Source organism: Calonectris borealis, chromosome 4 (genome assembly GCF_964195595.1).
Source record: "Calonectris borealis chromosome 4, bCalBor7.hap1.2, whole genome shotgun sequence".
In the NCBI taxonomy this organism is placed as follows: domain Eukaryota; kingdom Metazoa; phylum Chordata; class Aves; order Procellariiformes; family Procellariidae; genus Calonectris; species Calonectris borealis.
In genome coordinates, this window is record NC_134315.1 from 55,540,922 (window position 1) to 55,662,817 (window position 121,896).

At 38.8% G+C, this 121,896-nt stretch overlaps 1 protein-coding gene and 1 long non-coding RNA gene across 6 annotated transcripts; one reads left to right on the forward strand and one right to left on the reverse strand.

The window, feature by feature from the left end:
- Positions 1 to 18,665: 18,665 nt before the first annotated feature.
- On the forward strand, positions 18,666 to 121,607 carry RAP1GDS1 (Rap1 GTPase-GDP dissociation stimulator 1). 5 transcript variants are annotated; one of them, XM_075149590.1, is made up of 15 exons: positions 18,778 to 19,027; positions 57,539 to 57,646; positions 76,153 to 76,275; positions 80,932 to 81,057; positions 95,131 to 95,277; positions 103,472 to 103,600; positions 106,012 to 106,137; positions 108,816 to 108,959; positions 109,230 to 109,361; positions 109,768 to 109,902; positions 111,471 to 111,596; positions 112,570 to 112,709; positions 115,694 to 115,820; positions 117,150 to 117,278; positions 120,941 to 121,607. In XM_075149590.1, exons 1-15 carry the CDS (start codon positions 19,024 to 19,026, stop codon positions 121,066 to 121,068), a joined length of 1,824 nt encoding a protein of 607 aa, XP_075005691.1. In that variant the 5' UTR covers positions 18,778 to 19,023; the 3' UTR covers positions 121,069 to 121,607. The 5 variants fall into 5 exon arrangements, with proteins under 5 accessions (XP_075005692.1, XP_075005691.1, XP_075005696.1 ...); XM_075149591.1 differs by lacking the exon at positions 95,131 to 95,277 and having other exon boundaries at positions 18,666 to 19,027; XM_075149595.1 differs by lacking the exons at positions 95,131 to 95,277; positions 103,472 to 103,600 and having other exon boundaries at positions 18,791 to 19,027.
- On the reverse strand, positions 48,279 to 61,893 carry LOC142082049 (uncharacterized). Its single transcript, XR_012673564.1, has 3 exons — positions 61,821 to 61,893; positions 58,505 to 58,594; positions 48,279 to 48,330 (listed from the first exon to the last, which is right to left on the reverse strand). It is a non-coding gene; the product is annotated as an uncharacterized LOC142082049 (long non-coding RNA).
- Positions 121,608 to 121,896: the final 289 nt, after the last annotated feature.

A 121,896-nucleotide genomic window follows, 5' to 3' on the forward strand; every position in this document is an offset into this window, starting at 1 on the left:
CACTCTCCTTTAGTATTCTCACTAGCAGTTGTTTTGTCTTCTGCTGGGGCTTTTCATCTTTAGCCTTAAATTCCAAAGAACAACAAATTGGCACACTACCAATCTACTCTAGAATGCCTCAAGGGCTTTTGGCTATGTAAGGAACAAATACCATCTCATACTTTTAACAGTTTGGATGAAATTTCTTTTTTCTTCCCTTCTAGTGCTCAAGTGTTTCTTGGCCAACTGAGATGGATGGGTAGTTCTAAGGTGCATATTACAGATTCGTTTAAGCTGTGGATTATGAGATTTCCTTTCCTGCAGGTAAATTCTGCAGCACCCTCAGAGGTGAGTCACTTAAGCTGTGTACTGAAATCCCTCTTTTTGTCCATTACAGTCAAATAATCATCACAAGGAGTTTTCTCTTCAAAGATAACATCATTTAAACTGAGGCAATCCAATTTCTTGCCTCTGCCTTCTGTAGACTATGAATAGGGTGTAAAATGGGAGCAGGATGGAAAAATATCCTTTCTTACCCAAGTCCTTTGGATGTTCAAAATATCTTACCCAGAAAGCTAGTTCCTACTATGGCCTGAAATCTTTTTCTTTCTCTGTGAGCTAATTATTTAGTTCCTTCACTACTTACAGCATCTTATCTCAGCTTTTTCCAAGCTGTTCAGTAGTTTCCATGCCTCCTCTATTTCCTGGAAAACTTTCTGGGTCATGACAGTCAGGTCACTGAGCACCTCGTCAATCTGTCTTACTCTTACAGACTGAAAGCTCTGTGATTTGGCTTCTACATTCACTCAGACACTTTTAACTGCACGGTTAACAGTGTTTTTACCTCCTCTGACAAATCATCTCCCCGTTCCTTCTGGGAGACTTCCAATGCTATCTTAATTCATTTTGCAAAATCTCTAGTTCTCATGTCTCATTTCTTGGACTTCTTTTAACATCTTTTGGTCGCCTCTCACTGCACCCAGCTACCTTCTGTTTGGGCTTACTGGGAATATTACCTTACAAATCCCCTTCCTGAAAACTCTCTCACTTTGACACCAGCACGTCAAAATTTAGCCTACATCTAATGGAGAAAACTAAACAGTCTCTATGTAGGTTGAATGCCTTGGGTTGCACTTTTATTGTTTCACGTATCATAGCCCTTAAAGGTTAATAAAGAACATAGGTTAGCAAGGCCCACTATTGTCCGAGTGTTAAATGCCTGTTTTCTGTCTGTCATTAACATATCACCTGAGCAGCAGGCTAGCTGTGGAGGGCTTCAGCAGGCCAAGCTAATAGCCCAAAGTTACTGTGATACATCCATACCTTCTTTACCTGCCAATACCCTCTCTTCTGGTAGCTGAGGAGTATAGGAGTCATTACGTGAGCTATGCATCATGCCTGTGCTGTGATGCTACTGTTAAGGCAGCTGTAGGGCAGCTTCGTACCTCCTGTCTGGCACAAAGCAGCGGCCACTCATCTGCAGAGCAGAATTTTTGTTTGGTGTCAGACAAATTTTGAGAAAACAAACAAACAAACAACCCACAACACTGAACTGATAGCATGCCCAGATAGGAATGAAAATTGCACTAGTCCAAGGAATAGCTCTTGTCCAGATGAGTCTGGATCAGTGCCACAAAATATTATTAGATGTTGGAAGAGACTAATTGAATTCTAGTTGCTTGTTAGTCCTATAATACTACAAACTCCAAACCACTCAAAAACTGATGTTGATAAATAGTTGCTTCTAGAATTGGCATGGATTGAATGACCAGTTTCAAATTAACTGATGTGTTTGCTAATTGGCATCTATACCCAACAGTGCAGATAGAGACAATTTAGGTATTACCAAACTGGCAAATGAAGCTTTAAACTGGCTTAAAGGGACTGATTGAAAATGGGAGAAAGAATAAACTTCCACCTTTTGTAACACTGTTAGTCATGCTTACAAGCACATCCACCTCCATCTTAAAACCAATCAGGTACTTCATCTATTCAGAAGGCTGTTCCAGAATCTTAGTTTTCTTTTAATTAAATAGCTTCTTCTTCTTCTGTCCTGCCTAAATTAATTAATGAACAGGCTATGCTCCTATGTCCGTATGCCATCCCTGGTTTAATTCTATTTTTCTTCCTTTCTGATTTTTATCTCATCTCAATATACTCGGAGAACAAACGTGGTCTTTCAGCCTGCATTTTCAGGCTACATAGCAGGTCATACTCCACTTTTAAGATATGTACTCCACTTTCCTGTAAAGCAAATTTGAATTTGCCTTTCCTGAACATGGGTAATCATAATTATACAGAGATCCTAAATAAGATCTAACCAATAAAAGAAATCTTACAGCTTGAAATTTCATGTTGGAAACAGAACAGGAGACCTATGAGATGCTAAAGAGGAGGCATTATTAAGGATGTGTGTATTTGACCACCTAACAGATGAAGCCCTGGATTAATGCACATGTCCCTCTTACTTGAAGCCTCTTAAACCCCAAAAGAAAAAAAGCATATCCTTGATTACAGGCTAGATTAAAAGAAGTGCAAAACCCAGCCCATATTTATTCCCTTGTTTCACTATCAAGACTGAAAAGACTAATGTAGTTGTTCTTTGCCACTTTCTGCTCATTTAGCCCTTTGTTGTCAATAAATCAGGTTAATGCAAGTAGGCTCAGGAAGAATTTAATGCTGCATTTTGAAATCAAATTTTTTTTTTTGTGACGTTTATTTACACTTGTTTTTCATTTCTGGCTAGTCCACACAGATTTTGTGCCACTTTAACTAAGGACCAACTGCAGCAAAAGAGATAGAATCCTCCTGTGTATGTGTTTTTGTATTTATGCCAGGGCAACATTCAGTTCTAATGCCCTTAATCAAAATTAATATCGGCAGAAAACTTACATGGAAATACTAAACAATAAACTGTACTTAGTACTGATACAACTGAACTGTTACACTTGCAACCATTGTTCATACCAAGACAAATACTTGATTTCAGCAATTACCTTCCAAGTATTCTGAAAATTGTCTTCATTGTCATTAGTACCAGAGTGCTGGGTATCTTTTAGATTATTTTCCTTCTCAGTCCTAGCTGTAGTATTCAAAGCATTTCCTCGGTGCTGTCTGAGGGCTGCAATTACGCTGTGCCTAAAACCTCATGCCCAGTCCATTTAATTTCTCTGACAATCTCCCACGAGGCATAAGTCTATTTCCTTCACTGAGCTCATTAGTATCTATTCCTGCTCCAGCAGGTAGATCTCAGACTTCCCGCGTCTTTTACTTGAAAGACTATTTTATTGGCAACTGCATACAAAGAAAAGGATTATTATGAATAAAAGATTAAAGGAAATCAGTGGCTATCGACTATTAAATAAAAGTAACAACAGCATTGCCAGCAAAACTTGATAGTGCAGATCTGACCTAAATGACTACTGAACCAAATTTCAGGAAGAGAAGTGGGTTTACATACTAAGATGCAATTGATATAGTTAAACAATACCTATCTTACTGACACACTGATGCCTGCATAAAGGCAATTTCTACTGATAGCTATACATGTTTAAAGTACATCTTCCCCATAAAATTGCTTCCACACTAGGGATTTTATCAGTACGTCAGTTTTATATTTTTAAAAAAAAAATTACATCTTTTTTTACTAGACCAGAGTAACTACTCATAGCACCACACAATGTTAAGATAAGCTCTTTAAAGGTTTGGGTAAGATATAACTTAAATGAAGGACCTAGAAGGACCAGGACAAACCCCCTTTCCCTCAGCTACAGAACACTCTATATTTTCCAAGATTTAGTCATGCTTTGATAGATACTGTGTCTCTGCCCAGAAAAATAACAACATTTCTGCTGTGAGATACATTTGCATCTCAATATATGTTCTTGATAACACTTAAGCCTTTAGTGAGTTTTCCTAAATGAGATAAAATTCTATGTATGTCTCAAAAGCATGGCATACTCTTTCATTTAAGTGTTTGTTAGGTAGTATAATAGATACAGCTCTGTCTCTGAATTGTAAAGCATTACCAAAAAAATCTCACAGGGAAAGGGAAAAATTCAGATGCTGATTATGGGAACGGTACTAATTCATATAGGAAGAGGAATGACTCATCTTTTGTGAAAAATTATCTGAATGCACTTAGCCAATGCTGGCTTCCTATCTGTCAGGCTTAGAGTATTTCTGGGAATCTAAAGAGCCTGACATTCCTGTCAGCTCCAACAACATGTACCCTTAATTAAAGATATGCATACATCCATCGATGAAACGTCATTCCTGTCAACTGATCTGAGCGCTTGTCTGCAGAGGGAATCTATTCTAGAACATGCAAGGGTGTGAATGTAACCTGTCCACACTGGAAGCTTGCATTGAACTGGTATCCTGTGGTAGCTGTTTTATCATATTTCCCCTTTAGCCAAGGACAAATATGAAAACAATCAGTATTTTGCTGGGTTTTGTGAACTTGTAGTCATATTTCATGTCTTGTTTACCTCCAACTCTCAATTTCAAAAAGATACTTGATGTGGTACATCAGAAAAGAATGCAGCACTTACGTAAAAAGCAAAGACAAAATCATATGTTCTGATTAATTAAAAGACTCAATAGATTTAGAACACTAATAGAAGAAGTGAGAACACAAACAGATATGTTTAATTGCAAACTCATATTACCTGTGGTATTAACTTAAAAAGAAGCTTGCAGAAGTATAGAAATCAGTAAATCAGTTATTGAAATCAAAGATTGGGAAGCTTTGCTAGGGATTACATACAAAAAGTTTGCTGAATCTGTTGCTGGATACATAGGAGAACTCGCAAGCTGCGGGTATTTGAAAGGAGGTCATCCTTGAGACAATTTGCAGGCTAGCCTCCTATACATCTTCTGCAACCATTTATTTTAGATAGTTCCAAAAATACATCATTTACAGAAGAAAAATTCTTCTGTTTGTTTCCTGAAATATTTCTTATTTGTTAAACTCTGAGAAATGGAACATGAAAGATAATAATTTGATAACCTGAACCTATAGGTCTGGATTTTCCTCAGAAGAAGAAAATTAAATTGAAATAGGGTATTGTGTACATCCCTCCCAGTCTGGATACTTCTACCTATGGTACACATTCACTCTAAAATAGAAGCAGACAGCATAAAATGCCTGGAACGCAGTCTGTCTGTTCTTTTTTCTTTGTGATTATCTTCTTGCACTGTCTGTGATGTGATGCAAACAACAGTCTCAGTTTCAATCTGGAATTTCACTTTGGAAAGCCCAAGCATGACAAGTTAATTCTATTATACAGAACGTCTGCTGAACAGTTTGCAGAACTATGCTAACCACTCTAAAATAACATCTTTGATGTGTGCCTTTGCATGGCAACCAGGCAATAGCCCCCCTTGAAAGGGGATTACATTCAAGACCACCAAGAGCAATAGAAATGACCGAATACATACAACAGAAATTATTTTGATGAGTTATAGAAGGTAAAATTTAGAATGATGAACACTGGCCATCCCTGTCATCTTAATACTTTAACTCTTACACTATGTAGTGAAATAGCATAAGTTCTTTATAGATTTCAATAGTTAAGAATTTCTTTTCCTCAGACTTGTTCACCACTGTTTTGTTTACGACATTTTTTCCTATAGCTAATATGCCTTACAGAAATTTAAAACTACATGATGAAACATGGTCACATTTCTTACAAAACAGTTTTATACAGATAAAGGTACCATAATTCAACATCTGCACTGAAGAATAGGAAGTAAAATTAATTATGATTTTCAATAAAAAAAATACAAGTTCAAAGGCATGGTAATCACAAATAAGAAGACAGCAATTGTACCATAATGCATGTACCCACGTGCCTCAGAAGGGTCCTGTCACTTAGCAATTACAAGTTTCAATCTTCAGTAATGAGTTTAAAGCACTGCTATATGAGAACCAATAGCAAATCTTTGTGTCCACTCTTCCCTGAGCACATTGGTTAAACCACTTAGGATCATATAGACCAGCTGTACCACAAGATTTATTTCAAACAAACAAACAAACCACACACACCAAACTTATTTCTTTCACATTGTTTAAATTAGGAGCTGAGAAAGTGGGGGGGAGGGGGGGCGGGGCGGGGAGAAAAGCAGGCGCTGATGATTCTGAACAGCATGGAAGCTAAGTTAATTACTATCTTTTCCTCATAATCTCAAGAAAACACCCGCCACCTTCAAGATACAGACAAGTTCCTTTTAAATAGGACTAAAAGGAGATATGCAGCCCCTGGTTGTGGGGCTCAGCAACTGTGAGTAGAGTAAAATGTCACAGGGGAGGACTCTGCAGTGGGGCAGGACAGAAACAGATGGCTGGAAATGTAGGAGTGTTGATAAGGTTGATAGGAGAAACAGTTTATAATTTCAGTATAAAATGCCAAATTTAAATACATTAAACTATAATGTATACAATTTTAGTTTCCTCCTGTAACATTCTAAAAATCAACAAGCAATTGTAACATGTCATAAATGCTAATAAAAATATTTTAATAAAACATTATTTTTGAAGATCAGTGGTACAGCTTTTGTACACTTCAGGTTAGGTTCTTCCATCCAGGCTTTTTAAAGGATAAAAAAAAAAAATTTTTCTTCTTGTCCAAAAACACCCCGTAAAATATAGCCTCTGTGTAAATAAAAGGTAACCTCATGAGTTTACAATATAAACCAGCGTGAAAGCAAATGTAAAAAAAGATAGCTCAATTTTATTCTTAGGCACATCATATCTATTGGGATTATCGCCTTTGATTTAATTGGAATTGTATCATTTTTACTGAAATAAGAACACTGAAGAGCGTGGCTAATTATCTTTTTGATTTTCTATATTTTTATGGTGATGTCTTGTAAACCCAAAAATCAATGTCTGCAAACCTGGAAAAGATTAGAAGCATTCATTCTCCTTCCAGACAAGATAATCCTCAGTCAGTAGAAATGCATGGAAAGTTACAGTAGGTTGTAAGGACTCCATGAAGGGGTTACTTGAACTCATTTCCAATACAGAAAACGATCATTTTTCACATCACTGGCCAATTAAATGAGTTCAAACAAGCCTCTCATATCCTGGGGCAATGCAAATTCGCAAGGAAAAAAAAATAGCACTCAGTCTTAGAAAGCCAAAGTAGGAGATCAAAGGAAAGCACATAACAATACCACAATGCAAATGGGAAAGAAAAAGCTCTGCAAAAATGTCCACAACAGCAGAATTCCTAGAGCTCAGAGTTTTATAAAGCCAGTTAGCAGGGTTTGACTTGCCTTCTTTTTGATAACAGAAGCCTGACCCTTAGGAAGATATCTGTGCTGTTGGAGAGGCAGTCCCAGCTCCTCAAAGTTTGAAGCTTTGCAAATGTTTAATCTCTGCTAAATATTGTATCTGAAATTTGTTGTTCATTTTGAAGTGATTATATCCTACCTGCCCTGCACAACACAAACTTCCCATTAAAATAAGAAGCCTAAGGAACAGTAGAATTTTTCAGTCTGAGAATAAAGACCTGGGTCCAAAAGCCTACAAGGAACCATAGTGCAGTATTGCCTTATTTTAGGCCCTTTCTCTGGCAAGTAAATATCCATCTTAATAACACTTCTAATTTCGTAGAGTAAGATATTGGGGGAAAGTGGATCAAATATTGCAGTGAAACTCTGAGGCAGAAGTTACAGTTGTTGAAGACTCCAGTTATTTTTGTTTGTTCCCTCTTGTAAAGTCACCCATGGACTTCTTATTTTCAAGCCTTCCAATTTATCAGGGTAATATGCTATCAAGCACTGATCATTAACTTTTCCCTTCTGAATAGTCCATTCACTAGTCATTGTGTGCTCTCACTTCCAGATATTTTATGTAGATAAGCCATTTGTAATGCTGAATTTTGATAGCATCAGATCCCACAGGCATCTATGGATGAGCCCATATGGGATCTAGGAGGCTCAGCGTAGACTTTGGTGTGCATTGATGTTGTCAGAATGCAGAGCTGCTTAGATTAAGCCACGGTTCTCACTGTTAGCCAGGGGGAGAGGCAGAGGTCGCCTGGGGTTAGACAAGTGCAAAGAGAAAAGGGAAGAGGCTTCCCTACAAAATACATAGCCCTACAGGATCTCTCTGGAGAAGGAGAACTAGGAAAAATACAATAGGGGACAAAGGGGGGGAAGCTGAAGTTGTTTCTCTACATACTGATGTAGGCATAGCTCTCTAACTGAGCAATTTTAAGCAAGTGTTTTGCATTAGAGGAGTTGCCAGATTTTTCGGATCTGCACCTCTGTGTAATTTGCAGGTACGAAGCATACAGATTTGCACATGTACTTCACAGTACATGTGAATTACACTTCCAAGTCCACCATTTTCATAAAATTAGCATGAATACAGAGGTGTACCCATAGGCCCAGCTCCAGCTAATCCCTGAACTATTCTTGGCGCATCACCAAGCAGCAGCAACATGATGAATGGCAATAGCAAAGAAATGATAGCCTTATCTTTCTGGCAAGAGCTCTGAAAGCTCCATGAGAAACTCATCATCACTAACGCAAACCCAAGAAAGGAGGGAAATGTGCTTTCACTAAGCAGCATTCTCACTGCGACCTCCATTTAGGATAACATTCACAGGAGCTTAGAAAACTTCCTATAATAAAACAGTCTGTAAAGATTCATGCAGGACAAATGTGTCAAAGCAAACAGGGAAGCAAACAGCCATTTTAACCATACTGGTTCATGACTTTTTATTATTTTTTAATTTTCTCCTGCTAATTGTTTGTTCGTTAATTAGGTTTGTGAAGATAAAACAGTTTGGGGGACTGTTAGTTGAGAATACCAGAGATCTTTAACTGATTTAAAATGTTTTTAACTGTAAAACTTGGGCAGTTACCAGTTTCATACACAAAGAAAAAAGACCATATTGTGTCTAACCTCAAATGCAACATCAGAAATCAAAATTCAGCAATACAAAGCAGCAGTGAGATTACTTGAACCCTTGCCATCAGAAGCACAGCTGCGGTCAGCCCTGCAGCAAGAAGTTTAAGACTTCAAAGCTAATTTTTCAAAGGCCTCTCAGTTGGTTGCTGGCCCGCAAGAGACAACAGTGTTTTGGTTTCAATTCCAGAGGTCCTTACAACTAAAAATACTGAGATATGGGTACATACATGGGTGTCGCTGAATGCAGGCTAACATCAAGTGAGAGACATTTTTTTATATAGAAGCTATCAACAGGCAAACAGTATCATTTGGGGTGATGGGGAGGTCAGAGCCATAACATAGGGCTAGGAAAGGCATAGTAGGAAGTACTGGAAAACTGCCATTTGAATCAGAAATGTCTTTATAAGGCTAAAGAAAACATACCTCTTACAAAACTTTCATTTTAAGACCTCTTTCTTTATACGCTCTCCCTCCCATCACCTCTCCCCCAGCTTCAGTTTGTGCCCTGCGTGTTGTTGATGGGCTGTATTTCCTCTTAGAGATTGCAAGTCCTGTGCTGCTGCTGCAGCCCCCCTCACCATGTCAAAAGCTGTTCAGTGTGCACCCAGTCAGCACTGCAGGCTCCGGCTCCTACCTTCCCCAATCTCCCCCAAGGGAAATCACTCCTAAGAGCAACTCCATTGCCTGAAGATCAAGATACATGGTAATTACCTTTGTTGTGATTTCCACCCCCACTTGCGCTGCTATGCATAAAGTTTCCAGACACGACAAGTACCTGCAAGGTCTCACAGATTCTCACAATGCCTGACAGGCTAAATTAACAGCAGTGGTGGGAAAAATATGCTTACGTACATACGCAGCACTAAAATACGGCAATTTCAATCAGCTCTAAGCTTCAAAATTAGAAAGCCTGATGAGTAAAACCAGTGTATTAATACCCATTATTAGAAAAAGAAGGGATCTAGCAGTTTTTAGAGAGAGCGCTATGACTGTGAACACAAGCATGCGCGCTACTTGTACGATACATAGGCTGCATCTCTTCTAGCATGCTCTGGAATGGTCCCAATCATTGGGAGCACACCTGTACAGTTCCTGGAAAACGAGGACCGAGTTTCATCACATGGACTCAGAATGAGTCTGTCACAGACTCACGTCTGTCCCACAATATTCTTCACAGAGAGAAGGAAGAGAAGTGAAACTTTCCATTCTTGCACCTTGTTCTATTATGCCAATTTTGAGGCTTCCATACAATGAGGAATAAACTAGACCTCGGCCTAAAATGCTGATGGAAATAATCCTTAAGTGATTCAACAGTCTGGATTTGATTTCTTTTTAATTTACATTTTATTTTCTTTTTGGTTTTGGTAACTTGTTCAGTAGATAATGAAAACATGGAAATATTGAAGGATCTCTGCATTTCTAACTGCACTGGCATTAAATTCTGTCTATGATCTGATCCTCTCTTGCTGCTGCTATAGCCTGGATGTCTTCTGGCTTGGCAGCTTTCCCTACATGTCAGAACATTACTGCTGACCACAAATCTTTTCCATCACGCAATATAAACATCAGATTTTTTAATCTCTATATTGCCTTCTTTTCTTCTGATGCATCAGATACCAGCTTTCCCTCACTACTCGGAGTGTAATAGATAATAATCTTTTTTTTTATCTCAAGTGTAATTTCACAATACAAGTGTAAACTCTTCACAGTTCTAGTGTCTTTCTTACTCCTTAATCCCTTCCTGGTCCAACTGCTGCATCTGCTATCAAGCTGCTGTCGTATACCTAGAATCCTCATCCATCAAGTCCAACCACCCTCACAGCCCTTTCAAGTATCATCTTGAAGACCGTAGACTAAGCAACACCTTTTCTCTCTCACGTTCATCAGCAATCCTGTTGCCCTGTATTATTCATCTGCCTGTTGTATTGAAATCTCAATCTTTCTCAAGGAAGACAAATCTTATGTACAACCTGAGGAGCTTAGAGGCAACTGAACCTGTCCCCAAAGGCAAGATTTTTTTTTTTTTAAAAAACAAGACTATTTTTGTATTTCCAATCTCCCTGGGGAAAGTAAATAAATTTGTTTGGGCCTGGAATATCATTACGTTTCATTTTTTACATGGACCAAACCTTACAAAGGCAAATAATAAGAAGTGGGGAACCTGGCTCAGTGAAGTTGTTTTAGTAGTATTTTGTGGGAGACAGTTAAAATTAGCATATATCACAACTTTTGAGCTCTCCTGTATATAGATTAATGCCCTTTTTGGGGAAAAGGAAAGGACATTAAGGAAGGAGAAACTGACACAAACATTTTGAGATATCAAGCTTTCTCTGGATGCAAATCCCAAGAAATCTGAAGAATGAAACATCTAGATTTACCTTACCGAGTAGTTACAGACAGAGTGAAATGGTTTGACATCCTGAGAGTAGTTCTTGTGGGCATTTGAATGCCTCAGAATTACCTTTCTGAAATTCTCAGCCTCAGTGAACAGGCAAGCTTGCCAAGAGCTCGCTACAATATTCAGAGAAGATAACGGCCTCACTGCTGGTGCCTAGCTGCAGATTTTCCCTAATTCTAGTTTTGGAAGACACCGTCTTTCTCTAGAATTGCTACAATTTATTCTCGATGTTACAACGGATGTGGTTTTTTACTGGTAATATCATTGTTGGTACCTAGATTTCAACACAAAAAAGATAAAAAGAATGCAAAATTCACAACTAGCAAAACTGAAAGAGACACTTGCTGATCCCTTCATGAACACCAGCACCTTCATTGCCTGAAGCAGCACTTACAATTAATTGCTCCATCATGCACCTTTTACACACACACAGACAGACACACACCCTGCCTTTGCTGTTACACATTAATCACTTTCACAGTCTAAGTTGCTATTCCACCCCAACCTCCCGAGCTGCACGGTAGAAGGAAGTTTCTTCAAGGAAAAGAAGCTTGAGTGTGAGCAGATCAGACCAGAGCTCAACATTTATCTGAAAATTCAGTTTTCTTCTCAGATTTGCCCAACTGCACGCTTTCAGCTATAGAAATCACAAACATTATTACAGGCCAAGTTTCTTGCAGTATCTCAAATACAGTATGAGTTTTGAGAGCTTGCCTGGGAAAAATGACAACTCAGAAAATTACTTCAAATCACCAGGTTACACCTGGAGCTACCTGGTTGCAAAGTGGGCTCTACCTCCAAGACCCAGGACAACAGGGTGCAACTAAGTATTTATGGTGCGGAATGCAGTCAGAGAAATATAGGTTGCAGTAGCTCAAGGGGTAGAAAGAAAGAAAGGAAAAAAAAAAAAAGGGCATGCAGCTGCAGCAAAATGGCGCATTCAACACAAATGTGAAGACTGTAACATATTTGGGAAAAATGCCAGGTTTTATAATATTGAAAAAATAAAGCCTAAGGATTTTGTCTGATAACTGATATTCAGTTATTATTTCAGACTTCCACAAATGCAAAAAGACCTTTTTTTTTCAGTTCATACTCAATTTATATTTTTAATATATCCCAGAAATAGCTATGCATGTATACATATTTGTGTGCATATATAGACATATACATATTAAATATACGTGAAGATATAGATATTTAGTGAAAGTTCTGTTTCTGAAATTCAATGAAACCTATAGCCAGTTTTACAGTTAAGGAACCACAAAATATACAAGGTCCTGCATATATACACACTAAAGAATTTTTGCTACTTTAAGATATAGCCTGAATTCCTGTACTAAAGAACCAAAAATTAAATAAACCACAGGGTTCATATTTCATCTGCTTGAACTAAAGACAGGCTTTAAGAGGACACAGTCCAGGCAGCTGTATATTCCCTTCTCAGGATTAATGTAACACTAGCATGTTGTGGGCAATAATGCGGCAAGACACTGACTCAGAGTTGCAAATTCCTCTGAAGACAGTCATCTGGCTAACATATTATTCATTTGTTAACTTCAGTCAGAATTAGTTCAGTTGTCAAGTGTGGCAAAATTATTTCCTGACAGGGATGAAGCAAATGGAGTCAAAATAGAGAAAAAAATTAAAGAGTTCTGGGGAAGCTCACTGGATTGCAAGGTTGAAAAAGGACAGAAAGATTTAAAATAAGAAAGGTTGGCGTGCACATCTCTGTAATATTTTATTTAAATTCTGAGAGCTTACTGATGTTATTAAAGCACTGCAGTACTGAACATGGCACTGAGGGATATACTATGTACTAAAGCAAAGTGGGGTTTTTCCTGGACCTTTTTTTTTTTTTTTTTTTGCGCTATTTGATTCTGTCAGAATATATACAATGAACAATAGATCAATTCTTCTCCATCAGTTGCTGAAAGGCTGTCCTCATGGTCATACAATCACAGACCAAAGTAACTTGCCTATACTACCTAGGAAGTATAAAAGGTGGGATTTCAAACAGGTCTTTTTTGTAACTGTCCCCTAAAATGTCCTTTTCCTTGTATTGTAATCTTTTGGTTTATACATCACTAACAGCTGAGCACAGTGGCCTTACTTAGCTACAGCTTTGCTCTCGCAATTATTATTACTTAGGTAGAATTCAAGTTATCTCTATTAGTACTATAAGTCAGAAACTGCTTTTATAAATTAGAAGTTTCTTGTGGGGCTTAGTTTTATTTGCACCAAAGTAGAGAAACTGATGGAAGCAGAGAAATAAATAGGACATAATTGTCCCACTAGAAGAGTAACATTATTTTGTGGTAATAAATCATAACATTTAAATATAAAATGCTTCATAACACTTAAATAAAACACACTGTAGCAAATTCTGCCATGGATGCATGCACTGCACTGGGTTAAGTCCAAAAACATGTAATTTACACAAATGAAGGTATGTTAAAGGTATACAATTAAAAATAAAGAGCACTATATAATTGCTTTGTACATCTAACAGCTTGAAAATAAACCTTTACCCAAGAATATGAATGTATATTAGCACTTGCTCAGAAATAGTGGTGTGAATCTATAAAAAAGTTTTTTTCCAATTTATTTCACATTCCTCTAGCTCAAGCAGGAAAATGACTAAAATTAGGTGATGACAGCCAGTCAATATTGGGAAGAATATACTTACAGAACAGCTGGAGATGCCTGCAGACAAACCCCCTTCTTGATGAATATTTTAACCTCTCTCATTTTATGGTATTTAAATTGGCTGAGGAAGGTTGAATTCTCACTTGCCTTTAAGGGATATAAACCAGAAACCTAGTTCATCCTTTTCTACTTTTTTTCTCCCAGCCCTCTCAGCTGTCTTGACTCACTTCCTTAAACATAACGCCAGCAGGGGCCATTAGGTCACCTGTGTATCACAGGCCAATAAATCTAACCTAGATGTTCCATAGATTAGTCTGACTTTACTCACCTGAACCCTAATGGGATTTAGTCAAATTTGACTGTGTACCACCACTGAGGAACGGGAACCACCAAGTTCTCATACCCAAGACAGCTGCATGACTGGATGCTGGTTAGATGAGATTTACAGAGAGTGCAGCTGGCAAATCACTTCCCATAGTGAAGGGAAAGGCAAATATAGACAAGGGTCCTACCAATCTCACCTGGAAGCAAAGTCTTCCCCAAGGCCAGATCTTGTGACTAGGTCATCCAATAGATTTTATACACACAAAATAATCTTGGAGCAATTTTTCTCTCCAGTTGCTCTCCTATCTCTTCTTGAGAGCTGTAGGAAAGCCATAATAAATAAAAAAACTATCAAGCAAACAAAAAATAATACAAGTGCCCAGTTGCATTTGAGGGGAAGAAGGAAGAAATTCCTTCCTGATGATGCAGGAAACCTCCTTCAGCTCTAAAATGTAAGACTAGCCTATAGCTACTGTCTTCGTGTGTTATGAACGTACCAAGCATCATATATCATTTTTACTCTCCCCAATACCCAGGAAGAAAGCAAGAGATACTGGTCATTCAAAAAGTCCCAAATGTTCAGGCTAGAAAGGGTTACTGCAATCTTTTAGCATGACACACAATGCATACACGCTCACACATAGCACACACAGATTTTTCCTTCAGCCAGATTAAAGCTTTGTTCTTTGAAAGTTTGGGATTGAGAGATACAAAAAAACCCTAAGTTTCTCAGATTTCACTTTCCCAGGTCAGCCATTCTGGTATTTAAATTGCACTCACAGCTAGAAAGTTGTACCTTATGTCAAGGTTGGAGTTTTCAAATTTCAACTTCCAGCACTTACCAGAAAGACTTTATCATGAATACTTACACACTGGATATGGGAACATGAATGAGTTATCATAGAACAAGGTGAGGTGTTCACTTCTGTATTAATAACTGCTCTTACCCCATGGAAAATGTGAGGCAGCTTACTCTCAGGGAGAAGAACATCAAGCCATCCATGGCAACAGTCTCCCTGGGCACACTTTGTTGTCTTCCCAGTCACATATTGCAGGAAGATCTCAAGAAGTAGCTTGTCCTGTTTTCCATGTGCAAGTTCACAGATAGCCCTGCATTATTTCCACCTCTAGTTTTTCAAGAACTTAAATTTCTCAGGGTGGCAGGACTCGGAGGGTTGTCTGTGCCTCTAACAGAAAACAAGGGGTAAAGCGCTACCCACACTTCTGCTTTCTTTGCCCTTCCTTACTTATGGAACAAGTTGTGACAGCCTATTCCCATCAGATGATCCAAATTCCACTAAGTTACAGTACCATATCATATTACCCTATGTATTCGAGCATCCCAACATCCTCCCGTTGCTCATGTAGGTTTCTAACATCAGTACGGAAGCAATTAAAATTATATTCCTTACATGTGCCTTTGTGCCAAATTAAATGGTATAATGTATGCGAGAAGATTTTCGAGGAGTTGCTATGTCAGGGGTGAAAAGATGTGCTAAGAATTTGAAACTGATGCAAGATATGAAAAAGAAAATTCATGAAGTAGTAAGCACTGGAAGGTCACTTTGACCCAATTTTCCATTTTCTTGCAGGACATCAGACATAGTCAGTGTTTGGGAGTGCAGAGACGGCACTTGTTAATAACTTCATAATTTCTGCAGTCTACAACTCAATTTTCACAGCTGCATCACAAGCAGTGATCTCATAAACTGTTCTAAAGGATATTTTTATGAAAAAATCTTTCATTCTCTTCCCCGCTGCTGAAATTAACAGAATGTGCTTGTACAGATTTCTTCCCCATTTCTATTGCAAACCTCACTGGTAACTTAATACATTGCTTCTAGTTCCTGTCTTCCTCAAAAACTTGGTTTTTAATTAATTTTTTCCTTGATGAATATATCAAGAACATCATCATTTCATTGTTTTTAATGAGATATTCTCACAGGCATCACTGCACATTTCGCAGATGCTAATCACTTGAAAAAAATTCAGCGCACTGATTTTGCGTATTATCTTCTATAGATATGGCATCTAAAGCCTGATGGCCCAAAGCTCTTCTGTATAGTCTCTTGGAGATGGAAATTCCTCTCATGAAGACTCCTCTCCCTTTTGCACCATACCATGAGTAGCCATACATACAGGATCTTGCACTCAACTGCAAGAATGGCAGGGCTTTATCTGCCTTTTTTTTACAACAGCCCCTTTGTTCTGTTGTAAACTTGTACGTAATTGAGAGAGTGACAAAAATCAAGCCCCCAGCTCCTTTGGAGTTTTCCCTTTCTCTCCTAGAATTAATAAGTATTCAGTCAAAAGATCAAAAAGTCTCTCTAGTTTTGCACGGTTCTTTTGGATCCACTAAAAACAATTATAACCAAAGATGTTCTGTAGTGCCAGGTCTCTTTCTGGCATTTTTTTTGAAAGCAGAACTCTCTAGAAGTCACTGTCCTCAAAATCCTCTCTTGGAGCAGGTAACAGTCTTACCTTTCTGGATCTTGCAAAGATGTATGTGTGCATTTCAATTAGGACATGCAAGTAAACTTGTGAAACCCATGCATTTTACAGATTGCTCTGATTTATCCCAGGTATCCAAGTGGGAAATAATATGGAATAATATGTGGAGTATCTCCTCCATGATCCCTCAGAGACAGATCAGTAAGAACAGAGTTTCACTGGCTTTTTCCCCAGACAAGTAGAGGAAACAACTTATCACCACTTAGATTCATTTAAGAATCCCGGTATTTTATTAGGTACTGAATTTGACAAAGCCTGCAGTTAAAAAACCAACATGTTCTGGTTTGAATTTTCTGCAGTTGCAGTGTAATGAAAACAGTAACAAAAGTGTTTTAGTTGTCTAGCCATTGTAAAAACATACTAATTTTCAGTATCAGCTGATGATAAAATCACATATCTTCGGTGTCAAATTCTGCATACTGGGACAGTGGTTAACCGCGCTGAAGTCAACTGCAAAATTCTGCTGATGTCCTAAGGAAAGTCGGTGAATCGCAGGGTTAGACCAAAGTAAACGGACAAACCCCAACATGTTTAGTCTGTACTCCACAGAAGGACCGATGAACTATTCCTTGCTTGTCGTATCACACTGCCCTTTTACAGGCATGAAAGCTCCCGGGACCTCTTCCAGAGAGGAAACCCCTGGCAGCTGCTGACTGCTGGTGAAAGGGACTACGGGTGTCACTTGTCAAACCACTGTGGGGGCTGACTCATCCGCAACTTCTTTTTGCATCACTCATCTGTATTGTCCCTGACCTATCCATTTCTATAGAGCAACCAAGACCCTCTATCATATTCTTGGTCCTACTCTATTTAACCATGCTTTAGGATTTACTCAGGTAAACCTGTGAATACATAAGTATGGAAAGATTTGGAAAAAGCAAAAATGCTACAAAAGCTACTCAATTAATTTCAACCCCCCCAAAATGATTCACAGTGAAAGCACTATAATGAGAGGACTGTAACAGCAAACAGTTCCTCATTGTTCACTGCGTTATAGAGACTGGGTATCCCAGGGCAGAAAGGAAGGGGGAACACTGAATACAGAGATTAATTTTCTTGTTAAAAAATGCCTTCCACACATAACTACCTTGCACAGAAGCCTTTCAGTTTTGGGTGTAAAACTCGTAACATTGGTTCAGCAAAATGTACAGCAATTGGACTTCACCTGGCGGTTTCCTCCACTGATTCTTTTCCTCACACCTAAGCCCACCTAAAAACCGCTTTTCCATCCAGCTTAATCCCCCCCTCCTGCAAAATGCTGCTCCTTAAGATGAGTCCATATTCTTAAGTATTAATTTAAACGCCACGCTCCCCATGTTTAACCACCCCACTCCCCCGCTACATCCGGCTTGCGGCCCGACCCCCCGGCGGGGGGCTGCTGGGAGGGAGCCTCGGCGGGGCCCGGGCCCTCACAGGAACTTCGAAGAGGCGGCTTCTTGCCCGCCCAGCGACCGCGGACCCGGGCGTGGCCCTCTCGGCGCCCGTTGCCCCGCTGCCTAACCCGGTCTCCAGCCCCGCTCCTCTTCACCAGCCAACAGCCCCGACCGCAAGCCGCAGCCGAGGCACCCTGCCTTTCACAGAATGTTTCGGGATGGCCGGCACCGCAGAAAAATCCCTCCCGGGGCCCCGTAGGTAAAACCTCAGCCCCTTCTCCCCGGAGGACCCGGACAGGTGTGGGGCGGCGGGAAACAGAGGAACGGCCCCAGCCGCCCGCAGCGCGACGGGTGTGCGTGGGAGGGCGTTACCACGCCGCGCGCGCTCGCAGCCGTTACTAACAGTCAGCCCAGCGCCCCTCACTCCCTCACCGCCATGCCACCCCCCGGCCAGGCAGGCGGCCCCACCCCAGCCCCTCTAACAAAGGAGGCCCGGGGCCGCGGCGAGGGGCGGGTCCCCGCGGGGAGCGGTGGCTCCCGCCCCTCAGCTCCCTCCTTCCCGGCCGGGGGCGCTGCCGCCGGCCACGCACCGCCTCCTCCCTCCGTGGCTGCCCGCCCTTCCCCGGCGGCGGCAGCGGGCGGCGGCAGGGTGCCGCCGGGCGGGCGGGGTGTCTCCCAGGCGGCCTTGCCCGGATGTGCTACCCTGACTCATAGTCGCGCCGCACGCAGGCTCCGCGCCGCTGCCGCGCCCGCCCCGCTCCGCGCACACGCCTCCCGCGCCTCCCTCCGCGCCAGCGGAGTAGGCGGCGGCGGCAGCAGCAGGAGGGGAAGGAGGAGGAGGAAGAGGACGCCGCGGCGGCACCATGGGTAAGTCGCCCCAGCTCCGCGCTGTGTAGCCCCCTGCCGCCGCCTCTCTGCCCCCGGAGGCCGCCGCCCGCTCGTCTCCGGCGGAGAGGCGACTGGTGCAACTTCCTCATCGGCCGCCTTCCTCCCCTCCGCGCCTCAGCCCGGGAGGAGGGTGGGGGCGGCAGCGGTCCTCCGCCGAGCTCCCCCCGCGCTGCCGTGGCCACTGCCTGGCCCCTGCCCCTGCGGCGCAAAGTTTCCGCGGCTCCTGCGCTGCTGCCGGCCGGCCCCGCCTGCCGGCTCTGCCCCAGTCCGGCGCCTGGCGGGTGAGCTCCGTGGTGCTCCCCCCAGGGCACTCGCGGTCCTGTGTCTGAATTCGAGTGGGTTAGAGGAAAGATAAATTCCCCGAGTGCGAAGGGAGATTCAGAGCAAGGAGTTATGTAAGGCACCCCCAGGACGCTTTCCCAGTTACTGTTTGCATAATGGAGACAGTTGGGGTAATACGTTTAGGAGATTATTTTATAATCTCCGTTCATTGTTTGTGGAAGACACAAGGATCCTCGTATTTCTCCGGCTTTTAGAAAGAGCATTACTCATGCCTACAAATGCAGCCATATTATCTCTGCCTTTTTTATCTTAAAATTGTAAATTAAGTAGTTTCACACTGATCGCCACTTGCACGGAGCTTCCAACAAATGCCATGTGAATCTAGAAAGTATAGTACTTGATTTTTCTTTAGAAAGTGCTCAATGAATTTCTCTTCTCCACCCCTTCCTCTTGCACAAACTACAGCTCTCCTGGTATTATTAAACAGTCACCGTAAAACATTTCCCAGAAATCTGGCTGTAACGTAGATCTCAGAGATGGGTAAGGAGTGCCCCCCCCCCCCCCCCCCCCCCCTTGAGCTGCCAAAGACCCAGCCAGCCTGCCAAATGAGATGGTTGGATCTAGGTTGCAGATCCGGAGGGCAAGGAGCTGTGGTTCGCAACCAGGGTAAGGAGGTGGCAGTTCCTGAATTCGGCTCAGGGGTTTGACATCAGCACTTCCTGTGGCCTTAGGTAAATCAGTAGTTTTTTTGCAGATCACACACCTTTCACTTTTAACTAGAAGTTTCCATGGTAAGCAGCAGTTGCAGTGCCTCAGTTTTGCTGATTGTGAAATGAGGATAAATACTTATTTAACTCCTTTAAAGCAACAGAGAACCTTTGGAGAATGGTTCAAATTAGAAGCTGCCAGGGTCAGGCATAAGGAATAACTATCAAATTTTGTCAGAATTAGGTAAAACTATAACAATGTAGTGAAGGTCTCTCTTTTCATGTGGGTGGAAAAGACAAGACACCAGGATTTAGTTTGCATATGTTTCCTGTCTACATTCACAAAGTAGGACTATTAATCTCATCATTCTGGTCAAAGTCTAGTTGTAGCTAACTCTGTTTTGGCTTCCAAAAATAAAAACTTCAGGGCATCAGCTAAAAGCTGTTCAGAAAAGCTGGCGCAGAATGAGTGCAGCACTCCTTTTTAGATGAGACCGCTTCAGTTGCAGGCAAGTTTGTAAACAGTTTGAAAATCTGCTACAGCTTGCTGCATAAGTGAGAGTAGTTATAATTATTTTCAGGAAGACTGAAATAATTTTCCTGTAGAATCTATCAGCACCTGTCCATAATTGCCCAGAGAGATTGCATGTGAAAATAGAAAGGAATCTTTTTTTTCCCCTCACTTCTTCACATATCAGGGCCTGATTCCACTGTCTTTGAAATCAAGGCAAACTCTAAGTAGCCTCTGCAGCAGATCTTGTTGCTCCAAGGAGCGAGTGGCAAAGACTGAAATCAGTTTCACCTTGGCTAGCAACTAATAATGACTTTCCATGTTTAAGATCTATGTTTAAGCTCATACAATCAGTGCACTAGCTTCCCTCATTCAGCTTATAGTATTCTTTTTGGTAACGCATTGCATAAAAGCTCAAAATCCTTAGAATTAAATCAAGGATGAATTTGTTCTTCCTATAGCTTGTATATCGTCTATCATTCCATAAATCATGCTCCACAAACACGTGTTTGTGGCAGAGACTGCAGTAATGCCTTATGGTTAAACATATGGTCTATTCTGTATTTATGAATGTTGGTATGGTATTAGCTGGTTTGTATACTAATGATATAAAATGGAAGCCCAAGCAGGTATATTCTAACTCCAATCAAAAGATTTCTGTTGTTAAAAAGACTTGTTATGTATACATGGATCTGCATTATCTGTACTGTATAGAAATATCTCTGCTGCCACTCTGGTTCCAAGTGTGTATTCCTCTGAAGACATTCTCAGGGCAGTTGTTTCCTCCTAGAGGATAGTGATTTCCTCTCATTAATATCAGTTCTTTCCAAAATTATCATTTTTGTTGCTTGCATTTATAGTTTTTAAAGTTGTGTCTGAGTACAGTTTAAACAATAGTCAACTTTTGGCTTTGAGAGGCAAGTTGCCTTAAGTATCCTGGCAGTAGAACACTTTGAATATGTGAGATGACATGTGCACCACCAGTACTTTACTTCTGTTTTTATAAGAACAATTACAGGTTTTTACTTTTCAATTACTAATGTAATGCTTCAGTTTCACAATGAATGGCCCCTTTCCCCAGTCAATTCTTGGTTTTTAACCTCAAAAAAACGTAACCGGTATACTCGTGCAAGCACACTGTATCCAAGAAAATCTTTCTATTTTAGAGCAGTGGCCTGTGGAGGTTATTGTAAGCAGGCTGCAGTTATTCCACAGATCTAAATTAATAAAATAAAAATCAGGAACTTGGTTACATGTTGACCACTCAACGGTAATCCATTGGCCCCAAAAGATGGAGAACCACCACGTGTAGGAGTTTGTATGCAGAATACAAATACAGATCACAATTTTTTTTTTTATGGCATGTGTCAGTTTGTTTGAAGTGTTGATGTTATGGTGTAATAGTGAAAGCTGATAAAAATATTAGTCCATTTTGAGACTACTGGTTTTGTTAGCAGGAAATGGAAGGCAGCCTCTGCTCTGATGAAGCTTAATACATACTTAGGTGCTTAGTTGGGCAACAAACTGCGAAAGCAACCTGCTAGATTCTTTTTATAATACCTAGCAGTAATAGCACAATGACAAGATACATAAGGTACACAGGCTATAACCTAGATGGATTTATTTAAGTACTGTCCATTTAGCTACACTGTTGTCAGAACAAAGATTTATATTGCCCCTTTCCTCCCAATATCCTCAATTTTCTCTCCCAGTTTCCCTGAAGAATTACCATGTGCAACTATGTATCAAGTTTTGGGGTCAGCCTGATGGTTGTCAAACACCAAATCCAAACTGAACCACAGATCAGGGTGTAACAAGCTACGGCCTGTCTTCAGGACACTGGTTCACAAAATAAAGGAGGCAGGAGGGTGTGAAGCTTCAGGCATGGCTGTGTCCAATATTGCTTTTGGGAAGATAGGAATAAACCTGCCTGCTTTTTATTAAAAAATGTAGTCGGTAGCCTCAGACATGAAAAGAATGAAAGTTAATGAAAAAAAGTCTTCCATCTTGAGAGCTCTTTTGCTAGTTTTCTTGCAAGAGATGGAAGTCAACCTAATAAACTGCTTAGAAAAGAGATGTATCAATTGCACAAAAAGATTATTTTTAATTCTTTTAAAGTTTTTTTCTGAAACAATGAGACTTCTAACAACACCAGCATATTACTTCTAGCCAGCCAGAATACACCAATTTAAGCCAGTATGAAATGTTGTATTAGCATTTTCTAAAAACGAGACTGATTTTGGCAAAAGTCTTGTCTTTAAAACACAAACATGGAGGAAACTGCTTTTAGACTGCATCTCTTTTGCTTCAGTAATGTTCCTCGAAGTGTGCTTCTGAAGCAGCCAGAGAGGTTAGGTTAGTTCTGACTGACCTTCCTTAATGAATACTGTTCCTGTGTTCAGGCTAATATTTGTGATGTTTTGTTATTATGTGAGACTGAAACCAACCCATTTTGTCTTTAGCTTTAGGTTAAAGGCTTCGTTCACAAGTATGTTTCCTAAAACCAGAATATTCAAAGGTAGTTTCAGAAGTCTGTGAGGAACATCTGGCTTTCTGTAGCATCAAAATAAAAGTGGAAAGAGAAAGGGCAAAAGAACAGCTGAAACCTGAAGGAAACAAAGCAGTAATAATGGAAATGAGAAAGCTACCAAGACAAGAGATAAGAATAGAAGGGAATGAAAATCCCTTAAGGGAAATGCAGGGAGGGAGAGAAATACTAGAAGCAGAGGAAAGACAGGGATAATAGATGGATGAATGGAACAACAGAGAACAGAAATAGGAGAAAGAAATGAGGAGCTCTACTCTGTGCCTTCCCCCCGCCCTCCCCCCCCTCCCCCCCCCAAAAAAAAAGGTTAAGAAAATAGTTGGGATATAAATGTAAAAAAAGTCAGATAATTTTTACCCTCTTTTTTTGTAGTACTGTTTGGCTGCTGCTGACAGTCCTTGAGAAGACTCATTATAATTTTCCATCTTCCCCAAGTAAAGCTGATTTATTTCTGGAAGTTCTGAGAATTTAGTTATTTATAAATACGTAAAAAAAAAAAAAGAGATATTAACATAAACTAGCATTTGTTCAGTAAAGGGGAAAATAATGTCATCGCCGTTTGGCAGGAGAGAAAGCTACAGAGATTCATCTATGGCATCTGTCAAGGAGGTTGGTCGTTATCCCTTTTTAACTCTGTTGCAGGATGTAGTTCATGTTTTAGGATGACAAAGGGACATTAGACAGTGACCCAGTTACTTATGTAAGAGAAAACCCACTTTCCACTGTTGACTAGTCCACCTGGGTGTGTTCGCATGCTGTGCGTTCAAGAAAACGAGCAGCCCTGCTGTCTTGATGCTGTTGGAGGCATTACGTTTCAGATTCTAACTTGTTTCTAGATTAGAATAAATTAGGAACTACATCTAAACTTCTGGAAATTAGGAATCTTAAAATGTTGATGTGTGTTTTCCAGCTAATGGAGAAATTTTTTTAATGACAGTTTCAATTTTAATTAGACAAGGAGCTTTTCCTAGTGAGGGATTTTATAAGCAGCTTTCACTGCAAGGACACTCTCCCAGGGCCTCTTTTTATTAAATATGGTCTAGAAAATTGTTTCTATTTACAAATTTTAATATAATGGCAACCAAATGAAATTTGTTCTGGTAGAGTAAAATGGTAGTTAAAAGCCATGGGCTCCTGGATGTTGAAGTTCCTTTTAGTGTAAAAAATAGCTGATGTGTATTAGAATTTATGTGTGCTCCAGATATGCCTAATAGAATTTGTAAACTCTCTGAAACAGTGGCTGTGGTTCAAGGACCCTCAAAGCTGTGCACACAGCCTGGCGACGTTTGTTCAGCCTGAGAGTTGCGCGGTTCTACTTTGGGGAGCTTTGAAGTTGTGCAGAAACCCTGGTGATCTCATATTGTTCTGAAGCTGTAGTTCAGGTAGATTACAAAGTCGGCAGATATCCAGAAGAATTTGTCAAATACGTAAACTACATAACTGCTGTTCATTTAACTCCAGATAGAGGACAGAATTTAGTGCAGGATGCTTTGGGACCTGCAAATAAAGACAGCATACCTTAACTGTACAAGTATAACTGTGTGCTGGCAAGGCATGTGTCTTAGAAATATCCCTGACTTGAAGCACTTTCAGATACATCTTCTTCACAAATTCTGATAAGAAATCTCAAGGAATAAATGTGTGTGTGTCTGAAGTAGCTGGAATTCAAAATATGCATAAATTGAGACAATGTAGATGCCTGTACAAAGTTGTGTTAAAATTTGCAGTTTAAAATAAATGAAGTGCTTTCATTTCATGCTTTCCATTTCTAGGTTAGACACAAACCTCTTATAAAAATCACATTTACACATCTAAAAATCAGGGAAAATTAAAAAAAAAAATTACACTTTTGCAAAGGAAATATTCTAAGTGATCCACTTCAATATTAGGTCCCATTTTCCTCATATTTCACAGCTCTTACAAGCTTACTGCTTCCTAGTCATGTATTATAGGAACATCTGAGGCGTAAGTCAATTCTGAGCTTTTATTAAAACACTGAGCTATTCATTGTGTAGTGATAGCTCAGGGAGATTCATGAAAGTTAATCAGTGTTGTTTAAGTTCATTAGTTGCTTTCATCCACTGATACTTGCCAGCCTGAGGGACACGGTAATTTTGAAGAAATGTGCAAAATTTGTGTATAATTTTAATTTTTTGTTGACCCTTCCTATCAGTTGAGTCAGATTTGACAAGTCATTTAAATCCAGTTAAGCAGGTACTTAAATTCACATGGTGAATAGCAGCCTTTCTTTCAGGCTTACTGCCTGTGCTCTGCAAGTGGACTTGGGAGTAAGACTGGACAGAGAGATGGAAACTGAGTGAGAAGACTGAGATTCATGGAAGAGAGCAGCTAAGCAGTATAGGATGGATGACATGATGAGGATTGAACAAAACCTTGGAGAAATTTGTCAGGGCTGCCAATGAGCCTGTGGGGAACAGGCCTGTGTTTGGGAGGCCTGGGGAGGTGACAGCTCAGCTTCTCCTGGTAGTCTTGAGTTTGCATATCCACTGTCAGCGGCCTGTGCATTTTTATGGCCTTCCTGATATACTAATAGGGGAGCATCAGGGCACAAAACCTGCGGTTGCAAACCCCATCCTTACTGCATTCTTCACCTTTCAGTAATTGTCTTTACCTCTAGAATACACCACTCCAAAAAAAAAAACCCCAGATATAACAGAATACTCATCCTTCTCTTATCCTGTCTTCCAAACAGTAGAGGTCTACAGTGGGAAGAGAACTCTCTCATACCCAGCGCTTTACAAACTCTGTTCTACCCCTTTTGCTCTTAATTATACCCAGACTGGAAACTAAAATTGCATTGTACCATATGGATTAATTCTGTGACAATATTTTGTGGATGGAAGCTGAAAATTCTGCTAGCTTAGCTATTTAACATAAATATCAAAAACCATAAAATGTGACCACCTGCAAGCCTTTATGGTCCCTAGGATGAGTGGAGTGCTTGACTGGAGAGGTCTGCGTGTTGCTGAGGGTGGCCTGCTCTCTGGCAGCTAGGAACTCCGCTTGGTAGCGTATTTAGAAACACTTCCTGTCTTTGATGTTGGATGTGACTTAAATTAATGGGACTATTTTAACATTTCTAGCCTTAAATGCAACCTTACAAGTACATGTCACTATTTACAGGGCCAGTAGCACACCTGTTCCCTTCTCTAGCCTTGCTAAGTTCATTCCCGTATCCCTTCTCTATGGAGAAATCCCACCGTGCTCACAGTCGACAGCACCCAGTACCCTGCAGGCGTAACTTGAGTTCAGTACTGCCAAATAGCTACTTGTGCTACATGAAGGCTTTGGAACGATTTCCTTAAATCAAACTGCTGTTTTATCTTGACAGCAGGAACAAAGCATGGGAAGAGAAAAGGGTTTTAAAACCAAAGCAGGATTGTACACATCTTTCTTATCTAAATCTTCCCTATCCACGGAGTGTTTAACTTACCCCTCCTGGGCTTCTGGAGGAACTGACTGAAGTCAGTCTTCTGAGTCCAGTGTACTTGGTAATAGCATCTTCATATCTCTGACCACTTCCTTCCGCAATCTTCCGATGTGCGCACTGGAAGTCACTGGATTGCTGGTCTGTTAGGACCCTGTTGTACAAATACCTAAGACACCCCTTCTGAACTTCAGTGAGCAATTTAAGAGGAAATGCAGTGAGTGAACGTGACCATCGAGAGGAGCGGCAGTAGCAGTAAACAGTTATGAGATATTTCCACACTTACCTTTCTTTCTTTTCTTTGCTCTCCCCGAAGTAACTAGTAGCCATTATTTTTCCTCCTTCCTCTCCCATGTTTATGTGTTGAACCGATTTTAGGATCGGGATGTTGTTCTATGGGGGGGAAAAAAAGGCCAGCCACAACAGAATACTGATCTGTGAACGCATTCATTGTAAAAATGTCTGGTATGATTAAATAAATTTAGAAATCCATTAATATGCTTTATACAAATACATTTGCTCTCATCCTGCAAAACCTGTTGGGCAGTCCCCTTTCTTACCTAGTTCTCCACAAAGCTCAGGGAGAATATACAGACATGCTGGCTCCTGCCGTATGGAATTAGGGGAAAAGCAGGGAAATGTCAACGATTGAGGGAAAGAGATGGAACATGTACATAAAGGATTGCTGACAGGAACCAAGCAGATTCAGGTTTTTTTTGGTGTTTTTTTAAACCTTCACAATAAAAATTCCATCGCCCATTTATAGCAAGATAGTGCTTCAGTCCAATCAAAGATACTAATCGATTCATTTACGTGCAGCAGTGTCCAAAATACAGTGTGTACTTTCCAGGCAAAAAACATACTTTTTTATCTGATGTTGCAATGTACTTATTTTCTTCAAGTCTCTTCTATTTTACCTAAGAATCCTTTCTTACTTTTCACACTCTCTTCCAAGCCATCCTATTCCTTTAGGCTTCTTTATTTCATTGCCCAGTTTTCTATAATGTCTTCCTCCTCTCTACCTCCTCCAGTTATCTGTTCTTGTCCATCTTTCCTCTCATCTCCCACTCTCTCTCCTCCTCTGGTTCTGTCTTTATTAATTAAATATCTGACAGCTTCTTCCATCATCTACCCTTTCTACTATCTTTGTTAGGGAAAGAATTGAAAAACAGGTGCTCCACTTTCTATTTTAAAGAGCTGAAGTGACTTTTTTTCTTCAGTTAAAATACCAGTTATTTACAACCAGTTTAAAATCTGCCTAATGTACTTGTACAATAAGTGAGAATATATGAAAGAATGTGTATCATAGGAAAGAAGTTGTACACAATTGGACCCTATTCATGTAAATGCTATTTATACAGCATTCTTGTACCCACACAAAGCCCACACTAAGTACCACTCAAGTCATTGGGATACGGCTTTTCTGACTCAGCTGTAGTAGAGCTTAAACTGTTCTGTTTTGGTGAAACCATGCAAAATGGCATGCATCACCCCATCCTTTCAAAATGTAGTAATATTGGCTCTCCAGTTTATACAATTGGGGGAAAAATGGCAGACATTGGACCAATTTTGACCATCAGAAGCACTGTTAAAATGTCTTCTATTCATAGGTATGATGAATGCTACTAACATGTAGCATCTGAAGGAACTTGCCAAATGAAGAAAGAGCCATATCCTATGATAAAGACAATGATCTGGTGAACTTGATTTTTCTTAAAAATTGATGGAATGATATAGTTTATATAATTTGTTACATCAAAGAAGAAACCAATTTAACATGGAGATCATCATATTAGAACATCCTCCTGTAAAAGGAATAGTAAGCACGGTGTCATGAGCTATTAATATACATACAGTTTGTTCTATCTTGTAGCAGCATAGGGAAAAAGAAAAATTATGTTTTCAGAAATCCGTTTCAGAAACTCACTTTGTAGCTATTAGATGATGGTTTTCGATGCTTTCTGATATTCCCAGAAAATGTTAGGAATCCCTCTTTGCAAGACTGCTACACATTATGCCTCTAATGACACACACATTAGAGTGTGGACACTTAATGCTCTGAAGGCAAGAATGGTGGAGAGAAACAAAAAGCAATTCAGTACACTTCTTCAGAATTCATCCCAGAAATGATCTGAAGTGCTTGTTTATCTTTATAAAGGCCATAACTTCTCCCTTTACAAGGAGGGTGAAGGCATCACAGTTCTTTTTTTGGCTGTTGAGAACAAGGTAGAATTTAAGACTTCTTATACAGTCTCTGGAAGAGACTGGAAGAGTTCTCTTGTGAAATAAAATTTGAGTTCAGTGCATGTGTGTACAGCACTTCATGTTAGGAAGGGGTGGCCTGTTTTACTTTTCCTTTTTTTCTTTAAATTGATATTAAATAGGCTTTCTGATAAAAAAAGCAACAGCTGTGGACTACTGGATTGTTTTTAGCCTACTTAGCGCTTCCAATTCTGAACAGTTTTCTGTACTGCAGTGATCACAACAGCAAGGTGTCACTTGGAAGCCAGCATACTTAGCAACTATTTAAACTGCTTTCTTTTCTAAAATCAGACATGGTCATCAACAAAACAGCATTTTTGGCTGTACATAAAGAACTTGCTAGATTTTTTTGAAAGCTGGTTAATAGGCACATTTTACAAAATGACTTAATCTTTGGCAGGTTTTTTGAAACACAGGCTTTTCTGTCTTAAAAAATAAGTAGGTGAGCCTTTTTATGTCTTAAAAAATAGATGAGCCTATTAATTTTTTTTTCCCGTTACGAGAAATTTATTTCTTACAATCAGAAATATGCTGAGGAGCCTGCTTGCAGATTAAGATTAGACTCTGTTTGGGCAGACAGAGATGTAACTCTGAGATGAAGGATTAGATCAAACTTGAAAATTCAGGAATTCTTGCAAGCTCTAGATTCCATCCTCTATTGGATGCAGGGGGGTACGTTGCCACCAAGGACGAGGATAAGGCTGAGGTACTCAACGCCTTCTTTGCCTCAGTCTTTAGTAGTCAGAGTGGTTATCCTCAGGGTACTCAGCCCCCTGAGCTGGAAGACAGGGACGGCGAGCAGGATAAACCCCCCATAATTCATGAGGAAGAAGTTAATGACCTGCTATGCCACCTGGACGCTCACAAGTCTATGGGGCCGGATGGGATCTACCCGAGGGTACTGAGGGAGCTGGCGGAGGAGCTTGCCGAGCCGCTCTCCATCATTTACCAGCAGTCCTGGTTAACTGGGGAAGTCCCGGACGACTGGAGGCTCGCCAATGTGACGCCGATCTATACGAAGGGCCGGAAGGAGGATCCGGGGAACTACAGGCCGGTCAGCCTGACCTCGGTGCCGGGGAAGATCACGGAGCGGTTGGTTTTGAGGGTGCTCACGAGCCATGTCCGGGACAACCAGGGGATCAGGCCCAGCCAGCACGGGTTCTTGGAAGGCAGGTCCTGTTTGACCAACCTGATCTCCTTCTATGACCGGGTGACCTGCCTAGTGGATGAGGGAAAGGCAGTGGATGTGGTCTACCTGGACTTCAGTAAAGCCTTTGACACTGTCTCCCACAGCATTCTCCTAGAGAAGCTGGCGGCTCACAGCCTAGACAGGTACACTCTTCGCTGGGTAAAAAACTGGCTGGACGGCCGAGCCCAGAGAGTTGTGGTGAACGGAGTTAAATCCAGTTGGCGGCCGGTCACGAGCGGTGTTCCCCAGGGCTCAGTACTGGGGCCGGTCTTGTTCAATATCTTTATCAATGATCTGGACGAGGGGATCGAGTGCTCCCTCACTAAGTTTGCAGACGACACCAAGCTGGGCGGGAGTGTTGATCTGCTGGAGGGTAGGAAGGCTCTGCAGAGGGACCTGGACAGGCTGGATCGATGGGCCGAGGCCAACTGTATGAGGTTCAACAAGGCCAAGTGCCGGGTCCTGCACTTTGGCCACAACAACCCCAGGCAACGCTACAGGCTTGGGGAAGAGTGGCTGGAAAGCTGCCTGGTGGGAAAGGACCTGGGGGTGTGATTGACAGCCGGCTGAACATGAGCCGGCAGTGTGCCCAGGTGGCCAAGAAGGCCAACGGCATCCTGGCCTGTATTAGGAATAGTGTGGCCAGCAGGAGTAGGGAGGTGATCGTGCCCCTGTACTCGGCACTGGTGAGGCCGCACCTCGAATCCTGTGTTCAGTTTTGGGCCCCTCGCTACAAGAAGGACATGGAGGTGCTGGAGCATGTCCAGAGGAGGGCAACGAAGCTGGTGAAGGGCCTGGAGCACAAGTCTTATGAGGAGCGGCTGAGGGAACTGGGACTGTTTAGCCTGGAGAAGAGGAGGCTGAGGGGAGACCTCATCGCGCTCTACAACTACCTGAAAGGAGGTTGTAGTGAGGTGGGTGTTGGTCTCTTCTGCCAAGTAACTAGCAATAGGACAAGAGGAAATGGCCTCAAGTTGCGCCAAGGGAGGTTTAGACTGGACATTAGGAGAAATTTCTTTACTGAAAGAGTGGTCAGGCCTTGGACCAGGCTGCCCAGGGAAGTGGTGGAGTCACCATCCCTGGAAGTATTTAAAAGACGTGTAGATGAGGCGCTTAGGGACATGGTTTAGCGGCCATGGTGTGTTGGGTTGACGGTTGGACACGATGATCCTAGAGGTCTTTTCCAACCTGTATGATTCTATGATTCTATTATTTTTTCCTTCTTTCTTCTCCCCAGACTCATGTACTTCTTACAAAAGCAGCTGTTGTAACAAAACAGGCCTCTTCTGGTTTTGGTCATAAAATATTTTTGTTTTTACATTTAATAGTTGGCCTCTCAAAGAACAATCTGAATAGGTTTTTAATGGCCACTATGGTTGTTGTATTTACATAACAATAAAAGATTCTGTACTACTTAGGCTTTGATCATGTAGGATGTGTTGGACTTACGTGTTATTTTCTAACGCCTTCGGAGAGTCAGTGCAAGTTTAGAAGCCAAATTCTGCTATTTACATGAGCATAGTATTCTGCTCTGTATTTGTGGAACTAATTTGTCCCCAGAATTCAGCATATCATTTGAATCTTTTCATTCTCAAGGTTTCTGCAGCTTCATCTAATGCAATCTAAGGGTAACGTAAGACTATTGGACAAGAAAGTCTGGTTGCTTTGACATGAAAGATCTGCATGCTCAACACAGAGCTTATAACGAGGCATTAATTTAATAAAAGTAAAATTTTTTTATTCAGTGCTGAGACATGACTTCTTTAAGTTGAATACAGCAAACTATCGAATGAGAGGCTTAAATGTGTGTTGTAGTTTTAAATGACGCTGTATTGCAGTGCTTTAAGTGACCCGGTTGCAGAGCATTTAGAAAAGGTAATCTGTTGAAACCAGCTTTGCTGCTGAAGCCTCTTGTAGTCAGATTATGGCTTCAGTTCCCCATTGCCCTGTATTACGCATAAAGTGACTGCAAATTTGATTTAAGATAGTAATTGGGACAAAATTGTAGCTTTTATATTCTGCCTGGGCATAAATGACCATAGGATAATGGGTAATAAAGTGATGGGTAATAAAATGATGCCCATGGTGCCTTCATATTTGAGATGACTTGAAGAAGTCTCATTGTTAAATACTCATCATGGTTTAGTAGAGTTAATGGTTTTAAGATCTGCATACGGTTTTGAGGCTGCAGTGACTCACAGCTGTGGAAGCCAGAAAAAGCTGCAGGTGTTTGATGCACTGGAGAATTTGCAGCACACAGGAATTAGGAGTTGTGTTCTCAAAAGACTAGTCAGTTCAGTGTATCACGATGTCAGACACAGATGAAGAAATCAGACTTCTCATGCATTAGAGAGAAAAGGTAGATGTGCTGGCCATGGGTGACAAACAGTTACTGAAAAGATAAGAGCACTGAGCTCTATCATTTTTTTAAAAAATCCTCTTCAGAGGGATCTATACACATTAATTCACCTAAATAGCCTTGTAAGTGAGAGAGTGAAGACAATATTATGTTTAACTACATGAAAAGTGAAGCAGGGAAATAAAACCAAACTCAAATTTAGCCCTCCCCCACAATCTGTTTCTTTAAAAAAGTGAAAACAACAAGACCAAGACAGTAGATTATAAAAAGGTGTCTTCCTCTCTACTCCCATTCTCATGCAGGATTTAAAGTTAATGTATTGCAGAAGGCTGCTATTGACCCAGATAGGGAAACAGGAAATAAGTGAAAACTAGATTTTTACCTTGAACTCTGAAATGTGAAAGTAAACAAGTACCCTAACAAATGAAAGGCACGCTGTGCAAAAGAGATATTGGTTCGATATATGTGAAAACATTTGCATCTACAATGTGGTTTTCTAGTGTGGCACTGCATCATTAAAAGAGATATCAAGGTGCAAACGGTGTCATAATGACAGCTAGAATTAAAACCAGCATTTTCAAAGGCCTATGTTCAGACCACAACTCCTTATTCACCTCAAAATATAAAGTTTCTGGATATTTTGATAATTATTTCATTATATACATATCCTCTCCTAACAATTAATAGGCTGGGAAGTTCCTAACCGCTTGTTTTAATAGGAATGTGGAGAGTTAATATACTTTTGTCGTTCTGCTAGTAAACAGTTCACAAAATCGCCTCTGTGGTACTTATGTTCTGTTTGTGTCATGCACACTGTCATCTCACAAATTTTGAGGTTTTTTTTTTTAACCAGAATTCACATTTTTAATCTTTTTTTTTATTTTCAGAGATAGACATAATTAATAATCTTTCCTCAGTATTAAAATATTGCTACAGAAAGCAAGCCTCCTTCAAGCCCTTTTTGTCTGCCTTTACGACTGAAGACTACAGTGAAGGGGAGTCCACCTTCTCTGTTCTTCAAAGTTGTGCTCAGATCCTTCTGGAATAATATGAAGGACTTACCAATCAAGATAATTTTGCATCATACTCAACAAGTTGCTTTTTCCCAATAGTAAGACTTAGCCTCCATAATATTTTACAATCACAGTCTGTCTTCTTATATGTGGGAATTCAAGCAGTACCAAAAATATGCACTGTTGAGTAAATGCAAGACAAGAATCTCACAATAAAAAGTAACAGTATGTTAGCAAGAGAAAGGAAATAATTTTATATGTACAAAGGAGTCCTCTCTTACCTCTGTTTGAGGATTTTTCTTCTTGAGCCCCAAACTGCTACATGTTTTGTAGAACAAAAGAGTACTTACCTGTTTGGAAAGAAAAGATTTGTTATGTAAGACTTAGATAGCAGAAATAGTCAGATTAGGATTTTTCCAATCTGTGCTCTGCTAATTTTTAGTAAGACCAAGCAGTTACGTTTCTGTCACACAACAAGACTTAGACGTACTTGTAATAAGCATGTCCTACTTGGAGGCACTGTAATAAGCCATGTGGTAAAAACAGTGAAGGTGTTTTGACCTGAAATTTGAACAGATTCATGGGAATATAGAAGAAACACAGAATTGTCATTTGGAAGGATTTTGAAGCAGGACTGTTGCCAACACTAGAACCAGGTCAACTATGACTTTGTCTAGCTACTACTTGAAGCCTCCATAGTCTTTGTAACTAGGTAGCTGCAGGCCCCCCCTTAGCCTCCTCTTTGCCAGACTAAAGAAGCCCCCAGCCTCCCCTTACATGTTATGCTTTGTGGGGACATACCCATCTTGGTAGCCCTGTCCTAGACTCTCTCCAGTTTTTCAGTATCCTTCTTGATCTGGGACACCCAGAATCAGACAAAGAATTTTAGGACACACAGATCCTTGCCAGGCATCAAGCAGAGCCTTGATTTGCTGGCCACGCTCCTAATGTAACCAATACATAGTTTGCTTTATTTACCTTGAGAGCACGCTGCTGCCTCGTGTTTTACTTGGCATCCACTGTAACCCCTGGGTCTTTTCAACAGTTTGTTCCCAACCTGCATTGATGTTATTCTGCCTTAGCTGCCGAACTTGGTGCTTACCCTTGTTGAACTTCATGAGACTTCTGTTGATCTAGTCCCCAAGTTTCTGAAAGGTGCCTCTGGATTGCTATTTGGTATGCCAGCTGTTCCCCCAAATTTAGTGTTGTCTGCAAAAGGTTACAAATGCATATCTACCTTCAGGCTATACTGGTTTCAAACACAAACTGCATACTCAAAATCTGCAGTTTAACCAGTCCGTATAAGGCTGCGTAGACTCACTTTTGACTTCTTGATACTAAGTAAAGCAATGATAAACACTTCATATCTGTGACTCTAGGAAAACTAAAAAAGTCTGTGTACTTGAAAAAATGGCTAGGAGTGTTTATTAGACTAGCATTTGCAGTTGCAAGTGAACATGAGTTACTGGCAATCGTTTAATGCAAGTGCATAGGGGAACCTTAATTTGTACACACCCAACAGACTTCATTCTGCAGAATCACACTGATGATTAAATACTCAGGTGTAGCCTAAATGGGATTTCAGCTTTTTCTGTGCTACATTACTTAGCTGATGATAAATGCATTGAGATTGACTTGCAGGAGCAATTAATGGGAGACCATTGGGTCCAGATCTCCCAGTCATTCTCGCGAGAGCCCTGCTGAGCATGCCATAGCTCCCACCTTGTCTACATGTCCAATTTCCTTTCCAGCTAAGGAAGGGGCAGTGCATACTTTGAGCTTTCTCTGACATGGAATATGATGAGCCAGAACGTGTACTTAGAAGCTCTCCCGAGTCCCGCAGTTTAGTCATAGCCATAATCTGTCTGTCATGGCCCATATCTGACTTAACTAGAGAGGTAAAAGCCTCTACCTAAATTCAGTTAATTTATCCCAACACATTGTGCTTTCACTTGTGTATTATTAATTTTTAATATTTTTTTTTTCCCAGCTTTGGTAATAAATTTTTATCAACCTGGATCAAAAGGAAGCTTTTCCAAGATAGTTGAGTCTACACTAGCAGAGTTATTTGGTAACATCTGCCACTATTTTTATCCCTCTAGAGTACCTATGGTGTAGACCTGAAATAGGACAATCAAAACTTCTGCTCCACTGGATGAGAGAATAATTCCTTTGATAGAGGCATTTAATACTTCTCTAGTGGGACATAACTGCACTGTTTTTCAAGGGATTATCACAGTGGATCCTACTCACAGGGAAAACAAACTCCAGTATAAAAGGGTGGCAATGCACACACATGCATTTCCTGGGATATTTTAGATTTTTCAGTGCTAGTAGAGTTTGTTAGTTCTCTCCCTCTGGGCCTTCCTATAATCTTTTCCTTAGAGGAGTCCAGCTCTGATTACACATGGAAAGTGCTGACATAGAATAGGGGAGTGCTTAGTCTGAGAAGGCCCGATGCCTAGATGAGATATAGAAGGAGCTATGCATGTCCTGTCATCTGCTGGATTTATAGGGGATTTGAAATTACCAACAATTACCAAACTACTACTCATTGTGCCTAGCTGCCTATTTCAATGGGACACGAGGAAGGAGAAAGACTTCTTTTTGTCTTGTGCTTATAGCTGAAACATTAGCAATTTTCCTGATAAATATTGCTTTAAGGATCAATTGCTGACTGTGGTAATTAATATTACCTCAATAACATTCCATATGAGGCTTTTGTTTGTTAATAAAATGGAGAGGAAGAATATTAAAGCTGATAATGCTTTTTAAGATTTTTATTCTTATATGCAGCTTCTGGAAGTAAATGTAATATGCCAGCAACAAAGTTGCACTGATCTATGCCTGCTGATACAGAAGCATCCTGGTCTTTTCCTTATTTCATTAAAACCTCAGCATATCATAGTTAAAATTGACAGCAGCTTTTGGCTTGTGCATAATCCACACGTTTACTCCATGAAATGTGTCTCTAAGCTTTCCACCTGTAACGTGTGACAACTTCTGAACTATTCGTTTCTCCACTTTCCCTTCCTTCCACTTTCAAGGGACCAATATAATTGAGAAAATAAAGTTTCAGAAAAAACATAATCGGAAAACTTAACAGGCGAGATTCTTTCCTCAGCTGTGGTCCCTTTGTGGCTGGCATCTGTGGGAGTTATATATGCTGACCGAGAGGAATTTCTGTGGTGCAAACACTGTAAACATACCATAAAAAGAGTACTGTGCTGTTCCTTAAAGTTGGTGCAAGATGCCTAGTGGAGGATGGGCTAGGGCACATTGTTGGAGTTTTTCAGACTATTGACAGACTGTTGCAAAGATTCTTAGTGTCTCTTGACTGTCAAGCAGTCCATAAATAACTCCTCAGTGCCCTCAGTTATGCTAAAGGCTGAAGCATCCTCGTTATATGCAGGAGCTGGTCAGGAAATCACCTCTCAGAAAATCATGCTAGGTTTTGACTTCTGTTCTCTGTGTCTCTGCCTTCTAAAGTATCACTGCATCTTTCAGCCCTAATGGCAAAAGGACTGGCAGTTGATCAGTAGCTCAGTCCTTCTAAGAGTCTGTCTATGTTGGGTAGTTTACTGACATTATAGACCAGTGTAACAGCAAAACTGCAGTTAACAGTGATACAATTCTCTGAGACAATGATTGAAAGTGGCGTAAAATAAATAACATGAATATCCTGAAATACTTACTGACTTACAGCAGTGGAAGTTTCTCTGTAGACGCGTGGTTAGGAACAGACTGCATTACACGTATGCTCTGGATTTTAGGTGCTGGTTCCCAGTGTGGCGTTCAGAAAACTGAGCCAGGAGTTTTGGCTCTCTATTTAGAGTTCAGAGTAGGATCAACTACCGAACTCAGCAGGAAACCACCCATAATTAATATGCATACCATTTTCTGATCAGCACAATTTCTGCCTTAAGCCCAGGGCGTGGAATTATTTCTTAGAGGTGGATGCCTGTGCCTTTTCTATGAAAGTCTGAACCTTCATTCCTCCTTCTTTTCAAATGTGAATGGAGGAAGAGGTACCAACTGGGTTACGACCTTCACCTTCCTTGGGACAGGCACACGTTTATGCAGGAAAGAGAATAGTCCAGGCTTTTTCTCTGCCTGAAATTGAAGCTATGCCCTCAAACAGACCAGAAAACCAGGCCTGATAGTAGTATGTGTTCATTGCCTATTAGTCAAGGCATGTTTTTTAAAAGGTGGAGGTATTTAGTTCCAGCGCTTTTTCCTGTGACTACTCATTTGTTTTATGCAATGACTGCTTAATATAAAATATATCTCAACAGAAGAGGTGGAAGGTGTTTCAGTCCTCACATGAAAAATACAAAAATCTGATTTGAATATGTTTCTGGGAAATTGTGTTTAAATCCTTTCAGGTAGAGGATAGCATTTGGTTTATTTTCATGTTTAGGCTAATGTGCAAAAGGCACTTTCATGTTTTTGCTATCTGCTTTCTGTGTTGGACGCTAGTGCCTTTCTCCAAGAATTCCCATGTTGCCTGTGTGTACGGGGCACATTCGAAGAAGGGCCAAAAACAGTTGCTCCCTCAGAGATCCCGATAAGGCTAATAAAAGAATTTGGTTATTAAGCTGCCTAAGAGGACTAGGAGAGTTCTGGATTTGGGCTTAAGCTGAATGCATGTGGAACTTCAAAGGAAAAAAAGGTTAAATTTCTCCAGAATTGGGTGACAGGTGAGTGGGACCATGGGAGGAAGGTTTCCTAGAGTCACCTCTGTGTATAAACCTGATTTTTTTTCTCCCCTGTGATTTAAGGATGAGTCTGCTTGGTCATCAGAGGAATAAATGTCTTTGAGAGTACAATGGACATTCTTGATTTGGGGGCCATAACATTTGCAACTGTATCTAGTTGTCACAGAACCTTGCATCCCTTGTGAAAAACATCCCAAGGACTTGTCCTCTCCATCTGCTATTAGCTCTGCCCTTCATTCTTGAGACTTGCAGATTGTATGCAGAGCCTGACTCCTTCCAGTTTCTGTCAATATGACTCTCTACTTAGTCTGAGAGATGGTTATTAAGCAGTGAAAGCAAAGCACTCCTCCACTTTGCAACACACTCAGATCCTGCTTGTTGCGGGAAACAAATGACTTGCAATTTAATGTAACAAGTGGCATTTTGCAGAAATCTTTTGTCTTTTAAAAACATATTTCTTTTGGAAAAAAAAAAAATCTTAGTTGCCTTTTTTATTGAGCTTCCGACAAATACCATGTGTCTTGGGAGCATTTCACTTGTTTTCGGGATGTTGTCCAAACACAGCTGATTACAGAATGGGGGATTAATAGTTTAATTAAGAGTCATGAGATTTAAGACATATGAAGAAGCCTTTTCTTTTGGAGATTTTTTCCCCTGATTTGCACTGTCAGATTTTCTCTTTCCAAAAGCATATTTTCAGTGGATACATATTGCATCTTCACATTCATTCAAATGTTCATCGTAGATTTGAAGTAATACTTAAGGCCTATAACATTTGGATTATGATTTACCCAGCTGTGCATACATACTGTAATGCGCTGCCTCAGAACATCAGTACCATGTTTACTGCACTGTCACTGTTGTACAATTTTTACTAAATAAAGCTCTTAAATGCTGTGCAGAGGTTAATGATCACTTATAACTGCAGCAGTCTGCAGAATACTAGTGGGTTTTGTGGAAATCTTTCTTAAAATAGGTTTATATTAAGCATTTTGTGCACCATTTTAATTTTGCCATCCAATTATGCAGTTTTATGTCAGTCTTACATGAAAACTCAGTTGAATCCTTTTCCTCTAGAGAGCATCTGAGCCGATCCTATCACTGCAGTGTTTTTACTGATACCCTACATCCTATGCATTCTTAAGTGAGAACAAATAACTGCATTAATAGGTAAATATTTATCACTAGAGGGATTAACCACAGGTGTCTACTAATCTTAGTAAAACCAGATTTAAGGCAGTACATGATACCTTTAAAAACAAACTTCAGAGTACATTTTGGCCCTAAAAGCTTATAGACAAATGATACCGACAATCCAGGCTTCAATTTACAATATGTGGGCACCACAGTCTGCCTACAAAGTGTGTGTTGTTGATTTGGTGCCATCTTAGTGATTTGTGCTAAACTGCTAAATTGAAGGACTAGTGGCATCAGACATTCTCACCAGCCAAGAAGCAGTGCTTTCCAGGATTGACTTAATTTCCTTTGTATCCTTCATTGACATTAGAGAATATTAAAAGCCTTTTTCTCCAAGGCATGAGACTGTCACGCTTCTATCAGGCCTTCTGTGGTTAAAGGAAATTTTTGAATTACAGGTTTTAACAATTGTGTTTTCAGGAGGAAAGGCACATTCTTATGTGATAGTCTTTTCCTCCCTTCCTTTCTTGGGACAAAAATATTTTGCCAAGAGTAACTTTAGTAGGAGAATACAGGCAAACAAGTACCACCATATGAATTTTTAATTTTAAGATGTTTGTAAATAAAGGGGTTTAGAGTCATGTATTAGATTTGCAACCGGTCTCTTTCTAACAAACTTTCACTGAAAACCAAACAATAGCACAAATGGCAGGTCACTTCCTTTATGAATTTGTTTGCACACACTCATCAAATTCAAACAGTATATTTTCAGAGCTTTCATGCATAGTCTGTAATTATCATGTAGCTTGTAATTAAAAGTAGTGATTTTTTTGTAATTTTGGGGAAAATTAGATAAAAACAAATTAAAAGCAAATTTTAAAAGTTCTCTGGAGAACAGCATAAACCACCATTAAGACTTCAAATCTAAGGAATGTGTGCTCTTTGGGACATCATTGTGAAGTCCCCCAGTCTGACAAGATGCAGAGACTGCAACTCTCAACCTTCTGCTGGGATAGAAAACTGGGGGAAAACTGCATGCTTCCATAAAAAGATAACTGCGGGAACAAGTGCAGTAAATCAGCTGGTTTAGGATATGTATCTTGTTGTCAAGAAGGAAAATGGAACTTGCATGAGTGTTGTTGCATAACAGAATGTCTTATGTCTTTTTAATTACGAGCAGCTAAGCTAATTTCACTTACAACTTTTTTTTTCATTTGTTTTTAAGCTTTATTTTACCAGTGATAGATGTATTATTTTATATTTATATCTCTATATAAAACGTAAAAGAGTAGAATACAAAATGACCTTTATAATTATATCAGGGTAAATATTTACTCTCCTTGCTGAGGTTTCATTGAAGTGCGTTGTGCGAGCCCTCAGTCTTTCAATGTCTAGTGTTACATGCTGTGTTGGGCATCACAGTTTTCTCACGGAGCTGACATGCTAAGGGAACTATATCAGCACAGGTCACCATGGTGGCAACTGCCACGGAGAAACTCAAGTCAATAGCTGGACCAAGAGAAAATGGGTTGCTAAGAATGGTCTGATCACCCTTGAATTTAAAACTAGCTGCTTGAAGATCCAGCAAACAAAACAATTTCTTAGCTTGGAAAAGGACTGGGAAATTCAAGTCTCCATATTTTAAGAGTTTTTAAAGGGCTTACTGTTCAGAAAGATGCTCAAGGTCCAGACTTCCCTCTAGAATGGTATGCATTTGCAGGCAGGTACAACAATTTGTATCCCATAATCACATACAAAAAGACAGTAGCAAAACAAAGAAAAGTTATTAACTGATAAAAATTTAAGATTTCAGACCAGTAGTACAAAAGCAGATTACATAAATTGTTAATTTTCAGTGACAACTTCATTTAATCTGCCAAGATGCCTTTAAAAATGTAGCACTAAGTGAGTAATTATAGAACATGTGGAAACATAGTCATGTTCTGTTATTAGGTCTTTCATAGCCTTTCCTTAAAGCTTCACAGCTTTTCCTAGATTAGTCGCTATTTTTCCACTGTTCAGGCCTATTTTATTTTCTGTAGTAGATTGCTCTTTCAGTCCTAATCATATACATTATGGCTTTGAAGATTGGAGTAGCTAGTTTTAATTAAGTCCACAGCCAAGAGTTGAAAGAGAATGTCAAAGCAAAGATCCTTCTATTCAAATCCTTTCCAAAACTCCATTTTGTTGAATTGCCCACAAATTAATTAAAACAACAATAAAAATAGTTACGTTTTTACAGTTTTATTCCCTTTAGTATCTCGTTACATGTTAGGACCTCCAAGTGTTTATTCACATGTGGAAGACTACTTACAAAAATACTCCAGTAAGAATGAAAAAGTTACTCACAGATAAGTAATGACAGAATCAGGCCCTTATCTGTCTTCTGAGTGCTTATCCTACAGAGATTTAAGATATAAACTAATCCTATTAATTTACAGATTTTATTCATTTACCGTTAAAAGGTGTTGAGGGATAGCAATGAGGAGGGAGTCTTATTAAACCACTTCTTACAACTGAAATAGCATTTTTGTCTCCCTGTGTATTTCTCGCATCCCAGACAATTGGTCCTCTAGCTGAGAGTCTGGTGGAGCATTCAGTATTGTTTTACCTGTCTCTTTGGACTCAATATAGTGCAGAAGTGGATCACTTAAATTACCTCTGCCAGTCTTGCAATGTTGTGAATCCTCCCTGATCATTTGGCTATTACTATGATTATTTTATTATCTGTTTTGTGTTGAAGGCTATAGACCAGTCCAAGCAATTCAGTGCTATCTGTTTATGACGTATGCAACCTTATCAGATAGACTCCTAGCATCACACAAAAAATTAAGTCATTAGAGACATCAGAGGTCACCTAATACAGCCTCCTGTGCCAAGCTGGGCTAACTTTGAAGCTAGATCAGGTCGCTCAGAATGTTTTTTTTAATTGGGGGTGGGGTTTTTATTTTGGCAAACCAATTTTGGTTTTCCAAGGCAAATTTGAATATAAATTACTGTGTGGAATTTATTTTTCTCTACTAAATACGTATATTTTAGCACAGTAACTAGAGAATAAATCTATAACTGATTTTGGCACTGAAAGATATATACTTAATATATACTGAGCGTAGTACCCATCTGTTGCTGAAATCTCTCTCATTGCTCAGAGTGGTTCTTGAGATCTGTTTCCCCTGTGAAGATTTTTGTCACTGAACATTTCTTTAACTTGCTGTCTACTGTGACTTTAACTCCCTGTACCTACTCCCATTGCGTTGGCCCTGAGCAGGCTGAGCAGATTCTTACTACGTTTGCAGTTTTACAACAACTATGCACCAGGTTTTCACTTTCACTTTGTATTTGCCGAATTGGGGAACTTGGAGCAGCAGTAGATTGAGCAATCCTAAATGTTAGAAAAAATATATAAACCCAAGCAACAACCCAAAGCAAAACCTCAGCAGTTTACTTTCAAGGTTGGTTTACATGCAAGTAAACTTGTTAGAACCTAGCCATCTGTACACTATTAGGTGCATATTTGACAAAAAAAAAAAAAAGGTAAATAAAAAAGCTGTCAAATGACTCTTGAACATTCAAATGGCTCAAAGGCTCTTTGTGTGGTAATGTTGGCACAGCTCCTAAGTGACCAGATGGAATTTTATTAACACTCAACAGGACAGGAGCTGAGATTTTGTTTCTTAACTACTATATTTGAAACGCTTGTAGAGAATGTGTCAGAAAGCTTGATATTTTTTCGTACTATGCAAAATTACACATATACCTTCCCTTAATGCAAAAATGTTGACTGCTTCAGAGGTTGTCACTTCTGTAAGGTGGGTAAGGAAGGAGATATGAGATGTATGGTAATTTAAATATCACAACTTTTTAGTGAATTTTAAAAAGGTGTTTTTATATACACAATTAGTGGTCATATTAAAAGCAAAATTTGGAAACAGGCTTTTTAATAAACAGACTTAAAGAATGTATTTTTATAAGAGAACAAAAAATATCTAAGTATTAAAATAACCTTGATTTCTGACATCAATAACCACTGATAGTAGTGATGTCAGATTTCCATTTAACAACTCTGGTAAACATACGAACCCAAGTGAATTTATGTGAATCCTCCTTTTCTGGCATCATCATGGGTTTATTGTCAGAAAGAAATATCTGAAAACCTCCATTGTCTCTGGTAAATGGCAGGATGACCTTCAAACCAGACAGCTTAAGAAGCGAAGAAACAAAATCTGTAACATGCTGTGGACTCATAGTTTGCCCTGTGCCTTTTAAGGGTTTCCTTTCCATATTCAAGGTTTTCAGGGAACTTACGATAGCTAGAAACGTGCTTTGTTACAGATTAGTATTTCATAACATCTGACTTACCTGAGGCTTCATGAAGAACACTGATGTGACATACAATTAGAGTTAGCAGCGCTAATTTTGAGCCTCAGTATCTTATTCAGGCAAAATTCTCACGGTTGCTGGTGAAAGATGAGCCTGAGGGCTTTGTACAGAATCAGATCCTATATTTGTTCAATAACTCAAACTAAGTGTAGTTATGACAGATATTGTACTGTGCATTTATTTTGTATAATTTATATGTTCTTACTTGCATAGTGTAGGCCAAAGACCAGATCCAGAGCTTGTTGAAGTCAATGAGAGTTTTTCTCAGCTGCTTCTTCAGTACTGTTGCTAGTCCTGTAACTTTATATCCTCAGCCTTGTATTGCCTGATTTTCATTTATTTATGTATTTATTTTATTTTTATTAAAGCCCCAGTTTATACCTTTCATGTAGGAGAAGATGATAGGCTCAGTATCATTACAAGAGGAAAAAGTAATTTTAACTTCCTTATTGAAAAAGCTAACAATAGATTAACCTTACTATATAGATTAGGAATGTATACTTCAAATCTAAATCATTGTCTTGCGTTATAGCATCCTGCAAATCTCCATTCAGACTAACTTCTGGCATTACGTATGTGTTATTTTGTTGCTTAACAAGCCATATTTTGTACATAGCTTGGAAAAAGTATAGAGAATTGGGAGCCCCATTAAATTATGCAAGGAAAAAAATCAGTGCTTGTTCTAATATTATAATATATATATTAAATCAATGTTTGTTCTGATATAGTAAGGGAAATAATTTAAAGGAAAATTTAAAAACATTTTAGGAAAGTGTTTTCCTCTTACTTGTTTCTGTAATGTCTAGATTAGCATTTGCCATCTGTAGTGAGTTAACTTGAATCACATTACGATCAAGACTTTTAGAGTAGGTACGGTCAGAAAAGGTTATACGCAGTAGCATAGGTGAAGATCATCCCAAAGAAAAGATTAAGCTGAGAGCACTAACATTTTTAAATGTGCTGTTTCTAGACTGTACTAGTTCTGTAGATTAATTTTCTTCTGTTTGTTTTCTATCACCTGTTCTCTGTTCTTGCTATCTTGACTTGACAAAGTGTGTCTTGCTTGCTAGATTAAAAATGCTTCAGGCAGAAAGCATCTGGAGGGGCAGAGAGGAAGGGAAAAGAAAGAGGACAAAAGAACATAATTAAACAGGAAACATGAATGAAAAAAACAGCCGGTAAAGAGATGCAAGCCCTGCTAGTTGCATGTGTGTGTGCATGCACACATAAGCTTTTCTTTTCTGTACTCCTGCTCTGTATGGTTGTCTATTTATATGTGATATATCATTGTAGGGAATGATAGCATTGTTTGTTATTAAGGTTACCCCTTTATTTACAAGATCCTGTTTCAGTCATTTACTGACTCTTCAGGAAGAGCTATATTCTATGCCAAGTGTCTGCTTCAGGCTGTCCATTTTCATTTGCTTAGTGGGTTTTTGTTTTAGCATTAGTAAGAAACAGGTTTGGACTATTGTCTGAAGTATCAGTAGTCATTTAAGAGACTATTTTGGTTCTGTTGTTTTTCCCCACAGATTTTTTTTCATTCTGTGCATAGGGTGGGCAGTAATCCAGGACAATCTGGTGACGGAGACCTTCTGTTGCCTCAAGGATCCTGCCTTATGTTGCAGTACTTAGAAGCCATGTCATAAATTAAGGAGGGGTGGGCATGTATAGAGGAGAATTGGTCTGACAGTTAATGAATGTTCCCGCAAAGAACCGGATCCTCCTGTCCCTCATGACACACAGTTCCTGTAGGAAAATATGGTAGGCAATTTTTTAAACCAAATATATCCCTGGTAATCTCTTATCATATCTCATGCTTTCTTGATACCTACCCATGATGTGTTGCAGTCTGCTTTACAGAAGTGCTGAGGATAATTCATACTGCATCTGAAGACTCCAAAGGAATCCAGAATGTGCAGTAACTCTGGAACCTGAAAATCAGGAGCTATGTCATGTTGGAAACCCCAAATTACCACACAAATACCTTAAATTTGACCTTAAATTTTCCGTGTTTCAGTTCTCCCATTCACTCACATAGTATATTGATTCCATCTTACCTTATAAATCCCGTGAAAACAAGCACATGAATATTTTTGAAACACTATCACATAATGTAATGATACTAACTTTATAGTTGCCAATGAGAAAGAAAGTAATCCTTCAGAAGAGGATTTTTTTAATAGTATCTGGTAAGTAAGACTAGAACCACATGCCAGGAAGGGGGATAAGAGAAGACATTAAGTAGCTGTTCTTTGACAGAACATTTGTCCTGAAAGAGATAGAGGTTCCTTGGAAAAAAGAGTATTCATCATGTGTACATCTTGGCATGCACTGTATTGTATGGCAGATATTTTACAGGGTCAAATATATGTGGGTTGATTGAATTCTGGAACTTTCTGTGTTTTTAATACTTGACTATGCAACATAATATCACTTTAGCAATTTTTTGTTTGCAGTAGTGTATGTATATACTATATGTGTTTGTGTGTGTATACACACCTACCTCTAAGATAAAGGAATTATGGAAATCTTATAACACGGAATACATGCAACTTTTGCACAGATATATATTTTACTTATTTGGGGGATTACATTATTAATAGTATTTGTTTAAATCTAACCAACTTAAGGAAACGGTGACAAGTATGTGTATAACTATGGAAAAAAAAACAATGAAACTTGAGAATGCCAAATGATGAGTAGAACATAAAAAAATCATTGAGATTGGCTTAAAAAGTCATCATTTTGTAAAGGATAAGCCTTTGGGTTGTTTCTGTTTACTCTTGTAATATCTAGTTTATATTTTCAAGCTCTTTTTCTTCCAAACGTGAAGAACGCTAAAAAATGTATATTGAGAAATGAAACCTGATATTCTCAGGTATTTGCGACTCACTGAGAGTAATGCCTTTGGAGAAGTACCAGCTAACGCATGATAATATTGTGACAATTGACGACCTGGGTATTGCATAATTTTAATTGTTCTTGGGAGCTGGTGTGGGAGGCCACCAAACCGAACAATTCATTTCCATAGTTTGGGCTAAAAAATCAGAATCTGGTTGACAACAGAAAGAGGGTGTTGTCTTTTGTGAACCAAGTGCTGTGGCAACATACAGTGGCCAGCTGGTTGGCTCTTTGATAAAGACAGTTCATTGCAGCCTGTAGTGGCTTAAATCCTGGAAGAAACCTACTTACTTTTTGGTGGCCACTCTCTTTTCCTTCAGCAGGGATTGATAGGGAGACCAGCAGTGCTGAAAAAAAGGATACCTGCAGCCTGAGCTTCAGCTCCCAAGCATTCTTCACATGAGCTGTCACATACTATATTGCCACAGATCAGACCTATGGGAGGCAGGAGGAAGAAGGAGCTAACACCCATCACACCCAGCAAGCAGAGGGTGCACTATGGTGCACTTACAGAATGTGCTTTCAAATCCTTAATTGTGTGTTCCCTTCTTTCTTCTAAACAACTTGTTGAGTGCATTTGTCTAGAGACAGCAGTGCCCCTGACCTTAGTGCTTCTACACAGCATGGCCAGTAGCATAGGTTTTGACCCAATCTGTCAATGTGAGAACATTTTAGATATTAAATAACATTGCGTTTTTGTTAGCCGGTTACACAGAGTCGGAAAAATCCATATACACCATGATACACAGATATTTGTCTCTTGCATTAGCTATATTCTCAGGATATAAAAAAATTGAGCCTTAACAGGACTCAGTATTTGAAGGCTTAGGTTGTGATATACATTTATAATTTTCTTTTGTTTTTGACATACATCTATGCCTGAGCTGTTACTGCTATTGATGGTGTGATCTCTTCACCAGGGAGATGAGTTGGTACTTTTTTCATGTAAATAAGCAGAAAGGTTATGAAGATTGCTACTTCTGCACTACATTACCTGTACAGATTTCCTTGGAAGAGGTTTAGAGACTCCACGTAACCTAAGTGGGCAGATAAGAACTACACAAACTCCCAAGATGCTCAAGTTAGGCGTTTGACTATCTTGCAGCTTTTCTTTCTGTGTTATTGCTGGCAGTAGCTGAAGCGTCAAAGAACATTTCTATTTTGTTAAGGACACAGGGTAGGTGCCCTGCCCTGCCTTAGCCTTTTTCCCCATATGGGAAAATTGCTGCAATGAAGTTTGATTTTTCTCTATGTTCAAAATTCTGATGCTGCTTTCCAGAAATGCAAGTACCCTGAATAGTAATCTGGAGAGAGAAATCACGTGAAGATTGTCTTTAAAAAACTTTCTAAAAAGTAAGGGAAAAGGGTAAGATCTATTCAGTAGGGTGACTCTGAAGAAATTGTGATGTGCATGAATTTATGAAATTAATATGTTTATAAAAAGAGTCATATGAACATGTGAGAATTAAACCAGAGGACACAGAGGGAAATTATGTATTACTTCGAGTAGAGACAATAAGACATTTTTCTTCCATTCAGCACCCAAACTATTTTTCTCTGAAATTTGACTAATCTTCATATAACACATCACTTAGGATGAATCAGGCATCTTACCTTCTTTATTATCAGTTTTATAATGGAGCGTTAAATAAAGCCACTGAAGCGGATTCAGTTTTGATAGCAGACGATATTGTGTGTTTCTTGCTTACTAAGGACGTAGTGAGAATTTAAAAGGCTTTTGTCTATCAGAAGTCCCAATTAGTATTTTCTGTTATGCTCTGTGTGTCTCCTGGGTTTTCGTAATGTGGCTCAGTGACGATCAGGCACCTGGAGAAAATAAACTATATGAAAATAAAATGTGCAGTTATCTGTCAATTAAATGTAATTCTTTACAAATTGATAGCCATCTTGTATATGATTTTGCCTACTACTCCTAGTAATAGAGTACCAGAAAAGATCTTTCCATAAACTGAGAACCATATGTCTTCTTTAGTTGAAATAATTATTTTTCTATCATTAGCTGATTTTTAAATGAAATTAATCCAGTACAGATTCTCTTTATCAAACAATATATTTCTTTCTTATTTATGAAAAAATCTATTTCATCCTTCTTTTAGGACCTGTTTTAAGCAAGACCTTTTAGGGCTTTTTGTAAATCAGTAGAAGTTGGTATATTGATTTCACGGAATTTTGATCAGTTTCTTTGGACCTTAAGATAATTCCAGTTCTTCAGTGTTTAATTATGAAATATAAAGATACCTAAATCTGTACCACATTTTCCTAGGAAAGGGACAAAAATCTTCCAAGATTCTGCAAAATCTTCTGAAATGTCATTCTTATAGTTGCCTTTGCAACTCAGGGTTTAATAGGGAAAGGATCATTAGCATGCAGAAACCAATTATAGCAGCCTTGCAATAGGGTAAATATGTTTGTATTAATATCTATTGTTTATATGTGACTACAGTAATGCAATATTATTTTCAAAGATCTCCAATTTCCCCCAAGGCAAAAAAAACAAAACAGAAAACAAGAAAAAAGTCATTTTAGCTGATCTCTGTTTCTGGTTATCTTCAGGGTTGATCCTTTTAGTTCTACTTACAGACATGTTATTGAGGGAGTTCAGAAGTAGTAAAAAAAAAAAAAAAACAAAACAAAACACCACACCACTATTTTTCCTTAAAATGAACTAGAATTCTACAGCAAAATGAAAATTTTGCATTGGCAAGAGAGTCCCAAGTGAACTGAATGCTGGCTGATGCTGCTTTGTTTAGGTTTCTATCCTGATTTTAAATACAAACTGACTAAGTAGTTGTTAGCATGTATAGACTGACCTGATAATTACCAAAAATAATTAGGTAGCTTACTGCTCAGGTGGCAATGAGTCATAGTGTGTTAGTTTTTTCAGGTAATAATTATGAAGCTCCATGAGAGATCGAGGTGTCAGAAGAACAGATGCTGAAGCAAATGGATAAATGAAAGAGTAACAAGTCTCTAAGACCAGATGGTATATATCTAAGATTCAGAAAGTGTTTAAGAATGAAGCAGCTGAACCATTGACAAAAATAGGCACTCTCATTAAAATTAGTTACTATGCTAGAAAAGTAGAGCAAATGTACCTAAGTTAAAAACAGGTTGCAGCAGGAGCCCTGCAGATAATGATCTATCAGTACTTCCCCAGAACTAGTAAAATCAGCTGAAAAAAAAGTTAACCCACCTCAATGAACATGGTAGGACAGAAACAAACAAGCAGGATTTCTGTTTTTAAAAAAAAAGTTCCTCCCTGATTAAGAGGTCTGGATTCATGGATATAAATGTTAATCTGGTTTAGGGCCAGGATCAGCCTCAGGACCTGTTCAGCACCAAAGATGCAGCTGATAACACAGGAATTACCTTACTGGCTATGGAGAAACCACAGAACCCGGAATCTTTTCCAGCTTGCTGGATCCAAACAGATGGCCCAGTAAAGATCAAACACATCTGGGGAGATTTGTTTGGCCAGCTTCTTTTCTTGGTGAACCAGAGCACTGAGGCACAGTGTGACGATGCAAATGCCATATGGCCACCTGTAGCTGCAAGTTAGTGCACCTAATTGTCCTATTTCTGACAGTGAATGACCAGTAGCTGATGTCTGAGAAAACACCAGGCAAGGCAGGGACAGGAGGTGGGCAAGTACAGGATGGTATTCTCCCAACTTCCAGTAATCTGACATTTAGGAACTTCCTAATCCAGAAGTTTTATGCATATCGTAGTAGTAATAGCCATGCATGGGCTTTAGTTTCCTCGTGATTTTTTTCTAATTGACTAAATTAAATGAATCTGTTTATAGTTCCAGCCTCTTAACAGTTCCACAGTTTAATTACGTGTGGTGTGAAAATATGCTTTCTCCTAAGTTTGTTGCTTGATAGTTTAATTTTGGTATTCTAGTTATTATGTTAGGAGAAACAGTAAATAGTAGCTTTCTTTTCCTTACCTTAGTCCTATTCATGATTCCGTACATCTAGATCATTTTTTACCCTCAGTCATCTTTTTTTCAAAATTAAGAGTCCTTGCCTATTTAACTTCTTGAAGAGTAGTTATTCCTTACCTTTGCTCAGCCATATCTGTGCCTTTTCTAGTTCTGCAGCACGTCATTTACAGCATGAGGTGCCTAGAGTTGTATGCAGTATTAAAAATGTGGGTGCACAGTAATTATTTTACAGTGGCAAAATAGTTTTCTGTTTCCTGTTCATTTCCCAACAAAGCTGTTGACCTTTGAATTGTCCTAGACCATTTGGTCTGGTCTGGTCTGCCCTTACCAGGTCTGCTGCCAGCACACATCTTGCAGGGCAGCAGAGCAGAACCAGCACCCTGCAGCTCATGCTACACCCATGCACCCTGGAGAGATGCTGTGTCTCTCCAGAGACTCAGGGGAACAGGGGGGCTTTCAAACTGCCCATTCCACTGGTGGCATAACTCACAGAAGGAACATCTTTAAGAACCAAAGAGGAATCCTATGCTAGGTTGTCGCTTAGAAAGCTTATGTACAAGAGCACCAGTGCAGCCAAGAGCATCTTGCTCAAGCGATGCTAAGAGAAAAGAGCCACCTGCAGATATAACCAGCATGGCTACAGCAGCCATGCTTGTTTGTCAGCTTTCTGAGACGTGTTTCTCTGTGCCTGGAGATCCTTCTCTGACATTGCTGACTGAACAACGCCTGCAGAACAGAGGCTGTAATTCTCAGGCTGTAATTTCCACAGCAACCAGGCACAAGAGGGCCTGGTAAGGAAAAAGGGCAATTGGGTACTTTGATGGTCAGCACCTCCATCTCCAGCTCTGGCCTGCAATGCCATTGTGTAGCAGAGAAGCAAGATGGAGCACAGGTTCACATAGCACATGCAGATCCATCTCTTGTCTGTGCCAGGCAATTGCTAATCCAGTCTGTGAGTATGTCAGATGTGGTTCACATCAGGGTTGTCCCAGCTGTGTCTTGGCCGCATGTAAAACACCACATTCGCAAGGACCTGCTCTCAGCCAAGCCCATCTGTTTGTCATTCCTGAGAAGAATAAAATGCTATGACAGTCCGTGGGGTCACACTAGACTTTCTCTGCTATTAGAGGAGCACTGTTACTTGTATTATTTTTAAGAGACAATAGCCAGCTAAGTTTATCCTGGCATTACCTATCAAAAATTAATTCTTTACCACTGGCCTCTGACAGCATATATCTACCTCCTGATCAGATGCCAAGTTTCAAAATTTCCTGGCTGGGTTAAGAACAGAGAGTCATTTCTAATGACAGATTTGGGTGGTTTGACAGAAAACACTGTACACTTGGGAGCCCCTGAGGGCAGCTGCTGCAAAGAAAGGAGGGGAGAGAGTTTGGCAATGGCCTAAACATGAGGACAAAGTTCTTTTGTCCTCAATAAGCTGTGTATATTTTGGGTATTTTGCATGTTTAGGTAGATAAACTATTGTATGCGACTAGGTATTTTCTGACAAGGTATCCAAGGGGAAACATCTTAGCTTTTCCTTACGTAGATTCAAGAAGGACCCATTCTGTGCATTCCTGGCAGCTTATTCAATGTCCTGGGAACTAATGGGCTCTGATAATTTTGGGCCAGTGTTCTGTGCTTTCTTTGGGGAAGGGGCATCTGGGGTCATTAAAGACCAAAGACGTGCTACAGATCTCACCAGTTGCTGGGCTTCCTGCTGCAAAAAGTAATTCAGGCCAAATATGCCTACTCTTTAGGCAGCCAGCTTCAGGATCAACAAACTACCTCCCCTCCCCACCCACCATGGGAGGTTATCAAGGTTGGGGCAATGACTTGTGAGGTAGATGTTACATACCACAGGGCTCCTCAGGCACCACTGAATATGGAGTGCTCTGCTAGTGGCATGGGGTCTGCGTTAGAGTAGAAACACAGATGGTATCGGAAGGGAAACGAAGAGCGTGGAGTAAGGATGGCTTGGGAGCTGGATGCTGGCCTAAATGGATTATGTGTCTGATCTTTGTGTCAGTTCCTAGGTTCTCAAATAATATAACCTCAGAATACACTTTTAGTCAAAAACAACTGTGGTGAGTCAGTGGGGGATTTTCCATATAGGTTAGTTTGTACTGAAATTCTAGGAAGTTAAAGTCCTTACAAGAAAATGAAGTAATTTCTGAAGTCTAGTCCATGTAGATGTACACACTTAAATTTTTAAGACATTTATGCCATTATAACATGAGACCCATAAAATGGCATTATTCCTTCTGCTGAGTTTGATGTCTTATTGTTTCCTGAGAAGCAGTGAAACAGACTCAGAAGACTCTGAGGCTAATACAGCCACCATCTCTGTAATAGCAGAACTGCTTGAACTTCTTTTCTTATCTGATCAGCCTGTTTCAGTACGTCCCATTTCAGTATCTATTAATTTTGAATTCCTTATCTGTTAAGTTGCATGTATAATGTAATAGTCCCTGTGATAACAACAGTATACTAGGTGTCAATCAAAAGATACAGGAAATGTGAATATGTTCAAAGTCTCATTTTTTAAGAAAATACCTATAGTGAAAAAAGATCAGAAAATATATAAAAATAAACTCTCCAGACAAAAGCTATCCATCTAAATACTCAGCTAAGACATTCTAAATATTTTTTTTTAACATCAGTCTTAAAAGATGGCCTTTTTGTGTTCCTTGACTTTTTCTGTGGTTTGGATGAAGATGCTGTGAACTCAAGGCAAAATTAGCAAGTTGGTTCTTGTCCACAGAAGCTGCATCCGTAGATACACTATTGGGTACCTTGTAAAACTATTTGCAGTCTAGCCAGCATTCCTGTGGCCCTGATGCTAGACAAGGTTGATCAACTACCAAATTTATACAAGATGAAAGAACAGTTATTCTGTATAAAACAAATTAGTGATTGAAAATAGGAGTGAGTCACGGAAAAGCTCTCAGAAAAAAGGGTACAGTGAAATTAAATGGAATATTAAAGCATTCACTTACGTTAGTTTCTGACTATTTTTCTGTGTAAAAACGCCTGCACAAGAGATAGCAAAAATTTGCAAGAGAGAGTAGTAATGCTATGCCATGAAAAGCAACACGGGCTACTGTAGTATTTAAACCACCTCATTTTTATGAGTGTATGTGCAGGAGTAGTTATCAGGGGAAAACAAAATGCAACAGTAGGTGGAATGGGCCAGGCAGGCCTGACAGCTCTTGCCAGACTCCACTTCCTGACTTACCAGTTTGTATCATTAGGATATACGGGATTAAGGTCTGTGGGATTCAGGGCTTCCTGTCCAGATAAGAGAACTAATTCTTCTGAAAGCAATCTGGTAAGCCAGGTGTAAGTATGAGCGACTCCCTGTGCTTGGGGTCATCAGCAAAATAGTTGATACTTCCGTTAAACTTCTGACTTGATGCCTCACAAACTCATGACCTGATACCGGATTGCTGAATGACTGTCCATAGGGAACATTACTAGCCTTATTTTTACCTTTACCATCCTGATCTTGCCCCCTTAGAGCTTCCCAACTAATGTGAGCTTTCACATGACCTTGCATGTTGACAAAATCTACTTACTCACATTTCCCTGACACTCAGCCAAAAAGATTCCTTATGTTGTTTTTATCCCATGGGTTTTTATCTGTGAGAATCTGACCAGCCTATGCAGTAACAGGGCTACTGGAAACAGCTTCTATAGAAAGAGAGGGAGAAACAGAAAGGTAAGCAGGAGATGATCACAAGAAAACAACGGGGGTTTTGGACATGGAAGACAAGCATCTGCAGCTTCTTCACTAAACGACAGGTTCAGGGCAACTGTGCAACTGCGCAACTGCAGAAGTCAGGAAGCCTTGTGTGATTGTATAGCGAGAGCACGCTGGAACACTACAGCCCTTCCTCTCTGAATATCCCTGTCAGTGTCATCTCAAACTGTAAGGTTTTATTCTTTTTGGAACAGCAAAGGAAAAAAAAAACAAAGATACATCTGTTTAAGATGTATTTGCATAGATCCGAGATTCTCAGGTTTCAGAAGTAAATGTGTCTTTCAAGGTATTGACCCTGTTTAGAAAGGAGACTGGCTTTGACAGAAAGAATCAAAGTGGGCACATAAAGTCTTTCCTAAAGGGTGTTTTTTTTTCCTCGGTGCCTGTGGCCTTCTGACATTGTGCCAAGAGGTCTATCTACAGTACTCCTAGTTACGTTTTCTTCTTTTACACAGAAGGAGTAAGTCTCAAGCTGCAATACCTTTAGAGTTGTAGGCTTGTTAAAAAATCAAGGATTATTGTAATTTATTTTAGAAACACACTTTATGCATGTGGTTTCTAATTTAATTTGTATTACTATTTTAAAAGTACTTATAGTATCCAGTCATATCTAGGGAATGGCAATTTGGCACATATTGCAACATAGTTTCGTAACACATTTTAAAAGTAACGCAGCATACCATTGCCACATGTTTCTTGACGTACGTGTCTAAAGTTGAAGTTAAATGTCCGTGTATGTCAGTGGAATGTGTACATGCTCAATGCCATGAAAAATTGAGTTGTTTGTCCTAGGGAATTAAATATTTGTATAGTCACATTTGAAATTTTTGCCCCAAATGCATCATTCTGCATATCATGTGTAACTGTATAGTATTAAAATAGTGGGCTTTCCCCAGAAAAACTTAACGTGGCACTGAGCAGAAAGGGGAGGTAGGAAAAAAGACTGGGGAGACCTTCCTAACTCTATCGCAGATTCTGATGTGACATGGAGTGGAAGAAATTACAAGTGTTTGAGATAAAGCACTCATGTCTTTGCACAATAAAATAAAATAGTAAGTGGGAACTTATGATGTACTGGGCACATGCAAGGTAGAAGAGGCTATTATAGAGAAATAAAGTCTGGGTGTGCTCTCTGATAACAATAGCCTCTCTCCATAGTCTGCAAAATCTGGTGTGAAGGTAAATTTCTTACCTATGCATTTTCTTGTTCCCCAGATTGTGGGAACCCCTATTTTTTATATATATAGTAGATTTAGTCCTCTTATTATAAATGGTTGCTACAATTTCAAAGCTAAGTGTGTGAGTATACAGGCAGATGAGATGCCTGTAGGATGGGAGAGAATTAGTGTTATATTAGCGGAAAACTGAAGAGAGTAATATGAGAGGGAGGTGAGTGAGGAAAGTATAAGAGAAGGTAGAGCGCACAATGTTAAATTGTAGTACTGGGACTGGTCATTGGGTACCCTGCACCTGTGTCTTTTGATGAATTCCAGTGATATTTCCTGAATAATTTATTTGAGCAATGAGACTTTGCAGTGCATGTTCAGCTCTACTGTTGGTTAAGTGACATTAAATACATGTGCTGCAGTAAGTCTGCTAGACAGTAACATAAGTCAGTACAAGGGAAAATGATAAATCTTTTTTTTTTTTCTTGGTAGCTTGTTCTAGGAGGTGTCAGTTCAGCATAGTGAGGAGAGGTGGTAGGAAGGCAGGTTTGAGATCTCAAGGAGCGCAACCAAGTGCAGCTGCCCCAAAGGCTTTTACAGAGTTGCCTCCACGCTGCTGGCTCTCTGCATTTAGGAGTAATGGGATTCCTGGCAATAGCGTAGCTAAGAACATGTTCATTACTGAATAGACAAACTAACTGCCTGATAAACAATTTCATGACGAATTTTGTACCTAAATACTGAGCACTTCAAAAATGAAGCATCTTACCTTTATCTTTATGGGATATTGGGCTACGAAAGCATATGCTAATAAAAAATGGAGGTGGGACAAAAGCCACAGCTTTGGCTGAGAAGCAGAGCAGCTCCAGGAGGAGTGAGATTCCACCCTCTTTGTGGGATGCCCGCTGTGTCTCCACCGGGCGGCCAGTGCCTCAAAGACAAATAAAGGGAAGTTCTTGCCATGCCTCCTTTCCTTTGCATCATCCCATATGTGGGCAAGTGAAGAAGGGCAGCACAGCAGCTGCCAACTCGCCTATGAAGACGGCTTCCTACATTGGTGTGAAGCTCTAAGGCAGCACTGGCTGCCTTTCAGGCTCAGAAGATACCAGTGATGCATTGCAAAGAAACTGTACCTACGGTTCTGTAGGGGCTCGGGTCAAGGCTTTTTGATTAGTCACTGGGGAACAAGAGACAGCTAGACACTATTTAACATTATTTGGTTTGAGTAACACTTTCTGCTTACTGACAGAGTTGGCATGGAAACTGAATCAGCACTCATTTTTTAAAAGGATAGTCCATTCAGAGTGAGGTTAGTCATCAGCAGGCGAACCAAAAAGACTCGGGATGCAGCTGCTAACACTTATACCTCGCTCGTCAATAGACAGAATACTCAAAACGGTAGCAGTCACATTACCCCAACTTTTATGGGAATAAATGTGCATCTATTGAGAATTATATTATGTGGTTTGAGTGGGTTTTTTTTTTTAAAGAGGGAAGAGTTATTTAATTATCTGAAATCCACAACAAAACTTTCTTATTTCTAGATGATGCCTTATGTTTTTATGGATCAGTTGAATTTAAAGAGTTAACACAGTTCATATAAACAATGGTGCTTTTAACATTGGGGTGAAAAATGGCATATTACTTAAAAGGCTATAAGCTTAGCACTAGGGATCTGTGAATGTATAGCCAAGATGGAAGCCTACACAGCATGCAGAAAATGGCATTTTCAATTACTTTCCCTTTATTGATGAAGAAATTCAAGATGTGCTTATTTCCATCATATTTTTTCTCACACGCAAGGATAGAAGAAAAGAAACGGCTGCTGGTTTTCTGTACCAACTAGGCTGAGAAAATATTGATGGCTAAATTGCTGTTCAGTGGCATTTCATAAAGTGCCTGCTGGCATCCTGTCTCAGATGCAGAATGATAAATGTATATTTAAAATTGAAAAGTTTAATTTCATCTATAACCTTTGACTGCTGGCTTTTTGTATCCTCTGAATACAGACCATACATGCCTTCTTCATTGATAGAGGATCTTGTTTACTTTACAGTAACTATTTACATTCAAGGCTATAATGCTGTTACCAAATTGATAAGGACACTGATTTCTCTTTTTTTTGTGTTTACCAAGCAGACAATCTAAGTGACGCCCTGAAAAAGCTGAAGATAACAACCACTGACAGCACAGCAGATAGCTTGGAGGGATGCTTGGACTGTCTCCTTCAAGCTCTGGCACAAAACAGTGAGTTGTATAGACCTTTCACATTTTAAATCATATAATGAGATCAGTGAACTAAAATGGAGGTAGTAAAATGTGGCAGAAAGACTAACTCAAGCAGTAGGCTGCTGGATTGGCTGTTTTGGGTTTTGTTTTTTTTTAACCCCTATATCTGTAACATTCAGGTAACATCAAAGACAGTGACAGTGAATACCTGGATATTTGGAACAGCTATAGTCCAGACCTTTTTCCAATATGATGAAGTAGCACAATTACTTTTCCAATTGATCACTCAAGAAACAAAGAACAGAGATGGACAAATAAGCCTGATAGGATGGGGAGAGGGATGGGAGCAGCTTGCCAATTCTGGTTAAAAGAGCAGAGTTTCCTATTTGTAATGTACTTTTCCTCATACTTATGATCATATATTTCTTATTTCCAGTAGTTTCAATTAGCAGAAATAGGCTGGATGTCCAAAGATGTTCCAAATTTGACATGTGGTGTGATAACAAAAATAACTTAAGAATGGAACAAGATGTCTTTTTCACCAAACGCTGTAGAATATGTGTCCCTACTTGCAGTAGGCAGAAAGGTATGGCAAATGAAGATGACTGCTTATAAGACTTTTCCGAGTTTAACTTTCTTAGCGCTTCAGGTATTGGCAGAGAAAAATCCGTATACAATTTCAGGTCAAAAAACTTGTCAGGATAGATACAAGCCATGATTAGAAATTCTTTATTTAAAAAAAAAGTGTTAGTCCTTTGTAAATATCAATACACTCGAAAGTACATAATATTAATAAGTTGTCTTTCTTTCCCATGATGGTATTCTATAAAGTTTGGCAGATGCAAAATAATTTTGACTAATGTACAGCAAACTTACTGATGCTTCCTTGCAACCAGATTACTCTCTTCCATCTCAGTCTAGGGCTTTGCTCTTCCTTCCAAAATCTTTTCTCTTCTAGTCTTGTAGCTGCCAGATCAGATAAGCAGATTATTAGGATTTTGACCTCTCTCTTTTGGGTAGGTTTAAAAAATTTAGCTATAATCCCTCCACCATTTACCATGTTCTTTGCGTGTAAATCAGTAACATGAATATAATACTGCTGAGCTGCCATATGATATACATCTCCACATATTTTCAGTTGCCCAAGATTGAGGGCAACTAAAACAACTTACTGAAAATTAGGTGGGTTAGATGGGACAGTTTTTTCAACAGCTGGTTATTTAGGAGCCTGTATATCAATTCCCTTTCAAGTGAATTAGACACTTCTGATACCTAAGTTTTGCTGAGTCTCTTTTGCTGGACAACAGGCTTTAGTTCTCAAGATAGTCTGATGATTTGGAAAAAAAAAATCCTCATAGAAGACAGATTTCTGCTTTGGAATAAATTTGTGAGAACAGCAGTACATTCAAAAGACTTCAGAGATTATGAGGTAAATTGCATATAATAGATTGATTCAACATATAGATCTAGAATCAGCTTTCTAAATGCAGCAGTCTCTGAGTTATTATTGAGCTACGAGTATATTATGACTGTCCTTCCTTTGACCAAACAACCAATGAATAGCCTTTCGTATAGTTCTCATCCATCCAGTTGACATCTTAATATGGATTTGATTGATTGATTTTTAGTTAGTGTGTATTATCATATATATGATATATACATGATATCATATAGATATGGAATACACACTGCACCTCTATGTATAAATTATTATAGAATAAAAATTAGAAATCAGATTGTTTATATAAAACTACATGTTAATTGTAACACAGAAATAATTTAAATGAGATTTCTGAAATAATTATTCTGTTCTCCTTTAGTATATTCCCATGTGTATGATTATATTAATGAAGTATACATTCTGATTATAGTTCAGTAAATCATCATATTAGAGTAACACTAGAAAAATAAGCAACGCAAGGAATAGAGTTTATTTTAAGATAATTTTGTAGGACACTGATTTCATTGGGAGTTCATGGTGGTATCATAAGTCACAGAACTTAAAGTTTTATTCACTTCATTAAGACTTGGAGATAAAAATATTATTTTATCTTATATAAAATTTAGTGTATTACTAATACACTAATGCAACCCACTCCCATTAACTGCCAGCCAAAAACGGCAGTTAAACCCAGTGTTAATACAACTGAGATTTTTAACAAAGGAAATAATCATTTCCACAACTTCAATTTGGGCATATTGCATGTACATATGAATGTTTCAGAGAGCGTTACACTTTTAATTGCTAACTGCATGCATGCAGCATAGGGTTGTGGTTGCTGCGGAAACATAAGTTAAATTCCTTAGTCTCTAACAATACAGTGACAATTATAGTTCCATTTACTTTGCATACAATCTTTTAACTTTTCATTATGTTAAAACATTGCAAACTACTTCCTTCCCATATTGTCTACTGTATAGAAAGGAATGGCAAAGTTATGATGAATATTGTAGCTTTAATTTCTTTTTATGTTATTTGCTGCTTTTTCTTTTCTTTTTCACACTCCTCCTGACAGCTGATCTTTTGATAATCCCAGACAGGCTGTAGTACCCTGGAACATGATACCTCCTGTCTGGCTTTACGAGCTATTCTGCCATTTGTCACACCAATCAAATTAAGGTGTATGCACACGCACGTGCTGTACTCCACAAGTGTGAATCAAATAGTTTGCTGAATGTGATAACTGCTGGTAAATATTTGGCAAGCCAAATTCAAATTATTTTAGCTACTATTTGTCTAGAGAGATAGTTGTATAGCCCTTCACATCTGAGACCCAGGTCTGAAAGTCCTGCACAGATGGTTTCTTTAGGAGACAATGTTTGGAGAGACGTATATTCCTACTTATGCAGAGATTTTAGTTCTTATCTGTCACCAGCACTTCTGGCTGAGGCCAGAAGTCATATATGGACTAGCTTGAGGTACTAGGTAAAACTGAGGACTTCAGGATGAAAGAGGCAACAATGACAGAGGAATAAGAGATAAGCATGCATTAGAAATGCTTTAGAATAATCATAGAATCATAGAATTGTACAGGTTGGAAAAGACCTCTAAGATCATCGTGTCCAACCGTCAACCCAACACACCATGGCCGCTAAACCATGTCCCTAAGTGCCTCATCTACACGTCTTTTAAATACTTCCAGGGATGGTGACTCCACCACTTCCCTGGGCAGCCTGGTCCAAGGCCTGACCACTCTTTCAGTAAAGAAATTTCTCCTAATGTCCAATCTAAACCTCCCTTGGCGCAACTTGAGGCCATTTCCTCTCATCCTATCGCTAGTTACTTGGCAGAAGAGACCAACACCCACCTCGCTACAACCTCCTTTCAGGTAGTTGTAGAGCACGATGAAGTCTCCCCTCAGCCTCCTCTTCTCCAGGCTAAACAACCCCAGTTCCCTCAGCCACTCCTCATAAGACTTGTGCTCCAGGCCCTTCACCAGCTTCGTTGCCCTCCTCTGGACACGCTCCAGCACCTCCATGTCTTTCTTGTAGTGAGGGGCCCAAAACTGAACACAGTATTCGAGGTGCGGCCTCACCAGTGCCGAGTACAGGGGCACGATCACCTCCCTGCTCCTGCTGGCCACACTACTTCTGATACAGGCCAGGATGCCGTTGGCCTTCTTGGCCACCTGAGCACACTGCCGGCTCACGTTCAGCTGGCTGTCAGTCAGCACCCCCAGGTCCTTTTCCTCCAGGCAGCTTTCCAGCCACTCTTCCCCAAGCCTGTAGCGTTGCCTGGGGTTGTTGTGGCCGAAGTGCAGGACCCGGCACTTGGCCTTGTTGAACCTCACACAGTTGGCCTCAGCCCATGGATCCAGCCTGTCCAGGTCCCTCTGCAGAGCCTTCCTACCCTCCAGCAGATCAACACTCCCGCCCAGCTTGGTGTCGTCTGCAAACTTACTGAGGGAGCACTCGATCCCCTCGTCCAGATCATTGATAAAGATATTGAACAAGACCGGCCCCAGTACTGAGCCCTGGGGAACACCGCTCGTGACCGGCCGCCAACTGGATTTAACTCCGTTGACCACAACTCTCTGGGCTCGGCCGTCCAGCCAGTTTTTTACCCAGCGAAGAGTGCACCTGTCTAGGCCGTGAGCCGCCAGCTTCTCTAGGAGAATGCTGTGGGAGACAGTGTCAAAGGCTTTACTGAAGTCCAGGTAGACCACATCCACAGCCTTTCCCTCATCCATACCTCATTTTGTGTGGACTTCCTTCAGTATTCCCAGGGAAGTCAACTGGCATAGCTGGGGACTTCGCACCCAAAAGGCCTGCAGTAATGAAGACATGCAGTGACATTAGTCTAGATTCCCAGCTAATGTAAATCAGCACAGCTCCTTTCACCTCTGTGGATCTACTTCATTCACGTAAGCTGAGATTCTGTCCACCTTACTTCTGAAAGGAAAACACGAATGCTTGATCTCTTTCTGCCCACCAGCATTCACCATCTCTAGGTTGCTAAACTTTCTATAATTTAGATTTTTAAAGGAAGGCTGTAGTGCATGATCCATAAGCAATGTTAGCAGCAAAGAAATTGTCAGCCATGCACTGAATGAAATACTGGCTTCTACTGAATCAGGAGGTGAAATTCATCTCTCACACGTGTTTTCTTTTAAAAACTGTATTTTAAAACAAATTACTCCATTGTCTGCTCTGTAGAATTTGGATTCTTTCTATATAGACATGATTTGATGTGTTACTATCAAGAAAGAATTTTGCTGATCCGGAAGCAGACTGTTTACAGTAATATGAAGTGTAGAATGATCAGAATAATCAGAAAAGGCAAAACCCAAGGAATTACTTTGTCAGAGAATATTATTCTAAGGTTATGCAGCTTTTTTTTGATTCAGCTTAAAAAAACCCTCTGAGATTAACTGTGCATTGCAAAATGAAATTTAATTTTGTGTTTAATATGTCAGAATTCCTTACATTGTAATTTGAGACTTTTCACAAACAGGGGTCATTTTCTCCCCCCCTGCAATGTGCTAGAGTAATAAAAAGCTTATCTTGTAGCTGCTTTTTAATAATGTGTGTAAAGAAGAAAAGAATTGAAGTCTGCAGAAAAATCCACAGGAGGAAACTGGGGGAAGGAGAGCTCTTGTAGGTGAATCTGGATGCATTTTTCTTGGAGAAATGCAGTTGTGTCACCTCCCCGTGCTCACTGCAGGTGAGCGAGTTCCCTCCCCCTGGGCTTCAGACTGCCCTCTGACCAACATACAAATGTTGCATACTTGTCTGCAGCCCACCGCCATCTACCTCAAGGTCTTAGCCATAGTTATGAAAGCTGTATATTTGCTCTGATATTTTTGCTACGTTTCTGTCATATTTAGCAACTTTGGAATTCAAGGGTATTTTGTGGGTTTTTTTTTAATGACAAACTTAGAGAGGAACTTTCTCTGAAATCTCATTCCTCCCCTATGTACAAGTGGTACTGAAAGTTACGCTGAAGATGCAAGGGAGGCATATTTGCTTTCCTGACCAACAGAAATTCTCAGTGCAAATACTGTAGAAAAATGACGGTATTAAACACCAGCTCCAGTGGCATCATTAGACATGGTATATTACTGAATTTTATTATTTTTTTAATAATAAAAAACAGCTGAATGTTACAAGCTCAAGTTACTTTCTATTTTGGAACCAAAACCTATTTTGTGAAAAAGAAAACAATTATTGGTTTCAAGAGTTTTGTTCTAAAAGCACAGTGTTACATGTTTTACTATCATAATTCAAAGAACATAGTAGTTAGAACTGAATTAGTTATAAGTAAAAAAGATCTGTGACACAATGGATACAACTTCATCCATTTATGATCTTACTGACTCAGATATTTTCAATTTAAGCCTTCATCAATGGCAGGCTAAACAGAGAAAAATATGATAGTTTAACATATGCTTTGCAGCTTGGAATCTATTTTTTAAAAAAAAAACTTGTCAAAAGAATGAGTAAAGCATTTATGCGCTGGAGAAAAGTATTTTGAAAGATTGTACACTTACACTTCTGGAAAGAAGTAGTTAATACTTTATTTTTTTATCTCGCACCCAAAGAAAAATACGGGTATGTACTATTGGATCTTGGGAACAATAGGTTAATTGTATTGTATAGGGAAATACAACAGAAGACAATATTGGGCATCATTTTATATCAACAGACTTATACCTTTTAAGAGCCATCTCATAAATATGGTGCCTATCAAAAAAGTGCAGTTATCCTAAGATCTTCAAACAGAGGTCCAGGAGAAAGGACTGCCTGAGAAAAAGAAAACAAGAAGGAAATAGAGGTTTTCTTTTAAACCACAGGCCTTCTGGGACATAATTATTGCAGTAACAAAAAAAAAAAAATGTTGTTGCTAGTCCAGACATGCTGCGTTTCAGATACAAGAGGTTATAGCAGACATAAATAACCCAGTTTTGACAGGTGAGAAATCTGAAAATCTGCTGAGAACGTTATTTTTGGCTCTGATATAGTCAGCGTAAGAGGCTGAAAATGCCCACTAATCCCAGCCTTCAGCACCTGGCTCTGAAAAATGTCTGATATGTGATTGAAGTGCAAAGGCTAGCAAATGCATTTGAAACATTTTTTTACATATACTTTTTGGGAGGCTAAGCATATGCGTTTACAAGTTTGTGTGTAAAAATGGTTAAGCAAAATCACACCAATAAAGATAAGCTTAAGTGAGAGGTCAGGGCCTCAGTTTTGAAAGGGATTTAGAAATTTTGGAAAGCTCTTACAGTTCAGAGAAGAAGGTTTAAAATAATGCACTTTACCTTGAAGATGTGGTTGGCTAAGATGCCCTATTTTCTATTTGTTGAGCTATGCTGATTCCTGGTAACTCCAGGAACCATCAGATGACACATTAAAATTTTAAATTCATGTTTGAAACTGGAAATTTCAGCATTATTCTAAGGCTTCTTTGGCATGTCATTTTTCTCCCCATAATGAACACAGTTTCTTTATGCTGTTTTGTTTTGCCTCAAAACATATTTTGGCTATATACTGTAGCCATGTTTTGTTTTGTTTTGAATATACTCACTGTGTTGTATTAGAGAAAATAACATTATGTTACAAACTTCCTGGGCAACTGCTAGCAAGCCTTTGCCATCACTTCCTGCTGTTTCAGCTTTCTGGTGTTCAGATCATGAGCTCAACCCTCCTACCTAAAGCTTCTGTTCAGGTTTTCTCTTAAAAGTCACCAGTGGGTTTTCTGAAACGCGTTGTTTCCTATTTGATGGCATCACAGAGGAGGATGTGTTAGCATCTGGAGTGCTTAAGAAAAATGTTGGATTTTTGCAGAAACTGCAGATTTCTCACATTGCTTCATCAGTGATGAAACTTTCCATCCAATGCCCTGAATCTTCTGTAGGCACTTGCTTTCAAAAGCATCTAGTTTCCTGTCTTTAATGTTTTGGTGGATTTCCAGTTCTCACAACCATATGTTAAACACAGAGGTTATATTTGAGCTGGAAATTCTTCATTTTACTCTGTTCTTTATAGCTGTGGTTCCATATGTTGTTGAATTTAGTTAGTACTCATGCTCTTCCCATACTTGATGTTCCCTTTTCTGATCTTTGCTGGCCATAGAAGATGGAACAATTCCTCTACTGGAGCAGAAAAATCATGAAGAATTTAGAGAAAATGTTTTGTAATTGTTAAATTCAGAGCTCAACTAAAAAAAAATACCTGCTTCTCTGAAATTTTTAGATGTATTATTGTTGCTATTAATGCCTTTGATTTATGAAAAAAATGAGAGCTTTACCTATTTTTATCTATTTCCTTTTTGGACATTTTTGGCAGGTCAGTGTACATACTCTTATTTATTCATTGCAAAGTCAGGTAAGTGGCTATCTGCTTAACTTCTAGCACATGAGAGTGCCATCTGATTTCAATGAAATCTTGTACCTCTTTCGTACACACAGGATTAAGCAATAATCATTTCATCTTTTGTTTCCGTGATCCTCTCACACATTAGTATGAATGTAAAAGATGTGCTATCCTCCTACCCCAAACATAGAAAAAATTAAGTTGTAGAACCTTTTGTCCTAGCATACCTATTCTAAGGTATAAATGTTATCTGAAATCACTTTCATTTTTTCCCATTGGCTAGACATTTTAAGCTTACTCCTTTCTGAAGCATGGAGAAAAAACTCCACATTTCACAGCTTGCTCAAGCAAACCTGTCCTTAAAATCACCAAACTAACCTTTCTCTGTTTTAAAGAGACTGTTTGAGCAGAATAAGGGTAAAATGAGGTGTAAGAGTAAAATGAGGTGACAATCATTTCATGTGGATTGTGACCAAGTAACAATGCTTTCATGACTGTGAATGCTTGCACAGCATTATAGCTTAAAACAGAACAGTAATTGTCTATAGGCCCTATCCTGACCCTCACAAGTAGGATTAACTTTTGGCTACTGTTGTTTCATATAAATAAAAAAAGAGCACTCATCATCCCCACAGATTTAATACCCATTACTAACAAGAAAGCTGTAACAACACAAGCCAGTGCACAAGCACACCAAGGCAGCAAAGCACAAGCAAGGGGGTGGACAATTGGATCAGTGGCCTATTAAACCAACTGATAACTAGTAGAATTAAATCCAATGACAAATAGCATTTCCCTGTGCTCTTATTCCTCTTTGATCTTCAGCATTTCCCTTTCTTCTTAGCAGCAGTCTCTCTTCCAGGTGGATTTTTGATCCTCCTCGGGTCTGCCCTCCAATGATCCCTAGTATATGTCACCCACCTGTAATCTTAGAAGGAGAAAGAGGCCACCCATGGATGCATACTCAAACACAGCAGACACATGGCTGCATGTTAGTCCTGATATGTAAGTGTCACAGCCTGAACATTCAAACAAGCAACAGACATTTATGCTGTATATCCATGAAAAGGAGATATGCAGATGAAAGCTAGAACATCCTCCTCCAAAAAAAAAAACAAAACAGTATTATTGCTAATGGTCTACTGAAATCTATAGAATATAGAAATATAGCTACCCATAGTACCTTCTACAACACATTTTCTTTGCGTATTGGAGACATGAACTGGTGTCTGTTTAGCAACTGCTGAATCTTGATCCAGCTTCTTTGGACTTCAGTGGTGCAGGGATAATGTATTTAATGTCTACTCAAACCAAGGGAGGGAGAGGGCATGGAAATGAAAAAGGAAGAAATGAAACTAAATGGATGAGTAACAAGGAACAAAGTAGTGCATAAGATTTTTTAGAGGAAGAAGAGAAATGAGAGAAGGGAGGAACAGATTTAAAGATAAAATTTTTGAAAGAAAACAACAAGATAAATGCAGATACCTAAGCGGCGAGGGATGCTGTATCTTCATAATTCTCATTGCCTTCTACAACAGCTGCTTACATTCAAAATCTCTATTGATTTAGCTCAGTATGTTACTGCAGCACACATGTTTAGAGCACAGAGTAAACTTAGTAAAAGGAATATAAAGAAAGGTCCTGATTCTGCCAACATTTACATATATTCTTACCTTTAAGGACATAGATTCTTACGTTCTGGTAGTCCCACCAAGCTCAAGAGGTATATTGGTATGTATAAAGTTGTATACACGGCAAAGCATTTACATGTTCAGAGCCAAAATATGTACAGCCTCTTTTAGCAATTCCTTTGTTTTGAGTCACCATCAGTCTTGATTCTTATATGACAGCAGGTGTCAAGGAAAGTGTTCTTCCTTCAAAGGTGTATTTCCAGTTTATTTCTTAGTACACTGTCTTTGCTGAGCATCATATAAACCTGTTTTTCTTGACGAGGAGTATAAAGCTATAAAATTAAAGGAAAAAGCATGACATAAGCATTTAGCTTTTGCCATTGAATTGTGTTTTACAACATCTATATTAGTAGAAATTAATATAACATTTAACATAATTGGGAATATTTTGCATGACCAAAAATCATTTTGATTGGCTTGTATGCATAAAATCAAGTCTTATACTCACATAAATGGTGATAATGGATTACAGAGGAAAAAATTTTTGACAGGAGGATTTTCATATAGAGAGACAGTTTTGGTGAAAAAATGAAGATAGTACATAAAACCCTGAGGAAGGTTTTATATTCTGCTGCTAGGGAAGGCTTAGGCCTGCTTTTGCACTAGCGAGGATGGAAACCATCTTAATAGAGATGCAGTTTCTACTGGCTAAAATATTCTTTTGCTACAATACCTTACACCACATCCCTTAGAAAGTAACACTACCAACAAAACACATTTCTATTATTTTTGTAGCTTTTGGCAGTATAGCTGCATCAGCAGTAAGGGTTTGCTGGTAGGAGGCCGTCAAACCAGAAATCTGCGTCTTAGACCAGTGTACTCATACAAGCAAGAATTTCTAGTCTGCCTCTGATGCAGATAATCTCTTGTAGCAGAGCCAGAGGTTCAAATTGAATTGGGCCAGCTTAGCCAGTTAGGCTCATTGCAGTCCATTAAGTTTACCTGAGAAGATTTCTAATCAAATGCCTTTCTGAAAGTTGGGGATCCTGAAGGATATTTTTTAAGAGGGAGTTTTGGCTCAAATACTGTGTTATAAAGCGTTCCTTCTTTTTGCTGAAGAAGGATGTTTGTTGCATCTTAGCTTGTGAAGCTGTTGCTTTTTCATGGCACTGTATACACATAATCCAGAAATGTTTCATCATAAGTGCTCTATGTAATATATTATTACAATATACTTATTTAATTGGAACATATTAAATCAAGGTGACTGCTTTTTATTGGACTATCTCCCAGTAAACTGGCATAAGCTAATGATACTGAATGGTAATCACTGCTGCTTAGTGGGATTATATTTTACATAAATTCCTCTTAATAGTGATGTATTTAGTTAGTGCCAGATAGTTAAATGATGTTTATCCAAGTGTTAAATTCCAAGTGCTATTCATTGAATACACAATGTGCCAAATAAAGATTAAATATTATATATTTTTTTCTTCGCAGAAGGCATCAGTGAATAGCAATTCCAGATAACAGAATTAACAAATTTCTTTTTAGATTGCATTTTTGAAATGCAATACAGAAGCAAAGGAAAAGGTCTGCCTTTTGAAATGCAATACAGAAGCAAAGGAAAAGGCCTGCTTTTTACAAAAATTTGTATTTAGAGATCATGTAATTCACAATTTCAGGTCTGAAATTTCATTCTTAGTTTTGTCACAGTTATGACTTACAAACGTGATCTTTTTTAGATTAGCTTTTCCTTAAGCTACTTTGGCAGCAAAACTTTTTAAAAACATCAGTAGCTAAAAAATTCCTCTGTATGTAGATGTATTCTTCCAATAAGCACTGGGCAGAATTTTACAGCAGGCATTTGAGCTTGCTTGAGAGCGCTCTTAAGAGATTGCTTAAAAGGAATATGAAACATTTCCTGCATATATGATGCTCAGCTTTCAAATCTGATTTGATTTTTAAACTAAATTGAATTTGGAAAAAGGATTTTACACTATGGGCCTAGTATTTCTGTTATACAGATTGAAAAACTAAAGCATGAGGATACTTAAGGCTTTAGCCAGGGTCCTGTAATAAGTCCAGCTAGTACAAGTAACAGAGGAGGCAGATTAAAATGTCCACACAGGCTGAGTATAAAACATGAAGATGCTAGTGGATGACATTTGTACTAAGATGCCAGAAAACGAACTTGGCAGCTGAGGCACTAATATCAAACCCTTTCAGCAACTGTGCCACTGAAGTGGTTACCTCCTGCAGAGGGTGAGTCAGAAGGGAGGAGCTGGGGAACTAACAGCTCAGATAAATCCACCAACCTATGTGTCAGGGCTCTAAACTAGATCCAGTTCAGGAACTCGGGGGTTCCAAGCTGCCTAACTTTAATATTCTGCCTTGTGCTGTGACATATCCGTGGAAGTATTGATGTGCATATTTCTTCACTGAAGGCAAGGCTGGCATATGTTTTTATTAAATTACTTCATTGGTACCTGCCACAGGCTATTCAAGGGGTGGGTCTCATCCTGAAATTCACTTTTATTCTTTGGATATAGCTTTTGGAGAATTTAATCAGTGGGAATCATGCAGCTAGTTGGTTAACGAATCTGTCTCTCCATCTGTCCTTCCTTCCTTGTTAGAGCTGAGATTTTAATTACAAACATCTGTGCACTATCTTGGTTTCTTCATTAAAAATAGGAATTGAAGTTGCCCTGTTGTTGCTGCCAGAGACAGAACAGAGCAAACACCATGATGGAAACATTTGCACAGCTAAGGGAGAATCCTCCCTCCCTGCCTCTTAGGGGTCTAGTTTGAAGGATAGGTGAGCAAGCAGATTGTATTTGTGGGGATTTCCCCATGTGAGGAAGAGCATGCCAAAAGGAAGTTATATTTATACATTTATTTCTATATATAAATTATTATTAGAGGATTTTTTTTTTCTGTAAAAACAACTCGTGATAAATGGAACAGTCTTTTTGGCGAAGGTATGTTAAGCAAAAGCGTCCTTATCAGTGGTGCATTCTTTGTTGTATGAGAGCACATCATATGTTTCACTGTGGTTCTTTACAACCTACTTTTTGTGCTCTTGTAGTCAGACTAAAATCTCCATTTTGTGGTTTGGAAAATACAGTAGGAGGCTATGGAGAGAGAGACAATGCTTCTTGAGGGAGGCCATATATGGAGAGAGCATCAATACTTGTTCTTGGTCACGTGAACCTTTTTTACTGTGGTGGTTAGGAGGATGTGCCAGTTAGAAAGATATCCCTTGCTCCCTTCATTCTCCTCCCTTCTGCCTTCTGAAAGAGCAGATGGAAGGTTCCTTTCATGATATATGTGGCTTATCATTATTTATTCATGTGTTCATCTTTCTCTTTCTGATGAGAGTACATGTAGGAGGAACATTATAAAGCCAAGGTAATTTTCTGCAGTAGTTTCAGGAGGTTTATAAAACATCTTTGCAGCTAGAAATACATACATTTTTCAAGACAGTACATTGCAAACACAGTTGGCTTAATAAAGAGGACACTCACGAAGCTGCTTATTTACAATTCTGTGGCATGCCTCATTTCTCATGTAAAGCTCTACAACATGGGAATTATTGCAGTGCTAGCCTTCACTACTGTTGGGTTACATCTAATAGTGTAACTTAAACTCATTGTTCTTAGAGAATGGGAACGGTGAACCTATAGTTTTCTTCTGCTAGCAAGAGCAAAGTAGTAGCAATTCTGACAGATATGCCTTGCCTTTCCCTTCCCTTCCCCCTCCCTTCCTTTTCTTTCACTTGGAGGTGGATGAAATGATGCAGAGAGGAGAAAACAGTGAATAGAGAGGAATGAAATTTCACAGGAAATAGAGCTGAGAGGGGAGAGAGTGTAGAATTTAATTTGAGACACTCATTGAAATTTTTTTCCTATAGTGATTTCTGCTACTTAATTAAGCAGTCTGATAGCCACAGTGCTCAGCTCTCCAGCTCTGATCTATGGCATTAAAGAATTTCCTGCCCACACCCTTTATTATTCTGACTTCAGGCACTGCAAAAAACATGAAAAGCAAGGATATTGACATTTTAATCATCCAGCTATGACATTAATAAGATTTTGGCACTATGTGATCTAACATACCCTTTGTCTTGATATCTAGTGATATAAAGAGACGTCTAAAGCTGCAGGTTTAACCTTAGAGGTTTTTTCCCTCAATTATGCTGCCGTGGCACATCACTGTATTATATTGTGTGCAAAAGGGCTATTTCTAAAGCTGCATTATTACAGTCCTACCGTTTCTCTGCTTTAGGATAGGGGGCAGCAGGTGCTTTACGGGTGGGTTGGTGAATGCAGACTGAAAATCAGGCTTTAAAAGAAAGCATTTGAAATCCGGACATCACATATAGCAAAAGGATTTTGAGGTGTGGCACCCTAACCAGGGGTTAGACCCTAACTAGGTCAGGCTACCTAGTTTGTTAGGGTTCCTTAAGAGACAAATTGAACAGATTTGAAAGGGGATGCAATTCTGCTAAAGGCGTTAAAATGGAAAGCATAAGCCAACTTTTTAGCATGTGATTAACTTTGGCTATAATTTCCTTTTTCTCCACTATAGAAAGCATGGAAGGAGATTACATGGTGGAGATTTTGCCTAGATCTTTCTTTCCTAGAGAAACTTTTGGTTTTACTTGCTCCAACTACAATTGACAATACATTGAAATAGCAATTCAAAAGATGACAACTGGTATAAGTTTTCAAAATAATTTAGCCTCTAATAACTTACTAGGAAGCCCAGAATGAAACTAGCATGCAGCAGATTCATATCCTTAAAAAATAATACCTCTTTCATGCATACGCACACAGACAGGAAGCCAGGCAGGCTTTCTCCGGCCTCTGAGAGAAAAAATAAAGGCAAGAATTAAGGGTTGCCTATGCTAAAGCTATTGGCAATTTCTAATTCTCAGCAAACCCCAAACTGTTTCTCCTAGGCCCAGGCAGTGGTACAGGCACCAGCCCTTTGGCAACATTGCTGTGTGATCTTCCAGTCTTAGGTTCTGCAGAAGGAAAACCAAATGATGGTTTTTACAATCACAGTGAAAATACTGCTACATAAACGTGACTCTTCATCGTCTTCTCCAAAAGAATAATGCCGCACACACTTTCCTTCATTTCTGTCCCTGTCTATGTCCCTTTGCCTTTTACGCAATATACAGGACTCGTGTTATATGAAGCTGAGCAAACAAGAGACAGAGGTGCATGGGTCTTAATGGGTGGGCAGTCTAAATCCATGCTTCCTAAAGCCCCTGCCCTAACAACCATGCCACTTTCTAGTTGCAAGTGGAAAAAACAAGAAGAAAAACTTGGCTTAATTTAGGGCGGTTATTTGCTTTTCAGTGCTGTCTGCAACTGCAGTCCCCTCCTACCACAGTTATACCTTCAGTGCATCCTGCAGAACAGAGTCTAGAACTGCACACATACATGTGCACAGTCACACACAAGACAGCTCATGTTTTGCAAGTAGCCATGAAGTAATTGTCCCATTTGGGCACTTGTAAGAAACAGCCAAACTGCTTATATACCTACAGCTGTGCTGAAATCATGTTCAAAACCTCCAACTTGGTATTTTCTTCTACAGCCATGTATTTCAACACTTACTACCTGAACCGAGTGTACAGTTGACTCCTCAGACAAGAGAAAGGTGGCTGAAGATCTTCGTTTGGACTTCCCAATTTCCACAGGGCAGCCCTGTGCATCATTTGCCTGTTAAGCCCTCCTCCTTTAAAAGAATATAAAAAATACTAAGCAAAAATGCTAGATTTAACAAGGCAATTTTAGGTTTATATATAAGAATCTTGTTCCAATTAAAATACCTTTCCTTGTTTTAGCATTTCAAAAGCCCACCAAAAAGATTGATTTTCTATAAGTAAAATCTCTGCCAATTACATGTGGCTTAAGAAATTAATTTGTATATTTCAGCACATTCTTTTTTTCCCCACCTTCTTTATTAGAACATCTGTGATGAACACAGAATCCCTGAAAAAAATGGATTTATTCTGCAGATACAAACCAGGACAATGTAGAGTAATATGCATGAGGATGTAACAGTAATTTTATTGGCACATTCCCTTAGGATGCCTTATATGGAGGATGTACTATAAACTACCTGCAAGGATTTAATGTCTGGCATATCTCTATTTATTTAATACTGGCATATCTCTATTTTGACACTGGATTAATTTGTATATTACACCAAGTGTAAATTGTAAATGTTCTGCAGAGGAAGACCAGACTTGAAGTAGACAAGCTGAAGCGCCTATGGCATTTTTTACACCCAAGGCAATTACTGGCAAAAACGCCCCTGAAAGCACTGTGGTCTGCATAGTTAGTAGCTATTCTTCTGCCTGATGCCACAGTAATGTGCTTTTCTCCACAAACAATTATGCTTGAGCGCTCACTTCGGGTAGAGTGGAGGTACGGGTGTCCCTGCCCAGTGATAGGAGAGGTACATTTACTGCTGGTCAAATAAATCAGTCTTCTCTCTTTTGCGACTAACAGAAATTTGACATTGGTATTCAGCCTGGGTAACAAGAACCAGTGAAGTGTTGGTTTGAAGGAGAGAGTATAAGCAGGTGTGCCTCCTGTACTGCTTAAGAGTAAGAAAAAAGTCAATGGTCTGTTTTCATCAATGTGATCCCAACTAGCTGATTTCCCAATTTCCGACAGGTCTGTTAAGCCCTGTGCTTTTATTGGTGCTTACTTGCTTATCTTAGTAAAATAAATCAGTGCATATCTGCTACACACAACTGGCCTGGAGAAGCATTTAATTTTATTTTCTCACTTCTTGCAGGATATATTTTGTTCTATTTTTGTAATTTATGTTTTGCACAGTAATGAGTCCATCAAACTAGAGATCATAAAAATAAGACTGGATACTGTATATCTCAGCAGTGTGGCAGGAGAAGATGCATTAATATCTCCTGCCTACTAATACAGGTTCACAGAGATCTACATTTTCAATTTTGAATTCTGTACTTTCAGTTTTGAATTTAAGGGAGAAGGAGGATCTCTTTTTTAATAGACAGCTAAGATGTCTGGACCAGTCTTTAGTCCTGATGTTATTTTCTCTGAATTCAAAGTTTTCTGTCATCTGTATATATCCATGGGAGAATATATTTACTAAGTATAGGCTATATGCATGATATGTTGAAATTAATCAATCTTCATTTTATACCTAATCTGTTTGTAATCAGATGTCATCATTGACGTATTGTAGGTGAGGAGTCCTAGCCAAAGACCAACATCCCAAGATGGAATTAAATACAGAAATACAGAGGCATAGCTGTAATCCAGACTTGAAGTTCTCTCCTTTTAGTCCATTTTCTACCACCTAGACATCACTGTCTCCCAGCCACTGAAGCATGTACATAGTGTATGTGAGCCACAAAACCCATGTGAGTCACCTCTGCCAGGCTTGTGCTGGCTTCTGTTCAGGGTCAGCTCAAGTGGATCTCTCCCATGCTCGGAGGCAGCAGAGGTTGTCTTGGAGCTGCCGCAAGTCAAAAATCAATTGCAGCCTTGAGAATGGGGAAAGGGAGGAGGAGACAGGAGTTGGTGAGCCTACTGACATGTTTTTACCAATTCACAGGTGAAGCACACCTAAAGAGTGGTTGCAAACTGCTGCTCTAGAAAACTAGCTAGTTGTGGTGCACAAAATATTCATTTACTTGTTTAGGGGGAAAACAGAGAACGTTGTCTTGAAAAAGCTATTGGATTAGTTTAAGGGTCCTCCTTTGCCGTTCAAGAGTATATAATATCGCTCCCTTTTCTCCCAGATTTGAAAGATACTATATAAGACCAAAATCCATTGATTACTACTATTGCTGCCCAGCCTGTCTATCTTGATAGCTCTTACACCAGAGTAAGGGTGCTTCTAAGAAACTGCAGAAAGTGGTGCTCAGAGGCCTGTCTTCTCAACTCTGAAATCTACATGTTTCTCATCGTTACCGTCAAGCTCTAGCAATTTTTTAAATTTTAACTTGCACTTACTGTAAAGCTTTTCTTTTAAGTGATGTGAGGGGGTTTGTGCATGTTGTAGTGCTTAAAAATGCCCCTGTGAGACAGGGTTGTCGAACAACAGACTTGCATTCAGATGGATTTGTTTTGCTTTGCAAAAGTCATCAATTAGAGCATCTCACAGCCATCTTTGGAGAATGCAAGTAACTTCCATTATGAATGGCTTAAGGAGTCATGCTGCTTTCTAAAGTGATAGCTGCCATCTAATCATATTGTATGTCACCCTAATATTAGTCTGAAATATGCTGTTCTTTGAAAGCATTAGCTAAATACATTTTAGCATCTAGTACCTTATCTTTAACTGCAGTTGAATCAATGCTAATTTTCAGTTTGTAACAGAGCTGTTGGCCAGCAATGCTAGGTGGGGCCCTGTTATGGAGCATCTGCATAATTCCTCTCTACTACAGGCAGAAAGTGGAAAAGTTTTGTCCCGAATCTTTGATCTCTACTACAAGAAACTCAGTATTATTTTTGTATTTCCCTTCTACTGAGACTATACTGGAGCTACTGTAGCTTAGTAGAGTAATATAGAAGATACTCAAGCTGAGCGTAAGAGAGTCTAGACCAGGATCTGCTTAGCTTTCCCTCTTCTCCAGTTTCTGAGCAGCCCTCAGCTGTAAGGGCTTCCCCCTATCATTCCTTGAATGTTTCCAATAATTCATCACTTCAGAGTACTGTTCCTTGATTTTTGCATAGTATTTTAGAATGCTGCATATCACTCCATGACCTTTAGTCTTTCTACCAGTCTCTCCAGTAGTTTCCCTATGTATGCATTGAGTATGTATCTGTATTTACTTATATAACACAGAGTCACCTTATAAAGATCAATTGATTAGGAATGGCAAAGCACTAAATTCTGTGAGCACATCATATAAAATAAATATGATCACTGAAATAGCAGTTGGCTTCTTATATGGGAAAATAAGTACTTCAATAATTACCTTTGAGAAGTCTTCCCTTCTGCTTTTCTCTCTTTTCTTCCCCAAAGCAAGCTGATGCACAAGTCATTTTTTTGTGATGTGTTTTTCAGATACGGAGACGAGTGAAAAAATCCAGAAAAGTGGAGTTCTTCAGGTGTTTGCGAGTCTGTTGATGCCACAATCTTCCTGCACAGCAAAAGTAGCTAACATCATAGCAGAAGTAGCCAGAAATGGTGAGGTTTTCTACAAGAACTTTTCTGCTGGAACATCTTCAGTTTTTCACCTCACTTGTCAGTATGTTTTACTTCATTTATGTTTTCATTTTGTAGATTAGACACTTTTCATATCCCTCCCTTTCACTCTTTTTGGTTTTGTTTTGTCAAATTTTGTTTCTCTACTTTTTAATACAATCAAAACAGTCTTTGGCTGCTGGAATTTTTTTAGTCCTTACTTTCATGCTATTTAGTTTTTAAGGCCATCAGTAGTATAATTTATTCAGCAGAAGTAGCACGCCACTGGCTTTATGCACATAGAAAAAAAGATGTGCATCATTTGTGCATCCAGTTACACATAGTGCATGTAGTTACAACAGTAGTATGTATACAGGTGATTAAGGGATGGTAGATAGTTTCTTTGGTCTGAGATTTGTGATAACATTATTACCATTATGAGGCCTTTGATACCACACCAAAACCAGTTACTCCTACCTAAAGAGCATTATATGTGTTAGAGTAAGAGCCCAAGATCCCAAATGGGAATCAGGGGTCCGTTTTGGTATGTATAATATACGTACAGTCACATAATGTAGGAGATAATCTAAAACTATTTACATTCTTTTTCTTTAGAAAGAATTATCTTAAAGCTCACCCAATACCTTGCATATCCTGAGCTCAAAAAAATGGCTCATTCATATCTGCAGGCAGGTGCTACTGGCAGACCCTGTGATGAGGGTAGAGAAGGTTTGTGGCTGACTTTTCTCACTCTTTGACTTGCTGCTGTCCCAGCCAAAGAGGCACACAGATTGCATTTTGCACTTTCCTTCCCGAGAGGCCAGGCAGAGAAAAGTAGGATGCCTCTTAACTGCTGTCCACATGCAGGCCTAGCAGCTGTATCTCTCTCCCTCTGTAAACTCTCATGCTGATGCCTCTTCAGAGAAGGGGCTACATTACTGCTGACTATTTCCACATTCCCTTTCCACCTTTTCTTTGGAATCACAATACTACAGCTTCTTACTGATAGCCCTTGTGTGACCTCCTCCACCCAATTCATTGATTTTGGGACAATGCTATATAGGGATATTCAGAAACATTAAGAAGAAAAGAAAATATACGTTGTTAGTTTTTAAGTTTTAAAATTATTTATATAAATAGCTAGTAAAAAATGTAAATATAGAAATTTAAACTTAGAAATGTTTCAGATGATAGAGATTCATGCAACCATATTACATGCTTTTTTGGTACTTAATAAATTCATAATAAGTATATTTAGAATATTGCAGTCAACTGTGTATCCTCACAGTTAGTTCTTTTAGCTCCTACTTCAGAAGGGGGAAAGTTAAGCATAAAAACAATGTCCACAATAGCTTAACTGATTACTGTGCATTGTTTCCTGCAAGATTCTCTTACAGAGCATTTTAGCCAGTATCTTTCAAATCTGAATTAATACATGAAATCTCTGAATGGTTTCTAATGTATCCTTTTCCCTGCCAGCTTTTAAATTGCTGTTATAAGTACACTCTTCAGAAGACCTGGCATTTTACCTGGTTCATCATACAAAATAGCTTTTGTCTTTTTCTTGGAGTTATTAGCAAGTGTAACTCTGGCAGCCGAGGTTAAAGTGAAGGTATTCAGAAATTATTTAAGGTGCCCAGTGCTTTAAAGACTGAAATGAGCTGGGTGTTTCTCTTCGGGTTCTAACTCTGTTGAAATAGTTGCTTAAGCAGGATAGCAGGGAACACCTCATTTGAATTCTGTTGTTTTCATTGTCCCCTTACATAAGAATACAAGTGTTTCCTGCTTATATTGCACCTTTTTTCAACAAGCTTCAGGGCTTGTGTTATCAACATCCTACAGATAGTTGGCATTAAACCTGGGCAATTGAACTGATTTCCCTACGGTCATGCCATGCAGCACTGGCAGAGCTAGGAGTAGTGCCTCTGACTCTGGGCTTTATTGATAAAAGAGCATCTTTTTCTTCCCCGCTTCTTGTTTTCCTTTCCCATTCCCCTCATCTGGTCCTCCACACACACACACATCTGGTCACATTAAATCCCTCTACTTGCCTCCGTGGTTTTGTCATGTTTCATCTCCTTCCTTTCACTTCTTTGTGCTCTTGCTCTGTTTCACCTCTCTAGCTCACATGACTCTTCCTCCTCCCAACATGAGCTCATGTTAGTCTCTCCCATTTTAAATATCCAAACACACAAAACTCCCTTTAGTCACTGTCTCTCCAGCTACAGCCATTTCCCTTTCAACTGTGAGCATACTGAAGGCTCAGATGCTCTTGCTACGTGGGGTTTCTCTCCCCACTGTGGACCTTTTAAACCCTCTTCCGAGGTCTTTAGGCTTCTCTTCTTTGCCAGGTGTAGGAATGAGAACATCATTTTCACAATCTGTAATACTACAACACAATTACATTTCTCTTTCGAAATCTTGTCCTCCTTTGGTTTATGTTTGTCTGTCCTCAATGGTTCTCCTCCTAACTTCTTACATGATTCTTCACTGTTTCCTTCAAAGGACCTGCTTCATTTCCCTGCCAGGTTAGTGGAAACCTTCTAAATGACTATTCTTGATTACCTTCTCTTCTGTTACTTCTATGTAGTATCACCTGCAAATGTAGTTGTAGTTACCACATTTTTGTTGCTGTCTCACAGATCTATTTTGCTATATATGGCATCGTTTCTTTTACTTCTTGCCCATACATGACCTTGATAAATACAAGTTTGCTCAGCATATTGCCTAATTATTTTGTTGCTGAATGGGAGGCTGAAAGCTTCTGCTCACTCCAAATGGAGGGGTAGTGGAAGCGTTTCTTACTCCTTTTCACCACATGAAGAAGAACCTAAACATACAACAGAACAGACAGAGACCTCTCAATCTTCTAGCTGAGAACAAGTTCCATTTCCTGTCACAGACTAGGAGAAAACAAAAATATGACTTTGATGATATAGAGACCATGGTAAATTAGTGAGTGTAAAACAAAGTGATGCTGGGAGAAGCTGAGGAAGAGAGAAGAGTTATTATAGGCAATTAAGAAAGGAAGAGGCTGAGGGGACAGAGAAGACAGAGGGAGGAACATAATACATTTAGTAAATAAATATTGAGATGAAGATGAAAGTGGGTGATAAAGAAATAAAGTTACAAGGACATGGCAAGACTAATTTTAAAGAACAGATGTATCTGATGTTTGTTCTGTTCACTACAAGGGATACAATCACCATTTATTACAGTATAGCATCTGTCTACAGTTTTAAAATGTTACAGTATCTTAGGAAGGTGGGTCAATTGTGCTGACTACTATCTTCTGTTGGACCTGTGCAAGTGTATGGATATTGCTGATTCTACTTCATCTGCTTGTTGATATATTAAAGTTTATCATCACGTGAGGATTGCTTACCTCTATGACAATTATTTCTTTAGCTAAAACAACACTGCAAGCTTAACTACAAAAGATACAAATTTTTTGTAGCTACAGAAACATCAAAGAACATTATCATAAGTGCAACAAAGGGAGTATTTAAGAAGACATATTTGTACTTCAGGCATTGTATGAAATCTTTGAGTTAGTGGTGTGAGAAGTTCTGTTGATCCAGAATCAGAAAAACTTTCTCATCTCTTTTTATGGGGATTGTACACCCTGGTTCATTCTGTCTCATAAATGACTAAGTAACACAAAGGTAAACTGGTTTTGGAAGATCCAACATAGTCTAGGATCAGAAAGAAACATAATTTGCAATTCACAACAAATCAAAAATGTATTGACCTTTTGCCTATTACAATGCTACATCTCTGAAGGGTGCTCTGTAGTAAACTATTAAGTAAAATATTGGTGTATCAAGTGGTGGCTTCTGTAAGCTTCCCTTGTAAAATATACAGCACAGTGCCTCCCTAACTATAGCTCCTTCTGGAGACCAGACCTTTATCTCTCTGGATAATTCTCTATGACTTGCACAGATGTGAAATAATACTTTGGTTCTCTGTGACTGGGGGACATAGCAGGAAGGAAGGACGGAAAGGCAGAGAGCTTCCCAGTGGATGCATCCTCTAGCTTTCCTCCCGTAGTGGGCATCAGTTAGACTGTGGAAAGGTACAGGCCTTTGGGCTCACATAATCGCTCTTGTATTTCTCATTCTTTCTTTTTCTTTTCCTTTCTTACCTTCCAAATAAAGAGCCTGTTCCTTAGCTTTAATTCCTTTTTTTTTTTTCTTTTTTAAAGCAAAAGCTTTTCAGGAGTTCTAATTAAGGGAACAGAGAGTAAAACACACTGCTCATTTCGGAGTATGAATACTAGTTTTAAGTAATCTTTTGTGTTATTTAGTAATTTTAATTTATGTTTAATTTGTTGGGGTGGAGAAAAAGGTTGTGAATTCACTGTTCTTTTCAGCACTTCTTTATGATGCTAAAAACATGCTCAGTCTGAGCTATGTTAAATTAGTTTCCATGGAAGTCAATTAAATACCCTTAATTCTTTATAAATTAACGAATAATGGAAAGAATGTAAGCCCAAATCCTGACTTGGGCTTATTCTCTAGAAACTTGCATGGGAACTTACATTGTTTGTCTATGCATATGTTTATTCTCACAAAAGGCCCAGTTGCAATGCCAGAGTAACTAGAATGGATGAAACTGAAAATAGCCAGCTTGCTTTAACAGGCTTCGCATTATTTGCAGAATTTATGCGGAACCCATGTGTGGATGCTGGGTTGATCCCTCCTTTGGTGCAGCTGTTAAACTGCAAAGACCAGGAAGTATTGCTTCAAACAGGACGTGCCCTGGGCAATATATGCTACGATAGCCGTGAGTGTTGAAATATGCCATATTTTGTAGATGCTCTTGTAGGAGGGAGGGTAATGTTTCGGTGTTCTGTACATTGTGTACTGGGGGGTCATTTTCCTCAATTTTTATTTACTGCACAACTCTTCTAATTGTATGGAACAACTGAATGTCACACTTGCATTATGCTTTTGTGACAGAAAGATTAAAAAAACTGTTTCAATATTGTGATACAACTGGATATAAGAATAGGAAAGATTTGTAATCCTGGGTTTGTTTTTTTTAAACATAATGAGCTAGGTTTTCAAAGAGCAGGTGCTACATACACAGAGGCCTGAATAGTTAATTTTTCCTCAGATAGAATGTCTCAGAAGGGAACAGACAGAATCAGAAGGGAATATTCATATTCTACCAGTCTCAAAGCTGTGCAGAGCTACGTATGTGGCTGAAATGATTCCTGAGCTATGTTGCTGATTCTCAGAATTCTTATGTGGCTGATCAGTTGCTCCAAGATTACATATTGGTATTTTTGGTAGTCAGGGGTTAGGGCAGGGGGAGGTTGGTGAGGTTTTTTAGCTTTTTCTGGGCACAATAAGTTTTGCACTGCCAAGCAATTGAGTTTTGAAATGCCATTGTGACTCCATGTGCTGATTACATGCATGGATATGTCATCTGCAAAACCAAACCCGTGGTTGCAATGTTTTGAAAATGCAGCCTCATTATCCCTTACTTTAAATATTTTTATAAAAGCCAGTGCATGATATATATGGTACAGAAGCAGAGACACCAGGAACATCTTTCTATGCACATGAAGGAATTAGAAGCCTATGGATGTCTGCAGATGGGAAGTGAGATGAAATTGTAAAAGCATTTTGTTATCTTGAGATTTAGTGCCTTATTTCATATGGCAAGAGATTTTCTTTGTATTATGTTGCATTTACTAAAAGTTCTGCTGCTCTAAATACTGTCTGTTGAAAAAATGGAATTATTAGTAGCCTTTCTCCTTGCTACTTTTTTCATCCTAGTTTGGAAATTTATATTTCATATTGTTTTAAATTACCTTGTCTTTGACCTTAGGAAAGTTAATCAGATTTTCCATGCTGGCATTTCTATTTACAGACAACTACTGCTTGAGGATGTTAATTCATAATTCTTTCATTTAGGATTTTCTTTAAGGTGACCAATCAACTGAACAGCTGCTTCCGCATGGAAACCTCAAGTAGAAGGTGTTGAGCTTTCTAGAACATAATTTATTTACTGTATTATATTTCAGGGTCATATGTGATATAAAGCTCACTCCCAGGTGGCACTGGTTTATTTCATAGAAATAAAATCTACATAACTATTCATGTCATTGTTGTTCAACTCACATTTTTTCATGAAATACAATAAGGACACACAAAAATGGTTTTGTAGTATCGGGTATTGTGGACTGCTGCTGGCTTTTACAGTGTGGGATTTATCCAGTACAGAAAAGCTGTATTCCATGCCTGGTGTTGCCCTTCTGTGGAGCAAAGCCAGCACTGATAAAATCTACAGTAGGCAATGATGCGTTCTGTATGTGTTGCTGTGCTACTGTGGGAGGACAGTCACTACCTTTCCTGTGTATTTGAATAAGATTAATGAATAAAGTGTAATAAAGTGTCACAAAAATCAAGATTAGCATCTTGGATTTGAGTGGAAGAGGCTATTTACAGTGCTTATTTATCACATCCACCCTATCTGACATTATTTTTTATTTATCTTAATGTGTAATGATTATGTAGTTATGTACCCTATCCTAAATTCTTATTTAGGACAAATGCTTTCAATAATATGCTTATTACTATAAAATTTAATGTATTTTCATATATGACTATTATTTTTCCCTAACAAAGAGCTTTGAAGTATAACAAAGACAAGGTGTGGAGGCCAATAGTTCTAATAAAAAAATGTTGTTATGTATTGATAGTCTTTTTCTTTTCAATTGAGACAAAAGCAGCTGTTACCTTTCTGATAATTGGGACTCATATAGGAACTTGAAATACAACAATAACTATATTTTACCATATACATGAGCGTTTTTTTACTTCTACTGCCCATGTAATTATAACATGCAGTAACAAGGAAGGTCTTTAAGTCCTAAATCAATGTTAGGCTGAAATTATGAAATCAAGTCCGTATTGAATGGCTTATAGCAACATTTCTATTTATTGAAAGTCCCAATTATCCTGTATTTCATCTCAGCACGCATGCATCACTTAGTTTAGTGGCAGTTTGTGCGAAATGGGAGTTCATTTTTGAGAGAAGTCTGCATGGCGCAGGATGAAAGTTGTGGGACAAATGGCTTTTCCTACAGGGAAGGCCCCTTAAAAGTGGCCTTACAGAGGAGAAGGATTGCCTGAAATTTTTTCTTGATTAAGTGAAAATGGCAGTGGTTTCTCAGAGTTCACAGATCCCAGAGTTGCTGCATGAAGGCAAGACCATTTCCACGTAGGTTCAGGAGGGGCTACTCCTGGAACACGGCTGCTGAGGAAAGGTAATTCATGGCTGAGTCCCAATGCTGGAAGAGGTTTAGTACCTTCCACAAGGTAAAAGGGGAATTACACACTTGCTGGCCAGAGACGTTACTGAACAGATTCATCTTCGCACAGAAAACATGAAATGAAATCTTGTTGACTTACTGACAGATTTTCTTCTCTATTAAGTTTGAGGTACACATGCACAGTGTTATTGTCTGGGTGCTCATCAGTGTTAGCCCCTTAAAATAATACTGAATCACCTGTTTGAGCATGGAAGAAAATAAAAAGAATTAAATGCATTTCGTAAACAGTTAAAGAGGAAAAAATAGGTCAAATACATCCCAAGCAGCCTTGAGAGCATCCTTTTTAAAGTATTTATGTAGTGAAGAGATTTGCTTTATGTGAATCTCTGAACAGGCAAATATAATTGCAAAGCAGAGTGGAAGGAAGCTTTGTTGGTACTGGTGAGGCTTCTAGGCTCCCAGCCTTCCTCTTGTATGCAGAGATGAAAGAAACAATTGAGGCAGCCAAAAAGATTTTCTCAGAAGCAATGAATTTAATTAATCACCGTATGCAGACTGTTCAGTGCTCTCCTACAATTAAGAACAGATACATTACTGTATGTTCCTGTACAGCCTGTAGTTGTTCTACATGCTTTATCTAGTAAACGCCACATACACCTCGGCCCCCAAATTTTTGTCAAAGCAGAAAGTGCAAGCAAAGAAATGGAGACGTGATCTCTTCTCGTCTCCCTTCTGCTTTCTTCCCCACTATATCTACAGCCTGTACCAAGTACAGCTGCTTGTACTTCCGTATCCCCAGACAACGGATTCCTCAGCTTCACTCAGGGACAGGATTTTGTCTGAACTATATTACTAGATGCAAAGCTCCTAGCCCACTCATTCCTTTTAACCACGAGTTATGTTTTTTCGGTTATAATCAAAGCTAAATTCTTAGGCATTCTCCAGTCAGAGAATAAGACCTATCCTTCTAGCTGCTTCACCACTCTTTATCCATGAATCAAACTATAGCTACTTTTCTCCTGTCCTTCTTTCCAGCGCCCCCCCCCGCCATTCTCCCCCATGCTGTTTCTTTAGTAAGTTTGTTCACTTAGGGCTTACACATGTACAGATGTTACAGACTAATAAGGCATACCTCCAAAACTCTTCTAAGTTCCCCCTGCACCTTGGTTCCACATGCAACATGAAGATCTCATCTCCATTGTTCAGGAAAGGTTATGTTTAACATAACATGGTTCTTGCTACAAAAAGCAATGTCTTAAGTCAGAGCAGAGTGGTTAATTCTGCTGTAGATAAAGCCTAAACATGATTTTCTACCATCAGCTCTGGCAGTTGGGGTATTAAGTTAAAGAACAGCATTATCCAAATTGCAGCTTGGGATCACTTCATGAACAGCCTGATGGCTGGTATACGCCTCAGCTCTTTCTGCTGGCTTCTTTCCCAATAGACTGGGAAGACTCTGGTGACTTGAATCATATGGCAGATTGAGTGCTTGGGGGACAGGGAGACTGAAACTGCAGTTTTCAGTTAGGCCTGCCTTCTTGCAAGACCCACATGAGAATGCGGGAGAAAGACAAAACCTGTCTCTAGCTAGGTTTTTGTCCTGCTCTGACACCCCACACACCAATGCCGTTTGTATAGATGAAGGATCAGGCTAACCAGATAAATTTTAGTCAAGAATTTTAATGGAAGATGGTGCTATATTAAAATAGTAGTATTTTCTTAGCAGATAATAGCCTCACCATATTTTTTATCATTAAGTTTGTGATGCACATGCTATCTTAATCTCAGTGATCCTTCCACAGTTAGTTTGTTACACACTTCAGTTTTGAACTGATTGACAAACTATTTTCCTGTGTTTTTATATAGCATTGAGTACACTATAGAAGCTACCATAATTACACTATAAAAGTGATAATTATAAGAGGAAGTGAAAAGCTAGGATATTTAGAGCCTGATTCAGTAGCCATACAGACTAGAGGGAGTCATTCTGATTGACTTCAGCTGAGATTAGATGAGACTCTTACCCATTAGAAAATAATTCCTTCTTGCTGTTTAGAGCATCCACATATTCTGAAAGCTATCAAAGAGAAATAAGCTCTCCATATATTTTGTAAGGGAAATGAAAAATGTCCCATTCTGCCCTTCCATAATATTCACATAGTAGTGCTTAGAGACCTCCTTGGGGAATCTCAAAGCTATTGCTTTCTGCACCCATCCACAACCTTGTTCCTTCATGAAACCACCAGCCTGGGTACTTGTTCTCAGCAACCATACTTCATGATATAAACAGCTATAGAATTAGAAAAAAACATAAAAACACCATCTCATTCTATAAAGGCTCTCCTATGACAGCTGCTTATCTACCTTTTTCTGCAGGAAATCTACTGAGTCCTTTTCTCGTTTCCCAAGCTGTACGTTTCTTTGTTATCTGCCCAGTCTTACTTGTATTGATGGCAAGACTCCTCGCTGAATTTCAGTGATGTGGCCTTTCACATAGATCCAGATCTTTCTTGATCCCAGCCTTAACACCGGACCATGAACATTATACCACTTCTTGTTAAAAAGATCTTACACATGCTAAAATTCTGTATACTCAGCTGCCCATCCTATAAGGATGTACAGACCTCTTGCAGAGATCTGCTAAGAAAGGCTAAGAACAAACCCAAGAAACTACTCAGTTGTACAGTTACATGTATTTCCTCTCAGAACATGAGGTTGATTTCAGGATCTAAAGCAGAAAACCAGATGCTTAAGAATTAAACATACTGGAAAGAAGTCAAATTCAGTTTTCTTCAAAAAATGGCATAACCTTTTTCAGTACCATATGGAAAACCAGCAGAATCCTAGAACACAACTGGTGTTAATAATGGCACACTACTGGCTAATCATTTTTACGAAGGTCACCATGATTCATGCAGCCAGGAAGCATCTTACCACAATCTTTCATAAACAGAAATTGGACATTATTGGCAGAGAACTGTATTAGTAAAATCTATCCCTTAATGCAGTGAAGCTCTTGAATGTCTCAGCCAGGGGACCAGGACTCTGTTTAGTTAAAGGGTTTTTATAATACTGTTTGTGCACTAATATAATCAAAAGACAGTGCCCACCAGAGGAAGTTGCAGCCTAAGTATTTGGTAAAAGACAGTGAGGAAGGAGTTAGGTAAAAGTACAGATTAATAGCAAGATGGTTAGCATTAGCAATAACAAAGCTGTGTTTCTGTCACGTGAGGTGTCAGTGTGTATGAACAAAGTTGGTCTTTGAGCCTCCTTGATTCCGAGACTGCTGTGTGGTTAGTTGTCCAGCCAGCAGAACAGCTTGAGGAGTCGAGGTGAATGCCTTGAATACCCTATCTACAACAACATTCACATTTCTCTGAAAAAAGCACTTACCTCAGACAGTGTCCAGTTTATCAATCACCCACATCTTGGCACCACCTGGCCTCTTGAGTGTGGACTGTTTTGCAGTTGTAGTGCATTGCTAGTTGCCCTTCAGTCAAATTGGTGGGTTGCCTTCTGCTAAGGATGTAAAAGATTTCCTAAAACAAAACACTTTGCTGGTCTTTCTCAAGCTGTATCCTATAACCTTTCAGATACGAGAATCTTCTACACTGCAGGCAGGCTGCACAATAACAAGTAACAGCCCACACACTGCTGCTTGGAGTTACTTTAGAAGGCCAGGTCCTAGGCTTTATGATTTGGGGCAAGGATAGCACTGACCCCAAACAAAGATTCACCCCAGCTTTTCCTAGATCCCAGGGCCACTTGTTACTTTCTCACTTCTCTGAATAATTTTTTTTTCTTCCCAGGGCCTAGTAGGATCCATAAATATGCTTTATGGTGGGTTTTTTTGGTTTTGTTTCATTTTTTGCTTCTTGGGCTTTTCCCAACGTACTCCAGATCCCCATGGGTTACACACTTTCTGAGACTGCTCCTCTGGCTGCTTTGGTGGAGACCCACAGCTCCTTCAAGCTCCTCCAGCTAGCGGTGCTGCTCTTGCACAATACCGGTCTAAGCCTCTTGCCAAGCTCCTTTCAGCAGCACCCAGCAGAATGCCCGAGTTCTGCACCAGACTGTGACCATGCCCTTGGTCTTTGAGAGTTTGAAGCTGAGAGACAACATTGCACTCAAGGCCTGGGAGTAAAAAGTCTAAATTAATTTCTGTGTGCAGGTTTATTCTGTTAATAGCATGAGATGCTATAAATACCTATTTACTAGTGTAGAAAAACTGCCTGATGTTTTACTGTATAATTGGATTCCATGATTTATTCCATGCTGTATGAAATAATAAGCATAGGCTGGCTTCAGCTCTGACTTATGCTCTCATAAACCTAGAGTAATTTGTTTGACTGCAATGGAATTACTAAGGAGTTGCACAGAGTTAAAAAATCAACTAAGAACCTGCTGTAAGTATATTGCACATGGAAAAGAAGGCAGAGGGAAGTGCTACATTCAACTTTGAGGGCCTTTACGTGACTTTTATATATCTAGTAGAACTTTTTCATACTGCTTGGCTTCTTTATTTTCAAATAGAATTCAGTAGTGGAAATTACTACCTTTTAAAATTAAAATCTCCTTGGAATCCAGAACAAATTACCTGCCAATACTGAGACTAGTAGTATTTTATGTCTTGTTGCTGATAAAACATTTCTGCTGTTATACTGAAATCTCAGGTCCACTAGTAGGATTTGACTGGAAATGAAGTATTGAAAAGTCTTTAACAGTAAACTCATCACTGTTCTTTTGTCTGAAATCAGAAAAACATTTATCTGACATAAGAGGAATATGAAAAATAAGCAAATTTTATTGTAGTTAAATTGTGGAGTTGAATCTGGCTTGCATTTGATTGCTGCCTCAGCATAACATTAGGGAGATTGCGATACTGGCACATTTACCCATCACTTCAAATGTTCTGCCAAACTCCTGACTCTGTAGACAAAAGAAATCCCACGATACTCATGAGAGAGATTAGGGCTTGTTGGCGTTGATATCTTATGGTCCACACATTGAACATATAAGCTGTCTACCAAAAATACCCTTAGATGTCCATTTGAGTACAACATTTTAAGATTGTATTTGTTAGAATGAACCAGTTGTATAAGAGGGCCAGTATGCTGCTGCAAATATGCTGGCAACAGTTTTATCCAAAAAGATCAATGCTACATATTTTCAGTCCTTGAAGGCACTGTATTAAAAGACAGCATTCTGTTAGCATTTCTAGTTTATTGTTTACATATTTACTATTTTAGCAATAATTTCTAAAAGAATAACTTATGAGACGATACTCTTAGTGCAGCTGGACTTAGGGCTAAGGAGAGTTGCCAGCAATTTAAGATGATCTGATTACGAGACTGTTCTGTTTATCTCAGAAGCAAGCATGACGAATTCAAGATTATTTTTTCTTCACAAAGCAAAAATTTTAAGGCTATATTGATTGATGGCAATCAATAAGCAAATAAAACAAAACTGTACTTCTGGTAATGAGAGTCTTATAATTCCTGAAGGAATTAAATAAAGGGAAAGGAAATTTCAGTACAAGATAGACAGAGCAATCCCAAAAAAAATCTTTCAAATTATTAAAACAAGAATCTCAAAATACGGTATTGCTGTGTCCTGTCCCTTGTAGACAAGTACACAGAAGACATGGAAAAAGCAGCAAACAATAATAGTGCAATATAATTATATGAGGCTTACTTTCCTTGAAAAAATAAAATTAATGCAGTGCTGCTCTGTGTTCTGTAACAGGGTTGTCGTCTGTAGTCTTGCAATCAAAGAATTGACAGGGTCCAGAATCCAGTGATTTAAAAGCATACACAGACAGGTTCAGGATAAAAAGTAGGGTCAAGTATTAAAACTGAATGACAGCATTGCATTAAAAGTTTTATCTTTACAGTGTTCAGATAGGAAAAAAAAAATGGTAAACTCCTAGTTGATATAAGTGGCAATGTTTTTCTTAACGTCTACATAGATAACGTGGTTTACACTAGCTAAAGGTTTGTCCCAACAGTGTTTTTTGAATATTTTCTCTTCCTATTTTCTTAATAAGAAGAGATAAAACATGTAAGCAGGACCTTTCTTCCTTTGGAGTTCTACTCCTGCTGTTTTTTCCCCACACACAGTCATAATTTTCTATATGTCACATCATAATTTCCTCTGCAGCAGCCAGTTTGATATCGCAGAAGATTATGACTTCAGGTGAAAGAATAAGCAGCAGGAGCAGATGAATGCCTCAGTACAAAAATCGTGCAAAGAGGAGCTAATTAAAAAATAGAGGAAAGTAACAATAGAACATGTAGAAAGAACTCTTCCCCCCCCACACCTTGGGCTACTGTAAATCAGTTCATCTTTAAAAAAATAATAATGAAAAAAAATGTTATCCATAAAGCACTGGTCTAACCTAAGCAATATTTTGGTCAAAAAGAATGCAGAATTGGAGTCAAATGCAATAAAGATAAAGCACTAAAAGTAAAATGGTAGTATGTCATTTAAATTATTTGATCATTACATCCAATTGCAGAGTAAAAGAATTTTAAAAGAAATACTGTTTTTTTCCAAGTCACCAAAAGCTGCTGTCTTGGCAGCTTGGTTTATGCAAATCAGGGACCTTGATCATATAAATCATCCTTTCCCTCACTGACTTGCACCATTAATACCAGTGCAACTATTTACACCAATAAACTTTTGTAGAATATTAATTGGAGAAAGGAGAATTCAGGTTTCCAGTTGCAAGACAAAACCAGAACATTTCAAAGTACAAATCTTGAATTTGAAGCCCAAAAGATCATTTTTAAGAAATGCTGTCAAATAGTTTTCTAGCTGATTATCTGAGAAATGGGTATATTTTTGAAGCCTACATATACAATAAACATTATAACAACATGGTAACTTGTGACTTCTGGTGCTTTTTAAAGGTTAAATCTACTTTATGCATTTTGAGTTTGCAAACCAATATAGGCCCCTACTGAGAAATATCATTACATGTGGAATTGTATTGTGAAACACAAAATTCACATTTCAGAATGAAGTTAGAGTAACAAAGACTTAGCAAAGAACTGATTGGAAAGTAGTGGCACTGTGGCCATGATGATGTAAAGATATGATAGGCAAAGGTAATATGGACTGTTCATACCTTACCTTTTTTGTGAGAAAAAAATGGACAAGCTTTCAAACAACCATTCAGTACATCACTATACTGAACATAATTTTCTAGGCTTTTACTTAGTTGTTATTTAACTAGCTACAATGCCATCATCACCAGAATCATAGACACCTACCTAATTTTTACCAGTCTGTGTGTTTACTCAATGTATACACACTCAAATAACGGGGTGCATCTTTGTAGGATCAGGATCATTTCTGAAGTACAAATGACTTCTAAACTGTAGTTTAAATACTAGGGATGATGAAGAGAAAGGTTTGGAACAATGGAGGAACCAGATCAATATATTTTAAAACTTCATTAAAAATTGGGTAAAACATGAGGTTTTAGAACTGTCTGAAACTGTGCGGTTTTTTTCTTATGAAGACACAGCTCTATATCCAAATAGAACATTAATAAGAAATGTTTTTGTCCCAATCTGTATGAGATGCATCTGCTTCTTTAATGTCACTTGTATTGGCAGAGCTTAAACTTTATATTAAAAAAGGGCCCAGTATGAAAACAACAGCTAATTTAAGGTTTAGATGAAAGAGCACTAGGGGAGCTATTTGCAAAAATATTTTCTGATAGCTGCCTATACTATGGCACAGCCCTTTGCCTGATGTAACTGTATTTCCAGAAATAATAACCTTACAGTGGTGTCAAAAATCAAAGTATTGGTGCATGTGTTTTAGAAATAACTCATTGGCTGTGTATAGCTTATGCTTTACATTGTTTTCATACTTTAAGCTCTCACTTTAATTCTTTTTTCGTGTTAACCTTTTATGACTTAGTGGTTTGTTTTAGGGTTTAGTAAACTGGGGAAGAAAACTCAAGGGAAAATTATGCAAACACATCTTGGGAAAAGCAAATTGAAACTAAAAGTGCTGCATTTTAAAGACCTGCCAATTATATGCACTAAAAAAATTTTGGTCTTTGACTTGGACATCCATTGGAGCAGGCATGGCTGAGCCATGGCAAAATTTGACAAGACTCTGTTCATAGGGGGAATGTGAGCAGTCACAGTAATTTGATAATCCACATTAATACCCGGTTTTGCATAAAACTCCTGTGAGCAACTCAGGCTAGAAAAAGCGACTACTAAGAGATGGTTGCATTGCATTGGGCTAAAGAGCATTGTGGAAGTAATAACTCATTCTGTAATAAATCTTACTGTACGTTTTGTAGGAAAAAAAGGTCCCTCTGGTCTCTTGGGTTGTTGTCATTCTGGCATGTTTAAACAGTATTACGTGTACTTAAAAAAAAAAAGCTATACAACAGCATTGCCTGTTGTGAGCTGTACTGAAGCATTTTTAAGCAGAAATGTGAATGCTTTCATTAAACTGTTCAATCACTGATCTCTTCGGAATAGCAAATGTTTATTTAAAAAGGTCACATGAAAAAATTTCAACACAGCTTCTGGGAGGCTGGAAGCACGTTAAGTGTGGGAGTTCATAGAGCTGCTGAACTGCAAGGTAATAGTTGGATTGAGAACAAGACATGGCAACATGCTGTGGTCTTGTTTTGACTGTAAATGATTTGGAGTTCGGTGAGTATTCTTATGTGCAAAATCTGTTTCTTAGCGACGGAGCAGGGAGAAGTGAGTCGGTAGTAAGTATATGGAGCATTCTGAGTCAGAAATATGCTTTTTGCTTGGGGATGCAACAGGGTGTCATAGTCAGCACCTTCAGAATTTTCCTCCTACATCTGGTACAGGATTCTTTGTGGCCCTGCACTAATGAGATGAGCTAATCCTCTTGGGCATAAGAAGGCAGCACCAGGAGATCCTAATTATAGCACTAGCCCAGGTCTGTTCTTCACCCAGCTGCCTCGGGCAGAGAAGCAGCTATGCAGGGTGAGCTCTAGCACGGGAAAGAAGTGGAGCAACAAACTCAATTAAGGCATCTCTTTTACGAATCTACCAGCCTGTGTAGTCACATCAAAGTCTGGCACTTACAGCCTACCACCTACTTCAGAGGGATCCTGAAGTTCATTTTGCCCTAACTTTTTGAGTATACTATAGAGACAGAGAGACATTTCTTGGAGTGAGATTTGTTTCTGAATCTTTCTGCCTTACTTCTGCTGTCTGTACAGCAGAAGCTGATTATCTATTTACCTAATAAAAATATTGTAAGGATAAGAATTTTGTCATGTATTTGAAGTGAGAGACTATTAGGTACTTAAAGATACAGCAGTTTTTGATATATAACTTCTTTGACAAACCAGAAAGATGGAAGTAAAAGGATATACGAGTTAGATTTTCATTTGTTCTAAGATACTATCACACAGTTATTTTCAGTGGAGTTATGCCAAATTCCATCCAGGTAAGGAACTTGGTTTGTAACTGTTTTGGTTTTTTAACCTTGCTTCCAAACCATCACATGACTACCTTTATATTATTCTTTCCTTACATTTTATATGCAGTTCCACATCAAGACATGGGAACAAGCTTGACACCTGATTCTTATCTCAAGCTTAATTTTATCATGGTTTTAGTTTGTTGATTTCAATTGCTTTATAGTAATTTGACGACCACATTCAGTCCATCTGATCTAGAATCAGTGATTCAGTTTTGTTTTGCACACCTGTTTTGACTCACAAAACAGGTGAGTCAAATACAAAATCATGTAATTGCATAACTTTTGTAATAAAAAATGTGAGAAGAGGATACATAAAACAGGATGCTGGAATATTCCAGCCAAGTTTGGTTTTTTTCTCTGCTGATTTGGTAAACATAAGCACTGAATCTGAACACCTGACTGTATTGTCTCACTATATTTCGGTGTAGGACTTTCTTTCATTTCAGCATTATGCTTAGGTTTGTCACTGCATCAAGGATGTGAGAGATTTGTTTCTTTTATATTTCTCCTTTTTTTATAGTCCTTACTTGACAGAGAATCTTATCTTGAATTTGTTTGACTGTAAACAGATTCCAGTTTCTCCTTTTTCAAAATGGAGTATACATACCTGCAGTGAAACACAGTCCCCTGATGTCCTGATCATGTCCAAGGTGGAGACAGTCATGGCAGTGACGTTTTTCCTCCATTGCATCTCAGTTATTCTGCAAAACACTTACTACTTTGGTAATAAATTTAATAGTTAAGATCCACCAAGAATTACCCTTCCTCCTTCAGCTCCACTCAGCAAATTATCTGAAGTCCCTATATATACTTCTCATATATATATATTTTTATATTTATGAATATATATAGTGTAGGTGTATACACAATACTTACAATCCTTTTTTATATATATAGTATGTAAGGGGTATATATGCCTCATAAACAGTATTAACAAGAATTGGAAGATTTAGAAACTTCTTTTTGCAGAGCTCTGGAACACTTTATAGTGGAAGATCATATTATAAATGTGGACAACCTTGGTTTTCATACTGAATACGTTGCAGAATGAGGAAAACTTGAGAGCTTGACCTCCACGTATGATGGGGAGGGAGAGGAGTGACAATAGAGTGGTGAATAACAAGGGAAAGAGGAGATTGGCTTTTGGGCCATTAAGAAATTGAAGAGAGGGGGTTTTTTTCTTATTTTGCAAAACTTTTGCTTTACTGATTTTCCCCCCAAGGTTTTGTTTTCATCCAGATTTTCCAGTTGATTCCAACTGTAACTCACTTGGAAATCTCTCCTTTTGGAAGCCCTGGAATTTAGGTTATTGACTGTTGTCTGTTGCTGATTGCCTGCTGGGAAAGGAAGTGCTACTGTCGATTACTGTAATAGAAGGCCAATTTTTCCTTTATTCCTACACTGATACATCAAATCTGATTTGTTATACAGAAAGGTTATGATGTGTTATTTACAAAATCTCAGAACATTGTAGTTTATTATAGATGCAGAGTGAATTTTTCTGTTAGCCATACAAAAAGAATCTGATAGTGGTATTAAATTTCAGGTGTAGAAGTACAAAGAACATGGTGTGTGGCAGAGTGAGTGCATGAACAGAGTTTGTGACTGGGAACTAGTACCTCTGTCTGCTTTGTCTGTTTTATTCCCCATTTTGTTTTTAAGTAACCTAAGCTATTTCAATTTCTCGATCTGCATAACAGCAAGAGTAATTTACCTGGTCCACAAGGGTGTATGGACTAGGCTTTGTAAAATGCTCAGAACCTCCCTCTGGCAAAACCCAGTGTATCCTCAGAATATAATTTATCAGCTCCAGTGGCTCTGCCTCAAACACTGAACTTCTTTACAAAAGGTATTAGTGCCAGGTGGTTAATCCCTTTTGTTGTAGGTGTTTTCACTTCCCTAGCTCTGTTGCACTAAAAGCTGGCCCTCAAGCATCTCTCTAGATGAATTTGACAACACTGGAGGAATGACTTCACTCTGTTTAAAAACTTCATTTTGTATGATTACTGTTATGTTCGGGACTCTACGGTGGGTTTTGGTTTCATTTTTTTTTAATGTAACTCTTTGTTTTACAGATGAGGGCAGGAACGCAGTTGACCGTGCAGGTGGTGCACATATTGTAGTAGACCATATAAGGTCACTGTGCAGTAAAACAGATCCAGCCAGTGAGAAGCTCTTGACTGTCTTTTGTGGCATGCTGATGAACTATAGCAATGAGAATGGTAAACAACACCGAAAATTTGCTTTATGTCTACCAGGAGAACAACCCCATCAAAAAAAGCAAAAAGATAAAAGTTAAAGTCAACTGTAGGTTTACATTGTGGATACTAACACTAAGTTATTCTGAAAAGATCAAGTACCTCAATTCACATACACAATTTTCTGTTTCAGTAAAATTATGTTCCCAAAAATACTACATATCTTCCTGATGCAATTCCATATAGCATATCGTATAAAGTTTTAAAATCAACATCTGGAATTTACTTCTTTGTCTAAAAGCAATACATGGAGATGTGTCATACACCTTAGGAAAAAACAGATTTACAGAAGTAAACTGGAAGGCTACATTAAGTCCTCTCTTTTTCATTTAGTATTAAACAACGCCATAAGACTAATTTGTCGCAGGCATGCAGTGTCTTGTTGATGATTTGGGGGTATATATGCCAAACAGTTTTCCTTAATCATTTTTCTCCTTGTGAAATGTATATAAAACCACGTTACTTTCTTCTAAGATAAATGGGGAATAATTTATGTGTGTGTTCAATACTTTTCTGTGTCTACAAATTATAAGTTTATGTTCTTTATCCCATTAATGGAGATGTTTAGGGGCTGGGACAAAAATAGAAGATAGTATCTTAAATGAGAAATCCTTGACCACTGAGGGTAAGAAAAGAGTATTCTACACTAGTTGTACAAACGTACTGATATTTTAGTACCTAGTTTGCTTCTGCACGCAAGCGTGGTAATATGCCAAAGCATATTTTACAGCGTTCACACATTTCCAAGTTTTTCGAAATTTGAATCTCTAGGAAAATTGGGATAAATGAGGAAAGCTAAATAAAGGCTGTTCTCCTGACTTGTAATGACACAGATTGCAAATGCAGTTAGCTAATCACATTGTTTCTTCGATCATGTCCATTTCCTGAATTGTAGTGTTTTATCTGAGGAACACATAGCTTCTTTATTAGCTGCTCACCATTTCCTTAAAGTTATCACTTGCTGTAACTCACTTTCCAAACCTATGTCCCCGAAACTCTTCTACTTTTCAGGATGGTCCATAGGCTTTTTTTTTTTTTTTTTGCCTTTACTGTATAAATTTTGAATCTGCTTTATCATATCTTCTAGCATAGTTTCCTTGTGTGTTTTCTGTGCCATCTCTCTGGAGCTCTCGCTCTTAGTGTTACTTATTCACCTCCAAATACCACTGTTGTATGTGTCTTATCTCTTTCTGTTCTTACATTCTTTTTTTCTCTTCTTTTCCTAGTATTATCTAAGAATACTTGTTTACAGTACTTCTTCCTTCTTCTCCAAATAGCAAGTTTCTAGTTCCTTTATTTCATATATTTGTCAGGAACTGTTTTGCTTGATGTCTGCATGAGTGTCACATTTTATTATATTAACTCCATATTTTCTTTATTTGTTAAACTATTTGGAGCAAATAGATACTCTCACCTCTAAGCTACCAGAATCCTCTGGATTAAGACTAATGAGCATCCAGTATATTTGGTAGCTCAAGACAGACCAGTCCAAAAGCGCTGTGTAGAAATACTGTATCAGTTTTGCTTCAGTGATCAAGCTCCCAGCAGATCTTCCCTAGGAAAACTAATTATGAGATAAATCTCCCAAACAAGCAGCTTCTGAACAGTTTAACTGTTAGGAACATTGAATAAATGACTCATTCTGTCTAGTAAGATAGCTTATTCTGATGCAATCAATAAAGCAGTTGTGTAGTTCAGTGACAACTAGGAGGATTCGCTAGCTGCTCTCTACTCTGCTAAATGACATCTTTCATCTTGCACGAACTAACAAACTGACGCAGTATTCACAGGAGCCACTGAAGCAATGTCAGAAGTGAGAAATGCAGGAGTATTCCCAGCTCCCGGATCTGGGTGCACACCACCATCCTGTCCTACCACCGCATCAGGGAGGATTGCTGGGGGCTTACCAAACCCTCACCTTACCCCACATACTTGGTGGGCTCCATGAAAAAGGACGTTTTGGTAGGGACCCAACTCCTGTTTGGCCCAGCACCCATGGGTATGCTGTGTAAGACTTGTGTCCTGTAGTTCCATTGTGAATTTGCCCACTGACTGGGGCAACCACTGAATTAAACCCCAAATAATCTGCCAAATCAATATTTTAAAAAAAATTAAGAAGTTAGAGGATTAAATTTTTAGAAGAAAACTCAGTGACCATACATGCAGCATGTGCATAAAGAGGCAGGTAGTTGGCCTGTCTTGCCAGTTCTGTTTTAAGATCCACAAGTATAATTGGACCATAGTTGTAAACTGCTCTAAAAGTACCACCTGCAGACCATTGTAAATTTTCAGGACAACAGTCAATGTCAGATACGAGCCCAAGACAACCACTTACTTCCACGCATTACAGATCAGGTGGATAATATTCTGAGTAAATGCAGTTCTTTGCTGACCTGTTAAACATGAAAACTCAGATTGTTCTGACAGTTAATTGTGCTTACATATTAGCGGATACCATTTTCAGGATTTACTTGCAAAGGCTTGATCCCATGTTACTTACAAAGAAGATAAACACTGCATTGGTTTTGCTGAAGGATGAGGAGTATGGGATTGCAGCCTTGAATCCCAGATTGCTTTGTCAGTAGTTATGGAAACAAATTGGGCAAAAATAGAAGAAAAAATACTGGAAATGTAAGAAGGAAGTGTTTCAGTCTTTGAAATAGCCCTTCTACCTTCTTTTTTCTCCTTTCTGTAATCTTTTCCTGCTTAGCATGCTACGTTACAAAATTACAGGTGGGGACTTCGAAGATTTCTTTACAGCTTTTAATGACTCGCTCTCTTTTAAGTTGCACTAGCTATCCAGATAAGGACAATTACAGCACATTTGGTTCTTAGTTGCATCTAATTATCTGTGAAGACCCTAATATTTTCTAATCCTTAGCATTTTATGAGCAAAGAGTGTATGAATTGTTTTATTTGGTTCTAAATAGTTCATGATTCCCAGTCAACTAATTGCCCTCTTTTTCCAATAGCTACTACTTTAATAGCTATCAACTACCTTATTTTTTTAACATGAGAGACTCATTCTTGAGTACTTCAAGTTTTTGAATTAGCATAGGGATTTATCACACATTAGTTTTACAAAAATGGCAACTAAAGAGCAGCTACGAGTAATATTTTCTTTTCCTAAACAGAGCAAATTAATGGAGCATTCTTGTATCTCATCCCGATTCTGGACACTTAGCTTGCAATTGTAACTCTCATAACACTGTTGTCTAAGCTTTAAAACTAAGATTCCCTTTATAAGGTTCTTGTGCCATCTGCTTGTGTTCAGGAATTATTTTTGCCTGCTGTCTCTCAATTCTTCCTTTGCCTCCTTGGTATGTTATCATTTCATTAGTCGGTACAATCTTAACAGAACAAACTCAGCTTTGGCATCTCTCGCAGTTCTTTTAAGCTTATTAAAAAAAAGCGTCGATTTTTAGTTGCATTGCTAGAAATCAGAGGGTTTTTCTGATGGGACACATCCCTTTGCCTTCAGATTATCTTGATCCTCTCTGTCATAATCATATTTTACTACCCAAATCCAGTCAGACACAAATAGCTCATCCCTGCTTTCCATTATTAGTTCTTAAAATACAAAGTTGCAGGTATGGCTAGGAATTAAACAAACGTGTCACACGTTTGTGAATGGTTTTGCTCATAGCTTAATCCCGAAAGAAGCAAGTCTTGACAAAAACCTGTAATAATTCTTTCTTTGTCAAGCTCTGCAAACTTTATTTGGGGTACAGAGCACCCACACTTAAAGCTGCTGTTTTGGCACCTTTCATTGGGTTCAGTATGTTGTTGTGCTTCTCCCATTCTGAAGACTGTTATCATTACATATAGTCTCTGTGTAGCTATGAATCTGCTTAAAAGCAAGAGGCAAAGCAGGCTTGGATAAAGAGTGAAAAACTAATAACTAATTAATAAAACTAATAATCATATGCAAACACTCACATAAAAGAGTTAGTGCCATGAGTAGTTATTCTGCAGATCTCATAATCCTGTAAGCCAAGACTATTTACAAGTTAATGGGATCAGTCTATAAGGTAGTTAATTGTCTCTTGAGATTTATAAAACAAACCATAAAAGCATTTTTAAAGAAATGCAGAAATGATGGAAGAACTAGGCCAATTGGCTTATTAGATAGTCAAATTGGAGATCAGAAGTTAACTGGATACAGTATGCATGTGTGAAAGTATACATATATTTATATATGGTATATATGTAGATAAAAATAACTGTGTTTATAGATTGCTTCCTCATCTCATTTCATATTAAACTTCAGTCTGTCAAGGTTGTCTTTCTTTCAGTGCCTTTGTAAAATGTAACATTCTGATGTTAAACCATAAAACTGCCAAGCCTTTCTTATTCTCACAAAACTCTTAGCGACTGGAATGAATGTTGGGGACTGATTTGCACTGTTTACCATCTGCAGAAGCTATGTAAATACACAAGAAATGAAAGGGAGATTTATGGTACCATTATTATGGTCTAACAGCAATATTTCAGTAATGCTTCTTTCCAATTGTTCCTTGTTAATTTTCATGCTTGCCGTGGTTTTTGTTTCATTTACATCACAGCTAGATGTCTAGCATGCTTTCAAGACCTAAATATACAAATGCAAAGTAACCTAAAGCATGTAAAAGCAGATAAAAAGTATGTTTCTTATGATAGTGAGATAATCAATACAATCACTTATATATATGTTATATGATGATTTAACATAGATGTGGGGATTGCAAGCAGGTTTCTCTAGGGTACAAAATTATGCCACCAATTTGTACAAAACAAATTCTCCTTTAGCATCATAATCACGGTTACTGATGAAACACGAAATGACTAGTTGTTTTCTGAAATTCTGTCCAAAATCATGAACTAGCCTAAATCAGCATTTTAAACTCAAATGCCCCCGATAAAGTTCTCAATTTGGGATATTCTCCCCAGATCTTACTTTTTGGAGTTTCCATGTGTGTCACCGAAGGACATGGAGCCATTGAAATTCAAGTTTTAGGTAGGTAATTCTTTGTGCTGGCGCATGTATTGATTGCCTTTTATCTACCTGTGTATGCATCTGTACAGCATCACTGTCAGTGCTTTTCACCCCAAGAGAACACAGAGGTGTCTTACTAGTGCAATATGTGATAGCAGTGTAAAATTTGAGAGAATTTCTTTTGTGGCTTTAAGTCATAAATCCAGAAGAGGCATTCAGTTTTTCATGCTTCCTGCTCTCTATGCATAAAGTTCTGCTTAGGAAGCTGATAGAAATTCTGTTTCATCCTGAGGCACGATGTTGCCTGGCTTCGTGGCTCACTTTAGTCCTGTGTCAGGCAACTGCTTGTAGGGTGGATGCACGTGTCCCCTGAATTTGTCTCCTGCTCTAGTAGGGCCTTAACCCTTCCTGCAATGAAAGGCTGACATACGCCATTATTCCAGGTTACCCAGTCTGCAGTCTTTCACAGGAGAGCCTGAGAACTGCTGTCAGTCCCTTCAGCTAAGACTGAACCACCTAGATGTTTTTAATTTCTCTGAACTAAAAGGTGCTGTAGGTTTCCAGACCAGTGAGAAGCCTAATACTTTTCTCTTAAACAACTTGTTAATAGGCTCTGCTCTTGTATTTGCTAGAGAAAGAGCCTCCTATTGGTGGTAATGACAGATGTAAATGACAAGTTCAGAATTTGTATAGCAAATAGCTGCTGGCAGCCTTTTATTTTCAAAGGTTTTGCCTTCTATGCAGCTTGGTGACTCACAGGGTTGTCCAGTCTTTGGCAGAGCAGAAAATTTATCCTTTCACTTACTGCGGTTAAGGCATCAATATTTACCTTATCAGCAATTCTTGTAATCCTGTTCCTACCACTGTAGGCCATTCCTGTGCTCAGGTGCTACTGAGGAACTACCTCCTACTCCAGGAAAAAGAGACTGGTATGGAGTCAGGTATAATACCTGACTTTTGACCCAGTATACTTGTTCTTTCTTGGTATATTTTCTTTTTCCTTTTTTCCTACTTGGAAATTCTAAAGGCCCTTTAATCAGTGCGCTCCATGCTCTCCTGAACAACAATATATCCTTCTATTTGGCTTTTAAGATTCCTGTTTCCTTTTAAAGATGGAGATGGTTTCCCTTTTTCCACTCGTCTTCTCCTCCGCACTTTTTATATATTTTGTATTAAGAAAGAGACAGCAGAAGAAAAACCCTGCTCAAAATAGTTTATGTTTCTGATGTTAGAATGCTTTGCCAAATGAAGCCCATAGAGATTAATTGTCTCTTTGTCCATTACAGTTGGATAAAGTGATTTCAGAGTGACTAAAAGCATAGTCTAGTAACAAAGCAATTTCTTTCCACATAATTTTCTATGGCATTTGTGGTTTGTGTCTTTGTTCTCCTACTCTCCATGACTACCATTTTTCCTTCAGAATTTTTAAGTGTCTGCAGGGGACAATCACAAACCAAGGACAAAAACAGATTATTTACCAGTAACTTGAGTTCTCCTACACGATCATTTTCTCCACAGAACCATTCCAGCTCTCCCCTCCCCAATTTTCCTATTCAGAGATAGATTTTTACAGTCAGTTTGGAATGAAGTAGGAGGGTATAGTAGTGACTCACACATCTGCCAGAGGTAAAATGGCATTCAATGCATGCGCTAGTGCAATTTGTACTTACCTGAAATTTGACAACTTCAGCAGCTCTTTGATGTCTGACATGGCGTTATCATAAATTTCTCTAAAGACCACGAATCTGTGGAAAGGTACCACCCCCCCCACCTCCCCCCCCCCAAAAAAAAAAAAAAAAAAAAAAAAGAAAGGAAATTCAGTTACTGGTAAGTAATACAGTTTTATTGAAGATGTCAAGCCATAAGTATTCCTGCTTATCCCCAATAACCTGTAATAACCATGCCATTTACTTACCTCGTGTACCAAATTGATAATTATTATAGAAGTATTTTACACTGAATATAAATGAACTAAACATTTCAGAATCTTTTCATAATTTTATTATATGAAAATTTCAAACATACTTGGCAGAATCTTGAAGGCAAAGCGTTTTCCGAGAGCAAGAGATGATACTAAATTTGCTAGACTTAAGTTGTGATATGTTTTTATCTCCCTGTAAAAATCTGCAATTTTTATGGCTCTGATTCCACAGATATAAAAATTCCAACTGATTTCAGTTGCTCAGAATGAATTCCTTTTAAAAAAAAAATTAATTCCCCGGTAGGTCTTGACCCAAAGCTAAATGAAGTAATAACAATTCTTTTGAATTCACTGGGCTTTGGATCCTTGTCTTTTGAGTCTGTAACTTTTAAACATAGATAAAGTGCTTAGAAACAAAGGAAAAAAGATGCTTAGGAAAATTACTAAACATCATCTGGTGTGTTCATGTCTGCTTCATTCTGTTCAGCTGTGAAACAATGTTTTTCTTCTTTGCTATGTTATAGGTAAAATGTGTAAGAGAAAATATCGTTATAAATAATCCTTTAAAACAATCATGTTTCTGCCTAACCATCAAAGCATCTTTCTATTTGCAGACATCTAGGAGCAATAACTTTCCTACTTGTAAATACTATAAACTTTCATCCTATGCAAGAAATTATCAGAATGGCTTCTAAGGACTTTTCTTAAACCTTCCATTTTTTTGTCTTTATTAAACTTTCTTTTTTCTCAAGCTCCTCATAATCTACATTGTGACTTCCTGTGTTTATAAAACTTTTCATGTTTATTTCAGTGCCAGTTTATATTCATTCTAATTTTAATTTTCCAGTTTTGGTCTTTAAGGGAAAACAGTATATAGGAACATGCTCTCAGATAAATAATTATTTCACTGACGTAGTTTTGTTTGATTTCAGTCAGCTAGTCTCAGTGAGCTCAGAATCAAACCCAACATGTGTTTGGAATCTGATAACCACAAAATTATCAGTAGCTGCATAATCCACTATACCCTACGACCATATCAGGAGGGAATATTTCTGGGAATACGTCCCATTGACAGGGGTAGGGGGAATTATGAGTCTGTATCTCAAGTCTGGACCAGATCCTAGTGTAGAAGAGTAGAGGAGACAGACATTTTAACGCTGCTTAGCCTAGAAGATGCTTTGTGTGAAAAATGCTTTTTTGGTTTAAAAAATAGTACTACAAACAGAAATGCTAACTCACTGTTGTACTTTCTTTTTGTGTAGATACCCTGCAGTCACAGCTTATCAATATGGGTGTTATTCCTACATTAGTGAAATTGTTGGGTATTCATTGCCAAAATGCAGCTCTGACAGAGATGTGCCTTGTTGCATTTGGCAATTTAGCAGAACTTGGTAAGTCCACAATATTAATCTCAAATTTACATCCAGTTTTCATACAGTTAAATCTTAAGACTACCAAAAGCCTTGCACCAATACTTGTTCCATTCCTTTTGGTACATTCAAAATTTAAAGCAAGCAATTTCTGCTTATTGTCTCTAAAATCTATAATTGTCTCTTTTTTTTCCCCTTCAATAACTGCAATTTATTTGGGTACTTAGTACAACCTTATGTTTTATGTTAACATTCTTCAATGCAACTAAGCACATTTTAAATCATCTAACCAGTATATCCTGAGCACTGCTACTTACTGTGAATTATTTATTAATAATATAAATAATGTATCCTGGTGTAGCTCCACAAAGCTGTATTTGGATTAAATTTGGCTCATGGAAATCACTGAATGAAACTGAGATGGGCACAGTTCATAAATCCGCCTGTACAATATTCTTTTAGGTGTAGAGTTTTAACATGTTCTAGACTAAATACTTGCATGTATAAATCATGAATACTACTAAGCTGTAGATGATTTTTTTAGTTAGTTACAACTTCATTTAAATTGAAGTTTGTGGTCCTGCTTTGATCCAATGTCTTTGCAAGTGGATTAGTTTTCATTGGAGTTCCACAAGGTGTAAACCAACAGGTTGTTAGGGCCCGTGTTTTATTATCACTTGTGGTTTACATTGCTGTTCTTCTTTTGCTAACCTATTCAGTGAAATTTTAGTCTTATGAGTTTTTTTGCACTGGAGTACAATAATATAGCAGTTATGATATCATCCTGTATTTCTAAGAAGATTCAGCGGTTCAAAATATGAAAAATATATCTGTAAGTTTGTACTGTTTGGTGGCCTGAAGTTATTCACAACTGTCCTAAGTTCATGGATTTGAAGGCCAGAGAGAATATTATGTTATCTAGTGTAGTCTGATCACATGCATAATACCTTTGCTTATAGCAGACAAGTCTACTTAACAAACCAATAGAGCCATCAAAACAGCACTAAAGAAATGAATAGATTAGAGATCTTCAAGATGGGGACTATGTCTGCACAGCAGAAAGTGTAATACAAGTCGTATACTGGAAATTCTAGTGCTAAAATGCAACTAAAACCGTAAGGATATCAAATATAATAAGTGCTGTCTTCACTGAGAACTACATTTCCTTTCCCTCTTCGGAAAGATCCAGCTTTGTCCAGTTGAGTAATAAGAACCATGGGAAAGAAGCTTAACAGCAGCTGCTTCCCTTCCTGTTCCCATACGCTGAAAAGATGCTCCTTCTTTAAGATTGGCACAAAATTAATTTAGCTTGTAATACTTTAATCTCCCTTAAGCAATAGCTTAGTCAATCACATTGTAACTGTAATATTTTATTTTTGCCTCTTAACTTCAGGGAATTTTATTGTCAGGTTGTCATTTTTCATCACTTAAGAGACAACCGCATTCCACAGATCCCTTGAGAAGCATTATATGAAGCACTTACTCTGTGTCAAAGCAGGGCAAAAAACCAATAGAGAGAGTGATGGTTCTGCTTTTAAAAATACTGGAAAGGTAAAAAATCCACTTAGAATATGCTACACAGTCATGCATATTGAGAGAAAACAATAATGGGTTGTGCACAAAAGGGTCTAGGTCTGCAGTTCATACTTTTCCCCAGTCCTTGGGGTCAATTCTGCATTAAAATAATCCCTAACCATCCATTAGAGCAGTAGCAAAGGTGCTGGAAGGTTTTCTAACTACAGATGGCCCTCAGGAGGTGGCAACTGGAGAATGCAGAACACCAGCCCTACCACCTGCATCCCCTGTAATACTGCCAGTGAGGAGGAATAAGATACAGGCAATGGAGTAAGAGGTACTTTTGTTGAATCTACATTTGAAGAACCGTTATCTGCTGGCTAACCTCCTGGTAGCAAGCTAGCCCATCTGTAAAGCTGCTTTATGCTATCTGTGCAGTATGAAATAGCCCTGCAACAGCCACACACAGATTTCAAAGGAAATGTCACCATCGTGAAACTATGTAAATATTAAAGCGTTCAGTACGACTCTTCATCTCTCCCATAGAAAATGCAGTACATAATCTGTTGGTCTTCCTGTTAAGCTGAGGGGAATCAAAATATATGTTTTTGTAATGTTACTGTTTCTATAGCTACCTTTACATTCTGTTGGGCAGAAACAGCTCCAACAGCCTTCATCATAGATTTATGTATTTTTAACAGCCTTAATCATAATTAATTCAGGTCAGTACACTTATCTTAAAGTGTTAGACATTTTTCTTTTCATTTAGTGACAAGCAGGAGTCTATTGTTCTTGTCTGTGAAGAGGACTATTAGTCATCTTACTGAATAAACCTGGTAATAAAGAGAAAAAAAATAGTCCTACCTTTTGATGTGGTTTGTTTACTTGTTTACTTGAATTTTTCCTTTTCTTCACAGAGTCAAGTAAAGAGCAGTTTGCCTACACAAACATTGCTGAAGAGCTTGTGAAACTGTTCAAGAAGCAAATAGAGCATGATAAAAAAGAGATGATTTTTGAAGTTTTGGCTCCCCTGGCAGAAAATGGTGAGAATTTGATTTTTTTTCTTACGCTATTTTTTATTCATTCCTTTATATGTATTTTGGTATATCGGTGTCTTTTTCAGGGACTAAATGCAGAGTAACTGGCTGCCTCATTCAGAAGCCACCATGGTTGATCCTTATGATGACAGTTTCATATGAAGTGAATAGGTCTTAATTGTCTGAGCATACCACAGGAGCCAACAAATTGTTGGTGCTAATTCCACCTCTGATTCATTCTGTATATGGTTATGTTATATTTTATTTCCCTGTACCTGCAGTGGGAATATCAAAAGCTGCTTTTCAGAGAGTTTTACAACATTTGTCTGCAAAATGGTGGCTCAAGGGTCCGTTACATCACCAGGACATCAGTCATTATGTCATTTCCTGGGATCCCAGAACCACTGGCAGTTCCATTTCCTATGAACATATTTTTGCAAGGGCCATGTTAATTGCAGAGCTAAGAGCTGGACACTCTCCCCCTACTGTTCATTGAGAGATCACATAAATTTAATTTGGGTGTTTGGTGGCGTATATTATGGTAGCCCCAGGAGACTTGAGTTTCATTCACTGCTCAAGCCAGAGCGGGAAGATGATGTGTGCCCGATCGCCCCTCCGGGGTGTTCCTCCCAAATGAGTTCTGGGTGGTGTGTATAATCTACCATCTGCCCTTAAGGGAAATGAAGAAATGAGTTAACAGGTGGAGCTGGCCTGAAGTGGGAAGCAGTTCTGAGTATGGAAGACATCACAGTATTTGATGGTTCTATAACCATGTTTCAATCACCTCAGCATTAAAGCTTGTTTGAATGGAATAAATTATTAGATAGAATTGTAAACTCTAAAGATTTAGGTTTTATCCTACTCTGTTGTACACACATACTCTGTCTGTGTCTGTTTTACATAGCATAAATCAAGATAAATTTTTCCTTCAATTTACAAAGTTATTTTGTCTTTTATTTTAAGTGGTATGTAAAAACAGGATTCCTTTTTTCAGTTCTAAAAATGCACGTTTTGTCAAAATATATTCTTTTATTACAAGTTGCTCTAAGATAGTTCCGTCCTTGGAGACTGACACAGAATTGGGTCCAACCTTTTGTGAGTTTGACATTGCAGTTCAAATGCTCAATTTTTCTTAGACTATGTTTTATAGTTGCAATAAAATTTGATAAGTTTACTGCTGCTGAACATAAGTCAGGTGCTTTCATGTTACGAGGTAGTCAACTGAACTCTTCCACTGTGGATTCAAGGCATACTTAAATGAGTTCACTGTGCTAGTACTGTTTAGGTGCTTTTGATTGTAGGTAATTAGCAATAGGTCAGCAGGCAAAAACATCTAAACGAAGTATTTGCAGAGTCTGGATTTTGGTGGCTAGGGGTTTTTGAGGGCTTGTTTTGTTGTTAAGGACACTGGTGTAGCAATTTATATGTCAAATCACAACACACCTGTAAGCTGGTATTCTGCAACTAAGGGAACTCTCTGGTTTTTAAAGTCCCTCAGTGCAAAAGTACCTATTTAAAAAAATCCCAATGGGATATTTCGCATTCCCTAATAAAGTTCATTAGAAGGTCAGCCGCTCTTAGAGGAACAATGAATTTCACTCAGGCAAAAAGCCTAGTGACAACAGGAAACAGAGTCGGTCACATCGCTTCATCAGAGGTAGAACACTTCTCCTCACCCAACTTGTAAACTATATGAAAAAAATATTTCCAAAGCTTTGGCCTTTAAAAATATTTTAACTTGGGTTAAACTCCTTATTGTTCAAACACCATTTCATACAGAAAGCTAAGAGAAATCCATTTGTTTGCACATTTCTGCAGAGGCTTGTGACTGCTTTCTAAAATCAGCATGCAAAAACTACCAGAATCACTTTCATGTAACAAAAAGACATAACACAGCATCATACGACCTGCCATTCCCACATTACAGAAAGGGAGTTTCGGCATGTAAAGGAGATTCCCAGCTCCAAGTTCACCGGGAAAAATCTGTTAGAGATTGTGTTGTAGATACAACAGTAAGAATATTGCTCCCAAGTCCTATTTCACCACCTGAAAAACAAGTTTATCACCTTCTCTGTTGAGCCTTGTTGCCAATAACAACTAAGAAATGAGTTTGCCTCATCAGTTTCCAGTTTTTCTTCAATCACAGCAAATTTCTCTCCCAACCCAGCCTTTTGGATTTGGCCTTACTGTACTCCTCCTGCAGCCCTTTCAACGAATGGCAGAAATCTTGGCTCAGCTAAAAGAAACGGGTGATTACTCTCAGTGAAGTCAGTAGCTCTTCTGTACATGAAATAGAAGAAGAAACGCCAAGTTTGTTCTGCACACAGTCAAAAGTCTTTGGAAAGCCCAAACACAGCACAGTCCTTATGAGTCTGCTGCGTGATGACTGAGATGTCAGCAGTTTGCTGTAGAGAAATATCCTCGTTTTTGATAAGTGAAGAGTAGCTCCATACAGCTTCAGCATATAGTTGTGCTCTAAAGGCACAACAGAGCCGGGGGAGCGCCTGGTAGACGAATAATAACAGAAGTTGGCCCTGAGAATTTAAAAATTGCAGTTTTATCTACACAAGCTGTCAGTGAAACCATTGACATCACTACTTCTTTCACAGTCTGATCTGTGTGTATGTACAATAGATGTATTTAAAATCATGATTCTGACTCCTATTATCCATGCTATTCTTCAGATGTCATTAAACTGCAGCTGGTTGAAGCAGGCTTGGTGGAGTGCTTACTTGAGATCGTCCAGAAGACTGTGGACAGTGACAAAGAGGATGATGTTGCAGAGCTTAAAACAGCTTCTGATCTTATGGTTTTATTATTGCTTGGAGGTAAGTACAGTGTGTCACTTTCTGCAAAGCAACAGCAGATACCTGTAATGCCGTTTGGCTGCTGAATTTTACTATTTATTAATTTTCTAAATAACCTAGAGGACCTGCTACCTGCAAGTTAACATTTCATGGGTCAGATTTTGTCTCTCATCCCATTGCAGTTCTGGATTAATTGTAGTGAAGCCAGCAGAGCTCCACAGACATAAAGAGAAGAATTTTCCCTAACAAACTCTTCTTTGGCTTGCTGACTGTCTATGCTTTTTACCCCAGATGAATCCATGCAAAAGTTATTTGAAGGAGGAAAAGGCAGTGTGTTCCAAAGAGTACTTTCATGGATTCCTTCCAATAGCCATCAGCTACAGCTTGCAGGAGCACTGGCTATTGCAAATTTTGCCAGAAATGGTAAGAATATGCCATAATAGCTTATGTTAATTTATCTGTGCCCTTCTATCATGCTCTGTCTGTACAGCTACAAAAAAAACCTGTGTGTCGTGGTAAAGCTGGTATTGAGCTATACAGCAACATCAGTAGTTTTATACTTTACAATCCTGAAAAGCATTAAGCCTACTTTAAAAATAGTTTCACATTTGTAGAGAGGTATAGGAGATTTCTGCCTTTTTCAGTTTTTCTTATATCACTCTTCTAAATTTATCATGAGCACTGCAACTCCCATTGATGATGGTGGTCCAATTCTCAACAATAAAATCTAGGAAGGAGCAAGGAAATAGTCCTTCTATTCTTAAAAAGCTCTTGTAAAAATCTTAGTAATAATCTTCCATTCACAAGTGACTTGTCTCATCTTGCACAGATGGAAACTGCATCCATATGGTGGATAATGGCATAGTTCAAAAGCTGATGGATCTGCTAGACAGACATGTGGAGGATGGAAATGTAACGGTGCAGCACGCTGCACTGAGTGCTCTCAGAAATCTGGCTATTCCCGGTAAGCCTCACTTTGCATTGCTAATTACCCAAAGGTGAAATTCTGTTCTCCCGCTGCACCCCCCCAGAGGATGAGGGCGGGAGAACTGACTGACAGTCCTAGAGGCAGGTCAGACTGCTGCTTTTCAGGCCCATCATCGCTTTTATGTCTTTTGCACAGTGCTTGTGACCAGCAATTTTAAATACATCACAGGCCTATTGACCATCCTTCGCCACTTTGATCCCACAGTATCATCCCCCACCAAGGAAAGGGCAGCTTTGTAATAGGCAGGGAGTTGAGGAGGCCTCAGATGTGATTTCTCAATCCTTTCTGTCCACAGCACTGCTTTTTTGTTTGTTTGTTTTTGTTTCTTCTGGGATTTCTCTCACAGCTGAGGGTCCACACCAGAGAGCAGTGCCCACTTTGTTGAAACACTGCATCTTACTGTAACCTCCCCAAGCTTTGAGAATTCACAAATTAGAGCTGCAGGTAAACTGTTAGAATAGCCAGCCTATTGCAGTTAGTTACTGCTTGTAGGCAATGAACTGAATGCTAATTTTGTCATTTTTAATAACTTAATTTGCATGAGTTTTGATTACCCAAGCATAAAAGGCAGAGCACATGCACATAAAAACAAAGCAAATCTGTAATACTTGTGTATGCTTTCTTGTACCAAGCCAGAAATAAGTCTTTCATCCATTTAACCTTATTTTACTATTTTCAGTTTTGACAAACAATAACTTTCTAAAAATGATCATGCATACATTACTAAACCCATGCAGCTTTAGTGGTACGCCATTTGCTTACCTTTCTTAGGTGAGTAATTCTATTAACTTCCATCAGTCAGCCTTGTAGCCTATGCTCACGGATGTCTGCCAGAGACCTTCATAAGATTTAATGTATATTGTTATAGAAAAATGAACAAGTAATAACTGGCCTCAGTGATGAACTGCTTGTTAAACACTACTTTAAATATGAAAGAAGTACTTTTTTCTAAGTACAATATTGGACCAAGTTTGCACCTTACATATATTTCAGAGAGCTCCATAAAATGGAGAAGTTAGACTAGTGGAGGGGATAAAAGAGTTTGGAGGGGGCAATACAAGGACTACAGGCTCCAGACATGTCAGGCCACAGTGTTGTTTGTATAAAGTATTGGAACCGGGTAAGAGGTTATTCTGCTAATTAGATGCTTTAGTTCCTTTGCCTATGTGAAATAGAAGAGTGTTCTTAGGAATCAGAGAAGTTTCCTTATATTTTGGGGTGCAAGTTCTAGCCTGGGCTTCTGCTTCATGCATTTTGTGGAAGACGCCTTTCCTAGACCAAGGGGGAAAAGTCTAGCCTTCAGCTTATGTTCAGGCTGAACACTGGAAATTAGATGGGCATGCTAGGAAAAAGCACTTAATTTCACACCTGTGTCTTAGCTACCATGACATTTTTCCACAATGTGGCACACTCGTGTTCCTGAAGTCTGTGTTCACAAGCTATTTTTCAAACTGTGTCTGAAAATTTGCTTCAAGACCATCTTAGAAATAAACTGCATCTTCCAGAAATGTTCTTGAGATCATTCCTGTTCTTTATTCATGCAGTTGTAAATAAGGCCAAGATGCTATCAGCTGGTGTTGCAGAAGCTGTATTGAAATTTCTCAGATCGGAGATGCCCCCTGTTCAATTCAAGCTGCTGGGAACATTAAGAATGTTAATAGATGCACAAGGTAAAAATAAACTGTTCTCTATGTTAAGTGATTCTCTTTGGTTCAGTCAGTGATATGCTGCCAAGATTCTTGCAAGAGAGAAGCAGAGGGGTTTTTAAAATTTTATTCGTGAAGTCTTGGAATAAATCTAATACATATGCAAAGGGAGAGGCATGTGGGTTGATTTTTTTTTCAGAACTCCTAAACTGACTACCAGGGACCCTCAGAATAGGTGTCGAATGCTTATTTACTTTTGTACTTCAGAACTCTCCTACACTGTCACATTACGAGTATGGATTGAGGCGTGAGTGTTTTAAGCTACCACTCCTGTTTTGCTGTTCATTTACTGCATTTCCTGGCTGTAGCTAGCTCCTTGGAACACACTAATGCACTTGTTAATGGATAAACTGCAATGTCAAAATGAACAAGCACCTTTTAGTTTAACAGCCTGTTCCAGGATGAGGATTTGTCACATCAGAAGTCTGCTAAAAACCAAAAGTAGCTAGATTTTTGAACCAGTCCTGCAGATTTTTTCAAAAGAGCCATTCTAGTTCTAGCAAAGCTATTAGATATGAAATAGAAATTCATTGAAGAAACTTACGTGACTTACTAATCTATAAAACCTAATCTAATTGACCACAGAGCTCCCCTTCTGGCAGCAGTCCCTTCTGGTTTTAAATTTTTGAGCTAGCTCACCTGAGTGTGACATCACTGTATTTTCCCTACCGTTAATCAATGCACAAGCCTCATTAACTGGGGTGAGAAGTTGTTTTCAAAAACTGTATTATGAATGTTTTTCTGTATTTTGTTTCCATTTTGAAATTTTGGCTTTACTTGCTTCCATGCAAATTAGACTTTTCCCACCGTTAGTGCAAGCTAGTGAAGTTCCACTTAACAAACTCCTTCTAGTTAGTAACTTTCAGCTAACTTTCTAACACTTGCTTAAAAAAAGTGACAACTTTTTTGCTGTGTTGTTGGCTCCGGCATCATGTAGCAGAAGCAGCTGAACAGCTGGGCAAAAATGTAAAACTGGTGGAACGATTGGTGGAGTGGTGTGAAGCCAAGGATCACGCAGGTGTGATGGGAGAGTCCAACAGACTACTTTCTGCACTTATACGACACAGCAAATCAAAAGTAAGTTAGTGGTGAAAAAGGTCAGCTTGTAAGTACTAAGAGTTACCTCTGCACTTGGTATTGGTAGCCGAGGCCTCCAGTATGTAACCCTTCTAGAGAGCCAGGCTGGTTAATTCATGTGTTACATCTCCTCTGCCTCCAGGACCTGCCAGTCAGACACAAGCGACAGGTTTAAATGCTCACTGGAACTACATAGTTAAAAAAAATTTTAAACAAAGCACAACAGAGTGGCAGGCCAGTTGAAGGAACGCTGTTAGAATTCACGTGGCTAAGTTCTTGACTCATTTTTGTTTGTATGGTATCCTGTAGAAGTTCAGCATGCCATATTTTCTACGTTTTAATGATGCTATATATGAAGAATCATTGCACTCGATTGTTACGATCTTGCTATATATATATATATAAAATTGAGATCCAGAAATAGTCTGTTCCCCTACTCTTCATATAGCATATTTCAGAGTTTTAAGATTCTAACAGATCATTAGAAAGGACCATTTATTCCAAATTCTAACAGAAGCTTGCTTGTACATGGCAAAAGGCATGACATTAACAGAAACTGTGGGACAGGTGAGTTCTGTTCCTCCCATCACCTTCGCATCAACCAAATACCTTTACATAAGCAGTCCAAGTCCACAGTCCTTGCTCAGGAGAATATTAGGCAAAACATAGCCTTAGAAGGAACAAAAGCATCTCCTCTGGAAACAAGCTATTTCAGGCTCAGACTTCATTTAGTGTGTTCACGAACACCGGCTGCATAACTGAGCTTAAATAGCAAGTGTGGTTTGGACAACTCAGGCTTTAACAGTGGCCTTTTTCATTCATTCATGGCATTTGCAAAGTGGAAAACATATTGTAGACCTGATCTATACTGAGCCTCTCCAAAAACAAATCAACAGGACTTACAGAGATTTAAATCCTTGCTGATTTCTAATATTACTGTCTCTTTCTAATGCACATTCTCCATTTTATTTTCAGCCTCTAAAACTGATCAGGTTTCATTTTTTCTGAGTTCTCATTTTTTCTGCCCTCCACACACAGTCCACAAGATACATGCGTAGATGGCATACGCCAGCACAGATGCGAGTTTTTATCAATACTCTCTACAGGAAAACAGAATCAATCCTAAATACAGAGACATTTTTGATGGCATCAAATAGATACTAAGAAGTTAACAGAATTATCACAGATGAACTTTTGTGTGGTTTATGTACGCATAGAAGAAACTTGACTGGAAGAGGAAAACAGAGCTGAGAGGGTGGATTTTTTTAATGCTTTTACTGCCCTCTAGGTTTGAATATGAGTAGAACTGTATGGTTCTTTACAGCACGTTAGATTTGAATTCGGTTTTTAATTTTAAAGGATTTGGGGTAATATTTACAAAGGTGACAGTAGTTTAGAAAACTTATCTCTCATTCTAAAAAATGGAGTAGGTACTTGTGAGTTAAGCCACACTAGCACCAAACCTGACTGCTGTCATCTCTTCTGTCTATTTGATACTGCCTTTTAGAGGGTGATGTTCACCTACAAAATAAAAAAATTTTATGTCAAAGGTGCTGATTGATTCCCAAGGCTTATATAGCCAAAATTCCACACCAATTCAAACAGAAATGAGCAGTTCCCAGATTATTGCATGAAGTCCCAAAACAGCTTTGGAGTTCCACCAGAAAAATCGCAAATAATAAAACACATCATTGCAAGTAAGGAAAAATATAAAAATACTTACATGCCTGCGTACATTGTATCATTCAGAAAAAATAGGTTTTAAATGTGAAATTCTTGAGTCATTAGGCTATGACTTGTGCCACTAGCATCTTCAATATGGTTATCTAAAAATATTTCAGTTTTCAAGGATTATGATCATATTGTGTCTGTTTCCTTGCATAAAGAATGTCACTGCATAGCCCGTGCGAGCACTGGAACATAAGTCATTCTAAACACATGAATCAGTTAATGAGTTTCAGCTTGTGCCTGGAGTTAGAAAGGGATTTGTGCTTTAAATGGAAATTCAACACATTGATTAAAAATTTACATCAGATTCTTTTTCAAGAAATAACTACTATTTCAAAACTTTGTGCACTCACAGAACAAATAAAAAATAAAAACGGAACCACACTTCCTTGAACAGTTTCCCTTCGGCATGCCAAGTTACCTGATTTTCAGGCAAACATTTTGCAAGTATTTTTGGGACATATAATGGTGGAAAACATTAGGTGCAAACTCACTTTTTTAATGATAGTCAACAACTAATCAAAGACCTGCAGACACCAGAGGTCTTTATTCATCCTTTGTTACATGGGTAAGTTGGATCAAATTTTTGACTTGGAAACAGAATCCCAGCTGCATAATTTTAAACTGCTTTACAGCCACTTTAAACTGCTTTAAAGCCATTTTACCCAGTCAGCATTTTCATTTCAAGTACACCATTTCTATTACGTAGTAAAGTGTAATATTTGTGATCTCACCTCTGAACATTTTGAAGAAACTCTGAAAACTCATGGAGAGAGATGAAGGATTTGATAACTTTATTAAAACTATATTCTCGTGTCTCCTTATCCCAAATACATGGTTTATTGGGTGCTTTTGATAAGCTGCTCTGAACATCACAACATAAAGAAGGAAAAACTCATCATCTTTGAACACCAGCTGCGTTCAAACGTAACAGAGTGGACTCATTGTTAGGCGATTATTGGCACACCATGAGAACTTGGGGTTCACAGTATAACCTGGAAAAGAGTTAGTTACACGTGTCTTAACTTAATCATGTGATTAACTGGCTTGGTTTAACAGGGTATATCTTATAATTGCAGAGTAATAGCAGATAATTTAGCAGCCCACATGTATATACATTTACGTATAAAGTGATTGTATGTGCATAAAGCCAACGAGTATCCTTACCCAAAGATAACAGCACCCATGACAATTCCGTTATTTAATACAGTTTGTATGCAATGCAGAATTTTTTATTTCTATGTTATTTATTTTAGGATGTAATTAGAACCATTGTACAGAGTGGTGGCATCAAGCATTTAGTAACCATGGCAACAAGTGAACACGTAATAATGCAAAACGAAGCTCTCGTTGCGCTGGCATTAATAGCGGCTTTAGAGTTAGGTGAGTATCCCGGCGGTTAACTCTACTTGTTTTCTTTCTAGTCTGTGCCCAAGAGAAGGTGTAGAGGGAGAGTTGTGCGAGTTTCTTTTGCAACATAGAAAAGCCTCCTCCTCCCACCTGCCTTTCAGTAGCATGGAAATACGTGACAGTTCATGCAGACATAGGCAGGCAGTAAGGTTATGCAGAAAACTGGAGTTTGCTGGTAATACAGTGTCTGCTCCATCGTTCTGGTAGGTGATCATATGATCTAGAAAGGCCTTCGAACATAACTTCCAGATTTTGGGTAAAACCTAAGGCTAACAGTTAAGAAAATCGTCCTTCAGAGTGGAGACTATATGACCTGACTACATTCCTACACTGGAATGGTTAATCCCCTTTTGAGAGGTATTATCAAAGTAAAGCTTTCACTTATCTCACTAGTGAGAGCTAGAGAATACACACAGAGGTGGATGATGCCCCCAAAATGTCTTTATTATTATTAAGTTCCACAGAAACAGGTGCAAGAGTTGCCATATGAAGGCAGAGATGATTATATGTCTTGACCTGCCTTTGTAGTACCTCAGCTTACCAAACAAAAAGGTAAATGCCCAACAGAGGTTTGTTTATCCTATTTGCTTGCTTATTAACTAAGGTAACAAACTAAACAAGCAGCATTACATATTTTTGCTCTTGATTTCATCTCTTGGCATCGTGTACTAGAGGAATGCTATGTTCAGCTTCCAAATCGCTGCCAATGCATCAGGGAATTGTTTTAATTAAAAGGAAAAATGTTCCTATTCACATGAATCGTCTAACCCTTCTTTATCTTGTCTTCAGACATTTAAATGTTTCAAGCCTGAATTCAGTATATAATGTTTCTTAGAAAACTACAGAGGAAATAACTCACACACTGATCTTGAAAAGTTTTTCACAGCCTTTACAATGGACCCTGAGTTCCCTCTACCATGGAATCAAGAATTACACCATCTGTATTTACTCAGACAAAATTTCCAAAAGCAAATTCAGGCAATGGAAGTCTTGAAAGCTGAAATATTGCGGGTGTTGGCCTAAATCGCTAGAAACCTTGGTGGCTTTTCCATCAGCTCACTGCACGTTTAAGGTTGGATTTTATCATTAAACTCCGATTGTCCTTTCAAGCAGTTAGGCTATTTTACATTTTAATAGCAAGAGCTGTGTTTCCTATCATCATACCATCATTACGCCAGTGAGTTATGTACCACAGCATCGCTTTCACTACGGTGAGAGATCCATGTTTCAATAACGGCTAACACACAGAAGCATCAAAGCAAGCGGCACTTCCAGATTTACAAATTTTCACTTGTATTTCAGTCACTGCTGAAAAGGATCTTGAAAATGCTCAGCTTGTTCAGATTCTACACAGACTGCTCTCAGACGACAGGAGTGCTCCAGAAATAAAATACAACTCCATGGTGCTGATCTGTGCCCTCATAGGATCTGGTGAGTATTCAGGAGGGGCTGCTTTCCTAAGAGATTTATGTATTTAAACTTAGTTCTCTCTTTTAGCCTGACATAGAACCTGTGCAAACGCACTGAAACTGATTCTCTGTTCACCATGAATGTACACAGAAGGGTTCAATTTACTATGACACTTCATTTGTAGTGTTTATTTATAGTGTCAAGAAAGAGGCTGTTAACTCAGTCTTGGACATTAACTGCAGAAATTGGACTCTGGCTTCTGCAGGATGCAGCTAGTTCAAACTCCGACTGACAAGAGAGAAATGAAACGCATTTAAATTTAAAACTGTACAGTATCACGCTCTCTTTGCAAATATGCAGATAACAAGAACTTTATTTTCACCTTTAGCTGCAAGTTCCCTGTAATTGATGTGTGGTGGCTTTTTTTTATTGATCAACTTAGTCAAGTAAAATTCGGTGGAATTTTGCAAGGAGCCTCCTCACTTGTAGTTTTAAATTCCTACAAGAATGGTAGGAAACAGATGAAGATACAGGTAGTATTTGCAAGGACACCCGTGCACACAGATGAGGACTTAGTGCAGCACGTAGGCTATAGCCCTGCTTTAGGAGGGATCCTCACACTTACCTCACCAGGAAGAGTCCATCCCTCAGCAGCCCTCACATGCTCGGCCCACCAGGCACAACTGTTCATGGTTGCTTTGAAAGACGAGGAGGACGTGCGCTAACACATGCCAGGGCTGGACACTGCAATGTCTGATCTTTCTGAGCTAACCTTCTGCTGAAGGTCAGACTGTTTTGAGGATGGTGTGGCAGGCTACAGTTTGATACTGCAACTTCCCACCTGTGTGTGGGCAAACCAAAAAAACAAACAAACAAAAAAAGAGCAAGGTATCATGGGGAAATTGGATTTCCAGCTGAGGTTTCTAGAAGTGGCTACATTTCTTTCATTCAGTTCTTTAAGAAGTATTTACTCTGTGGAAGGAGAGCAAATTTCATTCCATAAAGGTTTCCAAAATTTACAGACAACTAAGATGACAAAGAACTGGATTAAGTACAGAAAGGTGGAAACTCAGAGCCTGTCTGCACACGACTTGCCAAGTGTGAAACATTTGAAGGTTCTCCAGAGATGAGTTTACAGCAATTCAACTGAATTGATTAAACGTTACCATAGCTAAGTGTGTGCTGTCTCTGTAAACAAAGCTGCCTTTTTTCTTTTCTTGAACAGAGTTCACCGTGCCTACTGTAAGCATAACTGGTGACCTGTACATCCATGCGAGTGAATGCTGTATTACTGCCATCTTAAAGGAACAATATTTGTTTTTAGAGCAGTATATACATCTCAATGTACAAAGATAGTGCGCAAAATTTGCTAACAAGCCTCAGCTCCCAGTAAGCATTCACTTTAATGTTAAGACATGTAATTGTTACTCCCAACCTCCTTGAGCCATTTTGTGCTTGGGATTATCCATCCATTTTAGAATGGTTCCCCCTCAGCCTCTCTGCAATGTTGCGTGTATTCCCACTGCTTCTAACTAAAATAATCATCCTCAGAAATTCTGCCCGATACTTGCATTTTCCCTTCCCTGAATTTTGTCACCTGCAAGATTGACAGAGTTATTTAAAGTCAAATACCTGTCTCTATTCCACCAGATTAAGGAGCAGTCTTGTCTTAGGGGTTTTTTTAGGGTTTTCCAACTGGCAGAGTTCAATCTGCCACCACACTATAAGCTTTGCCTAGACATGAGACATCTTGGCCTGCTCCCAGGCTCACAGGGGATGCACGTTATTGCGATATGCAGCTGTAAATTTGAGGCCCAGCACTTGGCTGACCCAGTGTTCAGACCTGCTTCCTGATGAACAGACCTGTGTAAAATTAGTGAGTACACGAGAGTAACAACTGAGCAACCCTAGTATTAACTTTTAACTTTTTTTTTTTTTTAAAAACTATTTTAACCAAGGAGGGGGGGATCAAAGAGCCAAGCCTGCTCTTTACACATGAAAATACTAAAATACATCTCTCTCAGCTCTGTTGCCTCTTAACTTACTTTCGCCACTGCCTCCACACAGTAGGCATTTATATTTACATTTCCATATTCTACTGTAAACAGACCTGTGTAGCCATGTTACAGTAATTGACCCCAGTATAGCTCCACAAAGACTAGAAGTGGTTGCTCTGGTTTAATTATTGGTGAGTTTAATTCTCCAGTGACTGCTGCTGTTACTATCCTTTGTTACAGGGTATCTGGCATAACATTTAACTTGATACTGCCAACAGCTGTGTGTTAAGCAGTAAATAGATATATATTTATATGTGATTTTTGCTATCTGGAAGTTGCTCTTGCAACTGAGTGAATGGATGGGAAGAGGGAAAAATTAGGACAATGGAAAATGGAAACATGTAACAAAGAATCAGCAAAAGCAGAGCACAGTTACTTCTGTGTGCGAGGGTCTCCAGACTCCCACGGATCTGGACGTTAAGCAGAAGTATTCAGCCACTGTAAAGCACAGTAAATTCCTGAAATTCAGTTCAGTAACACCTGCTTAAACATGATGATCTCTCAGAAGGAGACAGAGAGCTGGAAGTGCTTACACAGCATAACGACCCCAACTGATACCGCTCTGTGTGTACAGGTTCCAGGTGCACAGCAGGGTGAGGTCCCAGCTCTTACATGGTAGGGGTTAAACTGCAAGAAAACTGAAAACGTGAACAAGAAAGTAGGTAGGAAGGGAAGAAAATGTCAGAGTTTGCTATTAAAAAAAAAGTAAATGTGCATAGCATACAGCATAGCTAATCTGAAACAGATGGTTGGGATTTCTCCTGGGAAGCTCAGGGATTAGGCTCCCAGCAGCACTTGGGAAGCAAAAAAAAAAAGTGTATGTAGGTGTTTATTGCTGAGTAGGAGTTCACCAGAGTGGCCTGAACAGGGCATGAAACAAAACCAGCTGCTTTGGATCTCAACTGTGAGACGTCTAGAATACAGGGCTTTGAGAAAACTCATCAAATTAAAAAAAAATAAATTGAGCAATTTTATGGGTTGTTCCCAACCTTTCCTTGTTAATACAAGGTACAGTGCAATCCAGGATCAGAATTGTGAAACAGTCCCACAGTTTTGAGTAAAACATAAGTGCTGTATACATATGCACCGCATTGAGCGGTGCACCACGTGTTGTATATGTATTAACTTCAGAGCTGAACTGCAAATGGACAGCTAACAGTGAGCAGGTGGTGACACATCCATTAGAGAAACATCGCACCCACTTCACACACAAACAACCAGAACGATTTGACACAGACAAACGACTTCGTGAACCTTTCAAGGCAAGCTCACTTGGTCAGGCTAGTTTAAGGAATAAAGCAGAAAAATATTTTCACTAAAATTACTTCCTAAGCACCTGTTTTGGAAAGCAATCCAGGTGGATTTTCTTCACTGCTATGCAGCAGCTTCATCCTTCATCTCTACCTGAAATCTGTGGAGTCTGTGCATGCCCCAGGCCCTGGAGAGTTTTCTCTCCATCCTCAAAAGCAATTCAAAAAAGTAAATAAAAAGATTATGTGTACACACACATTTGTGTGCTTATGTGTGTATGAGGTTCAGCAGACGAGTTTCTCACACTCGCCAAGCTTTTCTGTTCTTTTGCCGTCTCATACAAAGCACCGTTTCTTTTACTGTTTCTTTTTCCAGAACCTCTTCAAAAGGAAGTGCACAGCATGGCGTTTCTAGAAGTCGTATCAAAACTCCGCAGCCATGAGAACAAAACTGTTGCCCAGCAGGCCTCGCTAACAGAGCAGAGACTTGCTGTAGAAAGCTGAGGAAGGTCTTGATTCCAGTGCATCCCATCACAGATTTCACTTTTGTCCTTCGTCCTGCTGCCGCTCCTGCTATGTTTTCCACTGTATCACTTGTGCATGCGTGTAATGTTCCCACACAAATTGATGAACTGCTGTAGGTACCCGTCCAAAAAGGTTTCTACGAATTCATAGGTGATGTTAACATGAACCTGTCTCCACCCGTAACTGTTCTACTTGTATTCTTGTTGCTTGGGCCACATAGTAGAATGTGCATGTTGTAGTCCTATGATGATGTAGAAGTGGTACTACACGATGACTCTTTCCTCACGCCCCCTAACTGCATAACAATGTACTACTAAATTAGGGACAATACGAGATGCAGCCAGTCCAGGCTAGTGTGCTGACTATAGGATTCAGAAGTAAATCTAGCTCCATTTTTGGTGCTTTGAAGATTCAGGTTTGAATGCAATGTACTGCTGCTCATTCACTGGTCTTGCCTATTAATGTCAAACTCGTGGTACCTAGAGGTAACAAATAAAAATTTCAGTGCTCTCACTTTATCCTGTGGTTTGTCCTTTTTTGAATTCACACGTGGAAGCCGCGACTGCACCACCATGCGCTGGTGAGGAGCCCTTTTCGTTCCCGGCTCTGGCGCCGACGCAATCACTGCCTTTCAGTTGAGCGAATACAAAGGAAACAATTCCAACCACTTTCACTGTGTACGCTCACACAGAGGCACTGTGTGGTTTAACAATCGCGCGTTGTAACAGGAATACACCGTACAATCCTTATCCCATAAAGCCATGTGGGTGTGAGTGCTCTCAGGCTTGCTTGGGGATTGGGTTTTTG

Coding starts and splice junctions, on each gene's coding strand:
- RAP1GDS1 (XM_075149590.1), top strand. Junction 57,647..76,152: donor TCAAGCTCTGGCACAAAACA/GTGAGTTGTATA, acceptor TGTGTTTTTCAG/ATACGGAGACGAGTGAAAAA. Junction 109,362..109,767: donor TGCAAATTTTGCCAGAAATG/GTAAGAATATGC, acceptor CATCTTGCACAG/ATGGAAACTGCATCCATATG.